The 144,179-nt window shown below is 38.0% G+C and overlaps 7 protein-coding genes across 9 annotated transcripts in view; 3 read left to right on the top strand and 4 right to left on the bottom strand.

The window, feature by feature from the left end:
- Nucleotides 1-3,130, top strand: part of grpel1 (GrpE-like 1, mitochondrial) — a 6,041-nt gene extending 2,911 nt beyond the window's left edge. The window contains exons 3-4 of the mRNA XM_079867278.1: nucleotides 1,822-1,903; nucleotides 2,001-3,130. Of these exons, the coding sequence (XP_079723404.1) occupies nucleotides 1,822-1,903; nucleotides 2,001-2,347 (429 nt within the window). The 3' untranslated portion in view covers nucleotides 2,348-3,130. The remainder of the gene's footprint in view (nucleotides 1-1,821; nucleotides 1,904-2,000) is intronic.
- tada2b (transcriptional adaptor 2B) lies at nucleotides 2,630-7,784 on the bottom strand. Its single transcript, XM_079867276.1, has 2 exons — nucleotides 7,424-7,784; nucleotides 2,630-6,658 (listed from the first exon to the last, which is right to left on the bottom strand). Exons 1-2 carry the CDS (start codon nucleotides 7,691-7,693, stop codon nucleotides 5,471-5,473), a joined length of 1,458 nt encoding a protein of 485 aa, XP_079723402.1. The 5' UTR covers nucleotides 7,694-7,784; the 3' UTR covers nucleotides 2,630-5,470.
- A 183-nt stretch (nucleotides 7,785-7,967) lies between these two features.
- Nucleotides 7,968-10,475, top strand: cfap184 (cilia and flagella associated protein 184). The gene is made up of 2 exons (XM_079867277.1): nucleotides 7,968-9,107; nucleotides 9,466-10,475. Exons 1-2 carry the CDS (start codon nucleotides 8,004-8,006, stop codon nucleotides 9,805-9,807), a joined length of 1,446 nt encoding a protein of 481 aa, XP_079723403.1. The 5' UTR covers nucleotides 7,968-8,003; the 3' UTR covers nucleotides 9,808-10,475.
- A 14,571-nt stretch (nucleotides 10,476-25,046) lies between these two features.
- On the bottom strand, nucleotides 25,047-48,873 carry tbc1d14 (TBC1 domain family, member 14). Of its 2 annotated transcripts, XM_079865624.1 has the most exons (15): nucleotides 48,618-48,873; nucleotides 48,210-48,336; nucleotides 42,831-43,539; nucleotides 40,540-40,666; nucleotides 36,761-36,879; nucleotides 34,833-34,915; nucleotides 34,358-34,475; nucleotides 33,779-33,885; nucleotides 31,964-32,050; nucleotides 31,667-31,761; nucleotides 31,505-31,576; nucleotides 28,992-29,120; nucleotides 28,787-28,896; nucleotides 28,431-28,689; nucleotides 25,047-27,630 (listed from the first exon to the last, which is right to left on the bottom strand). In XM_079865624.1, exons 2-15 carry the CDS (start codon nucleotides 48,265-48,267, stop codon nucleotides 27,574-27,576), a joined length of 2,130 nt encoding a protein of 709 aa, XP_079721750.1. In that variant the 5' UTR covers nucleotides 48,268-48,336; nucleotides 48,618-48,873; the 3' UTR covers nucleotides 25,047-27,573. The 2 variants fall into 2 exon arrangements, with proteins under 2 accessions (XP_079721750.1, XP_079721751.1); XM_079865625.1 differs by lacking the exons at nucleotides 40,540-40,666; nucleotides 42,831-43,539; nucleotides 48,210-48,336; nucleotides 48,618-48,873 and adding an exon at nucleotides 38,175-38,598.
- A 2,410-nt stretch (nucleotides 48,874-51,283) lies between these two features.
- kiaa0232 (KIAA0232) lies at nucleotides 51,284-69,628 on the bottom strand. The gene is made up of 8 exons (XM_079865155.1): nucleotides 68,690-69,628; nucleotides 61,153-61,700; nucleotides 60,569-60,709; nucleotides 60,005-60,074; nucleotides 59,829-59,916; nucleotides 55,310-58,622; nucleotides 54,991-55,099; nucleotides 51,284-54,792 (listed from the first exon to the last, which is right to left on the bottom strand). Exons 2-8 carry the CDS (start codon nucleotides 61,384-61,386, stop codon nucleotides 54,776-54,778), a joined length of 3,972 nt encoding a protein of 1,323 aa, XP_079721281.1. The 5' UTR covers nucleotides 61,387-61,700; nucleotides 68,690-69,628; the 3' UTR covers nucleotides 51,284-54,775.
- Nucleotides 69,629-77,866: 8,238 nt separating this feature from the next.
- ptpn5 (protein tyrosine phosphatase non-receptor type 5) lies at nucleotides 77,867-93,531 on the bottom strand. Of its 2 annotated transcripts, XM_079866484.1 has the most exons (15): nucleotides 93,140-93,531; nucleotides 90,968-91,086; nucleotides 90,795-90,861; nucleotides 87,518-87,716; nucleotides 86,273-86,383; nucleotides 86,055-86,132; nucleotides 85,653-85,891; nucleotides 85,019-85,205; nucleotides 84,842-84,926; nucleotides 84,656-84,735; nucleotides 84,231-84,368; nucleotides 83,291-83,401; nucleotides 80,517-80,677; nucleotides 79,918-80,031; nucleotides 77,867-79,668 (listed from the first exon to the last, which is right to left on the bottom strand). In XM_079866484.1, exons 4-15 carry the CDS (start codon nucleotides 87,683-87,685, stop codon nucleotides 79,575-79,577), a joined length of 1,566 nt encoding a protein of 521 aa, XP_079722610.1. In that variant the 5' UTR covers nucleotides 87,686-87,716; nucleotides 90,795-90,861; nucleotides 90,968-91,086; nucleotides 93,140-93,531; the 3' UTR covers nucleotides 77,867-79,574. The 2 variants fall into 2 exon arrangements, with proteins under 2 accessions (XP_079722610.1, XP_079722611.1); XM_079866485.1 differs by lacking the exons at nucleotides 90,795-90,861; nucleotides 90,968-91,086.
- An 8,550-nt stretch (nucleotides 93,532-102,081) lies between these two features.
- Nucleotides 102,082-138,713, top strand: ptprja (protein tyrosine phosphatase receptor type Ja). The gene is made up of 30 exons (XM_079865207.1): nucleotides 102,082-102,305; nucleotides 120,221-120,242; nucleotides 120,694-120,891; nucleotides 121,119-121,205; nucleotides 121,962-122,210; nucleotides 123,142-123,390; nucleotides 123,518-123,793; nucleotides 123,920-124,180; nucleotides 124,701-124,952; nucleotides 125,114-125,371; nucleotides 126,701-126,967; nucleotides 128,583-128,849; nucleotides 128,950-129,213; nucleotides 129,344-129,604; nucleotides 129,710-129,976; nucleotides 130,560-130,811; nucleotides 131,086-131,358; nucleotides 131,441-131,584; nucleotides 131,774-131,978; nucleotides 132,161-132,273; nucleotides 132,766-132,847; nucleotides 133,379-133,438; nucleotides 133,840-133,924; nucleotides 134,189-134,279; nucleotides 134,802-134,875; nucleotides 134,945-135,079; nucleotides 135,330-135,446; nucleotides 135,687-135,847; nucleotides 135,968-136,103; nucleotides 136,469-138,713. The coding sequence occupies exons 1-30, from the start codon at nucleotides 102,237-102,239 to the stop codon at nucleotides 136,622-136,624; spliced, it is 5,331 nt and encodes a 1,776-aa protein (XP_079721333.1). The 5' UTR covers nucleotides 102,082-102,236; the 3' UTR covers nucleotides 136,625-138,713.
- The last annotated feature ends 5,466 nt before the right edge of the window (nucleotides 138,714-144,179 follow it).

Below are 144,179 nucleotides of genomic sequence, written 5' to 3'. Positions count from 1 at the left end.
ATGTTGACATGAGTCGTCAATATTGGCTTAATATTTCTCTTGTGGACCATACACAATGATAGTGGAAAAAATGAGACGAAAAAATATTTCCTGTTAAAGAAGTTTTGTTTTAAAGTCGGTGTTTGAAGCTGCTTTTGATTTTCATCGATGACTGTTGACCATCGATTATTATTGTGCTGTGTCTGGACCTAAAGACTTATTGTATAATAAAAAAAAAAAAAAAAAAAAAAAAAAAAAATATATATATATATATATATATATATATATATATATATATATATATATATATATATAATATAATATAATATAATAAAAAAAAAAAAAATATATATATATATATATATATTAATGGCGCTAATAACAATACAATTTCAAATTATTATTATTAATAATAATATTATTATAAAAAAAAAATTATATATATAAAAAAAAAAAAAAAAATTATAATAATATTATTATTAGTAATAATAATTTGAAATTGTATTGTTATTAGCGTCATTAAAATGTTTTGTTAATGTCATGTGCTATGGAAACAAAACAAAATGCTGACTAACAGATGCCGTTTTTTGCCTAGGCTCAAATGAATGATGCTTCTCTATAACCAGCACTCTTGACAATTTGTGAATAATAACCTTGCAATTAAATTTTGTTGTGGGATGTAGTTTTGTAGTCTGTTTTATATTATTATAATAATTTGATAATAATTTCTAGCCTGAGATAATAAAAATAATAATAACGATAATAATAAGTCAATGTGAAAACAAGCCAATTATCATCTTGATATCTCTAAAGGCATCACCCATCTGCAGTATCACTGACTATCATGAGACACGATATCATCGTCTACTGGCACAACCCTAGTATAGAAGTTCCAGTCAAAAATTCACTTTAACAGAGATTGAAATGTACCAACAGTAAATGGTTTTCTTGCGGTTCACCAAATCATGTAATTTCCTCCTGCACAGCCTGACAGTTCAAGGATACCCCAAGGACTATCCACTTGTTCTATATTTGTTTATAAAACTAGTTTTGTAGGAACTGGAGCTGGTCATGTTACAGATTAGTGATATTCAGAGGATTTACTTGCCTGTAAATCAGCTGTAAAGTGTCCCAGACTTAAGCCGGGTGCACACTGTGCGATTTTGACCACGATTTGGCCACTTTTTGCAAATCCTAAAAGATTCCCCTGATCCTTGGCTACGTTCTGAAGTATTTGATCATTAGTTTGACATTCTGTCCGTGTCAGAAGATTTGACTCGCAGTCCTGCAGTGTGACTTCTGCTACGACGACCTTCAAATTGTCTTTGTTTTTCAAGAAAAGCCATGACCAAAATGAAAGTTAGTGATTTCTTTGTAGCCACCATTTCAATCCTGCGTGTAATGTAGCTCACTGTCCCCGAACGTGTCATTGATTGATGTGAAACGTGCGTCCGTTTTTAACGCGTCTTGACTCTTACAGTCTGACATTAATGACAACTGAGATCTTACAGTGTGACATGGCTTACAGCGAGGATCATGTTCGTACAGTCTGACAAGGAACAATCGTAAAAGATTCAATAAATCGCACAGTGTGCACCCGGCTTAAATGTGTCTTTGAGTGTCAGCCTCAGCTTTGACCTTTCTTTACTTTGAAGCATTCAGATTAATCAATACCGTGAATCCAGCACGTTGTAAACAGTATTATTTCTGTGCAACATAAATCTTCTGAGAGTCAAAAGTGTTTTTGAGGGGAGCAGTTTAAATATTGTGTGTAATTTGATTAGATAACTCAGCATGCTGTTTGTAGTTTGTCTGATCATTTTAAATCGCCTTTTGCTGCAGGATAAATACAAGCGGGCACTAGCAGACACGGAGAACCTTAGGCAAAGAAGTCAAAAGATGATTGATGATGCTAAGCTATATGGTAAGCTATTATATTAGTTTATAAGCTGTTTTATTAACCGACATTTCTGCATCTAGTTAATTTTGTTTAATGTTTTCACTCGTTGGTTTTTTCTCAGGAATTCAGGGCTTCTGTAAAGATCTCTTGGAGGTGGCTGACATCTTGGAGAAGGCAACAGAAAGTGTACCGAAAACAGAAGTGTCTGCTGCAAATCCTCACTTGAAAAATCTTTACGATGGCCTTGTAATGACTGAGGTGCAGATCCAAAAGGTCTTCAAAAAACACGGCCTTGTTAAGCTTAATCCTGATAGTCAGAAATTTGATCCTTATGAACATGAGGCTGTCTTTCATGCACCTGTGGAGGGCAAGGAGCCGGGTACCGTAGCCGTAGTTACTAAAGTAGGCTATAAGCTGCATGGCCGCACCCTCCGGCCAGCTCTGGTGGGTGTAGTCAAGGCCCCCTAACTACTCGTACACTCTACGGTGGGTCATTGCCTGGTCTTAGGTTCCACAGCTTTTTTGTTAAAGGTGCCTCTGAGAGGCGAAGTCCAATATGTTGACAACTGAAGGACAATGCCAGACTAATCTTTATGTATTAATAATGAACAACATAAATATTATAAGAGTATATTATAAGAGTTGAGTGCATATGCAGTAGAAGATATACTGAATATTGGATTGGATGCAACATTATTCCTTTGAGAATCACCACCACCATTCCATCTTTTAAAGAAACACTGCAGCACATTATACTGATGGACATCTTTTCTCAATATACGTATTTGCTCTTATATTAAATACTTTACTGAAAAAATGTTACCAATTTGGCCCCTACATGTATGATGTGTTGACAGCAGTTGTTAAATTCCACTTGTTTTGTTTCTGTTTTTTGTTCAAAAAATAAAATGTATAATTTTATAATAATTTAATTAACAGCAGTTGTACTTCCTACTGTTTCACTACTATTTTCATAGTGTGCAGACCTGATGAAATATCACATCAGTCAACAGAAATTATAATAAGAACTGATGAGTTTCTGTGAAGTTTTGGGGAGAGGAAGGGGCGAGCATTCTGAGAGATGTGTCCTACAAAGTCATTAGAAATGGTGGTGGTTATATAGGTAGAATGATGAAAAGCAAACATAAAAATATGAGATTGTCAGATTTAAAGGTTTACATCTGGATTAAACTTTTCCATCCACGTGAACAAGCAGACAATTGTCAAATAAATCGCATACCGTTTTCAAAAGTAGATCTCTGTCATTATTACATCTTCCATAAGTTTGTAGTTAATTTTTGTCGAAATTGTCAGGACAAGAGTTCAACTAAGGATACAATGGTAAATTTAATACTTAATTTTGGTTATTACTGTTATTTGAATAAAAGAATATAGTGATATACGTGGGCATATTCTTTTAAATGGCATTTCATACTATTTTAATATTTTAAAATGCTTATTTAGATTACGCCTTCTGATATTTCAGTCTTGACATCTTGAAATGTAAGCAAGGGCATTTTTTTCATTTTAAAACAGACAATAGGTTATATTTCAACACTTTAATACAAAGTAGGAAAGAACATGACATATGCAATAAAATACTTTCCACATACTCAATATTTTGACAAATATCCTTCAAAAATGGACTATTTGACCAGAGAACATGTCACAACCAAGCAGAAAAAAAGTCTCCTCATCATTTTTAAATGTCACATTGTCTTTAAAAAAATTCTAAAAACATACTTAAGATAGTGTCTTTCTGTGAAGATGTCATTTTCAGTATCATATCCCCTCTCACATTTTCAGTTACTTTAGAAAAATAATTATACTCTTTGAAATAGCATATTGAATGAATATTACAGTGAAAATATTAAGCTTTAAATGAACCGGTCACTTATTTTTTTCTCAACAATTGAATGTTGGTGAGCATGACTAGACTTGAAGAATGGCTTGGGAACCAAAAAACAACCAAATATCCTATTTCTTATAACCATGAAGCACAACCTGATTTTCTTTTCTGATTTTAATTTCCTTATTCTTAGTCACAGTGTCCTCATACCTACATTCATCAATTATATTTACCAAATGGTTAGACAGCCAATTTACATCTCACATATGCCATTGGTGAGTTTCTCTCCCAGTGCAACTGCACATCTACTTTTAATGGCTTTACTCATAAGACGACACAAATATTGTGTATTGTGTGGGGCAATTATGTCTAGCATAGAAATATGGGGGGAAAAAAACAGGATCAAACCGACACCTAAATAACCTTTTGTACATTTTTGATGTGGTACAATTTAAGATTAAAATATAATATTAATTTAAAGGGAAAGGGATAAAAAACCATCAACCAGAGCAAATATGCTTCAAGGCACACTACACGAGCATACTCAAACATGACTGACTTTATATGTACCAATGTCTGGGGCAAAAAATGACAAACCAACGTATGTGGATGACCACCTTGGCCTTTACAACGGATTTACACTAAACACAGTTATTTCCAATATCGTATACATAAAAAAAAAAAAAAAAACAATAGCTAAAAGTTATACTGTATCTATTCTATTTGACTCTTAATATATTAATCATTTCAAAACTATGTAAAAATTTGAAACCTTTGCATTTGCCTCTTTGAACAGTGCTTTTCTTAGTTTTCTACAGCTTTGGGGTAGACATGAGCAGGCAATTATAACATTAAAAATCATGGAAAAATATGTTCGTCTCAGTTGTAATCTAAGATTTGGTATCGCTTGACGATTTTGTCAAGGCATTTGAAAATTAAAGGAAAAAAACTTTAGTATGTAGTTGAAACACTAACACAGTCTCAGCTTAGAAATTTTGTTGTACACTTTGAGATGAGAACCCTTGATGCTGTATTTAGCTTTATCCATCAAACAAACAGGAATAATACCCTCTTGAAACAGGAGCATTATGGTAAATATTCTCACTCAGAGCTTGTTGCTTTACTCATCAAGCTAATACTTTATATAACCTGGTTGTGTGCCTTTTAACCCGAGCTTCTGAAACATGCTCAATAAACAGCTATAGTAACAACCTCACAAAGGTCAACTCCAAAAAAAAAAAAAAAAGATCATAATCAAACATGACCATCGGCTGTTTTTAAGATCTTGTTTTCAACAAGGATCTGTCTTAAATTCCTTCTTATGACAAAACAAGAAACTCAGAACCAAATATCTGCTTTGTACAACATTAAGCATTCTGCTGAAACTCTATTGGCAGGGAACATTCGAGTGCCACTCAAAATCACATTCAAAGCGGAGGCATTTTAACAAGGGGCAATGGGTTTTGTGTTATATTCTGATGTATTACACAGGACAACATACTGGAATGTTCCCTATGATGGATACTGATTATGTACCTACTATAACAGGAATGTCCCTATGTTTATGATGGAGGAGATCTGAGATCAAAGACAGACATTTTAGACTGACTGAAGGTCCACATCCAGTAGTGTGGCACCTGTAGTCCTTTTGTTCTCACAGGCTTTTCTGAGATCCATTATAAAACAGTAGAAAAATATATTTACAGTCATTATTCATACAGCCGAATCTTTGGACAGTGTCGTTAAGAGGTTTCTCGGGATATCCAGCCGCTCTCCGACAAAAAATTCAGAATCCGTTTTTTCAGCACCTTGTCCAGGTAGCTGGGTAGGCGGCTTTTCGAGGGAATGCCCTGCCGTTTCTGTAAGTGATCTTTGATGATGATAGTCTTGACAGTCAGATAGCGTGTAGGGCTAAGGTTCATAGAGTTGCACAGTACCTTCTCCCGATCCGACAGCAGCTCAAAGCCGGACAGGTTCTCGATAGCTGAGAACTCACTGTCCTTCCCCTCCTCTTTAATGGCACTGACTCCTCCACCGCCGCCAAGCCCACCTCCTGCTCCAACCCCTCCTCCAAGCCCGGCCGCTCCTCCACCACCACTGCCGCCTCTCTTTGAGCCAGCAACACTTTTGTTCTCTTTCCGTTTTTCCCGTTTGTGGCGTGCAGCCTCATACTCGGCCGACTCGTCGAGTCTCGTGATGCCATTTCGCCGATAACGCTGAAGCTCCCGAACCTTCACCCGTAGCATGCGCTCTTTGTGCATGTTATCGAAGAATTCTTCAAACTCACGCTGTGGCATGAACTGGCAAAGACCACGTAGTTTGGTCCGTTGCTCCTTCTCTTCCTTGGTGATTTTGCGTTTCGGGGTTGCTGCTGCAGAGGAGCCCAGTGGCCCTGTTGGAATGATGGTAGTAACGCCCCCCAATCCAAGAGCACCACCTGCACCCCCAACCCCTCCTGTTCCACCTGGTCGATCTCGCTCTTTATCTTTTTTGTCCCGTCCCAGAAAGGCTGGCACTAAATTGTAGTCACGAGCAATGTTTTTGCGGCGCTGGCGCTCGCGCAGCTTCCGCACGTACATGTCCACGTGGGCTCGCTTCATCTCAATCTCAATATCTTCATCGTCGTAGTTTACAGACAACCCACTGATGAGTTTCTCTGCCTCCTGGTCATATTCAATCTCGTAGTCGTCCCGAAGCGGCATGTATCCGAGCTGCTGCTGCTCCGCCACAGATATGTCTAGTGGGGGCAACGGGGTAGTCAAACTAGGAGACAGCGGACCTCCACTCGGGCAAGTGTGGTCTGTCACGCGGTTGGGGATGCTGTCAGGGATGCAGGCTTTGCCCAGATTCCCATGGATATACATGCTCACATAATGGTCCATGACCTCCTGAGGGGTGCGCGATGCACCAACATGGGCTGCCATATCCTCCTAACACAGAAATAATCAAAGTTAAAGGGTTAGTTCATCTAAAAAGGAAAATTCGTCATCATTTACTCACCCTCATGTTGTTTCAAATCCATAAGACTTTCGTTCATCTTCAAAACATAGTCTAAGTGAAGATGAGGTGACTTTGTATCTTCATAAGACTTAGATTAAACAGGGTGAATCATGTGTAATACGTTTGCAACATTTTTAATACATTTTTTGATGACGTGGACTTTCAATGAAGGAGCAAAAATCTCTCAGGTTTCATTTAAAATATCTTCATCTGTGTTTTGAAGATGAACAAGTTTTATGCACTTGGAACAACATAAGAGCGAGTAAATGATTACAAACTTATACTTTTTTTTTTTTAAGTATAATTTGAGCCAGGTCATAATAATGTGAAAGTTACAAACACAAACATAAATAGTTCTTATAAATTATTACATAAATATTACTATTGAGTTAATGCAAATATTACTGAATCAACAAAATTGCTTTCGGTACAAGTGCACACAGTACAGTTTGTTCTCTCCATGTATATATTAAGTTATTAATTAATATCTTATGAATGACAAAAACTGTAATGCACCACAGACCTAGGGAATCTGCTAGGTTCTTTTAAAAAATACTTTCTCTAAGTTTCTTCATTGAGCAATGCATCATTTGTTTGCATTGCAATGCATCAGACTACTTGTGTGGAGGTGCACACTTGGCAATACATGGAAGTTTATTAAACACCCTCAATATGGACTCAATAGAGACTCGTACCCAGTTACCAAATCCATATTGCTCGATGGCATCGAGCAGCGACTGTTCTTCCCTGCTAGTCCATCCTCCCTCTGCTTCGGGACCCCAGAGCGAAAAGCGCCCGCCGTCAACTTGCTGATAGGCATGCCATCGTCTATGGTTGCCGATTTCGGCACCCGCGGAGAAGCACTCCGGGCAAAGTTCAATATCTTGACATTCGGCACAGCGAATCCGCAAATTCGTAACATCTGCCAGGCAGTTCACACAGTACTTCTTCCCTAGGTCGGCCATATTGCTTACTACCGCTTGTTGTTGGAAGCAGCAGTGGCGCGGGGGAGGACATGCGCAGTGGAGTATCACTGGTCACGCCGCTGCGTCTCATTAATATTAACAGTAACACAGCAAATGCTTGTGATTGGCTTTCGCTCTGGGTGTCCATGGCAACACACACGCACTCCCATACAGACACAAAATAGTTGAGGCAAGCGCTGTTTCGTGAGATAAACGTTGGTTATTTTAGATAAATTACAGGTAATTATTTTATAGGTGAATAAAAAAAATATTACTTTTAAAAAATCGTGTGTAAATTCAGCTAAATAAAATGGAAGAGGGGTCATTAGATCATGAAGAAAGCCTTGTTTTAGAAAATAACACGCCGGTGGAAAACACTGAAACGTTTGAGGATAGAACAGAGGCAACAAGTGCACAAGAAATTGAAGACACTGAACCTCCTAATATTTCAGAAGCTGTTGAGGATGATGAGGTCGAGCAGGGTTCACACCTCTCATTGGGCGTCCTCACAGAAGACACGTCCAGTGCTGAGACAAGTGGACCACAGCAGGAAGAAACCGAGTCTGGGCAACATATGATAACAGAAGAAAAGGATGAAATAGAAGTCCTTATAAACGAGAACTCGGAGGACACTGATGGTCCTGAAGTAGAGCACTTCATTGATGATCTTTTATCACGTGAGGACACTGAGGAGGAGGAGGATAGACTTCCAACTCCTGACCCAAAAAATGAGAGGACCAGCCCTTATAATGAATCACTGGTTCCTGCAGAAGAGGAAGAGTTTGGCCTATGCATCAACAATAAGGAACATATGGATCTGCTACATGAACTACAGGCTAGGAATGAAGAGCTTAGACAGCTAAATGTTCAGCTGCAGACCAAAATAGCAGAATACCTCAGCAAGAAGACAAGTGCCAAACTGGAAGGAGATATCTCAGGACAGGAGCAGTACCAAAAGTACGTGGAGCTCATGGAGGACCTGAGAGTGCAGCACCACCGTTGCTCAGAGCTCCACCAACAGCAGTCTGAGGAGCTCCACCAGCAGAGCTTAGAGAAACTGAACCAGGTGAAGCAGGAGTTGAGATCATTTGCTGCACTGAAATATGAGGCCGCCATGACAGCGCTGACTGGTAAGGTGGACAAACAGGCAGCCCTGGCAAAGGTGGAGCAGCTGCAGGCTGACGGACTGAAGCAGGAAGACAAGCTGGCATGTGTGCGTCTCAACAGTATCAAGCTCAAGAACAAAATATGTCAGTTTGAGATGGCACTTAGATCCAAACGGGAGCTGGCTGATGGCTTGCTGCTGATGGACTTTGAGCAGCTCAAAGCAGAGAACAAGACATTCAAAGACAAGATGAATGAGCGTAACGAGGAGCTATGTATTATAAAAACGAAGGTTGCCTGCTCTGTGCAGGTAAATCACTTTAATTCCTGAAAACATCACCTAAACATCTTTCTTTCTTTCTTTCTTTCTTTCTTTCTTTCTTTCTTTCTTTCTTTATGTCAACTCATATTGAGGAGTGAAATTAGTTTTTGTGGTCATCAGGATGTTAAAAAAATTAGTATATTTAATTAATTATATATCAATAAATAAAATATTATTTCAAATATATAGCTAAGCAGTTAAATGCTCAACTGTACACATAATACTGTATGTCTTTTGAAATGTTGTTGTGTATAGAAAGCTATTCTTAGTATTTATTTTAGCAAACTGTGTTGTTTTAGAAGTTTTTAATGTAATTTCTACCCATTTTTTTGTCCCACAACCTCAGGGCATTTCTCATGTGAAAGAGAAGCTGCATTTCATGCAGATAGAGAATAAGGCCAGACACACTCAACTTGCCAAGGAAGACACGTTGGTGGCTCTTAAACGTGAAGTACTGACACGTACCCGACAGGTTCGTGACGGCCTACGCGCAGACAATCTAAAGCTGCAGCAGCGCTGTGGCCTGCTGGGAAACACCACACTACTGCAGGACTTTGAGGAGAAGGTAGACACCTCTGAATGCCTGCAGCAGAGACTGGAGATGTTAAAAAGACGTCACGCTGAGCTCATACTGAAGTGTGCCGGAGTGAAGCAGAAGATTGAGCAAAGCAAACCAGAGTCCCAGTGACATCACATGTGCACTTTGATCCCCTAAATTGTAAATGTAATGTGTAACTTGACAAAGTAACATAAACAAAAGTGAAAATGTCTGGTGAGAAATACTAAGAAATAATCAAATTTGTCATCTTAGCATTCAAAGTTTATATGTTAGTTGTTTTCTTATTGTGATTGTTACAGTGCCAGCAGATGGCGATATTTATTACAGTACGTCTTACCTTGCCAGCTAATTGTCTTATGTGTTCTGATATCACTACCTGATATTTTGGCATCTGTTGATATTTAAACCTACTTAAACTATACAAGTGCTTATAAAGGTTTGTGGTCAACAAACAATGGATGCCAGTTTTGGTTTATGCACATGACTAACTACTGACTACTTTAAAGGATGCTGTTGAATTCTTGATTCTTCGGTGCAAAGCAAAAGTAATTTAAATGGCCTTTCTGATCTAATTTACTGTATCAATAATTCACAAAGGCAGCATTATTTGACAAAAGTACAAAGACAGTAAGAACATGGACATGGTCAGAGAAGATTTTACTTCAATGTGTATAACTTGCTGAGCAACCTGCATTAGTGCATGCTCTAATAACTGAACGCATCAATTTAGGGATACCATGTCTGTATTTAAATGCTCATACAGATATATGATATAGATGAATAAAAACAACAGCAGCAAAAGGTAATATAGTCTGACTGGCCACTGTGGCCGATTATTACTTGGACACAGATATATTAAACATCCTACTGCCTTAAACTCCTTCAACATCCACATAAGTAAAACTAACAGACAATGCACAATACTTTATTCAAGGTTTTTCCTGGCTCAAAATGAGGTGGAGAAGAAACCACTTTTTACAAGCAAATATTTTAGTTATTTAACAATAAGTTAATTAGATTGTTATTTTGAGAAAGTGTGGTGGCTGGACCTTGGTCCTGCTAGGAGGGCCCGGGGGCTATGCTCCCTCGTAAGAAAATTTTGTACATTTTAAAGCTAAATTCATTAATCTGGTGTATTTTGAGAATTCAAAATTGAGAGCTCCAACCCATGTTCAGTGTGCAAATTGAACAAAGAAAAAGTCTGTGCATTGAAGGGGCTTTAGGGCTCGTGCGCTAGAGATGTGCATGTAACATTTGGCTAAATATTAAAAAAAAAACTGACTACGCCACCTAGGTTACTTCTCCACCTAGGAAAGTAAAAGTAATAAAAATACCCCAAAAAGAGAGTTAGACCAAAAAGAGTTACAACAATAGGAAGGACCCTGCTGGTTCGGATTGCATCAAAGACAGAGACGTGACTTTCCAAAAGTATACAAAATGTATTTCACACAGGGAGAATCATTCATTTAAAACATCCTAAAAATAGATCTCTACACAAATCACCAATTAAATACCCACAGTTAATAAGAGACCATAATAAACCCACTTTAACAGAAAGGGACAAACCACACAGCAAATCAGTGAACAAAGCTTCTTAAAACAAGTGATAAACAAAATAAAAAAAAACAATACCAAAAGAAAACAAATACACTCCCCCCTTCTGTTAAGCTTCAGTATCACAGTTCAAGTAGTCACATGTGGATATACACTAGCAAATACATTTGTAATACCAAAGAAAGAAAAACAAAAAGGAAAAAGATTACACAGACAGTCAAAATGACATAATATTTAACATCACAACTAATACTAATATTTAAGATCGTTCAAGCTGCTTTAAATGGACCCAGCTACTAGCGTGTTAGTTTGATATAATAGCCCATAGAACACGCATGTCCAATACTTCAACACATTTCATACCGAGCAGAGCTCGTTAAAGAGCTCGGTAAGTTAGATACAACGGTTCGAAACCGCAATGTCCGCTGCAGTCAGTCATGCGAACAGGACAATGAAACAGTGACACAGATATAAAACAATAGAAGCTAGTGCTCTTGGGCCGCACCTCGGCTCGTAGGGGAAATTCTTAAAGGGGTGATGAACTGAGAAATCAAATTTTCCTTGAGCTTTTGACATATAAGAGATCATCATACTATAATAATATCCTGTAAGTTTCAGAACTGAAAACTACCTTGTTAGTCCAATAAAAGCTTTTATAGACATCAGGCTCAGCAAACGACTCGTTTTTCAAAGTGGGGAACAATGACGTCAAAGAGGATAAAACACCGCCTCCACAAAAGAAGATCAACGCCTACTTCAACACGGCCTGTTTAGCCCCGCCCACCGATTCGCCCAAACATGCTAAATAACATAGGACGACATGATAATTGCTACCGGATCGAGCTACTTACAAGCAATAAACATGCGGTTTACTAAATATTGTGCAGTGCCTGGTTGTGCAAGAAGACAGTCTGCATAAGCTTCCTTCGGATTCCAGCATGGTTAAACTTTATTAAATCAGTCAATCAGCACAATTTCCCGACACGGATCTGCCAGCAACATGTAAGTAACCATGTGTATTCTAATGCCTGATCTGCGATCAGTGATTTCCGATGTGTAATTATTCAAGTTCAGATATCTTTCTCTTAAAATCGTTCAATACTGTTTATGCATCAGTGACTAAACGATCAACTTCACATAATTTCTCGTAGTATTATGAAAAAAATAATAACTAATTATTAAATTATATACAGAAAGCGATCAAAGAACGATCCCTTTCCAATCGTCCAAGATGTCAATCAAACAGCACAGCGCGAGCCGCGAGAGCTTATCTGGACACTTACCAAACTCGTGATGAAATAATGACACTGTTACACTACACAACGAAGCTCTTACTGTGTATTCACATCGTGTTTGCATTGTGATTTGGTGTAAGCATTTGTGAGAGTGCAAAAATTGCGTTGCAATGATAAGATCTTTATTCACGCGATCAACAAACTGTCTGTCATCTGCTCAGTGCTCATCATGCTGCAACCTTTCATGTGATGGAATAGATTTAAATATAATGCTTTAAACGATACTTTTCATGATGTGTTAATCTCGATAGCTGTAATAGTAAAAACGTAGTCAAAGTTTTCGAGAGAGTTCATGTAATAATAGCTATTTCATATGCAAGCATGTCAGCCAATCACAGCAGTGGGCGTTTGCATTGCAGTCTCACAGCAGACACGCCCCTTAAAACGGAGCGTTCAGATCTGAAGCTGAAATCAGGCTTGGAAAAATGGCTTTTATTTATAAATTATTACAATTTTTGATGTAAAAATCATACTAACATTATAAGGGCACCCCAGGCAACATTATAAAATAATAAAACAATCCAGTTCATGACCCCTTTAAGCTATAGTGAACTTCATGCTACCTGCGCTCGCCACTTCACGTGCACACACATTCCAGGGAGGGCAACGCAAATCGAAATGGGCAGCCTGTTACTAAACACAGCACAGAGAAGAATGACAATGCCCCACTTAGACAGGCTTTTTATCACGCCACTAGAACCTGACGCACCTCCATGATTGCGCCGCAATGTAGAATGTGATCTGTTATCTCTTGATAACAGAACGCTGCTAAGTATAACATGTAGTATGACCCTCGGGATGCCCCGTACCTGGGGCCGTAGAAATGTATCTGCATGTTGTCATGGAAACAGTTCAGTAAATATGCCAGCAGGCTAAAGACATGCCGTTGTCTGTGTTCATCTATAGTACAAATTAATTACCACATGGTGTCAGAAGTGTTTAATGTTAAAACCAACTCAGCTTTCGACATGAAAGTATAGTCGACAGTATAAGGAACTTTTCAGGGAAAATCACCGCTATTTGGAGGTAAATCAACGCCATACCTGTCAAGTTTTGGATTTGAAAATAAGGGAAATTTTCCGGCGCCCACCCATACTGTAAAAAGGCATTTATTTAAAGGCTTATTTGCATATTTTCTGTTCATTTATCATTGCTTGTCTTTACATTTACATTTTATTTTCATTCCACATAGCCTATTCTTTTCATTTCATATTGCTTTTTTTTTTTTTTTTACAGTTTTTCTTTTCATTTCACATAACTTTTCTTTACTCTTTTAGTGAGTTATAAATGTGTTGCAGACTTTGCATTCGCGGTATTTACATGAGGGTTTTGGTTTTTTGGCAGGAGTGCCTTACGTCTTTTTTTTTTTTTTTTTAACGAACTTTATTATGAACAATGCAGGACAATAGGTACAGAGAACACTACAAATACCGTGCGTGCCTTCCGTCTCTGTAGTAGCGTCCATCATCCGTCTCTGTTTTTTTTTCTTTCTGTTTTTTCCCGCGTTGTCACCATAGGGTTGTCACTCATCATCTGACCTCACACACTGACACCTACAGTACCTGTAGTAGGCTACTGCAGGAGGCAGTTATCGCGAGGCTACTGACAGACTCAGATTAGGAATTTTTTCCGCCCGGGCCCGGGGTAGCCTATTATTATTTTTTAATAATGCAGGTTAAAAACCGGGAGATTTACGGGAAAATACCAATACGGGAGGACGGCGGGAAAGAAGGGTAAAATACGGGACTTTCCCGGCCAAAACGGGATACTTGACAGGTATGATCAACGCGCCAGCTCAAGTAAGATGTCCAGAGAAGAGAGAGAACGCGCGGGACCACCCTCTGCAGCTTACGCCGTTGGAGATGCATTTCGCATTAGCCCTCCAGAGAAGGTTGACTGCAGAGACATCCAAAATTGGCCCAAATGGATTAGACGATTCGAAAGGTACAGAGTAGCGTCGGGTTTGGATAAAAAGGATGAGGCATTCCAGGTGAACACATTGATATATTCCATGGGAGATGAAGCAGAGGATATCTTACATGCGTCGGCGATACAAGAAGAGGACATAGTAATCTACGAGAAAGTAAAAGACTGTTTCGATAAACAGTTCATTGGAGAACACAACGTCATTTTCGAGAGGGCCAGGTTTAACATGCGAAAACAAGAGCCGGGGGAAACGGCTGAGTGCTTTGTTACTGCAATTCACAAATTGGCGGAATATTGCAAGTTTGGGACTCTCAAAGATGAACTGATACGTGATCGCATAGTAGTGGGCATAAGAGACATCAGACTTTCCGAAAAGCTACAGTTAGATTCAATCCTGACTCTGTCTAAAGCTACGAACTTAGTAAGACAAAGTGAAACTGTAAAACAGCAGCAAGTGGTGCTGCGCGGCGCGGGAAATCACCCACACAGCGGGCCCAGTGATGAAGTGCACGTGCTTTCGCCTGCTCGAAGGAAAGAGTGGAATTCCGAACGAAGAGCAAAACATAATGCTACTGGAACATCAGGGATGTGCCATAAATGTGGGAGAGTGCCATTTCATAGTTGGAAAGATTGCCCGGCCAAGGAGGCTGAATGCAGGAAATGTCACAGAAGAGGACACTTTGATGCTGTCTGCAAATCCAAGCAGCCTGTGCATGAGATGGCAGATGAGGAGGAGCAACTCTACCAGGACAGCCTTTTCCTGGGTGAGGTGAAGGCAGACTGTGCTGGTTGGTACTCAGACATCAAAATTAATGGGGAAGTTGTTTCTTTTAAATTAGACACAGGAGCAGCAGTGACCGCGATACCCACAAAATTATATAAGTGTAGTAGAGATGGTCCTCTACTTCACACCTCAGAAAGACTGTATGGTCCAAATAACAAGATACTGCCTGTGGTAGGACAGATACAGAGTAGACTAGAAAGTAAAGATAAAAAGGCCACTCAGTCTGTATTTGTCATTGATAACCTAGCCAGGCCACTGCTGGGCTTACCAGCACTTACAGAACTGCACCTCATTGAGCGATTGGACGCAGTTGAAGAACAGGGAGAGAAAGCAGATTCAGGGGAGGTCTTCAAAAAGAGGTTTCCAAAGGTGTTCAGTGGATTAGGGAGACTTGAAGGTGATTACCAAATCCGCCTGAATGAGGACGCCATCCCTTATGCTCTGACCACCCCTCGCCGCGTACCAATCCCCTTAACTGACAAAGTCAAGGAAGAGCTGGAAAGAATGGAGGAGATGGGGGTCATCTCAAAGATAGAGAAACCCACTAATTGGTGTGCAGGAATAGTAGTGGTCCCAAAACCCAATGGTAAGATAAGAATCTGCGTTGACCTGACCAAACTCAATGAGGGAGTGTGCAGAGAAAGACACATATTACCCTCAGTGGACCAATCATTAGCCCAGCTGAATGGTGCACTGGTGTTCACAAAGCTGGATGCACGTTGTGGGTTTTGGCAGATACCCTTAGCACAGGAGAGCAGGGAGCTCACAACATTTATCACCCCCTTTGGCCGATTTTGTTTTAATGTTCTGCCTTTCGGAATTAACTCAGGGCCAGAACACTTCCAGAGACGCATGTCCCAGCTCTTAGAGGGGCTAAGTGGAGTGATATGCCATGCAGATGATATCCTCATATGTGGAGAGAATAGGGCCCAACACGACGAACGGCTCACAGCTGTTTTGACACGTCTCCAGGAGGCAGGTCTAACACTAAATGAAAAGTGCACCTTTGCACAGCCTGAAGTCCTGTTTGTGGGGCACAAAATCAGGGCGGGAGCCATTGAACCTGACCCCGGGAAAATCAGAGCTATCACAGACATGCCCATCCCACAGAATACAGCAGATGTTAGGCGTTTTTGGGGGATGGTCACATACATAGCAAAGTTTATCCCTCAGTTTGCAGACACCACCAAACCACTCAGAGATTTGCTGTCAAAGAACAATGAGTGGTCTTGGGGCCACAGGCAACAGACATCATTTGAAAACCTCAAAAAGGAGCTGGCATCACAGAGAGTGTTGGCTCAGTACAGACCACAAGCCAAAACAAAAGTGTCTGCAGACGCATCATCCTTTGGCCTGGGGGCTGTCCTTATGCAGAGACAGGATGACTCAAAATGACTCTTACTTATTGTTAGTAGACTACTATTCTCGATACATTGAAGTAATTAAAACCCCAATAACCACATCAGCAGGAGTTATCAATGTCTTTAAATCCATTTTTGCTAGACATGGGGTTCCTGAAGCACTAATAACTGATAATGGCCCTCAGTTTTCTTCAGGCACTTTCTCCTCATTTGCCATGGACTATGATTTCAGACATGTGACCAGCAGCTCATACTTTGCGCAGAGCAATGGAGAGGCAGAGAGGGCGGTGAAGACTGTCAAGGGCCTATTGAAGAAAAATGCTGACCCATACAGGGCTCTGTTGGCCTACAGAGTCACACCGCTGCATCACGGACCATCGCCAGCAGAACTCCTGATGGGCAGGAGACTGCGCTTACCATTGCCAGTCTCACCTGTTCAACTCAAACCTCAATGGCCAAACAGGAAGGCCTTTGCAGACAAGGACAAACAACTGAAACACACACAGACAGTTGACTTTAATCACAGACACAAAGCTACTGTGAGACTGGAGCTAAAAGCAGGTCAGCGAGTCTGGATCACAAATACAAAAGAATCGGCCACAGTGATTAGAAAAGCAGACACTCCCCGCTCATATGTAGTGGAAACGGACTCAGAAGAGGTGAGGAGAAACAAAGCACACCTCAGACCCCTCCCAGAGATACAAGCCCCACCACCAGCCGTGGAGGACACGGAACAGGCAGCAGGGCCAGAAGAAGGGCAAGGGGAGGGGGGGAGGATACAGAGGGCCCACCCAAGGAGAGAGGTGAAACCCCCAGAGTGGCTTAAAGACTTTGTAACATAGTATTCAGCACCTAGAATTAAGCATAATAGACAGTGCTATGTTTATGTTTAATCTGTCTGATATCTTTGGTTCAGGTTTAATATTTCCAACAGACTAGGTGACCTACAGTTAAGGCAGTTCTGCCAGTGTGAACATTTATTTAAGGTTTTATCACTACTTTGGGAGAAGGGGAGATGTAGTATGACCCTCGGGATGCCCCGTACCTGGGCCCGTAGAAATGTATCTGCGTGTTGTCATGGAAACAGTTCAGTAAATATGCCAGCAGGCTAAAGACATGCCGTTGTCTGTGTTCATCTATAGTACAAATTACCACATAACACACCGTTGCCATGAAAAACAGAGCGTTGCTAAGGACGCAGGATTCTAACCGTAGAGACGGAATGGACTATTTTCTTTAGCGGAAGCAATACAATCTTGCAATACAATCTAACCTTCTTTGGCTAAATGAAATTTCTTTAATAGCCTAAGCACAGGCTTTACTCCCTTCAACCTTAAATTATCACTGTTTCATTGTTGGAAAACACTCTTATCAGAACAATTTCTGTTTAGCTTGTTTATATTTTTAGTTAAAGCTGTTAAGTTATAAAGCAATCTCATGTAGGGTTTTTCCTTTGTGTATTATATCATGACCACTAGAAGGTAGGCCTACTCTAGGGGCATGTTTTCCTTGATTGTTTTTCCCTGAAGAGAAATACGTTGTTGATAACGAAAGTAAAGTGACTCAAGTTCGTTGCATTTTACCGTGAAATTAGAGATCCGTGTCTTACATTAATGTACCTGTCTACTCACTATACTCCTGTGAAGAGGGGTGTTTGTGCTCTCTTTACACCCCAGCTCCAGACATCATTACTCCGCTATCACCCTGGTAAATGAAAAGAGACTCAATTAGTTCATATTCATCTGCTCACCATTATTCTGACTGTTCCATTACTCACCTGCCAGCTGGTAAATTCATCACTGTCAGTAAATACCCTGTTTGGCTTTAACCTTATCGCTGTCTCCGAGTCTGGTGTTCTCTGACAGAAGACCAGACCGTACCAACATGAACCCATCAGGGTATTCAACTGTCCACACCAGTGACCTGCTCCTATCCCTCTCATAAGCTGGCCGCCCTCTAGAAGACCATGTGGAGGAGTTCCTCGAGCTGTCCCCTGGTGTCCTGAAGCAACGACACTCTGAAGACCGTCTTCTGGAGTGGGTTGGATGATCATCTCTTCAAACATCTACCAGTGGGGCCTACCAACTGTACCCTTAAACAATATGTAGAATATGTACTGTGGCTGAGTGGTTCCTCCACTTGGTAGGAGTGGTTGGTAATGTCACATATGCTTCCTATCTGCCTATCTTCAACACCCCGGACATCTACTCAGAAACTACATTTCCCAGCATCCCTCCTGTCCCTCGCCTGCACTCACTCGGCCATCACCCACACCTATTTCCCATCAGCACTTCAATCTGCACCAGAATGTAAGAACACAGCTCACACTCACTCTTTGTCTGGTCTCAACTACGGACAATAGACTACTTACCACTCTACTTACCTTTTGGATCTCCCTGTGATTCTCCAGCGATCTCCTTGTAAATCTCCCTGTGATACTCCAGTAATCTCCTGTAAAGCTACTCTTTGGAATATTACCCGTACCTGTCTACTCACCATACTCCTGTGAAGAGTTGTGTGCTCTCTCTACACTCCCGCTCCAGTCATCATTGCTTTGATAATTTTCGCCCCATTTCAAATCAACAGTTTCTTTCTAAAATACTGGAAAGGATTGTTGCAGCCCAGGTCCGGGATCATCTTACTGATAATTGTATGAGCAATTTCAATTTGGTTTCCATCATAGTGTTGAGACTGCATTAGTTAAGATCTCTAATGACTTACTGTCAGCTGCTGACTCTGGACTTTTATCTGTACTTATTCTGCTCAATTTGAGTGCAGCATTTGATACTATCTCGCACATCATTGAAGATTGAAGTCTATTGGAATCATTGGTACCCCCTTGACTTGGTTTCGATCCTACTCTATGGATCATACTCAGTTTGTACAGCTGAAGCAGTTTAGATCAAAGCCTTCGTACATCAATATGGGTGTTCCAAGGGCTCAGTTTTTGGTACTCTTTTATTTATTATTTACTGTACACTCACCTAAAGGATTATTAGGAACACCTGTTCAATTTCTCATTAATGCAATTATCTAATCAACCAATCACATGGCAGTTGCTTCAATGCATTTAGGGGTGTGGTCCTGGTCAAGACAATCTCCTGAACTCCAAACTGAATGTCAGAATGGGAAAGAAAGGTGATTTAAGCAATTTTGAGCGTGGCATGGTTGTTGGTGCCAGACGGGCCGGTCTGAGTATTTCACAATCTGCTCAGTTACTGGGATTTTCACACACAACCATTTCTAGGGTTTACAAAGAATGGTGTGAAAAGGGAAAAACATCCAGTATGCGGCAGTCCTGTGGGCGAAAATGCCTTGTTGATGCTAGAGGTCAGAGGAGAATGGGCCGACTGATTCAAGCTGATAGAAGAGCAACTTTGACTGAAATAACCACTCGTTACAACCGAGGTATGCAGCAAAGCATTTGTGAAGCCACAACACGCACAACCTTGAGGCGGATGGGCTACAACAGCAGAAGACCCCACCGGGTACCACTCATCTCCACTACAAATAGGAAAAAGAGGCTACAATTTGCAGGAGCTCACCAAAATTGGACAGTTGAAGACTGGAAAAATGTTGCCTGGTCTGATGAGTCTCGATTTCTGTTGAGACATTCAGATGGTAGAGTCAGAATTTGGCGTAAACAAATGAGAACATGGATCCATCAGGCCTTGTTACCACTGTGCAGGCTGGTGGTGGTGGTGTAATGGTGTGGGGGATGTTTTCTTGGCACACTTTAGGCCCCTTAGTGCCAATTGGGCATCGTTTAAATGCCACGGCCTACCTGAGCATTGTTTCTGACCATGTCCATCCCTTTATGACCACCATGTACCCATCCTCTGATGGCTACTTCCAGCAGGATAATGCACCATGTCACAAAGCTCGAATCATTTCAAATTGGTTTCTTGAACATGACAATGAGTTCACTGTACTAAATTGGCCCCCACAGTCACCAGATCTCAACCCAATAGAGCATCTTTGGGATGTGGTGGAACGGGAGCTTCGTGCCCTGGATGTGCATCCCACAAATCTCCATCAACTGCAAGATGCTATCCTATCAATATGGGCCAACATTTCTAAAGAATGCTTTCAGCACCTTGTTGAATCAATGCCACGTAGAATTAAGGCAGTTCTGAAGGCGAAAGAGGGTCAAACACAGTATTAGTATGGTGTTCCTAATAATCCTTTAGGTGAGTGTATATTTTACACCTATATTTTTAGGAAATTTGGTATTCAATTCCATTGCTATGCAAATGACACCCAACTTTACCTATCCTCCAAACCTATAATTTGTTACATTTATATAGCGCTTTTATAGGTACTCAAAGTGCTTTACATATGGAAGGGGGGAATCTCCTCAACCACCACCAATGTGCAGCATCCACCTGGATGATGCGACGGCAGCCATATTGCGCCAGAACGCCCACCACACACCAGCTTATTGGTGGAGAGGAGACAGAGTGATGAAGCCAATCGGTATATGGGGATGATTAGGAGGCCATGATGGACAGAGGCCAAGGGGCAAATTTGGCCAGGATGTCGGGGTTACACCCCTACTCTTTTTCAAAGGACATCCTGGGATTATTAATGACCACAGAGAGTCAGGATCTCAGTTTAACGTCTCATCCGAAGGATGGTGCTCTTTGACAGTATAGTGTCCCGATCACTACACTGGGGCGTTAGGTCCCACACAGACCACAGGGTGAGCGCCCCCTGCTGGCCTCACTAACACCTCGTCCAGCAGCAACCTGGTTTTCTCAGGAGGTCTCCCATCCAGGTACTAACCAGACTCAGCCCTGCTTGGCTTCAGTGGGCAACCAGTCTTGGGCTAGGGTGATATGGCTATCTCTACTCTTCCTCCATCTGTCCCCTCAGATTGTTTAGCAGAGATTAAAGAGTGTTTTTTCATAAACTTAGCAGTAAAACAGAAATTATTCTTGTTGGTTCAAAAACCAATCTGGCCCAATCTAAATGTTCCTCTGTGAATATTGATAACTTTCCAGTGTCTGTTTCTAAACAGGTTAAAAGTTTGGGTGTCATCTTTGACAATACTCTACCATTCGAAGCACATATAAACAGTGTATTTCCACATACGTAATATTAACCGACTTCTTACAGCTCTTTCAGTAAAGAGCACTGCGATTCTTGTTCATGCTTTAGTCACTTCCTTGATTACTGTTACACTCTTTTTTATGGCCTGCCTTCAAAGCTTCTCTGCAAAACTCCAGCTAGAACAGAATTCAGCTGCTTGAATTATTTGCAGAACTTCTCTAACTGAACATTACTCCCATACTACAACACTTGCATTGGCTCCTGGTTAAATATCATATTGATTTAAAAATTATTCTTCTTACTTACAAGGCACTCAATAATCTTGCCCCTTCATACTTATCTGACCTTCTTCATATTTACACACTGTAAGATCATCTTCTGCACTTACTCTTGTTCTCCCTCGAACTCGCACTTCTATGTTCATGCAGCTCCTTATTTATGGAACTTATTCCCACAGGATGTGCGAAACAGTGAAAGTCTTTATATTTGAATGGTTTGTTGCAGTGCCGGCAGATGGCCGACAGTCAGCAAAGGTGACCAGCTCTGTCTCATTCGTCTAATAAAGAAATCGATTTCATGGCATTGTGAGTCTATTTGAATCAAACAAGTTCTTATAGTGGTTGGTGCTCAGCAAACAAAGAATGTTTCAGTTTAAGCACATGACTTTTGCATGTCAGATGGGAAACATGCTTCAGCTATATTTTCCCTGCTATTGCTAGTTGCTGTAGTTCATGCTGGAACATTCAAAGAATTTTTACAAGACCTGATTCCATTACTAAAGAAAAATGTTTTCCATTTCAAATTATAGGTGATGTTTTTTTTTTTACACTATCTATTTTTAAAACTATGCACAGCTTAAGGCCTTCGACAGGAAATGCATTTAGAGGTGGTAGGGGTAATGGGCATAAGCCTCCAACCACAAATTCAAGTGTTCCGCTGACTAGTCTGAGGTGTTATGTTCTAGTGACACCTTGTATGTAGGTGAGAAACTAGTGCTATTATAAGACAACACCATCATCGCATGCTGTAAAAGAAAAAATCTGTTATGCAATACTGTGCTGTTCTTTTAATAATTAAAAAAAATACAAAATACGAAATGAAGTTAGAGTTATTAGACAAAACAGACTTGTATCTGAGTCACCCTTACAGTATTCCATTTGATAAGTCTGTTTTGTTTGAGGTCATGCTTTAATAATCATGTATGATTTTTACTTTGGAATTCACATTGACAGGAGGTTCTGTTGTAGCATGAATATCACTATTTTTATTATTATTATGAATGATCTTGCTTTTAGAAGTAATTTATTAATACTATGTGAATTTATTTTAATGCTGACAGTCACAGTCATTTCATATAGGGAGCAATTTAAGGTCTACTAGCGCTAAGAAACTTATAAGAGATCCATGTTAATGATCTCTCATAAAAATTACAACTCATTGACAGGTTGTATTTAGAAAGAACATATTTTGGTTCTGTCTTTAACTTACACCTCTTACTAGTATTCTTTTATTATTATTTTTTGACTAAAAGACTTCAGGTGCGCAAAATGAGCAATGCATTTATTTTGCAATCCTAAATACTGGAACTCCAGTCCAAAGCTTTTCTCCTGGTTCAATTTAAACTGCAGTATTTTTTTAATACTTTAGTCACACTACACTTACTGTCTCTGCTGTCTGTGATGTGTGGTGTTGTGTCTGCTTTACTGAATACTGTCCTCTTTACACTAAAGGATCTTGTTGAATTAATTGTTCTCGAGTGCAAAACAGTAAAAATGTAATATATAACGGCCTGGTTTATATATGGGGCTTAGATTAAGCCAGGAATAGGCTTTAGTTCAATTAGGACGTTCAAGTAGCTTTACAAACGTGCCTTAGAAAAAACATTACTGATGTGCATCTTGAGACAAAACAATGGCACATATTTTAAGATATGTCAGTGCAAGTTGCTTTCAGTTAAAACAGCTCAAACATGCATTTTAGTCTGGGACTAGCTTAAGCCTTGTCTGTGAAACCGGGCAAAGTTTTTTTTGTTTTTTTTTTATGAACAAAGATAAGAGATCAATAATTACTGACACTTAAATTGATACATTTAAATTGATGTATCATTCAATAATCATTCAATCATTCAAAGATTCATCACAAGGGGATTTGTCTTCTGTTTTACTTTATTAGAATTAAGAGCATCATATAAGACAGCTTAATTGTTAATGCAAATTTCTTAAAAATTAAACATGTTAAAAAAATTTAACAATCATGAATCATGTTGTCTTTTTACATGTATTGCTTTCCAGTAAAAGTAACATTACAGTAGCAAGGCAGAACACAATTTTCATGATGCCGCATGATAATAATGAAAAAAATGACAGATCATAGAAAGAAGGTTACTGAGTTAATTCTTGGGTTAAGAATCAAGTTAAATCACTCCTTTGAGTATGCAGATCATTGCCACAACTGCATCACTATAAGTCACGATCATCGATCATTTTAAGGGCACTCTTCACCCAGCTCAGCTCAGGGTTCACACAGATACGACGACCCTTCTGTGTGACAAGACTGTTAGAAAGAAAAGATCACAGTTTACAAACATAAAACAATTCATTTCTATTCCGCAATATGACAAATTACACATTATGAAACTTTAATACAATCATTTGCCTCTATTGTTTACAGAAAGAGAAATTTAAATTAAAACAGGCAATGGCAAAACTCACATGACTCCAGGTTTATTGCAATCCGTTCTCGTCTCCATGTAGGAAGTAACTTTAGTGACGGGAATTTTTCTTGAATAATAATTAAAACAGCATTCGTCTGGCATATTGGCATCTGTGTTGAAAAAAAAAGTAATTTACTTATGTAATAAATTGATTTCTCATAAACATTAATCATCTAAAAGTTAATATAAACATTGTAAACAAATCATTGTATCACTAATTCACTCTTAGAAACGAGTTTCACACTGACAAATAAATGTTTGTCGATACATGTTAATTCACATCATTGAACAGATAATGAAGGATTTGTTTGACTTACTGTTGGCCAGTACACCAGACTGGAGGAAAGCAACCGCCAGAAGTCCAACAAAAAGACAAAGACAATAATGACGCATGGCTGCAGATTTCGCTTCTCGAGATAATACTGATAACAATAAGAGAATGGCCAACACACTTCACCATGGACTTTAAAGGTAGAAGGGGAGGGGGCGAGTGTGGTTTTGGTAAGGGGGAAGGTTATAGGTGAGAAAATGTTCCACTGCGAAAAAAGAGTGCACACAGAGGAAACAGTTATGCGGTTATTTCATGTAGCAAATCTTCAGCTCACATATGACTCACCATCTTAATCTTAAGTCTATAGTGCCATTATTCTCAATGTGAACATTAATAAGGTGATGAGACAATGGACCATAAATATATATACGTTTATTTCTATATTGACACAACAAAAGCAAAGGCAGGATTATATGACAAAAGGACAAACGTAAGAACAAGGACATAGTCAAAACGTGTTGTGTGAGCTGCATCAATGCATGCTCAAATAACGTCTGAAAGCCTCAAGTGTGGGGTTGCATGCACACAGTCTGCATTTGAATGCTCATACAGTGCTGAAATGAAATGAAAAAAGAAAAAAAAAGCTAGTTCTGACTGGCAAACTATTCATACACAGGCATAGATACACTGAACATTCTGCTCTGTCTTCATCTTACCACCCGATTCGGTTAATTCCCACATAAACAATACACGAACATAACAAATACAATGCACAATACATTATTGCACTTCATTATCAACATTTCCCGTGTTCCCGGATGCCCTATGCCCTTCTAAACATGAATTGTTTATGATGATGTACGCACTCAAGTACTCACAACATAACATGACATTGGTTATACACACAAGTCAGCTCTGTCATTACAATTAAGATTGTAATGACTTTTTTTTTATTGTACATTAAGTCATAAGCAGCTGATTGCACAACCAGACACATATGACGTATTTTGAAATCTTTTTTGAGTTATGTATATATTTTCATAAGTTACTTCAAAGATTTGGACAAGAGAGAAAAAAAGCCACTAACAAAGCCAACAACTCCTGGTGCTTGATCCCAGATGTACAAGTTATTATTAATAGTTTTTTTTTAATTGTTATACATAGATTGCTAATATCGTAAGTTGAGGGCAATGAATAATCAGATTGATGGTAATGCAAACAGCCAACATTAACATGAAATTAATTCCTGGGGTTCTTATTTGGTAATGAACAAGAAACAAAACATGAAGTAGCAGAGAGCATATAGTATAAAAGACCTATGAAATCTATGAAAAAGAAAAAAAAAAATTGTGCAAAGCAGCTTATTGCAGTAGTTTGGTTTAAACCACAAAAAAGGTGAGAGGTTTTCCTTTGATCACAAAGCAGCAAAATCTCACCACATTATCTTGATAATATCTATAAACTTACGACAGAGTGTGCAAGATAACACGTGCCATTCAATATTCTTTGCAGTGCCTTCATAGATTGTTTACATATTACTGTGTGTACATGTGAACATGCATTGCACACATATGATATACACACAATTTCCAAGGGGATTAAGATCTTTTTCTCACACAAAATAAATAAGCATCTGGATGTTTAACGTTATACTGTCAAACCAAAACATTTCTCCATAAAATTCTCAATGAAAAATATTCACAAAAATGACAAACTTAAAAAAGTGAAAAACGCTGTTATTGCTGTTACATTGTGGTCCCATAAATTAGGCCGTTTTAGTGCATGTTATTTACATGAAACAAGCTAAGACCATGATGTACTCTATTTGTTAAAAATCAATTTTGTATTCATAATACGTTTTGCCTGATTTTAATCTTAATAATGCATTCATAATTTACTGCAGTTTCTTTGTTATTAACAAAGACAATATGTCAAACATAAAGTAAATGATGACAGAATCTCTGAACAGGTTCTCCTACGTAATCTTTCATCTACTTTCTTCTCAACACTTCAACCACTATGCACCGCAATGTTAAAGCCACATTCATCTCACTAAATTCCTGCTGTGTAGGCATGAACGGAAGCCAAACTTCAGAAATGGGTATATCAGAAACAGCATGTTTGGTTTTAGACTGGCACAGTATTTTCTATAAAAAGAAAGAAAAGGGAGAAAGAATCCAATAGCAATACCACAACACACTAATATCTTTCAGTACCCACTCAAATCTATGAATAAAGACGTTTGTGAGATAGAGGACAGAAACATAGAATACAGACACAAGGAGTAAGAGGTAGAATAAATGATAGTTCTTGATAAGAAGCTTAGATTAAAAAAGTGAGCAAAAAGCCTTACAAACAGTGGTGGGATTCACTGACATTGCATCCTAGCCAAACAAATTAACCTCATGCTTTGAGCACTTCCAGTTTTTTACCACATAAAACTCACTTTTAGACTCCAAGATTTTGAAGGACACGGAGGTAATTTGAAGTCAGTATGCTTCCACACATTAAAAACAACACGAACAAACAAATAAAAACAATCTCAGAAAAACACAGCAAAATATATATTACTTTATTTCGCTTAAAATGGAAATGCCACGTTTAAGCTGAGCGAGAGAAAAGGATAAAGCCAAAGATAAAGGGTGAAGGAATAAATAGTGGACAGAGACATGGAATAGTTAGAGCTTCACAAGCTCACATTGCCACACCTAACTGAGAGATGGAGTGTACATTCATGTGATGTGTTGTCTCCGTTCCAGCCCTGTGAGATCAGTTTGTATTCCCAAGCATCCGTTTGTATGGAAGAGGACACAGAGTGGCCACTGGAACTGATATTCTCTGACGAGGTACCAGAGGTATGCAGGAATACCCATGCACAGTCAACATGGGTTTCTCTCTTAGTCTCTGTAAGGTGGAAGAGAACACACAAGGATGCATCCTTAGCGTTTCAGTAGTGGACTGCCCCGGTCTTGTCCTTTCTGCAAAGCCTGAAGAACCTAGAGGAACAAACGAGAGAAAAAAAAAAAAAAAAAAGACTAGTAGAGTTCCATCAGATTAACCATTTTTATATATTTTTTAAAATGTTAAACTTCTTAAAAGCATTTTTTTTTTTTCGCATAAGGCTGTAACATAAAATGTGAAAAAAGAAGGGCCTGAATACTTCCTGAACTCACTGTATAATCTGTTCAAAAGTCTGGTGTCATTAAGATTTTTTATTCTTTTATTCAGCAAGGACAAGTTAAATTGATCAAACGCTAAAGTAAAGACATTAGTAGTGTAACAAAGATTCCGATTTCTAATAAATACTGTTATTTTGAACTTTCTATTCATCAAAATATCCTGAAAGATGTATCAATATTTCCACAAAAATATTAAGCAGCACAACATCAATTTAACAAGTCAGAAATCAGAAATGTTTCTTGAGCAGCAAATCAGCATATTAGAATGATTTCTGAAGGATCATGAGACACTAAAGACTGGAGTAACGATGCTAAAAATTCAGCTTTACCATCACAGGAATAAATTACATTATAAAATATATTTTAATAGAAAACAGTTACTTTAAATTGTAATGTTTTCACAATATTATTGTTTTTACTGTATTTTTATCAATTAAATGCAGCATTGGGAAGCATAAGATACTTTTTTCAAAAGCATTAAAAAAATCTTACAGACCCCAAACGTTTGAATGGTAGTACTGTAACTATCTATATCATTCTGCATAATTCAGTGTATATGTAATCATTTCAATGCATGTGTCGTGTTTATGTGTGATTGTTTAGAAAAAGATGCATACTTGTGGCCATTTCTTGTTCTTGCTGTTCATGTTGATGGTGGTTATGCTGGAGAAGATCTCCTCAGCAGAGATACAGTCCGGCAGGCGTGTCAGGAACTGAGCGATGTGGATGAAGTCCATGTGTGTGAGGATGTCCTCATAAAGATGCAGGATACCCAGTGCAGTGCGGAAGAGGAACTCCTCACCATCACGACAGAACACGTCCCACACACGACACGCAATGTCCAGTGGGAGTGATTTACTGTACAAGGTGAAGATCCTACACAAAAAGCAGACCTCTGATAAATAAATCTATACCTCACGAGACTCAAGGGTACGTTTATGAACTGAACTTTTCAAGAAACAAAGTAACTCACCAGTCAATTAAATAAATATCAGAGGACAGATTGTTATTTTTGAAATGTGCAAAAAGCTTTGGTAGGTTTTCTTCAAAGAACACTTCAAATGCTGCAAAGTATGTCAACATCTAGGGAAGATTAAAAAAAAAGGAGAATATGAAGAGTTTTTTCTAATTCCGATCTTATTGATTGCACATCTTAAAAAACTACTCATAAAACTCACAAGGCTGTGGTCCACTCTGTAGAAAGCCATTTGACAAGGCTTGTTCAACAAATTGGCAAATGCAATGAAGGCATCAGCAGTGTTCATGTTGAGAATCAACACTGCTGCTATAAAGGACATTCCCTGCACCTACACAAGAAAACAGATAAAGACAAATACATAACAGACATGTTTGAGGATTTATCTCTAAAGTCAACATGAAACAGAATAGTCTTTTCTTCCCTATTGTGACATATAAGTGAAGTGGCTTATCGAACATGAAAACAAAAAAAAATGTAGGGTGAGAATTTGTCCCTTTTGTCCATTGGGAATTGATTGGATCGTTGTAGCTTGCTATTGCCGTGATCTCATGCGAGTGACAGGTTATCAGTAAACACATCATCAGAGAAGAGAAGTCGTTGCAAAGCGGGGAGGGGGTAGCCTGGCAAGCCAGACCCACATCAAGATGTTGGCTCTGGGAACTCACCATTGTCAGGGCTCAATCCGAGGGGCGGGATAAACAGTTGTCTTTCAAATTTCTTCTGCACGCAATAGGATAGCGCTACAACCAACCAGAGCGTTTTCCCACCAGCAGAGCTAGTTGATAGATTCAACTTTTGCCGTATCTGGTCGGCAAAACTACGAACACATCCTTTTTTAATAATGACTTCAGTGCCGTTCTTTGTTCTTTTCTCAAAGAAAAGCTTAACTCCAAGTCCTCCAGAGTCGCGGCCAAAGCCGATACGAGAGACCGCTGTTCGCCAGCAGCAGCCGCCATTCTTTGTTTTCAAGTAGCAGGGAACCGTCGCAACTCTGTCGGCATAATGTTAAGCCCGCTCGCCGACTTTATACACAATGTGATTGGCCTGACTAGAGTTTGGTTTTTCCAACTCGAAAGCCAATGGAGAGTTGCTAGACCACCCTGGCTGCAAAATAAAATGTGTTGCCGCTAGGGTGCGTCTAGATTTCTAGGCTAGGGAGGGGTTTTTTTTTATTAAAGATTACGAGTGTACATGAATTTTAAAAAAAAAAAAAAAAAAAAAGATAAACTATAACAGATACTGCGATATTCAATAAAAAAACAGGAAATGTCCATTTGGATTTCATTGTGACTTTAATGCTGAGCTGATAAATGAGTGATGTTTATCAGCTCAAAAATAGCATCTACTAGGGGTGTAACAATATATCGTGTCACAATATATCGCAAAAAAAAAAATGCAAAAATATGTATCGTGGATAATGACAAAATGTATTGTGAATGGTTCACCCAAAATGAAAATTACTGTGTGTGAAAAAATTCAAGTTTACAGACAAGTTTGTCAGTACTACATTAAACTACTATATATAAATGTTGAATATATTGTATAATAATGCAATGGGGGAATATTTGTGGGTCCTGATAATGCCAAATTGCATTATTATACATTATAATGCAAAAAGTCTTATGTTACCAGTAAAAAGTGGCCTACATTATTATAAACATATCTAGTGAGTGAAAGAGTGCAAGCATATTCATCTAAAATAATTCTGTTTTCAGCATCAGAATCATAAATATTTTTATTTTGGTGTCACTATTGTCCTATGCATTGGGTTACCAGGACCAAATCCAAGCCTATTAATTTCCACCTCCAATGTAATACCAAATTTAGCATTTTAATCAACAGGTCATTTTTTGTTAAACTTTTACCATATGTCTTGGAGTATCGCAATAATATCGTATCGTGTGTTCAGTATCGAGATATGTATCGAATTGTGACATGAGGGTATCGTTACACCCCTTGCATCTACTCTTAATTAAAAACAAAAAAACAAAACACACGTTACCCCATAAATGTCAGATCAGTGCCACCTTTCTATATTCAAACTGATAACAAGCATAGTAACGCAGAGTAACCACACTGTTCCCCGATAACCGTCTTGTTCAACAGGTATGTGTTGTTCAAAGGGTCAAATGAAAATGATTAATAAAGCCAAGTTTTTTTCTCTCAAAAGATTCTTAATGCAGAAGTACTAAACTAGGCAGCTAAATTATATTTCAGACATTCTCATTTAAATTGTTGCATCATACCAGTGGAGGTGTTTCTGGGAGTATGACAAAAGCTATTCTTAATTTATCTTGTAATTTTTGGAGTTTTTACAATGTGACCTTTACACCCAGCTTCTAAGTGGAGATGTAAGTGCAAGAGCACTTTGGCCAAACAAATGATACTGTGGTGCAGTGAGCAGGATGTGAGCAGGATGTAAGAGAGCTGTGCAGCACACATTGCTGTGGCGTTGTGCAGCAGAATAAGGTCTAGGGCTCTGCGAATAATGTGCGTAATAGCTGGAACAATATTGCTCATCATACCCCAGCAAACCAGCTGTACAACACAACATCTATGTCAGTTTCTGTTTTACTCTGTAAAGATCTCTTCATATGAGTCAATACTCAAGCAAACTAAGGTTAAGAAGGGGTTTTGCTTGTAAACAGTGCAGTGGTGCATTGGTGGTTTTAAAAACTAGACATTACTTGAGTAAACAAGACGTGTACTTACATATCCCACATCGGGACGATAGCAAGTGTAAGCTCCCAGAATGCTGTGCAATACATCATGGTATGGGCCTCCCTGAAAATAAATGCAAAATCAAACAAAACAAAAAAACGATACATTCGTCAGCATATGATATAAAACACCAGAAACAGCAATGCACCCTACCTGTTGGAATATACAGAGATTGGGAAAGGTTCTGGAAATGTCTAACTTGATCAGTTCTAGACTGGCCTCTCGATCAGCATGAGACAAACCCGTATCTAAAAATGAAGCAATTATTAGTTACAAAAGAACATGAAAAGCAAAGGAGTTTAACAGAAAGAAGTTAAAACAAAATAGCATAAAAGAGGATAATAAAGATTGCTTTATATGAGGGAAAAGCAGCAATTCCAGCAATAGTGCAAGGAGAGAAACAAAGCTTAAATAATGGAAAACTGAAAAAGAAAAATGCATAACAATCACCTTCAATCTCTGTTTCTGCAGCAGCCGTTGGGGCTACAAAGGCATTCCACTTTTCCTTAGCTCTTGCCAAACAGATGTCATACAGCTCTATTTAAAACACATACACACGCAGAAACAAGTATGGGTTATTTAAATGTTAATGTAAATATGAAATCATTATTTGCTTTCTAATTAGACCCCCTAGTCAAGTCAAGTCACATTTATATAGCACTTTTTACAATACAGATTGTTTTAAAGCAGCTTTACAGAGATAACAAAATAATGCAACAAAGTTTGTTTCCAGAAGAAAATAGCATCACAGTCCAGCTTAAGTAAGTTCAGTGAGGTTTCATTTTTGTTGTAAAAAATTAGGTAATTCATATATATAGCCGCTTTGGAGAAAACCATGATGTCATCGCCCAGCCTTAGTGATAGAGTAACGTTATTACATGTAACTTTTTATGAATAAAATTTGCTCTCATCTAAATGACTAGAAGAGCGTTTCTGATTTCTGAGTGTTTATTGACTAAATATAAAAAAGTAAGTGCATTATGTTTAAATACAGGGAATGCATAAACAATGTAAAACTAAGTTCTCATAACATAACTACCCAGCTTGTCAACCTGTCCTCATTAAGAATCATTTGCTATTCAACATTATAGCTCCTAAACTTTCTTTATTTCTACACTCATGATTACAACAGATGACTGTTGCAAAAAAAACATTAAAACCACAACACAGTTTTCAGTCTAGAGTTCTCACAGTAAACAGCCACAAAAACATTGTTACTACTGCTTTGATTACCATATGACGTCAATGCAGCATTCAAATCAATTGTTTTGCCAATTTATGATATAAATTACGCATGCAATGGGTTTTTGTTAACGGGGCAATTGTAATGTGGGAGAAAAGTTTAAAATGAAAGACTAATCAAACCACAGGATGCTGCTTGTGATGCTGCCACGAAAAAAAAAAAACAATACAAAGAAGGGCTGCACGATTTTTAAGAAAATACAATATTAAATAATGTGATATTCAATATGCGCTACAATAATACTTTAAGTGTGTAAAATAAATTTCAATTATATTTAAATATATTTAAAAGCTGAAAGTGATATAACCAACATAAATGTTTCACATTCTTTTTGTGAGAAGAAAGCATCCCTACAACTTCTGAAATTGAACAGCAGAGGTTTAATGTAGCATTACATAAAAGTAAGTGTCATTTTAACGTCAATGCAAACCAGGTGGTTTAGGTTTTCAGGTAGGCTACATTAGGCTTATTTAACAACAGAAATTGAATAATCACATCTAAAAATAAAAGACTGCTTAGTCTTCACTGTATGAATTAAATATACACTGATTCTTATTAAAGCTACAAAAGTTATCGCATCAACAGCAGCGAGTGATTTCTTCTTGGTTGTTTGATTATTTGATAGCCGTGGGAACATAATTTGAGCAGGGGGGGGCTGAGAAAAAGAGGCGGGGTGATTGCATTACTTGCCCACCGCCCCTACCATTGTATTGCATTTTTATAGAAATAAAAACAATTTAGTTTGGTTGGACAACGGACACAAAGTGTGCATATTGTGATGTACATTTGTGAAATTTCGATATATCGTGCAGCCCTAATGCAAAGCGATTTATATAATTACCCACAAAATACACATTTAAATTTTTTTTTTATATTTAGTACTCTTTTTAATTCATAAATTAAAAAATAAATCTAAAGTGATTGTCCAAAGTGTAAAAGTCTTTTTAGTCTTTTCCTGTATGTGCTTATATGCAGTATGCATGGGTTTTGTGTGTAAAAACATACAAAACACACATTCATACCATCTGTGATGTTCAGGTCATTTCCTATCGCTAGACTCCAGACTTTGCCCCTCACACTTGGTGGCAGACCTTGCCACCATAAATCTCTCACCCGCCTAGATGAACACCTAAAATGGTGAAAAGAAAGACAGAGTGAAACAAGTTATTTCTCTTCAGATATATGTGTATACAGTATATCGTGACTGTTTCTCTGAGCACATTTTTAATTCTTACATTGTTTATTTCATTTTTGGACTTTTAGACATTTTAATGTTTTATTTATAGGGACAGAAGAGAGATTATAGGATTTAATAAGGATACGAACTGGAGCTGAAAATGTTGCAAGCCAAATTCAAACTCACATAGCTTGCACAAGCACCTAAGCTCAAAATATCAGCACAAAATATCATGCACTAACTTCTAATCCATGTCTCTCACTAATCTTACATTGGACAATACACCTCTTGCCAAACATTACTATTTTGAGAATGTTTTTTGGCTACTATATCTATTGACTGTTATTTAATTATATGGAATATCAAGAAGTGACATTTGTTTGTGTGGCTATAGAGTGTCAATGATTTTTGTGTGCTGACTCACATGCTTTGCCAGTTGGGTAATATCTCCTGACTCCAGGTAAGCGCAGCATTGCCGATGCTTTCCTCTAGTTTACACCTGTCCTCTAGCTGTTTTTTCCGTTTCTGGGCCTCTTTCAGCTCTACACAGAAACACACACAGTGTGAGGAGAGAGAGAATGGCAGTGAAATGGAAATCTGTCTCTTTTACAACAGCGCCCTCTAGAGCACACAAAACTAAAGACATAAACAATCAAACTGTCAAGTTCAAATAAGATCCAACTTTTTGCAACATCTGCCAGTGATGAACTGACAATATTTACTGGCCATAAATATTTCTTACCAGCCATGAAACAGTATTTTTTTAATCATTATGGTTGAAGAAATTATTCCTATACACTCTCCAAAGATTTTTACTTCCAGATGTGTTGTTGCATGCATATTAACCGTGGACCCTGCGCTCACATAAACAACAAACACATGCATGAAAAGAAAGTCACCTCTCTTCTTGGCCTGAGCCACCATCTCCTCATATTCTTGTCTGTGTTTCTGGGCTTCTTCCTCAGGCTTTGCAGGAAGATTCCTACACAATAGATACAAAATAACTGTTAATTCACTTTTACAATTTTTCTCTGCCTGTGAGAGTCACATTCTGTCAAACTTTACATCTATAACTCATTTCTTTATCTTAATGATCCCTATGCTTTAATACATACTAGTATGCAACATTTCCTGTGCTCCTGTCTGTGAATGGATAACGTTGCATGGAAGGTAAGAGGTGATTTCTTTTTGTTTTAGGAGAGTGCTATGCAGGGGCGTTTCCTCGGAGGAGGCAAGGGAGGCAGCGTCTCCTCAAAAAAACTAGATGAGAAAATAATCGATATTGCAAAATAAAACAATGCACACATTACAAAACATGACATTAAAAAGTGTAAAAGTCACTTGTTTCTCTAAAGTAACATTGCCCAAAAGCAACACCCGCAGGTAAAGTTACAGTGGGAGGCTTCCCCATTGACTTAAAACAGACACCCTAATGTTTGATGGGGCGTAATTGAGAATGAATGGGGGAAAGCCACGTGAGAGGAGGCAATGCCTCCATCGCGCTATGATTGGATATGATCGGTTATGACTGGATCTGATCGGTTATAATTGGATATGATTGATTCGTGTGATAGATCTTGCCCCTTTTTTCTGTGTGCACTTTCAAATTGGCCTGTTAACTCTTTTCCCACCAGCGTAAAAAAATTTAAAAAAAGTTGCTTGCCACCGCCAACATTTTGGTAATTTTCAGAATATTTTGTTGTATGAATATCTGAACATGCAATATATCAAAAGAAAGAACAGAGCCTCTGCTTCTAGCTAGTTTTATTCTAGCTTCATGCATTCTCTTTTCATCAACACTTGAATACGGGTAAGTTTCATAAAAAAGCAACATTCTATTCTGAGTAAAAAGCTGAGGAAATCGCATTTTTGTCAAAGACTGCGTCTGGATCAGAATCTGTAAGATGATCAAAACATAGACGGAGTAGATTCGAGTCCATCAACACCCCCAAAGCTTGTACAGCCCTGTAGCTCATCCTGGGTTGACATTTCATTCAGTAGCATTAGGCCATTTTGATTTATATGCTGTTTATAATTAGCATTATTTTTCATATGCATCTGCTTACATATGAGATTGCTCATTTCTGCTGCTTCTTTGCCTGTGTTTTTTGATTTGGAGATACTGTACTCATTCAGGAGATGAGTAATAGCGCCCCCTACCTTATAATAGTGATAACGAGGAAAGACGTAAAAACAGTCGTCAATGGCAGGGAAGCGTTTTCTCATAAATGTAGCAAGTAAACAATTCAGCCATTTAGATATCACCACTTTATATCGCTTCAAAATCAAACTTGAATTGGCCTGAAAACATGATGACTGTGGGGTTTTTAGTGAGCAATCAGCTTGGTGAAATTAAAGGTGGTACTTCGTGTCTGTGACCAGTGTTTACAAGCTTGATGACTGCTGAAAATTGACTTAAAAAGAAAAGCTGAATATTAGTTTGCAAATAATATATATTGTTTAAATTGTTACTGCCTTTAGTTATAATGTTTTTTAAAAATGCAAACACCAAACTTGATGATTTATACTTGGTTTTAATAAATAGATTATAAATTACATTTAGTGTAAAAATATAATTATATTTGGTCTTTATTTTTTATGCAATGTTTATTTAACCAGGAAAATGAAGTGTAACAGGGACATACATTTACATTTGATTTATATATATAAAAAAAAGTGAGGACTTTGATGGCTCATTTTAAAACACCACTGATGGTACCTCTAATTTTTTTTCTTTTACCGATAATACAGGAATAAGAAGTTTGAGGATAGGAGGGGATAAATGTAACACATTTACAGAGACATAGGCACACACAAAAACACTCACGCTGGACGGTTCTCCAGTATAAGGGCTGTGGTTGAAAGTGGCTCAAAGTCCAGGTTCTTTCTTACATTCTTCTTGGGAGATGTGGAATTGCTTGTGTGTCCACTCCTGCTTTCATATTCCTGTAAAAATAGATAGATAAATAAATAAATAAATAACCTATAATAAATAATAATGTAGTTTTTAAAATAATTTTGATAGTCACTTTTCACCAAAAAACAGTAAATGAAATTTGACAGTGCATGATAATTAAGGCTGTTTTGAGGTCTATTAAAATTGTTTTTGAAATGTGACATTATTTGTATGACAATAATGCACATTTTTCGCCCATTACTGTAATGTTGAGTTTTTTGTAATTCTCCTTATTCTCAATAAAAAGTCTAATTTAGCTCTGATTAATGTAACCATTTTTTGTATTTTATTGAAATCTGCAAAAGAAAAGCAACAGAACAAATACTACCATTACGTATATCACGTTACAATTAAGATATTATATATATATATTATATATACACATATATTTTTATATTAGAGTATTGAGGTTTTTTTTTTTTTTTGGTTTATGGTAACAAGGCTTAATCACCCTAAAATTATAATTAAATAATAGTATACATTTCAAGGCTTTAGGCATGACAACTTGATGGAACTCATTCGCACACATGTTAGAATGTTTTAACATCCAGCTTTTTTTGCCACACAATACTTTCTTCACAACCTGCACAGATGGAAGCAGAAGTTCCCAAACCAGCAGGAACTGAAAATAATAAATGTCTTAACAGAACACAATATGTCATGACGGGCTCAAATGAAATCAGAACAACTTGCTACTGTTACAGTATGAGTTTCCTTTACCAAGTTTCATGTTATACACTGTACACCCTGCCTGAATAGAAATCTGTGCTGTCTTGCATTGCATCCATCTTTAAATTCTCTGATTTGGACTATATTCGGTCAAATTTGTATATCCAACCAAGTTGATAATAGAGGAATATGTTTTGTTTTATTTATTCAGTTAGAAAGCACACACTATTGCACACTGAACTGAGTGAATATAAATATTTAATTTGCCCCCACACTGCACTTTCTCAGAGATAACTAGACAAAATGACCTACATTCCAACAATGAGCCAAATAAGTTTAAGAAAAGGACATCAAGTAAGATTAGACGGATAACTCTTAATTAGTTCTAAGAGTAAATGTGGGACAGCCAAAAAAACAATACAAATATAATTCACCAACACACAAATGTGTTCACACACCAGGTACACCTGCTACGACAGAATCTCTCTCGTTCCACGTCATTTCCTCCCCACAAATTCTTGTTTTTCTCTTTCTTCTCGTTCCCCTCACATTTTCTTAATTATCTGACGGAAAACAATGAGGGGGAAAGAAAAAAATGAATAAGGCATGAACTCACCATGAACGCTGCAGTGCTGTTGAGACATTCAGAATCCAGCGTTTCAGACACTACACGCTACCATTGCAGTATTTTCCTAACTATAAGCTTAAGTGCCTTGTAGACAGAAAGGCAAGGCACAGTAGCAGAGGAAGACCACAAGGAATATGGGACACACCCTGAGAAACAGTAGCATGATACTTATGTGCTCCTGCTCCTCTGCTGTTATTGCTGTCTCACTCCTGCTAAGTTACTTGACACTGTTTTTCCTTGCCCTCTTTCTCTCTATAACTCCGTCCAAACAAACATGCACCAAACTGGGAGGGCCTACATCAGAGGGACGCAGAGGATCCGATCTTGTCCCTTGCTCCTGTTGTGTCCATATGCGTGTGTGCATGCTAATGTTTCTCGTCATCACAGTGCTGAGAGAGGATCCATGATTTACAGGCAGCCATACTAATTGATTCCAGCTATTAGGAGCACAGGGCACTCTGCACTGCAGTTTCATGCGATCAGTGCGCTCTGTGTTCCGCTGTGCATGCCTGAGTCATGTACAAAGATGATGCATAATCTGTTTTACTGTGTGTCATCAGTTCTCATGAGCTTCCACTAATTAAAATAAAATATAAAGAAACACATCCAAAACACACTGTCAGACAATCCCACACGTTTTTAGTCTGTTAAGACTTTTACAAATAAAACAAGTAATGGTAGCAGGTAGAATACTGCAATGTTTAAAGTCAGGACTAAAGCATGTAATATTAAGTTCATCTTAACTCATCTCTTCCAAGGAGCCACTGCTAGAGAGCCTAAATAAAACAGCAACTCTAAACCAGTCACCCAATACCTCAATCTTCCATTACAGCTGCAGAGAACAAAAACGAGAGATAAAGGCAGGAGTTGGAGGTGGGTGAAATCTAGATGGACACAGGGAGGCTGAATCAGGGGGGTTCAAATTACCTAAAGCACATTGCAGGCCTGTTGTCTCTCTGTACATAGGAAACAAAGCCCCATTCACAACAATGTCATAACAAGACTGCAATGTAAAGCCATTTGATTGATTCATGCGTAACAATTAAAAAAAGAAAAATCTAAACGAATATAAACAAATTCTTAAACATGATTTTTTTTTTCATTGTTAAAGTACTTTCTTCCAAGCAGAGAATATTTTAGCTATTGGGATTGTCGTCCTGCCCTTACGCCAATGCACACATCATTAGAGAAGAGACTTTGCTGTGAGAAGGAGAGGAAGGTAAAGCTTTTGACTGAAGACTACGATGCCACATGAATTTAAAAAAAAAAAAGCACTGATAAATAATTTATAGTAAACACTACAATATTCCATACAAAAACTAAGAATTGTCAATTTTGATGGAGACTGAATTTTTATAACCAATGGCGTGGGTTTAGGGCGGGACTACATCTGATCGGGAAGCCTTTGGGAAACCAGTTTCATTCATTTTGCAAGTTTGCTTAAACTTTAAGCCAAAACATGAACAATACAGACACTAAGATATGACAAAGTATGAACACTACTTCTTGACCTTATTTCACATAGTTCATAAATGTGCATAAATACACATTTTATAAACCTCCCTTTGATTTAACTTAAACATTGTTTTTGTAGCACTATATGGCTTCATTGTTAAATTGAAAGCTATTTTAAATACTTTCCTCACATACATTAAAAACAGAAATCAACAATTAAAAACACAATCAACAATTTTCCTGGGTAAATTGGCAACTTCACGTATTCTAAAGCATAGCTTGACAGTTAATAATTTCTTTATGGGATGCCTATTAATATTTCTTGGTTAATATCTAATTTCATATTTGCAGCAGTCATGGGAGGAAAGTGTTACCCTGCACATTTTTAACATCAACTTAACATCAACGTTGCTAGGAGATGTATGACAAATTAAAACAATGAGTTCTAAAAAAATTTACTTAAAATAAATATGAAACATATCTGATGTCATCCAACTGGATGTAACCATAGACTCAAACTAAAAAATCTACAGATTGGATCTGACTTTCAACAACTAATGTTGACTTCTTGAGACTGCAAATCGAAGCAAAAATCTGGGCAAAAGTTGTGTAGAGTATTCCAGCCTTTAGTTTTAAACATCATTTACCTCATATGACTTGCTTAATACTAAATATAAAAAAATTAAGAGATACTAAATATTCAAAATAAGTAGAGCCATGCTCAGTGAAGGGTACTTTTTACACATAGAGTTAAGGACGGCATTGAATACAGAAACAATATTTTCATAATTTCAGTTCAACCTTACTACATACAAAACCACTCAAAAAGCAAGTACATTGCACATTTTGTCTTTTAAAGTCTTGTGAAAATGAGTGCAGGTGTGTAAAGTTAACATACCTTTGGTATTTTCCTGGAGTCTTTGGTTGAAAGTTCTTTATGTGGAACTTTACCAAACAGTTTCCACCCAGGCTCTCGCTGTCCTTCCAGTGCACCCGTGTCCTTCATCCTCTTAGCAAAAAGACTCCTTACAAATATTGAAAAGAAATAACAGAAATGAGCCAACAGAGCATTACTGAAAATGAACAAATTTGGCTCTATATTTTAAGCAATATGAACTCCATAAAACAAGACATTTATTTATTATTAGAAAACAGTTAGTTCCAGTCCTTGATTCTGATTGGTCAATAGACTTTTCCTGTGCCCTGACACTGGTCATTTGTCACTTGCTTCAGTCCTGACTCGCTCATAAAGACAGTCTTTGCCGCCATCTAATAGCGAAATAATGTAACTTCTGCTGCTGTTCACTGTCAGGAACTATTTTTTCCAGTGGAAAAACGCTTAGTAATTTGATTTCATGAAAGTTGCATTGATATATGATTTTTGGCTTTAATATTTGTATTGTGTGGTAACCGTTTTGTAAAAGCAATAAGGTACTCGAGGCTAGTGCTGTATCATGAATAAGTCAGGGGGTTGCAAGCACTCTGCGACGTCTTCAGCCGTGACTTATTCACGATACAGCACAGCGTCTCGTACCTTATTTAGCACTTTTCATTGAATACTGCACTATAGTGGAGAGTAAGGGAAAAGGAAAAATATTTGAGCTGTTTTAAGATATCTCTTGAGAGCTTCAAGACAGTCCACATCACAATGATGAAAGGGCAGGTAATTCTGAGACATGGGTCATAAGATGAGCGCGATCACCCACAGTGCAGAGTCTTGTTATGGGGACATAGAGGACAGTATTTAATCTTAAAGAACAAGCCAAGGTCCAGTTATGGCTCGTTTCCACCGAGCAATATGGTACAGTACAGTTCAGTATGGTACACAATTATTTCTGCTTCGATTGTCAAAAGTTGTGAATGGTACCAAAATACCGAACCGTTCTGTACCACTTTTTTGGGACCCTTCCGTTGAGGTACCTAGTACAGTAGTCCAGTACCTAAAGGTTGGAGCTAGACTCACTGCTACAACGGGAATGACAACACAAGAGGCGCCATTTTTTAATATACAGTTGGAACACAATACCATTGCAACACAATGTTGTTTTTTTTGGTCTTGTGACAAGCAGCCACATGCCGAGAAGCAAGAACAAGAACTGATGTATGTCCTCCATTGTTGTTTACTGTGCGCGAGTTGGTGTTTTCTTCCTTGCACAAGAATGACGTTGATCGCTACTTTCCGGCATACACCAAACCTATAAAGTAAGGGTACTGTTGGCGGTGGAAACGCAAGCCGGATCAGGGTTTACAGTCCTGAATCGTACTGTACTGTACCACTTGGTAGAAAACGAGTCATTAGTGATCGAGCTTTAAGTATGAAAAACCTAAGCCACTTAAGACCTTTTGAGCCCTTTACTCCACACTACTCAGTGGCTTCACAACACTTTTGGTCAGCAACCCATTTTTTAGGTTCCAAAATGATTGTGAATTGTGATGCAAATACATGAGCTTTTCAGCAGCATTGAAGTGATTCAGTGGAAGATGGTGATATGGAATATTGTGGGGCCAAGATCTGAAGTTTATTATAGCCAAACAAGCACTGGGTTGAGGCAGCAAGAGATCGTTGTTTTTGAGAGGATACTCTATAAGATACTCTAGATACTCTATAATTGGAAATTCAGATAGAAAGGGATGTTGGCAAGAATTTGGCATGTACACATAAGTACACTCGAGAGTGTTTTTGTTGGCAGTTCCACTAAAGGCTTTTCCCTCTGTAACCATTTACAAAATCAGCAAGTGTATGATGTCTAGTGTTTTAAAATCTGTTCAGGTTTGAAAAGTTGTGTGTATTCCAGTCTTAATTATTAATTAATTAAAATACTTAAAAACAGAAAACAGAAAAAAAAATACTTTTAGGGTGCTACCCCTTGACAAACCACAGAAGTCAATGATAAAAAGAGCTCAGATAATGTGAAAAGCGAAAAGGTATCTACAACAAACAAACATCTATTGCCAAGAGTATTGTTAGATTTTCAAATGTACCCAAGAAAGATTCACACATGAAAAATAAAATGCAATCAAAAATTGTAAATTAGGAAAAAAGCTTGAAGCTTGTTGAATAATATTAATGCAACATTATTTGAAAGGCAACATTTGGATAAACTTGCACAGGCATATCATGATATTACTGAACCAATCTGGTTTCTTAGTGTGAGTTTAACAACATTACAAATGCAAATGCTACAATACCTGTGGAAGAAGTTGGCGAGTGGTCCCAGTCTCTTGGGCCTAGCCTCATGAGGCGTAGAGACCCCCACTGCCTGCCGTTGTGGGCTGCTCAGCTTGCCGTGTAGGATAGTAGGGGGTGAGAGTGAATAATCAGAACGGTGCAGGACATCATCATTCTCAAATGTAACAACGGCGCTGGACTCGGATGTAACCATGAAGTCTAGGAAGTCCTCATTACTGACTGACAATGTGGCAGAAAACTCAGTACTTAAACTGGACACACTGCACACTGAAATATCATCACTGCGGTTCAATGTACCCTTGCCTGCCGCACTGGAAAGCCCACTTGCACCGTAGAGACGTACCAAATCAAAGTCACAACGGGGGAAGGTGGAAGACTTGAGTAAAGAGCTATCTGAAATATCCAAGTTAAGTGTTGCTGGATTATCATCAAGTGGCGGTGGAACCACCAGCTCAGCGGTGTTGACCCGAGCATGAATGTGCTCAGGTGGGTTGATCTCAAGGGTGGGGATACCAGAGTCCTGAGAGGCCAGGCTACTGCGATCCTCATCACCAGTGCCGTTACATGGAGTGAATAATTTGCAGCCGAGAGAGACATGTGGGGGCTGAGAGCATGAGGGCATAAAATGGTTGGCATAGTTTTGGGTGAGAGGCTTGGGGGCACTCTGCAAACACTGTGAAGACTTGATTATTGATGATACCTGGGAATCTAGAAAGGCAAATTACAAATGTTGATCAGTCCTTACAAGTAAAAAGCTGTTAAATATCTGTAAGCATCAAGTCATATGGGTGTTTCTTCCCTTTTAGAAAATAAACTGACATTTTTCTAAAGCTAACAGATGTCCACTATTTCCACTACGTCAAATTACATACAATATAGTGTTTGATAGCATTCTGTGGTTGAAATAACAATGATGAAGAAAATGGCTGACTGCTTTGTCTTGATAATTCTAATTTTATAAAAGGCATTTTATGCATAGGGTTAGGGTTAGGGTTAGAGGCAGTTTGTGCAAAAAATACCATATCTACTTTTGACTTTAGCCGTCATCATATATTTCAGGGTCAATTGACCCTTTGCTAAGCCCCGCCCTCCATAGTTACTGTTGCTATGCCTGACAAGCTTTTGCGCCTGGCACGTCTATTACAGTATGCATTACCAAGGAGATAATTAGTCAGTTTTGGCGAACAGGTGAAATATCTGAGAGAGCAAGACAAAAGGGACTGCAGTATGAATTCGAGAGATATATCCACGACATAATATGCAACCGATTAGAGAATAATTTCATCAAAATTTAAGCTAAAGCCTATAGGTCCCAGCGCAAACAGCAGCCGCCTCATACGCTGACCATTCAAATGGGAAACACAAAAATTGAGGAACAGCTATGTTCATGCACAGCAGGGTAAGTGAAATTTGAAAATAATCTAATAATTATAAATCAAACAGCTTATCCATAAATCTTGTGGAATAAACACAAGACATTAGCCTGACCAATTTGCAATGATAACATTCTCCGGCTTATATTTTTAGCGTGCCAGGCTACTGCTCACACATCGTGGAGTAAACATAGGTGTTTTTGTTAATCCTGTCGACATTTAGTTGTGAATGGAGCTTCCCACACTGCTTGATCCACGCCCTGCATTTCTCCCCTTGGGTTTCCCTCGCTCGAAAGCTTGCCAGACCTCCCGCGCCTAGTTACGGTTGCTAAGCCACGATTGGCCTGTGCCGGTTTTTGGGCGTGGCTTAACGAAGGGTCAATTGGACAGAAATAATTCCTAATCAAACTAATAAAAAACAATAATCAACATATCTCTCTATACATAGCACCCTACATGGCATGAAAAAAACATAGAAAAACAAAAACGGTACTGGTAATTTTCAGCCAGGAAATCTTACAGACTTTTCCTTCAACCCCGAAACACAACACAATGTGTAATTCAAAAATAGGGATAAAACACCTGTGAAATAATCAATCTGGAAAATTCCTTCATATTACCACAGTACATGACTGTACCCTATTTGTATGTAGCCTACTTTTGTACTGCAGATTTTCCATTGGGTGACAGGTCTGTGCTCTCAATGTTCCAGGTAAATATGTCCTGAAGAGCGATAAGACTCAATGTGTGTGGCTGGGTAAACACTTCTCTGAGTCTTGCCTGAGTAAAACAGTACAACAACCTTTATCCTCCTTTAGTAGTAACACACCATTGACCAGCTTATCTCCACATAATAGAGTGACATGAAAACTGTCCAGGAGTAGCTAGAGAAAGCAAGCTGAAACCAGACTAAAAACGTGACCCAAAGACCTGAGGAAACATCACGTCAACACTCCCTCAAACTATGAGAAAGCTGTCCTCAAACGTCCTTGATAATCTACCGGACAATATCTTCCATCAAAATTTGACCAAAATAGCTCTTTGACTTAATGAGGATAGAGGATGAATGATTGGAGAGCGGAGGGCCTGAGGACAGCACAGTAGCACATCAAAAGCACATCAAACACAAAGTGGAAAATAGAGCAACATCAGCTCACTATGACAAACAAAATGTTTATATTGTGCCTAATAAGGATGCAAAATATACAATGGGAGAGGCAACGAATAATACGAGCTCTACAGGTTCTTCTTCCCCAATTGAATATGGTTCAGTGTGCATCACAGGTGTGTGCAGCCACTCATCTACTTCAATAGAAACAAAAAATGTGCAAATAATCTACAAGCCAATACTCGATTGTGGACAGAACATGCCTTAACAAAGCTGTGAAATCTTCAATTGAAAGTGCAATCAGAAACTATTATTGTCCTGTCAAATGCAGCAGTTAAATTGCCCAACAATACACACCTTAAACAATAACAATGCTTTCACAATTTCAATGGTGACCCAGCCCACATATTTCTCAAATACAAAGAATTATTTTTGGTCTTTGTGTTTTAAGGTTTCTGTGTTCCTGCAGTCACAGAGAAATAGCTAACTAATTAAGATTAAATTTCCAAGTAAATAATTAGCTACCAAAATCATAGAGTCATAGAGCAATGAAGCACCTCATGTTCTGTTAATGCTTGCAAAATGAGACTGTTGCTCTCTGATGAAATCCTTCATAAGGCAATCAGCATCCTCTAAATTTCTCAAAAGCACCAAAGACAAACTGTTTTTTTAAGGAACTGCAATTTCATGACAGAGATTATATGCTGACAAAAGTTAACATCAGCCTACAACATTTTTATAACAATGAACAAAAGTGTCCATTTGTATTTTGCAGTCTTGACCCTACTGTAAATGTTCGTGTGTTTGTAGTTTATTCCCTCATTGAAGTGGTTACAGTCTTGTATACGGTGGCCGAGAGAGCTCAACACGCTGCAAATGAAGAAAACACATGCAAATAGAAAAAACACCCACAAATTAAGAAAACATCTTCATCAGTTTCACAACACACGTGTGCTCCAAATACTCACAACACAAATAAATACAGAAATGCGCTGCAAACAGCACAGACCACAACGGAAATGTTTCCAGGGGACCCCAAGTAAGTGACGAACCCGGCTGGGACGTACTTATTGCCTGTGAGCATCCCTATGCCCTACTCCCTTCGAAGGGCAGACGGCAGAGCCCTTGAAGTGGGACTTTGGAGTGAGGACGGCACTTGTGTGCCATTATGTAGCCATTTGGAACGCACTTGGTGAAGGGAGCAAAGAAAGACAATGTAATTTCCTCATTCATTTCACCTGGGATGTTCCCATGACAACGCAGCACGTGTCCATCAGCTGAATAGCTGTTATTACCAGAAATATCTTATTATTGCTTTTAACATAACGGTTGCAAATAAATATACATTTTATACAAAAAAAAAAGTCTTTTACAAAGTTCATACAAATATGTGTGAGTGTCTCAACTTCAAAACTTGCCGTCTCATCTTTGGACCCAACATTACCTAACATTTCGTATGAAACTTATTTAAACATAACATGACAAAATTTGTACAATGTAACTGTTGTATAGATTAATATCTTTCCCTCATGTTCTTTTTCTCTATCTTTTTATTTATTTAAGTTTTCAGCTCATTTCTAATTTTGTAAGCTATATTGTATACAAAGTTGTATGTCCTTAACATGCCATCTCTGTATGTTTTGCAAAAAAATAAAAAAATAAATCTTTGAGCTGTAAGCACGTCCCATCTGGGTTCGTCACTTATTTGGGGTCCCCTGGAAACATTTATGTTGTTGTCTGTGCTGTTTGCAGCACGTTTCTGTATTTGGTTGTGTATTTGGAGCACACGTGTGTTGTGAAACTGATGAAGATGTTTTCTTAATTTGCGGGTGTTTTTTCTATTTGCATGCGTTTTCTTCAGTTGCAGCGCATTGAGCTCTCTTGGCCACCGTACTTGTACCCATAGGTGTAATTTGCGGGTGAGACATGTCCCCACCACTTTTTGCCAGGGTCGTTATTGTCCCCACCACTTTTAAAACATCTCGCGGCACGGATGTACCTAATACAAATAAATAAAACATCTCCAGTTAACTAGAACAGCACTGATTTCATTAGTTTTTTAAATAAGCGCTGAAATGTGTTGTTTTTACACTGCTATCAGTGGCATGGATACGGTGTTCTCTTGTGGCTCGAGCACAGCCTTTACTCGGACGTGTGGTTCAATCTATCGCTAAACACTGTTGCAGAGACTCTCTATTCGTTCCGGTGAAATCACAAATCATAAAACAAAATGCTCACAAACGTGTCCCTGCTTGATATATAACCACTGATGAACATTTGGTTTTGATGAGAGAGAAGAAAAAAAAAAAAAAACGATACAAGTGCGGATTAGAACTCTAGACCATTAAACTACACAAGAATAGTTTGCGGATCTATGGATTTATTCATGTGAAAATTCTTAGCACTAACAATATATTTATATATCTCATTAAATGACAATTAAACCCAATGTAGCCTACTACAATTGATTTCTGGACATCGTAATGTTATTGTACACATATTGTAGCTACATATCTGATAGCAACCTCCACCACCAATATCACAAGGTTTTCTATTTTACTGGTTACATTTCAATTGATGGCTCTGAAAATCAGTTTGTCTCATTTCATTCTTTCATTGAGGTGCATGCTACATTTATTAATTTGTCAATCATTTCTGTTATGCTTTATCTTCTGTGTTCTAAAACACATCTGAACATGTTAAACAGACAAATCAAAAATAATTCTGTGATATATACACTTTTTTTTCTTCACCTTTTCTCTTGTGCACAACATAACCGTAATAATACTACTTATGCTGTTACCATTTTGACATTCAAGACCCTAAACAAACAGCTTGGAAAAGTATGTTAGGCTACCTGTTACATACACAGGGCAACAAAGTTACTTTGAACTCACCATCGTTGTTCTGACAGTTTGTGTTGCTTTCACTGGACGTAAGCTCTGCTTCAGCCATGTTCCTGCTGCAGGTGAAGGGATGTGTGTGCGCCCATCACCCCCTCACCTTCACTCCAGAGTCCTTACCCTTCAACACACAATACATCAAATAACTATTATTATTAGGATTATAATATCACACTGTCCGCTTACGAACACTTCTACATTTCATTTTTCATCTAACCTCTAAACTTAACTCAAACCCACAACTTTTCTCATTGCTGCTAGTGCACATTACTCTTCCTCGGTTCAGGAGACGTTCAATTTTTTACAGGCAAGTGACTGACTGCAAAGAGCTCAAACTTTATTCAAACTTTTGCGCACGAGTAACGCTAACAGCGCTATAAAAGCTAATGAAAAGTATCTTACCTGTTGTGACGCTGCCATCGCCATTTTAAAACCTCCTCGCCGAAATAAACGTGCCAGGAAAGCATACGAGTCGATAAATTCACCTGCGCTGACTAAATGAGGTGCAGGTCTGCCTCAAATAAAGTAAGAAAACTTGCTATTTCCACCTGTAGTAGTTATGTCGCGTTTCAGGGATACAAAACGTCATTTAAAGAGGGGCAGAGCGTTTTGAATGTGTTGGGACATAATGCGACAGTCAGTAAATCAGGAAGTGACCTTCAGTGCCCTATCAACACTGTACACACTGCGCGACGCGATAGAACTGCATCTACGCAGCTGCTTACAGTGTCATATAGCAATCTTCCATGAGTGATTATGGTTTTGTCGCCTCGCGTGAGGTTAAAGTTTGTTTATGCGTAGATACGGTTTAATTCTAGTTTTAATAAATCCAAGTAGGTGGTGTTTTATCAGTATCCAGTAGACAGACTGTTGCTATAGTAACTAAAACAACCCCCAAACCTGCATCAGGCTGATTAAAGTGAACGTCCCTCATTCCTCACACCATCTTTACAATGAAAAAAACGTCTGACCATTGGGTGAAAATAACAGTGTTTCATCAGTTGTACTGTCTAAATACTGTTTACTGTATCTAAAATACAGTTACTTCAGAAAGAATTAATTAGGAGCCCACCTGTTTGCTTGTAAATGCATTTGATGTTACTGACAGACCTTAAAATTTTACTTTCATTTCACCACTACCAGGTGACAGCTAATGACAATTAATACATCTGGAACATGCAAATATTTGTAGCTGGATTTCATTGTGGCTGGTACAGCATACACTATAACCAGGGGCCCAGGCTGTACAGCGCAACACAGTGGCGAGGCCTCACATTTTAAAGTGAGTGGACCCCGGTGAAATAGGGTGGACCAAAGCCTACTCTCAAATTACATAATTTTATAATACATCAGATAAAATTACTTTGACAATTAAGATAAGTTAAATGTGATTTATTGTCAGCCAGCAGTTTCATGAAAACAAAATCCATTCAAAAATCAATACTCGTCAACAATTCACAGAATAAGAAAAATAAATGATAAATCATAGGCGGAGCGTTGCTGGTCAAGGTAGACTTAAGACAATAGTATGAGACAGATACACTTGTTTGAAGTAAGAGTTTGTTGTGTGCTTGTTTGTGTGTGAGTAATGAAACAGGCATTACATATGTGTACTCACTGATGCTCACACCATATTTTGGGGAAAGATAGGAAAAATAATACTTCTCTCTAAAGAAATTTAAAGTAAACATATGCGAATCCATACGTTTTTCTCCAGTGTAGAACAGCCATATCAGCCTGTAGCCCAAGACTGGTTGCCCACTAAAGCTAAGCAGGGCTGAGCCTGGTCAGTACCTGGATGGGAGACCTCCTGAGAAAACCAGGTTGCTGCTGGAAGAGGTGTTAGTGAGGCCAGCAGGGGGTGCTCACCCTGTGGTCTGTGTGGGACCTAACGCCCCAGTATAGTGATGGGGGCACTATACTGTCAAAGAGCACCATCCTTCGGATGAGACGTTAAACTGAGGACCTGACTCTCTGTGGTCATTAAAAATCCCTGGATGTCCTTCGGAAAAAGAGTAGGGGTTTAACCCCGACATCCTGGCCAAATTTGCCCCATGGCCTCCTAATCATCCCCATACATACTGATTGGCTTCATCACTCTGTCTCTTCTCCACCAATAAGCTGGTGTGTGGTGGGCGTTCTGGCGCAATATGGCTGCCGACCCGTCGTATCATCCAGGTGGATGCTGCACATTGGTGGTGGTTGAGGAGATTCCCCCCTTCCATATGTAAAGTGCTTTGAGTACCCAGCGCTATATAAATGTAACAAATTATTATTAATATTATAGAGAAGTGTGCAGGAGTTTTTTATTTCTCAGTGGATGCATACAATTTTTTAAATTACCATCACAGATCTTTTTTTTTAGAATTTTTTTATAAAACTTTAGACCTTTCTAATGATTTATAGGAAAAAGCGATACTCGACCAAAAATGATGGGTGTTGTTGTGATTGTGATTAGTCATATTGGGCTATATAAAAACAAAATAGATTTAATGTTAAGCAAGAGCAGTCTGCCAGTCAGTCAATGTTTGGCTGAAAACATTTCTTGTTAAGGTTTGGATTTTGCGTGCCCTGTATGGAACATTAATGTATTTTGTCCGTCACATGCCTGTTTAAGTGATGAACTGCACTTGTGGTTGTTTTCAGAGATGGGAACAGATGTTTAATACGTGTGCTACAATTGTGTGGCCTGTGCTACAAAACTTTCAACCTCTGGAGCACCTAGGCTATAACATGGTGCTGGGCCTGCTGGCTATAACAATTTATTAGGCTTACTCAAAGCACTGAGAGAAAATAGTACGAATATTCTTTAAAAGGCAAATTAGTTTGTAATGTCATTTTCTGTGAAAAGTCATAGTCACAGTCTTTAAGGTCAGGGATCCACTAACAGATTAAGCATTTCCCTCTGCCTGATTTTGTCATAACCAGGTTGGCTCAGGGTCAGAATTTAATGTGTACCTAGAAAACCAGGGCAATTCAACATGTAGCTACCTGGTTACTGATTATCAGTATTTTTCAAAATATTTCAGAAATATCTCTAGCCGTCACTAAGAAACAGAACTACTATGAACTTTTTTGATGTTTATTAAAGGTTTAGAAACTTCACAATGGAAACAAAATGATGTACTCAGATGTACATGGCATTAGAACAATGCAACCAACTTTGTCTGTGTTTGGGTTCGGTGACTTTCATCAGGTATTCAGAGGAAAAATACAGGTTTAGGCTCCAATTAAGGAGCTGTTACAGAGATGAAATGGAGAGAGTTTTGCTTTAAAACTTATACAACATTGCAATCAAAACTTAAACCTGCAAGTACAGACTTGAAAGTCATCCTCTCCAAATGTATTGACCAAACCAAAACCTAAGAAAAGAATGCAAATAATGCAATTTCTCCCACAGACATGAGTACTTTCTCCAGCAATCATACCACCTCACACACAGAACTAGACTTGAAAGATAAAGTATGTCACTTTTTTCATTTTAAAATGAGTCTGTTCAAACTAAAAGAGGAACTGATTCAAATTTATGTAACTAAATAATCTGCTTATGCTGTTTTGTTATATTTCACCATCACACATTCACTATAATATTTATGCATTTTCTCAAAATGCTTAAATTTGAAAAATGCTTTTGTCCTCTGTCCCCCACCCACCATAAACAATTAAGTTTCTTAATGAACAAAAGTCCAACTAATACAAGAAACAACTTTGGAGGATGGCAACATTTCACTCCAAGGGCTCGACAGAACAAGAGTTAATTTAGATTTTGATTAGAGAAAGTGATGCCAAAAATGTGTAATTGCATTTTGGAATCTCTGACAGTATTTTAAATTTGAAAAAATGAAAGTGAATTGTAACATGTTAATTGTCAACTAAATCCAATAAAGGCACCCAGGTGCTGCTCTACCCAGTTATACCATACAGTAAAATCTTTTCTTAGTGCCTTGTTTTCTACCACTAAACATTTCTATTAACTGGATATTTAGGTTCTTTGTAAAACAATAATCACACTCCCATAACCACAATGAGGAAATAATGTGGGGAAACACAAACACACAAGCCGTTTCAAACTGGGTCATACAAAATCATCTCTCCAAGGTTATGGTCTACAGCCATTTCCATACAGTCTAGAATCATACACTTCAAACCTTAGACCTGTTTCTGTTAAAATAAGCACAAATCTTTTAGAAGGACTAAGAGTGCATACAATTTTCTTATACACATCTAAAGATTACATCTTAGACATGGTGTATGAATGTTAGCACCAATATATAAAATACTCTACTTTTTTTTTTTTTTGCAAATTAACCCAAAATGCATCTCAGAGCAGGTCAACAAAATAAATTCTCTTGCAAAGGGGCATTTTTTTTTTGTTTTGTTTTTTGACATTTGATGCCAAAGCAAGTTTAAAAACTTAAATCCTTGTGCCAAATTAAGGAATCGTTTTTTCAAAGGAATTTTTTAGTTAGTGCTGATGGGGCATTATTATTTCCCATTTCATTGTCACATTCAAATTCCCCCTGAAAATATTTAACAAGTAATGCTTTAAAACAAAGTTTCCCACATTGGTACAGAGGAAAAAAAAAAAAAAGAAAAAAAAAAGCACACTAACATTTTTCAAAAAACAAAAACAAAATTAAAATGTCAATTTTGTAATTTCTCACTTGTAATATTTGTAACAAAACACAAAACTGAATCATCCAGGCCAGATTAAAGCTAGGTTCGATCTGTTAAGGTCAAGAAGCAGACAAAAGGGAATAGATAAGTCACAGGTGTAAAAGATGGTATTAGATCACAAAACAAATTTAGGATGGACTGGATTTTGCATTATGAACATAAAAGCGTTACACCGTACCCCAATTCCACCTTTCATTCCACAGCCATTAAAATTAAATAGGCAAGCAACCTTTCAAACTTTGCAGGAAAAGTAATTTGGGTCTTATTCATAAGAAAACAGAGGGGAATGAGATTAAATTAAAGTAACATTTCAAAAATAAACCCCATGTACGTTCCTCTTAGACTTAAACACAAAAATACATCAATATCATAAGGTTGTAGAGTTATTGTGTGCCAAAATACTATATTGCTTTTATAAACCCCTCTTCATATTAGATCTTGCTATAGGCACTGTCCATGCCACGATTATGATGCCTAAGTTCACACTGAAACAGCCACAGATTTCTAAAACAAGTAGGAGGTAAAGAACATGAAATAAACTACCTTCAAGCAATCAAATGCTGTTACTGGAAATTAGCAATTTTCTTGTTAAAAGAATAAAGTAATCAAGCCATGTTATATGAATAATCAGTGGTCACAATCTTGTTGATTAAAGAAAGGGGAAAAAAAATTAACTGAAAAGCACAAAATTTACACTAACCTTAAAGAAACAATACAAAGTTATGGCTATAATGCCAAACTGCAACAGATATACACTATCAACTGTATTGTGTAATATATTTTTTAAAGACTTAAACAACTTATTTTAAATTATATATTTGGGTCAAAATATTCTGTTAACTATTTTTCCATTATCTGCAGCATTTATATTTTACATGCTTTCCAGATATCTTGCCATACTTGTATTCAGGAAAATGTAAACTATTCTTTGACACCACAACTCTCTCCAAAATTAACTTTTATGAAAGGTAACTTCACAAATCAAACCAAACTGACAATATATATATTTTTTTTTTTTAAATGTTTAAACCTAAAGTGAAAAAAAAAATAACCTAGCAAATTGTTAAACCTTTTTCAAAATGGCTGTATTAAAAGGGAAACTCAAGCAAAGAAAGCAACTTCAGATTTCAAGGGCAAAGCTCTGTTTTTACATTAACCTTCTATTTTAATTATTTCAGTTTGCTTATTGTTTTATTACACTTTCTATATATTACCCTGCTTTATTTCTTTAAGATGTTTTCAAAGCAGCATGGTAGGGGACAAAAGCAATTTTCTTTCAACACACCAAACCTCACACAACTCTATCCTCTACAAGTCATTTAGAAGGAAAAAATAAGACAAAAAGCAAAATTATCTGGCAGGGGAAGGGGGTGTTGCAATCGTAGTGCTTTCAACCTGACTTCTGAGTATTCATAGTTCGGTCACAGAAACTTTGACTATTAGAAGGACTGAGACTAGGTTCACAAGCACATGCACAATCAGTAGGACCACAGTTATAGTGTATCCTAGATCAAACATAAAAGTGAAGCTAAAATCTATAAGGGGTAAATAAAGAACAAATCTTAATGCTTAACTATGCCTTTTTATTCTTTTCAAAATTGATCAACCTTGGACTTAACAGAATCAAAACAGGTCTATAATATATGCTGTTGACCAGAATCATCTATCTGTATGTTCAACCTATTGCCATGTTTTCCTCTTGCTGATACACCATTTTAGATGAACTGAGGAATAATAGGGCTTAGGACAGGGTGGTTAAGTAAGAACCCACTGTAGGCCCAGGGCTCACTGTTCTTGTCAGGCTCCTCCTATCCCTCCTCTGGTTTATGGTTGAAAGTGATAGGAGGAATAGCATTGGTATGCTTCCACGTTAAGCAAAAGATTCATACATTACTGCTTCCTAAAAGAAAATAAAGGAAAAAAAAGAAAAAAAAAATTACAACATTTAGTATTATGCAAATTCCATTCAATGTAGTGCCTACAACTTTACATTTAAATTGATCATGATTATTATCTATTATAACTTAATGGGTTTGTCAAAGCAGAGTACAATTAACTTCCCAGTATCTAAAACAATTCAATTGTGTATTCTTCTTACCTCCACACTGAGAACCTGGAAATAAAGGAGAACATAGAGTACTCTGCCACCAGCACTCTTCTTGCTGCATATTAGTTAAGCACTGTTCTCCAAAATTCAACAGAGGAAACTGTTGAAGTAAGGAGACAAAGTAAGTGTTTTTTTTTTTTTTTATCACTAAACAATATCAAGTACAGTCATGGTATATGTGAATTCAGTAAGTGCAGGTTATACCAATAAATATTAACAGCTAAAGACATGTTAATCTATTGTACAATTGTCCATATGCATGTATCTGAAGGTGACAGTTTGGTCATAGACTGGCTCTGTAGTCACTTACCTCATGCATATCTTGAGCAACATCAAGTGACTCCCCAGCTTTAGGAATCTGATCAGTTGCAGCACATTTGCAAGACTCTGTCTCTTTGCTGCATTCTTCTTGTTGAACAGAGGACTGCACATGAGAACATGGCGTCGAAACCACTGCCGCCTCACAATGTACACAAATCTCTTGTTCAGAAATCGGCAAAAGGGTGCTCCCACCCTCCTGTGAATCGAGTGACGTCTGGGCACTCTTCTCCATGCCAGACTTCTTTAATCTTGGTAGAAACTTCCCAGACTCCAGCTCAGATTTCCCATAGTAAGGGCCCTCACACTCTGCGTCCTCCTCAAGAGGCTTGAGGTCAGCCTGTGGGTCATCAAAGAGGTCTGCTTGACCAACTGGAAGACTTGCTTCCTCTTTCTCAGACTCTACATCTGACTCACTGCACCCACCTGGTGACAGTTCAGAGGCAGATATTGGCCGGAAATGGGTCCTTGGGGAAATTCGAATGGCCCGATACTGAGTCCGATTGATGCCATATAACCAAGGGCAAAAGGGCTCATTGTCTGAGCATAATATGGATTTTGGCTTGAATCCCGGACTGAACGAGGCCATATCCTCTGGCTCAAAGGAGCACTCCACATGCAGGACCTGGGAAAAAGGGTTGTTTAAATCAAAGGATGAAAATGGGTAATCTAGTCCTGACTCTTCTCCACGGAACCCTCCGCATGATCCCAGTAAATCTTCATGGAAGACAACAGAAAATCCCTTATTCAAACCATCCCCTGGTCCCTTGGAAGTCTGCTCATTTTGACCAAGGGACACAAGAGGTCTCCACAACGGCCTGTGGCCAGGAGCAAAGCGACTGCTCGTGTTCATGAACACATCCGCTCCTGCAATGGTTACCATGTCAGAAGATGTGGCTGCTGCACACTGCAACAAACTGCCACAAGCATCACCAGGTGGAACCATAGCCCATTCTCTGTCGCCACTTAGAGTCTTCAGTTCTCCATAAACCCCACCGAGGATAAATGAGGTGCTGTCCTGCGAATTACAATTCCAGGGCTTGGCCGGTGTTGTGTAATCCCCATCATTTATTTTAGAGAGCTTGTTTTTAGGAAGTCCCTCATCCTCTTTCTGCCCATCCCAAAGATGATACTCCGAACACGGCACATCTTTCTTTTGAATAATTTCACCTTTTACATCCTTGTCAAGACAGCTGCATTGGTAGCCAGGAGCCTCCTCTGAAAAGAAGTGCTCCCCTGTATTCTTTACCCCAAGTGTTAAGACACAGTCTCTATCTCCAATAGCCATCCAAATGTCTTTTATTATCCCTGAGGTGTATTCATCACTTTGTTGATTTGGGACATCTGAAAACACAACAGCATTATAGAGTTTACTCTCATCCTGCTCTAATGCTATGCCACATACAGACTCCAATTTCGATTTCTTATTGAAGGGCTGGTTGGACTCTGCGCCTATATTTGTTTCTTCCTGCTGGTGACTCGAGTTCTCTTGAAATAAATCTAAAAGCTCCTCCTCTAGGCATAAAGGTGGGATAAGGGAGATACAACTGACCTCTTCATTGCCAAACAAAACAGATTCATCTGCCAGAGCATTGATCTGCTCACTATCTGACCGTGTCTCCTCTGAGTGGGACCATGGACTGCAGGTCCTCGTTGATAAGTTAGAGCAGTGTTCTGTTTCATCAAAGGCACTGTTTTTGGTCCAAATTAGCAAACGGGATTGTTTGTTTCTTTGTGGATCTAAACAGCTACTTGAATCTACATTGTCCTGACCTGCTGTGAGAGAGTCACAGGGAAAAGAAAAGGAAGGGCTATCGTACTGCAACTCAAAAAGTGAAAAGCAGGAGTTTAGGTCAGAGATGCTACCACTGGCTTCTTGGAGATGATGCCCTACAAAAGCTCCAGATAGTTTGCTAAAATTAAATGGAACACTATCCAACATTGGGGAGAGCCTGACTGGAGAGTCACCAGGACAACTTTCTCCCTCCAAATCCTCCAAGCTAGAAGATGAACAGCACTCCCAGACTTGAGCAATGTTTTCCATATCTTGAGTGATAGAAACATCTGCTTCTGAAGCTCCCAGAGAATCAACCCTTATTGCACTTTCCCCTTGCAGCTCAAGGCCATCTAAAACTACACATCCTGCTTCAAAGTGTTTTCGCTCAATGCTCTTCTGTCGAATCATGTTCAGGATTCGACTTTCTTGTACCGCATCTGAGGCACTAGGATCCAATATGGATTGATAAAGATCAACTTCATAGAAGTGAGTGAATTCAGACAGATGCTCATCATCTAAATCTTGACCATCTTCAGGAGGATGGCAGTTTGGAATCCCATTCAGTTCAGGAGCCTCTTCGTCACCTTCACCGGGCACTTCAATGAAGTGGCCATCCACAAAAGTGCCTGCTGCAAGGTATGCCCTTTGAAAACAAGAATTTGCAATGCAGATTCCTTGAATTCTCTCCGATAGACAGTCCACATCAATGGACATAGCTAAGTCATTGGAAGAGTCTTCTGTACTCCGATACTTTGTCTCTAATTTACTTCTACTGAGAGGGACAAAGTACTCTGAGATGGGCTCTGTGTACCAAAGAGGCTCCTCCATATATTCCTTTCTATTAGCCTCTCCTCCTGACTCCTGTGCCTCAACTAGATTAGCATCTTTGCGGATCTCCCTCAGAGGTCTCTTGCCTTTCTTCATGTAGTGCTGCTGCTTAGGTGGGCCTCCAGTGGTACTGACGTTGCCACGTGCATTTTTCCGTTCCTCTTTGTCGATGACTTTTAGGGCCAGTTTGACCTGTCCACTGCCACTGCGGCCTCTTTTGTTTCTGCTGCTGACCTCTCGAGACTTGTGTCTTATGCGGACTGCTTTGCAACTAGGGGTCTGGTCACCCTGGTTACCACTGGAGCTTGAGCCAGCCTCACTCGAGCCAGATGACCATGATCTGGGACGGAACCTTCCCTCAGATCGGTGTCTGGCCTGCCTCTTACTATGAGGTGCAACCTGATCATCAGGCACTCCTGTTGCATTTCCATGGAATCGGTTTTCCTTCTCCCTCTTAATGCGTCGCTGCTGGGCCCTCTCGCTGGTTGTGAAGGTGGAACTGGGTGCATCAACTGTTCGGTCTTTAAAGGCTTCACCTTCGCTGGTGCAGTCTTTTGGAGAGGATGTGTCTGTGCTTGTTTGAGGGACAGCAGATGATGATGAGCTGGAATATGCGCAGGCTTTAGCTTTGTTCCACACTGTCATAATTTCTTGGAGACAAACTGATTTTTCTGACAGAGGTGGAAAGGCTTCATAGTACCTAAGAGGGAATAATAATAATAATAATAATAATAATAATAATAATAATAATAATAATAATAATAATAATAACAACAACAACAACAACAATAACAATAATTATTATTTTACTATAAATCATAATAAGAAAATTAAATAAGAGCAATAACTTCAAATACTACATTAGGTCATCTTAAAGGGGTGGTTCAGGATTTTGGACATCGGACCTAATTTCCAAGTTAGCCTGGGTGTTATTTATCAGTTGAGACAGTTTTCAAAAATTTTCACCCAGTCCTCCCAGTTGCATAGTTCGCCGGTGCTAGGCTAGCGCGAGTCAACGGTATCTGTTAGCCTGCCATTAAAACAGTTTTACCCACTCCACAGTACACCAAAAGCAAATGAATTATAACGCCAGACTATCGATGTAAATGTCTGTTGAGAGAATAATGTTAGAAATCAAACTACTCTTGCATCTCAATGATCGCATGACATTTACAGGAACTAGTTTCTCAGCAGCGGCGGAATTTTACTTTGCTCCGGTTAGTACTGCGCCGAAAAGTAAACACAGAACAGAAGCGCACTACAGTCGGGACATCTAGCTAGCTAGTAGTAGTCTCGGTTGCCTAGGTAACTTAATATCACTCCGCCGCTGCTGTAGACTGTGCTAATAAATACAGGGAACAAAGTATAACTATTGCAATGCGATGAAAGGGTATTTTGATTTCTAACATTATTCTCTCAACAGACATTTACATCGATAGTCTGGCGTTATAATTGATTTGCTTTTGGTGTACTGTGGAATGGCTGGCTAGCAGTTACCGTTGACTCGCGCTAGCCTAGCACCGGCGAACTATGCAACTGGAAGGACTGGGTGAAATTTTTTGAAAACTGTCTCCACTGATAAATAACACCCAGGCTAACTTGGAAATGAGGTCCGATGTCCAAAATCCTGAACCACCCCTTTAATGTTACTATTTGAGACTGCTGTTGTAATCATACAACAACAGAAATTTCTCATCTCTATTTATTATGTTATGCAAGTACACTCACTAGGCTCTCAAAATAAAACACTGCCCATTAACTTTGAAGCATGCAGCACACAGACTATATATTTAATCACAGCCTTTTCTGGTTTAATAAAGGCTACATTGCATACTATTCATTATTTACATAGAGATCATAACCTGCTGTGCAACAATCCACATTATTAATTACAGACTTTACTTACATCTCAACCTGGTCCTTAGAAGAAAGGGATTCATCTGGTTCAGGAGACTGAGATATATCAGATTTTTTATTTCCTTGCTTTTCTTTTTCTGTAAGACAGTAATAGCAATCACTGCGATACACAGTTACAACTGTAGTTGGACAATGCAATTTTTGCATAACCTGCATGAGACCAACCTGCATGTTTATTTTGAATATCCTTGAGTTTAGAGCAAAGCTCCTCGACCAAGCTTTCAATTCCAGAATTCTGAAGGAGAACAAAACAGTAATTTAAACTTAGTTGCAGGGGAAATTATACAAATCACCTTTCTGTGTGATTTATAAAATTAATAAATAGATCAAAATACAAATCACACAGAAAAAGGAATAGTTTTCATAAAAAATAGGAACTAAATATAAAATTTGTTTTAAAAATTACTCTTTGATTTGAAAGCTCAAAATATACAGAAAACGATAACATTAACCACATTGTTGAATACCTGTGAACTAGTTCTGGTGAATTTTTTTACAGAAATAAGCATAATCACTGTTAAAGGCTTTGAGTAATGAGTGCAAAGCCACATTACTAGAGCCCTAAGTGGAATTTTTTTAGTCTTAATGAGGAGAGCTATTCTTGATTGTTTAACCATTCTTTGCTCCACTAATCTCACAACACAAACTCACAACAGTGGTGTGAATAAGGTTGTAGGAATACAAAACAACACAACACATTTGATAAATTCCTTGAAGTAAGGGTCTTACTTCATCAGATGCTGAACGCAAACATTGCACAGCAGCTTGTTTCTTCATCTCTTCAAGACTAAGGTCAGGCCCTCCCTTCTTCTTGCTCTTCCCCCATTTCTTCCCTGTTCCTTTCTCCCAGCCCAGGAAGATGTCATTCTCCTGTGCACAAGGAAAGTTGCTAAGTATACATGTGGTTTGGTGTGGTTTTTTTTGTCTGAATAATTGCAGAAATAGTCTACAGATTAATAGAGTATCAAAACATTTATTACTTGAAGCCTTAAACTGAATGCAAAAAAAATAAAATAAAAGGGAGAGAACTACTGGTACTACTAAATACATAAAATGTATTAAATGCTCCTGTATTAACTGATCAACCACAATTCAAAAAAACTGCTAGAATGATTTCATTAAAGTTGGTTTACATTAAAAACAAATATATTGTATGACTTCATAAAACTTACTGCACACCTGTTATACACTTTTACAATTTTGGGTAAACTACTGCTTTAAGATATTTTATTAGAATTGTAGTCACTTAAAATACAAAACAAGTCACTGAAAATATTAAAAACAAAGAACAAAATTTTTCGTTTTCACTATACCTGGTCCTGCAGGTCATAGTCATAGCTGTCGTGCAGTAGCAGACTAAGGACATAGCGGGTGTAGATCATTGCATCTATGCCACATTTCTCCAACTCTTGACCCAGCCAGCTCTGCACTGGCCCTAGTGACTGCAGTGAGGACATCTCTGAGGAGGACACAGGGCCTGTCAAAGGGAAGGCCCGCGAGACTCTTTCAGGAGCAGGGCCGTCTGACTCTCCACTCATTGGACGCATGAGACTAGGTTGGAGCCATTCTTAAATGCAGCTGCATGTTCCCAGGTGGACATGAAAGTGCAAGACGGAGTGGTATGAAAAGGACAGAGCTGATATTATAGTAGGGGAGGAAGGACTCAATCCAGCAGGACAAACACAGGAAGGTCTACATGAAGAGTCATGTAGATTCTTCTGTATATTTGTATTGCTGTAAGCAAGAGAGAGGCTCTAATCTTCAGGCATGGCTTTGACCACTGGAAGCTAACAGCTTACTGAATAGGCTCACGTTCACTCATAAGGGTTCATCTTGGAGGACAGCTGGTTCCAGGCTCAACCTGAGAGAGAGAGAGAAAAAAAAAATAGCATTTAGTTTCATACTAAATGTTTTTTGCTCTAGAGCAATTAATATACCAAGTCTTATTATATGCCTAATCCACAGTCTTTCAAGATATTAGTCTAGAAAAGACCTTTGTCAATCATCACAGCAGCAAAGTGTGTTCAGAACTTCAGCTGGCAACAGGCTCTTGGCAAAAACTGATAAACCAATTTAGACCACAAGACTTATGAAGACAATACATTAAAATAGATAGTGGTCCATAATGCAAAGTATTTCAAGGTGCTTTCACAGTGTAGATTTTGGCGCAAACCTAAATTCTTTAGGCTTTATGAAAGTACCCAGAAAGCCCTTTCTGAAACTAAGTGTGTCATGGCATTCAAAGGAAAATACAAATATTTAAAACAAAATAATAATGCATGTTGATATTTTGAGACTTTTAATGCACATGATATTTGATATATGATACATTTATATGTTGATATTTAAAAAGTCAAGTTTAACAAAAAAATGTTGCGTGTGTTGCAAAAGTTGTTTTATTACTGAACTATTGTGGATTTGTAATAAATTCAGCGCTTTCATTTCCAGTGTGTGCTGTAGCTGAGCATAACATTGGAAGCATCCACCCAAAATTGATAATGAAATGAGAAAATGAGACGAGAGTATCAGTATCCTGTAGTGTTGTCAAAAATACTGACTTCAGTACCAAGTCAGTGAAGACAACAGGCTTGTTCGTCCGACTTGAACCGGCACTGCACAGACCGATCGGTTTATGACATCAAAGTACCGCGAGAGCAAATCAAAAGCATAAGGAGCCGTCTACTTTCTATTCGCTCTCGCGGTACTTTGATGTCATTCACCGATCGGTCTGTGCAGTGCCGTTCAAGTCGAACAAGCCTAACATGTTTTTAAAGCGTTGATCATTGTAGCCAATCAGAGATTTATGTTGAGCACGTGAACAAAATGGACAATCAGAGGCGTTTAAGAATCCGTTCAACAGCGCTCAAAATACTAGAGGCGGGTAATGCTGGGATCGTCACATTTTTAAAATTTCAGTACCGACTTGGTTCCGAAGTCAGTACTTTTGAAAAACACTAGTATCCTGTAACTATGCCTTTCTTCTATAATTCTGTGACTCTGATTTCTTTTAATTGTAACATCCTGTATTAATAATCATATAATAGCCTACTACTAATAATAACTAGATGAGTAAAGTTCTTAAACTTTGAAGTTGGCTTGAAAAAGCCTTGTCTGAAAGTTTGAAATAACTTTGACAAGCTTCAAGTTTGAAAAAAATTCTAATTATGCTTTTAAATGAAAGTTTGCCTCAGGTAGATTAACAAAAAGACCCTAGGTTGCATTTTGGTGAGAGTTACCCTTTAAAAAAAGCTTATTTTTCAGGCTAGACAATCCAATGCGCATTTGTGCAGTCCCAAGTGCGAGTCTTAGGTTTCTATGGGAAACTGAGCTTTTAACGGCAGCTGCAGTGACACAATGACTTTACCAATCAGCAATTGGCTCTTATTTAGTAGGCGGGACGCATTTCGCCATATTGTGTGTTGCAGTTTCTCCTATTCATAAGTAACCATCTTTCTATATCTATAGTCTTTGATTGGATCCGTGCATTGCTAACCCCAGGTTGCATTTTGGCGAGAGTTACCCTTTAACACTATTTATTTGAGCATAAGAAATATCATTTATGGGACAGTTAATGTCAAAGTTTGTTGCTGATTTGAAATATGTTACTTGATAGTGAGTTCGGTAAGCAGTTTTTGAGATTTCAGGATTCCCCCCATTCAAATACATATGACTTGGATGCCCGAAATAGCTGCCTGGAGGTGTTGCAAATATGGCCGCAGAGTGAAAAGACCTTCCTTGAAAGGGATCCAATTCATAGTTTTCACATCACATCCTTAAAGTTAAGCCCACCTGGAGGGCAAAAACAAGGCTTTCCTGCCCGTCAGTCATTTTTACCAGGTTTGTATTAAGAACCAATGTAGTAAGACAATGATACTGTATTAGAGAACACATCCAATTTACACCTTATTAATGATGCATACTATAAACCAGTGAGCAGATGAACCCAGAATATAAACGCAACAGTTTCTCATCAAGCGTTTATCCATAGAAAACAAACATGTAGCACGTCGCGTTCATATAGCTCATCTGCTCGCATATAGTATGCATCATCATCAATAAGGTGTGTGAGTTTGATCTTTTAATATCACTGTTTTAGTACATAAAGCACTTTAAGTGTTTTTCACATAATAGGTGTTTTAGAATGTCCCGCTGTTTTTAATGACTGAATACTGCAGCAGGTTCTGTGGATCACAAGTGCCCACAAAATGCATGCATTTTGCTCAGATATTTATGATATTTTTTGTGATCTAAATATGTGTGGCTTAAAACAAACTTGTGTTGCAGTTCTATGGATGTTTTGCCCTCCAGGGTTCCGCACCGCTCACGTGACTGAAAACTATAAATATAATGATATGCATCCATTTTCTTTCTCAGTTGTTTACGTTCACGTAAGCCATAAGTGACTGTGTTTACGAGGATGGGGATTGACAATTTTGTGTGTGTTTGTTAGCACAAATAGACGAGAAAGAGAACATAAATTGGTGTTCGCATACAAGTTCCAAATTGAGTTCTCTTTGTGCGCTCAATGTTTTAAAATCGCTTGAATGTTTAAACTGACAGGACCTAAAACACATGCACATGATGAACTTCTATTCTATGATGAATAAACTCTGCAATTAAACAGAGAATTAGTGCGTTTTGAACCTTGGTGCCTGGTCCGTACAGATCGCGTATCTCTATACTTGACATCGCACATTCTGCGCGATGTGACTATCTTGGATGAAGGATGACTATCTATCGAGCTAAAAATGATATCTCATGCAGCCCTACAAGAGGTCCACAAATAAATGCATGTGATTCTACAAATGAACACTGAGGAGAGTTCTGTTTGTGAATCAGTTTGTGTGAATTTCATTTTATCCTCCTTTTCCTGAACATGGTTGACTTTAAAAATTTTAAAACATTTTGTTGCAAGATACATATCAAAGAAGTTTCCTATAGAAAATACTTCCTTGCTTACATATAACTTCAACATTATAAAAAAATGTCTTTATGGGTTGTGTGTGAAAGGCTCACCAATTATTTTAAATGACACCAGAAAGCAGAAACTGTCAAACGGAAGTAACAAGCATTCATGGAAGCATCTATTTATCTGTTAATCATTTATCATCACTTTATCTTTGAATTGGTTTCATTTAATAATAAATCACCCCTGTAGTAGCTGTAACTATATTGTTCATTTTAGCACATCTGGCATGATGCATTGACCAATTGTAAACCAGGACAGGGAAATATGCATTTTGTTAAGATGTGTTTTGTAATAAGAATAGCTTGAATGAATAGTGTTCTCATTTTGAAAACTCACAAACCACTTCCAATACATTACAATTTAAATTCTAAAAATAACTTTAAAGGCATTATGATTAGGGCTGGAACGAAGCGTCAACATAATCATTAAGCCCAATTTATACTTCTGCGTCGAACTCACGCCGTAGATACGTCGTAGGCTGTGTGTAGCACGCGTACCCTTCGGCGTACCCTGACGTGCACATCTCCAAAAATGTAACAACGCGTCAATTCTACACGGACGCAAGCGCTGTGATTGGTCTGCTAGAGCCCCTCCCTCGGGTTTCTCATGCTCCCTCTGCATGTGTAATTGCACGTCAATGAGGATAACGACGGATAAGTATAAATGAAAACCAACGCGTACACTACAGCGTCGAGGCTGCAAAAGAAAAAAGAAAACATGCCGGTGTTGTGCCGAATTTCGACCCCCTGCCAAATTATTAACCCCCTCGTTGAAGTCAGTACCTGATTGCCTAACTGTACGTTCACACCGCCGCCGGCGAGAGCGGCAAAATTCGCTCTCGCCGCCCTGCCACCGACGCCGTAGAAAGATTCGGGGACGCTCTGACGTAGATTAGAATGTGTGATTTTTTTCCTCCCAGGCGGAGGACTTCTACATTCCGATTGGTTGCCGCTGAACCGCGTCATAGCTTATTACCATAAAGTTGACTTGTTTTCAACTCCTCTCGCCGCTCTCGCCGTCCAAGACGCGCCGCCCTCGCCAGAGCTCGCCGCCGGCTCTCATTGAAAATGAATGGCTTCCGGCCACTTTGACGCTCTCGCCGCCGGCGGTGTGAACGACCAGTAATCCTAACCCCCTTTTTTTTTTTTACGCAGCACAAGAATATGGTTGCTAGTCCCATATTTTGTGCTTAATACAGCTGCGTTCATACAGTATTCAGTTTTATACGAACTTCAGTGGGTAATGCACAGCTCAAACGTACTCTCTACAACCGCTTACAAAGCATTTAACACTGTTGTTGGTTATTTAAAACATCTAATGGATGAACTCCCGCCAATATTGGACTCATTTATTGGAGGCACAACATGACTGCCGCCATTCGAGCGACTCGCTCGTATGTATTCTAAATGGCAGATTCTACGCTTACGAGAATACTTGATTAGTTGGTAGAAGTAATTACACATTAATGAGCATGTATCATTTTGAAAGAACAAAGTGTTTTTTGCTAAGAATCAACTTAAAAAATTACACAGTGCAGCTTTAAGTAATTAGGCCTAAACTGCATAAATCTTGTCATAAATAATATCATTAGGCAAAAGTTCATACACAGATTAGTTACGGACCAGTTATTATTTATTGGTAAATTAACCAAAGGATCAATCGACTATTCTGAAAATAAACAATAGATTAATCAATCTATCCAGGAAAAATAATCAATTGATTTATTGAAAAAATTTTTTTTTTTGCTAGTTCCAGCCCTAATTATGATATTTTATCCAAGTACGCAAGTTTAAGTAATCCCAATCTTAAATCTTTCATTGAATGAAAAACAGCAGCTCTTCAAAATCTCCCTTATTTGTGAGGGCGAAGTTGACAATATTAATTTCTGAGTGAACCATTTTGGTATTGCCCATGAGCAGAATGATCAGCATGTCTGGAATGCCACTTTAATTATGAGTTTTTCTGCTCTTCTTGTTATGCAAGACAATACATGAGTTTCAAAAGACAGTTTAAAAGAAACAGGTCCTACATGTCATGACTATGTATGATGAGCATTTCGAGACAATTATCAAATGCTTACTATGCCCCACAACCTAACTTATAACAAGGTTTATGCCTTCTACACACAGGTTCACTCTGAATAAGACAAACTCTACATGCCTAAGAAAAAACGCAAGAACTGTAATTATCAATGCACTTTCACTCAAGACTGTTAAAGACTAATCTGTTCCCAAAGCATGACCCCAGCATTTCAATCTCACCATAAGCAGAAAATCCAAGCTTGAATATGCTACAACTAAATGTGGACGTTATAATAATAATAATAAAAAAAAAAGAAACTCTCCCTGTCTGACATAATACATTTGTTGTGTTGGAGTAGACAAGACATTTGTTTCCACTCAGTTGAAACTGAAAAAGGTCCGTCACGCCCATCTCCTCGTCGTTTACAGTGAGTGCTGAGTGTCAGTGTATTGAACAGCGCTTTCATTGACTGTCAGTCACCGACCAGAAAGAAACACACTTTAGTTTAGCTTTCAGCCCTCATTAGTAACGGAGGCCTCAATGTTTACATTCATATGACGGCTATCTTAATAATCTGAAATGGACGCAGAAGTCATAAAAATGTCTCTTTAAAAACGTTTAAAAGTCTGACAAGACTGCACACCAACAATATTCTGTAGGACATTTCAGATCATGCACTTTTTCGTTCGTTTGAATTACCTTAAAGGATCTGAGTGCAAACTCGCAGTGTGCCCTTGACGTTTGCCCCTTCATATGGCTTAAGTTAATCAAGTTAGAATGCAAGCTTTACGATTAGTTATAGTCATGTATTAAACGACCACCTGAAGGCGACAGGGACCCTGGTGTTTCTATAATGTCTGTTTAAAGAATATTAACGACATCAAAATAATACGCATTGTTTGACAATGGCAGGAAAACAGAGGAATGACAGGACGCCAGCTGACTAGCTACGAGCTAACCATCACATGACTCAAGCCAGACACCAGAAAACTGAATACTGAAGAATTTGAATACCAAAGTCATGTTTATATCTCCCTATCATTTCAGTAAGCCGAACGATACAATAAATGAACAAGGACAGTTTATTATTTCAATAAAGGTTTCTCTCCACGGCGGGCCATCATCTATGAGCGAAGCACAAACCCCTTTCCCTTACTCAGCATGATTCAGCTAACATTAATGTTATCCGGCTGCTAAACGACACTGAGAAAGTGCAAGATATAATCTTGCGCAAAGTAACTTTGGGGCTGCCGTTAACCAGCCCACGTTACAAAGTGATTCCTTGCGACGATTTCCTCACAATCCACAATAAGCTTCCTTTTCATGTTATGAAACGCGTGATTTGGCTTTATCCAGTGGGCAAAACCAACGTTATCGTCGTCTAAAGTGTCATTCTAACGCATTCGAGATGTAAACAGATGACCGGTCCGCTCATACAGTGTTGTTGACTGGTTAACTCGGACACCATTTTACGCAAGAGTGAAACGCTAGTCCCGGTTTCTCACTTCCTCGAAAACTACAGGCAACGTGAATATTTTTGCTTCACAACAACCGCCATGAAACGGTCCAAATGAGTGCTTAGTGGATTCAATTCAAAAGCACATATGTCTGCAATAGGAAAAAGGACGGTAGTAACCTAAATAATACGAGGTAGCGTTAAGCTAGGCTAACGTTAGTGCACCGTTGTAGCTAAACCGGGGAGGAGGCGCGGCTGATTTGCCTGGCTACAGACGCTTGTAATACTTGACAAGACGGCCTAAAACAGCAGCTTTCAATTCAAGTCGTAAATGTGGAGCATTACCAATATATATAATACGCAACATATTGAAATGCAGTTTAACATGGTGAAATAATCTTACCTGCTGTAACCCTACGCAGTGTGCTAAATAGCAGCAGGAGAAGCGATGACTTCTCTCCCGCTGCCGTTCCGAGCTCGAGCTCCGAGAGTCCGTCGCAATCGCGTCACAGATATCAGGCGCGGGGTAAAAATATGTTACGTCCTTAACTCGGGTTAGGACGCAGCTGACGACATTTTGGATCAAAGTGGACCTGCATTATATATCTCCAAACATCATATGACAGTTCCGGTTGAGCCAACATGGCTGAGAAGGAAGGACTTTAAAGGCGATTTCAGACTCCATTTTACTTATCTCTAGGCAACAAGACAGATTACAAATGTGTCGCCATGGCTAATATCCATCCGCGAGAAGTTGCATCAGAACGACCGAGTTCTTGTCGGTCTATTTACAGTTTAATAATTATTACCATTAGGTTAGCAGCCCTTTAATAAAGTGTACAGCGTACACTGTTTCCTATAAAAAGCAGATGTTTGCAACCAGCATTATTTCGAATATTGCTGATTATAACTTTACGTACAATTAAATTAAGTAAAATAAAATAAAAACATAATTCTATTGTCATCCCTTAGATTAGAGTTAGATTGCAAACATCTTAACTACAAGCCTCATTTAGTGAGCGTATACAGGGTATAATAACTGCACGTCATTGGTACTGAAAATAGCAAAGAAAAACTGAAAATAGCAAAGCATGTGCTGTCAGTAGTAGCCTAACGTTACTTGAGTTAATCGAGTGCTTGAAATATGGCATTTCTAGAGAAATTTCAGAAAAAATATTTGTTTCTCAATTCTCATATTTTTCCATCACCGTACTCCGTAATATTAAAAAAAAAAAAAAAAAAAAAAATCTCCCCCAGTACGTCTCATCAAGCAGCTTTTGTGGCTTTGGGCTCGATTGGGCTGCAGCAGGCTGCCCACCACACGAGCTCCCTGTCATGACACGGACGACTGGAGCCCTCTAGCGGCATCGTCTAGTTCATCTGAGAACGAAACTACATCTGAGAACACTATGGTTTCGTCACACCACTACAAATGGCTGTTCCCTCAAATAGTAGGCTACCATAAGGGTAGCCTATAGGTGGTGATTTGTTCTTTTTTTTATTTTGTCATTCTGACATTTACTTACCCTCAAGTTGTTCCAAACCTGTATGTGTTTCTTTCTTCTGCTGAACACAAAAGAAGATATTTTGAAGAATGTCGGTAACCAAACAGTTGATGGACCCCATTGACTTCCGTGGTATTATTTATTTATTTTTCCATACAGAAAAGTCAGTGGGAACCAATTACTGTTTGGTTAGCGAAATTCTTCAGAATATCTTCATTTGTGTTCAGCAGAAGAAAGAAATTCATACAGGTTTGGAACAACTTGAGCATGATTAAATTATGACATTTTTGGGTAACTATCCCTTTAAATCTGGAAATCTGGTTCTTTAAAAAAAAAATATATATATATATATATATATATATTTTCCCACTTACAAAGCATGAGGTCTGTAATTTTTATCATAGGTACTCTTCAACTGTGGGTGACAAAATATAAAACAAAAATCCAGAAAATCACACTGTATGATTTTTAAGTAATTAATTAGCATTTTATTGCATGACATTAGTATTTGATACATCAGAAAAGCAGAACTTAATATCTGGTACAGAAACCTTTGTTTGCAATTACAGAGATCATACGTTTCCTGTAGTTCTTGACCAGGTTTGCACACACTGCAGGGATTTTGGCCCACTCCTCCATACAGACCTTCTCCAGATCCTTCAGGTTTCGGGGCTGTCGCTGGGCAATACGGACTTTCAGCTCCCTCCAAAGATTTTCTATTGGGTTCAGGTCTGGAGACTGGCTAGGCCACGCCAGAACCTTGAGATGCTTCTTACGGAGCCACTCCTTAGTTGCCCTGTCTGTGTGTTTCGGGTCGTTGTCATGCTGGAAGACCCAGCCACGACCCATCTTCAATGCTCTTACTGAGGGAAGGAGGTTGTTGGCCAAGATCTCGCAATACATGGCCCCATCCATCCTCTCCTCAATACGGTGCAGTCGTCCTGTCCCCTTTGCAGAAAAGCATCCCCAAAGAATGATGTTTCCACCTCCATGCTTCAAGGTTGGGATGGTGTTCTTGGGGTTGTACTCATCCTTCTTCTTCCTCCAAACACGGTGAGTGGAGTTTAGACCAAAAAGCTCTATTTTTGTCTCATCAGACCACATGGCCTTCTCCCATTCCTCCTCTGGATCATCCAGATGGTCATTGGCAAACATCAGATGGGCCTGGACATTGGCTGGCTTGAGTTTGCGTGCGCTGCAGGATTTTAATCCATGACGGCGTAGTGTGTTACTAATGGTTTTCTTTGAGACTGTGGTCCCAGCTCTCTTCAGGTCATTGACCAGGTCCTGCCGTGTAGTTCTGGGCTGATCCCTCACCTTCCTCATGATCATTGATGCCCCACGAGGTTAGATCTTGCATGGTGCCCCAGCCCCAGGGAGATTGACCGTCATCTTGAACTTCTTCCATTTTCTAATAATTGCGCCAACAGTTGTTGCCTTCTCACCAAGCTGCTTGCCTATTGTCCTGTAGCCCATCCCAGCCTTGTGCAGGTCTACAATTTTATCCCTGATGTCCTTACACAGCTCTCTGGTCTTGGCCATTGTGGAGAGGTTGGAGTCTGTTTGATTGAGTGTGTGGACAGGTGTCTTTATACAGGTAACGAGTTCAAACCGGTGCAGTTAATACAGGTAATGAGTGGAGAACAGGAGGGCTTCTTAAAAAAAAACTAACAGGTCTGTGAGAGCCGGAATTCTTACTGGTTAGTAGGTGATCAAATACTATCATGCAATAAAATGCAAATTATTTAAAAATCATACAATGTGATTTTCTGGATTTTTGTTTTAGATTCTGTCTCTCACAGTTGAAGAGTACCTATGATAAAAATTACAGACCTCTACATGATTTGTATGCAAGTTATTTTGCATACACCCTGCTATTTTGCAAGTTCTCACACTTAGAAATCATGGAGGGGTCTGAAATTGTCATCGTAGGTGCATGTCCACTGTGAGAGACATAATCTAAAAATAAAAATCCAGAAATCACAATGTATGATTTTTTTACTATTTATTTGTATGATACAGCTGCAAATAAGTATTTGAACACCTGAGAAAATCAATGTTAATATTTGGTACAGTAGCCTTTGTTTGCAATTACAGAGGTCAAACGTTTCCTGTAGTTTTTCACCAGGTTTGCACACACTGCAGGAGGGATTTTGGCCCACTCCTCCACACAGATCTTCTCTAGATCAGTCAGGTTTCTGGGCTGTCGCTGAGAAACACGGAGTTTGAGCTCCCTCCAAAGATTCTCTATTGGGTTTAGGTCTGGAGACTGGCTAGGCCACGCCAGAACCTTAATATGCTTCTTACAGAGCCACTCCTTGGTTATCCTGGCTGTGTGCTTCGGGTCATTGTCATGTTGGAAGACCCAGCCTCGACCCATCTTCAATGCTCTAACTGAGGGATGGAGGTTGTTCCCCAAAATCTCGCAATACATGGCCCCGGTCATCCTCTCCTTAATACAGTGCAGTCGCCCTGTCCCATGTGCAGAAAAACAGCCCCAAAGCATGATGCTACCACCCCCATGCTTCACAGTAGGGATGGTGTTCTTGGGATGGTACTCATCATTCTTCTTCCTCCAAACACGTTTAGTGGAATTATGACCAAAAAGTTCTATTTTGGTCTCATCTGACCACATGACTTTCTCCCATGACTCCTCTGGATCATCCAAATGGTCATTGGCAAACTTAAGACGGGCCTTGACATGTGCTGGTTTAAGCAGGGGAACCTTCCGTGCAATGCATGATTTCAAACCATGACGTCTTAGTGTATTACCAACAGTAACCTTGGAAACGGTGGTCCCAGCTCTTTTCAGGTCATTGACCAGCTCCTCCCGTGTAGTTCTGGGCTGATTTCTCACCTTTCTTAGGATCATTGAGACCCCACGAGGTGAGATCTTGCATGGAGCCCCAGTCCGAGGGAGATTGACAGTCATGTTTAGCTTCTTCCATTTTCTAATGATTCCTCCAACAGTGGACCTTTTTTCACCAAGCTGCCTGGTCAATTTCCCTGTAGCCCTTTCCAGCCTTGTGGAGGTGTACAATTTTGTCTCTAGTGTCTTTGGACAGCTCTTTGGTCTTGGCCATGTTAGTAGTTGGATTCTTACTGATTGTATGGGATGGACAGGTGTCTTTATGCAGCTAACGACCTCAAACAGGTGCATCTAATTTAGGATAATAAATGGAGTGGAGGTGGACATTTTAAAGGCAGACTAACAGGTCTTTGAGGGTCAGAATTCTAGCTGATAGACAGGTGTTCAAATACTTATTTGCACCTGTATCATACAAATACTTAGTTAAAAAATCATACATTGTGATTTCAGGATTTTTTTTTTTAGATTATGTCTCTCACAGTGGACATGCACCTACGATGACAATTTCAGACCCCTCCATGATTTCCAAGTGGGAGAACTTGCAAAATAGCAGGGTGTTCAAATACTTATTTTCCTCACTGTATATATAAACCCATGCAGAATGTGTTAATTTACAACCGAAAACATTTTTGGTTTTATCATGCACATTTACACATTCAACAAAATAAATGAAAACCAAGGGTCTCAGTACCAGCAGGAAATGTAGGTGGGGCGTGAATGAACAGCACTCTCTTACAGTTTTTTTCAATCGCTAACAAGCGCTTACCCATACTTCAGATACTTTTTCTAAACTCTTAACACAGACTCACACCTACAAAACACAATTGGCCAAATGGTTAATTGTCTTCTCAAAAACACATTTTGTTAAATATATACTATCTCTTCATTTCAAAACAGAACACATGTTTCTCTGTGCACACACTAACTTTACCAAAACACTGGAAATCTGACTCAAAATGAAATTATTCTGTCAAAGAATAACACTTGTTTTCACTTCACAAGGTACATGCAGTCAATCAAAGTACACCAGGTTTCAAAATACTGGCTATTGTTGACATTACTAAAACTGCATAGACTTTTATGTTTCAGTTTTACAGGTATTTGCATGCAAAACATGCAATCCACCGTTTTACACTAAATTTCTTGGTTGGGAACTGTATGTCCACATGTACAGTACTGTTCACATTCATAAACATTCCAGTAAAAAGCAAATCAGTTTTTATTCCTTTACTGTTTACTACAGGAGGTACAGTAGAAATACGGTTTGATAGAACAGAAAAAACAAAACAAAAAAACCCACAAAATTACTGTATCTAATCTCTGCGATCTTCAGGGTTAGGCCACATGTTTTCATCAAGATCACATCTGATATCATCCAAGGCGATGCACCTGGGATAAAACTGCTTGGTATGTCGGATCCACCCTTGGAGCCAGCATCCATGGCTTCAAGGAGGGACATCTGATCATGTGGCTGATGGTCATAAACCTTCCACCTCCACATTACATTTCCTCCAGGTCGACGCCTTTTGGCCTAGATAGAATCCTGCCTCATCTATGTATATGAATTCATGAGGGGCCTGTTGGCCTCCAATTCCATAATTCTCAAAACAAAGTTTATGCAAATCATGTCATTTACTGTATACCATACTGTACTGTAACCTATTGCTGTGTAGGTTACCTACTTGCAAAGTGCAAAGCTTATAGACCTGGACATTGAATTGAATATACAGTACACTATACCTGGACATATTGTCGTTGTAGCTCCTTGACTCTCTCACTGATATATTGTTTTTGAACTGATATCATTGCAGAAGCAGAGGTTTTTATAAACTTTCATATTGTAAAAATATTACAGTAGTACAATTTGAAATAACTGATTTCTGTTTAAAATTATGTATGTCATGTAATAAATTGTGTAAATTGTAATTTATTCCTGTGATGAAAAGCTGAATTTTCAGCATCATTACTCCAGGAAGATGCATATGGACTCGAAAAGCTTGTTTCTTCATGACATTGTTCAAAAGCAACACATTTTGCTAGCAATCAAAATCACATTTTGCAAAAATCTTGAAATTTACAAAAATGGTAAAAGTTTCATGTAAATGGTAAATAAATAAATGCAGTCCATACTGTATCTAAGGTTTGGAATATTGTTTTTGCTGTTGTGGGATGTTGTGTGTTAACATTTGTAAATACTACAAAAACAATCCATAATTTTGTTGGGAGGTATAGCTTGTCTGTTAAGAAAATGTAAGCATTATGGAAATGTGTTCACTGACTGCATATTGTGTGAAAACGACAAGAAATGTGTGAATGGTATGGCCACAAAAGACTGATGCTGTGCTAATTGTGTTTAGAGTTTTGAAAATGTGACAACTGATTGGACAAACGCTTGTTAGCGACTGAAAAAAACTGTAATACCCACAACCTACCCCAGGTGCCACAGCAAAAAAAAAAAAAAAAACCTGCCCACTGCTCCAGGTGTGTGTTCATGGTGTGTGTGCACTTGGATGGGTGAAATGTAGAGCACAAATTCCAAGTATGAGACACCATACTGTGTTACATGTCACTTCACTATTTACACAAGCTATTCCAAGCATACTGTAGTCATCCAAATCACAACTCACTCGTCCTTTCTTTTGGTCAATATTAAATATTATATGTTTGAGATGATCACTGAGCAAAACACATGGTAAAACCTGGTTCCATAGATGGCAATCAAAGTCCAATCACCCCATAGTCCTGATTAACAGAAGAATATTTTTTATTTCAAAATTAAAGCTTATACCAATAATACAAGCCATGATATTGTAAACGTAGTCATGTTACATTCTATTTGGATTTCAACAGCAGAGGAACAATACAAAAGCAATGAGGCAAATTGTATTTTTCAAACCACATCTATTTCACTATAGAACAGTATTAAAATGAAACCAAAACAGTTCTTCTTTTTTTCTAGATTGAAGGGTCTGTGCCAAACATTTCAACCAAAATCACAGGACAATAAATAAGAATAAAATATCAAAACACTGATCAACGCATGGTTTCTTGAAAACAAATCTTGAAAATATTTGAGTGAGATGAAGAAGCAAAAGGTAAAATACTCAGGTGGCATTGAAATATTTGAGCAATTAAGACAGCCGAGGCACAGGCCTCTGCATTCACATTCAAAAATCAGTATTTCATCTTTGTGCTTGTTTTAGCTTTGTACATTAGTGCATAAAGACATACTATGCTGGTAGTGAGTCATTCATTATGATTAAATTAATATCCATTTAAACATAAAACAGTACACTCGCTTTTAAATATATTAAAATCACGGTTACATGGATATAATCCAAGCTAGTTTGGCCCAGGATCTAATTTGTGTGTATGATATAATGATATCCTCATTTGCTGGTGCCTGTGTGTCTGTTACTCTTCTCTGGCAACACAGACAGGTCTGACAGATGGAGTGTTCAGGAAGTGGGGTCCGACTGAGAGTGAGTGGGCAGTGAGTTGGAGGAGGGATAGGACTTCTCTAAACTGCAATATCGGCCCTTCTCTCAGTCTGAACTATAACATTATGATTCAAAAGATTATTCAGCTAACATGAAATCACACTATTTTACCCTGATCACATTTGTTGCATGCATCAGAATAATACATTGGTACACCCAATGAAAACAGGATTTATTTGTGTGATCACTGGTGATTAAGGCTACTAACGGCCTCCTTTACACTCATCCAACAGCTTTTTTTAAAAAAAATAGGATTTCCTGTGGGAAAACTCACTGAATAACAACCGTCCTAAAACAGTATAGTCCTGAAAATGACAAGTTTGATGACTTTGGAAAGGTTCAAACAATGTACAAAACCAGTAAATGGCCATCAGGATGACAAACAGCTTGTAACAGACACACATTTGGTTCAACATTTTAAAAATGATTCCTCTAAGAAATGTCCTGGTTTGAATACATTTATGTGCTGTCCACAGCATTTGTGCCATTATAGTGATTACCACAGAAAATACTTTTCTAGGTGGATGAAGTTTTGTTTATGCCAATAGTGGAGTTTGCTCCATGCTTACACGTGACATTTGAAAGTTAATGAGTTTACAGGTTGTACCAGTCACTGAAAGATTGTCAGTAAACGATTTTGTTTTTTTCTTTCTGTTTTTAGTGATTTATATTTTTGATAATTGACAAATGCTGTAGATAGAGCCTGTATTTACATTCCCCTAAACGAGTAAATAGATCATTATGGATAAAAACCTGTTTTCTCACTCACTTGCACCTCGCATACTCAGTTCTTTATAATGATTAAAGAATCCTGAAAAAAATGGTTTCCACAAAATATTTAACAGCACAACTGTTTTCAACATTGATAATACATGTTTTTTGAGCACCAAACCATCATATTAGAATGATTTCTGAAGGATCATGTGACACTGAAGATTGGAGTAATGATGCTGAAAATTCTCTAAATTACTCTTTTAAAAAAAAAAAAACATTAAAATAGAAAACTGTTAAATTGCAATATTATTTCACAATATTACTGTTTTAACTGTATTTTTGATCAAATAAATGCAGCCTCGGTGAGCATTAGACCGAGCATTAGCATTCTTTCAAAAACATAAAAAAAGTTCCAACCCCCAAATTTTAAATGGTAATATATAATATAAAAACAACGATAAAATCCACAAAACTAAATCTAAAAAAAAAAAAAAAAAAAAAAAAAAAGATCTTTTGCAAATCACGCATTTCCAAATAACTTTAATTAATTAATTATTAACTAATGTAAAAGAAGATAAACTTAAACTAAAAAAAAGAAAGGCTGGGTAAGTGAGAGAACAGGTTTTACTGTGGAAATTTAGATTCTTCCCTTTAAAACGGGTTAAAAATATATAAATTCTGGTTTCATACATATACACAATTTCACATGTTGGTGTTAAAACTGGTTTAGGGTTTCAAAGTAAATATAGAATTAGGATTGTTCAGGTTTTGCGATATGGACCAATCACTACAGTCTTTGGCAGTGTAATAACAGCACAAAAACATAGAGACAAAACTCTTTCAATAAATATGACGAATATGTCAGTTCATTAAAAACAAATAATAAAATTCACTTAGTACCAACTAAAACACGAAAGCAGTTATGCAATAATAAAAAGACTATACAGCAGCAATTAAAGCATGTGAATGAAAGTTATTCTCATTTCTTGCAAACTATCATCATGAGGCTTTCAACTAACAACACTTATATATAAAAAAAATAAAATAAAACACAGTACAATCTCTTGTGTAACAAGGTGGTGTTTTCAAGCTTCTGTAAACTTCCTAATTTCAGCTCAAAGCTGCCTGGAAGGAAACATCGTTTTGAGGACATATGACTGAATCGAGAACAACTGGAGACAATTAGGGTGGTAGCGATACTGTCTAAAGAAATTCAGAGGAGAACTTGCATTGGTACTTCCAGCTGGATCACATGAGATCATTGATTGAAGATGCTTATTCCAACAGCAGAGAGAGAGAGAGACTCTGCCGTATCAGAAGCTTTTGCACATAATCACACACAGATGTCTGCTTGTAACTTAAACATTTCCTTGCTCATAATTAAAAAGAAGTTCAAAATGTACTTGCTCATGCAAACTGCAAGTCTCAGCAAAGCTGTACGAGCTGCCAATTCGGGCAAATACTGATTATACATCTTAACTAATCAGATATGCAGACCCACATATAAACAATGTTAAATGTAACCAGAGTAAAACAAGCTAATAAAATAAATAGAAATTAGCAAAAAACTTCACAACTATATATGTCCCATTGTCATGATTTCTGCTATTGATACAAGCTGTGATTTACAAATTTAACATTAGTTGGATACAGTGTTTCGGCATTTTGATACATAAAACCTTGAGGTGCAGCATCAATGCTTTTAAGAGTCCAACTAAACCATTTCGCATTATATAGCGTCCAACAACACGCAAACCGAGAAGGCAAAGGTATGCTGAGGGAAAATGTACATCATTCTGTACGGAGATCAGCCTCTCTCAGTCTTACTGAATGAGACTACGACAGGCTGTAACGCCACGCTGCGTTTAGATCTGCCCGACAACATCTACAAACAACCATACGGACCCCGGTACGAACAGAAAGACACATATTAAGGCCATTTTGTATTAAATGTATTAGGCTAACCTCTTCTAGAGACCAACCACACATCCGGAGTTAAAGTCTGATAATCATCATAACACATAGTAAACATTATCTCTCTCTCTCTTCTTCTGTTTCTGCAACACACACACACACACACACACACACACACATATATACTGACACTTCAGATTGCCAAGAGGTTGATCTTCCAACATGTGAGACCCCTATATGTACACACTTTAAAACAAATCTCATTGTTACATTGAGTTATAAATCCTGTAAAAATGTCTTAGCAGTAAAAGGAAAATTGCTGTATTTGTAGGCTCGGAAATTGAAGAGGTCCCTAAACCTAATGCTAAGTGTACATCATAAATGGAGGCCTTGGTGTCTGCTTGTTATTGTGTTCATCCCACCACATATGAAGTACACACGCATAGAAACTTTGTCATATTTGAGCACTGATGGCCTGCTGAACGTTATTATGAGGGCAGCACTTGTGTCATGATATATATGATCCCTTTATGTTTGGTGTGTTACTGTTATGGTAAAGAATAAAGAAAAAAGTACATTTAATAACTGATTGGTGTCGTGATGTTGAATTTAGGTCGGCTAAAATGTAATATTGGGTCTGCTTCTAAAAGGACGGTTCAGCCTAAACTTCTGTTGTGTTTGAATACATGAGACTTGAGGAACTGAGGGTCAGTCCCTGTCCCATGTGTTCGGATGAAGGTCAACTGCTCTGAGGAGTGATGTGAAGGTTGTGCGCTCATGGAGGCTTTACTCTTCTGAGGTCTTTCGAAGCTGTCTTTCATACAGACTGAGTACATGATGAACAAACTGATACTGCTCCGCTGTCTGGATCATCCCACCTCTAAACACACAACAACAACAACAACATCAACAACAGCAGGAGACCAACTGTTAATATACGTCATCCACAGAATAGCATCTAGCAGTCCACTTTTATAGCACTTAACAAGAGACTATTATAACACCATATCTATGACTTTAGGGTGGCCTGGATACCACTGAGGCCAAAGAGCCAATCTTTATTCTGCTGCTGTCTCAGTACTCAAACTTACACTCATGTTTAATAGAACATACAGTGAATATATTTTACCTGTCCAAGCGTAGCTGGCTAGTGGTCTTCAGGATGTCAACCACCCCTTCATTGCTTAGCTGCTGGCACAAGATGGAGGTAGCAATGAAACAGCCAGTGCGTCCAATCCCTGCACTGAGAGTAGAGAAAATGGTGTTTAAAAAAATGTGTCAGTCACTGAGAGCACAGAGATGACCAGTCAAAAGACAAATGAAATAAAACAGAAACATTTTATGTAAGCTGTGCCATTTCTAACTGGCATAATTCCACTAGAGCCATGAATAACCATATTCAGGACATGCACGTAGGTCGGTGTGATAGCCGGAGCAAGCAAATGCCCATCACATATTCACTTCAACTCCAAAAAAATAACTGAGCATCAGAATCAGAATAAGCTTTATTTGCCAAGTGTGCAGCATTTATTATGGGATTTGACTGTTTGATTAATAGATTAAGAATAGATCATATATACACAAGTCTTTAGAGGGTTTCTTACTTATAGACTAGTCGGTTACACAACTTCCATTTAAAATTTGTCAATGCGCACATACCTAATATATATATATATATATATATATATATATATACTCTAAATTATATTATATGTATGTGTGTGTTACCTGCAATGGACAATGACAGGGCCACTGTTGGGTGGAGCCTGTTTCCTCGCTTCCTCCACTTCCTGAACCAACTCCAGGAGAGGCGGGGCCTTGTCTGGAGTTTTTTGATCTGGCCAGGATGTGTACCAGTACTGTCTGAGAGTGCGCTCCTCACCCTCACTCTACACACACAAACATTCACATTGCACATTTGTAGTTCATTAACACACATGTATACACAAGTGCGTTTCTAGCCTTTTAATCAGTACTGGGGCACAGCCCAATTACAAAAGTGTCCCCTTAAGGCCATTTCACACCGCACCGACAGACAGACGCTGACCAATGGTGGCAGTGACCATATTATAGCACATCACTTCTCAGACATTCAAATGCTGGGTAGTCACTGTGTCAGATTATGCGATTTTGACTCCTAAATTCTTGTTGTGATGCCGTGAAGCATCACAGATGCGGTGTCGGTTGTCGCCTAATATGCCACACTATACGGGATGAAACGATTGATTCTTGCAGCCCAGGAATCACCACGTCAAATGCATTGTGCCCAAATTGGGCTGATATTGTGTAGTATGAACCCGGCATAATTCCTATTCAGCATGATCAATAGGTGAAAACAAGCTCTGACAGATTTGACAGGGCTAACACCGATACGACAAAATCTGACGAAGTGTCTATTGCCATCAATCAGTGCGTTGTGAATTGGCCTTTATTTTGATACTCTTTTTTGATACTGTTTTAGATATATAGAAAATGAACTGTCTTTACCTGCAGTACAGAGCGTGTTGCTCGTTTACAAGCTGCACATGCACTAAAGAGCTGCTTCATGTGTTGCCCATACACTAACACAAACACACATTCTTTGATATATCTCTTTAAGATATCATATACGCAGATTTTGTGATTAAATACATTTCCTTCAATTATGTGAAACACTGCATTGCTAAGAATATTTGTTGCCATGACAGCAATGCCTCCAGAGGAAACAGCAGAAAACACACCTAGAAGCAGAAAAATATTGCGCTCAACCTGGACTTCTCACTTTCTGTGCCTATTATCTTTCTACTCCACTTTCATGCAAACTTTTAGGAGGTTAGACTTTTCAGTTAATATGGGACTAGTCTTTATTAATTACATTATATTAGTTGACTTTTAAATGACTAATTCTTTAAAAAAGTGATGGCTTTTAAACAGTAATTAATCTGCATTTCTCAAGGTTTGTGGGGAATTCTACTTGAAAAGAGGATGCAAAATATGATACAGTAATGTGTCTCATTTTCATGGGTTTTGAAATAATTTAAAGTGCCCAATTATGCTATTTTAAAGTTTTCTAATTTTGTTTTCGAGGTCTCCTACAACAGGCTTACATGCATCGAAGGTCAAAAACCACTTTCATTTTCTCATAATATACATTGCACATCACCACATTGTTCCATGATTCCATGATGTAAACACTGTAAAGACAATAACAATGACGTTGATTTTACCCAATCAATCTGAGCACGAGTTTGATGATAAAACATTGGAAGAACTTATTCAACCCGAACACTCATCGCAAGGACGACTTGAGCAGGATGTTTCCCAGTGAAACGCTCAGTTTGAGGTACATTATGAGATGTTGCAACTATAATTCCTCACTATCAGCATTAACAAGTGTATGTCCATCAACAAACCCATGTGTGTGTGTATATTTCTAATTTATTGCGGTGCACATGCAGGAACTGTATCAATAACAGTGCATACGTTAGCCAAGCACTAACTTGAATGACTGTAAGAATAAAGTTTGCAAAACAAATCTTGTTCCATCCTTTATCATTACTCAAAGTAGTAAGAATGACAGACATTCTGCATTAATAGACACAGTTTTTGGTAATAGTGGCCCACAGCTGATTAGCAGAAGTATTTCAGTAAGACAGTTATAACGTGAGTTAGCCGGTTAGCCGGAAACTTACACAATATAAATCACAAAACTACATATTTTGAACACCCAATAGAAAATATATACATCAATAATTATTCATACTTATAGGTTGTGATTCTTAGGAGCAAGCTGGTCCAAATAAGCTGAGTACTGACCCATCTTTCAAGAGCAAGCGTTTTGCGAATCCCGCATTAAACTCAGAGATTTGAGAAGCAGCCGTCAGTAAAATGACGTGTTGTGGGCTGGTCAAGTTGTTCGCGGGCGGACGTACAACAAAGGCGGGCATTATGCAGATGTATCTTCTAGTGACGTAGAACCGTAAAGCAGTAGGACTCGAATGAAAAACTACTCGTATTGGCGGTTCAGAGTCGATTCTTTCTTTTGGGAGACAATAACTTTATTTAACTTATTTAACTTTATTCGACTTTACAACTTTGCAGAACAACTGTTTACATTCACAAACAGCTATATTACACAATGCATGAAAACCATAATAGGGGCACTTGTCACCAAACTGCTCAGTAATGTGACAATGACATGCTACATTTTGTTAATAGACCAAAACATTACTAAGATATACTTAATACTTCCTGATACTTTCCTATACTTTGCTATTGTTAACTTTGTTTAGTCATAATTTGTCTCAAAATGCTATCCCTTCAGTTGGTATCAGTGTGCCAGATTTCTTTAATAAAAGTAATAATAAGAAAATATAAAATTTCTCTCAACGGTTTGGTACAAATGTAACTGTTAATTAAGAAGGTTAATACATTAAAAGTCCATCAATCATTAGTTCACTTATAAATGAATATAAATGCAAGTCAGTTATTTTTACCAAAACACACTCAAACACCAAACAGACCTTCACAGTGAAAATCCTTAGACTGTAGTCATCTGCCTGGATGACCTGTTTGACAGTGATCTCGATACCCTCACAGACGACGCTGTCCTCTGGCCAGTATTCTGTGCATTTCTGTGGGTCACACAGACAAATATGTTTATTTAATTCATATTGAAATCCAGCACAGCTCATTTTAACCCATTCACGATTCCTGATGACTCATTGAAATTCACCTAATTCACTGAAATATTTCTAGGCAAGTAAAGAGTCAACATCACCTGAAACAGGCGCCTTTATTAACCTTTTGACTACTGAAAAATGGCTTAAGCTACAAATTTACAAAGTGAACATTTAGGAATGTGGTTTCATCCCGAGTTATTGCTCAGTATTAAATAGTGACAGCACCAGAGGTTGGACAAGAAGAGCAATTTAGTGTTGATTCAAGTTTACAAAACCCTGATAATTAAAGTCCGCGTGAACCGGAAGTTGCAAACGACTTTTCTCCAGTGTTGTGACGTATTTCCCAGTGAAAATGAATATTGAACAGAGGGCAGGGTTTTACTCTAGCGCTCCCTCTCTCCATCTCTCACTCATAACAGACTAACGGTTTGAGGGGAGTGGTTAAGCGTTTCCCAACCCAAGCCGTCAAACCCATAGCAAACCTACATCATCAGAGAAGGAACGCCATTCCAGACCGGAAGTAACTTTTCAGACTTTGATTAAAGATTACGACGGCAAACAATTTTTTTCTGTGTATTAACTTGCACGGATTAATTTTTCACCACAAGACTAGTAATATGCGCTAACAAAGTAAATAGGGTCAATTTTGATTTCAGTTGGACTTTAAAGAGGAAATCCATCTGAATAATCTAGGATTTTTAACCACTCAGCATGAAAGACTGATTCATCCCAATCATGTGAGCATAGTGAGCATATGGTATATGTGTGGATATAGCCAGACCTCATTTTTTTCTTCAATATTGGTGATCATGACGATAATGGGACAGTGCTCCTGCCAAACCATCCTCCAGAAATCCCCCACTGTGTTTACAGTGGGACCCTGTGTGGCGATGTAAGCCTTTTCTTTCTCACCATAGCCCTAAAACAGCATACGATAAAAAGATGTAAATTCAAACAACTTTAAATGGCTATTTTGAGAAAAAACACACAAAACTTTTGGTAGTTTGTGATCCCATAATATGTCATAAAAAGCTTACTCCATAATTGTCTTTTCTTAAATATAATTTAGGACTCATACATTTATTAGCTGAAATTTGAGAACAAATGACAGAAACTTGTTTATTTTATAAAATTTTATTAAAACAACTTAAATACTATATCAACCAGAAAAGTAACATTTACAATTTGATGCTAACACAGACTCACCTTCAAATAATTAGCATTGATGTAGGTGCTGAGAAAATCACCTTCCTCGTTTGCTTTTAAGCAAACTCTGCTATGTGTGTCTGCAATTTAGAGATAAGACCTTACAAATACAAAGGTATGCCAATATCAAGAACAAACCTCATTAGACGTTTCCACATATAACTGTGTACAGAGTGTTATACGCACTTGGTAGTATGGTTTTGTAGCGATTCTTCCTCACCACGCCGGGGAAATTATATTCTTTTGGGTCCACGAAGTTCATGGGTGTCTCCTGTTTCCAGCAGAATCCCAAGATGAGCAGTGACATCACGTTACGATCAATGTTTTGTTGTGTATATGCTTGTTACTGTGAATGACACTCACGTAGAACTCCGCCTGCAGTACAGCGTCGTCCAGTGCGCGCTTGTGCAGCTGCTCGGGGGTGAGCAGGTTGGATGCGTTCTGCAGGTATTCCTGTGTGCCCTGCTCTTTAGGGGACAGCAGTGCTCCATAGGGCTCTGTAGTGCCAGGGGTGCACATGTCCAACGTCAGCGACACGTTAGAACCTCTCCTGTCACAAAATCACAACAGAGTTTGTGCGATGCGATCATTCACATCACAACTGATTTCAGATTTCACGTGTTTTTCAAGTGTTAAAGTTAAAACTATTTTGACTACTTTTCTTTTTATAAGAGTTTGTTTATGCACTTTATGATATATAATTCTGCATAAATGAAGTGGAATTCATCTGTTGTTCAAATATTTATTTAAAATTGCCTTTTAAATATTGAACAATTGCTTTTTAATGTTTAATTATGACACAAGTGGTTAGCCTTTCCATCCTCACCACTTCTGCATTTATTCTTTCCTCATTGAAATATTTAGCACACTGTCACATTAAAAACGTACCTAACAAAGCCATCATAGAATATTCTAACAGCAAACAACAACAAATTATTTATGAGACGTACAATACATCAAATGTGAAGCATCCAGAAAAAATAGCCCGTTTTATTACCTTTCCTGCAAGCCAACAGGTTTGACAGTGAGAGTGGCAGGGTCAGCTTCGGTCTTCATGTCCATAAAGCAGTCGAACACAGGCGTCTCCGGAACAGCATCCAGCTCGTAGAAATACTCCTGTTTAGCATCTGTCCATTCTGAATATGTAAAGGAGGGCTGCCTGCTCATGGACTGACGACGGTCGTCAGGGAAGCAAGATGGGTTGCCAGGCACCAGGGTTCTAATGCAGAACAGCGTCTGTTGTGACAGCAAAAGGGGAAAAAAGGAAAGTCCAAGCTTTACACAAAGGCATGAGTGCAGCTGCTGCAACACAGTTTATCTTGAGCACAAGTTATTGTATAAACAGGTTTGTCAACTAAAACTCTGAGTAGCAAAAGGCAAAAACATAAAACATACTCACTCCAGTACCAAGAATGACTACACCTAAGAAGAGTGTGGCTATGAGGGGCAACACGCTCTCCACCCTCCATATCTCCATCTGCAGACAAGTGCATTCATGTCTTTTTGTTATTTTGTCACTTCAAAAAATGAATGACATGCAGCAGTGAATTCCTTTAAAATATTATTCTTTCACATCAATCTTTTTTTATTCAGTCATTTCAGTTCTAGATCCGTCACCTGTTGATCATAGGCATCACTGGTGGAGAGAAGGTACTGAAGGAGATCCAAAACTTTATGTGCCGCTGGAAAAGCCCTGTATCCATTCAGCATGTAAAGGACCCACAAACCCTGAACACATCATCAAAACACATTTATTTTTACAAGGTAAAAGTGACCTAGCCTACATAACTAGGGATGGCAAAGAAAGATATGAGATGTTTTATTTGAATCACAAAATTTGTCTGAAACTGTCATTTGCGTTTCGGTAAGTTTAATGTCAAATGAATAAAAGAATATTGTTTTTTTAAATATACGACCGTTTAAAAGTTTGGGGTCTGCAAGATGTTTGAAATGTTTTGAAAGAAGTCTATTATGCTCACCAAGGCTAAAGTAATATTGTGAAATAGTATTATTACATTTTAAAATAACCGTTTTCTATTTGAATATATTTTAAAATGTAATTTATTTGAATTTTCAGCATCATTACTCCAGTCTCCAGAGTCACATGATCCTTCAGCAATCATTCCAATATACTGATTTGCTTGCTAATATGCTGATGTCAATGTTGAAAACAGTTGTGCTGCTTAATATTTTGTGGAAACTGTGATGCATTTCCCCCCCAGGATTCTTTGATGAATAGGAAGTTCAAAAGAACAGCATTTATTTGAAATAGAAATCTGTGGTAACATTATACACGTTGTTACTGTCACTTGTGATTAATTTCATGCATCCTTGTTGAATAAAAGTATTAATTTCTTTAAAAAAGTGAACCCAAACTTTTAAATGGTAGTTTATATATATCCGTCTCACACAGCTGTTTGCTGGTTTGTCAGACAGGAAAGCATGTGGTGCAGTTATTGACTACAGGGTCGATCACAGCAGACCCTGGAACAGCCTGTCTTTCTATACTTATGCACAAACACACTCAAACAGAAGGATATTCAAGCACACAGATAGACAGGCACACCACAACAACTGTTTTATAGCCGTTTACATGACAAAAGCCTTCATTATAAATTTAAAACACTCCTGGTTTCAAAAATGATTCAGCTACACGACATCATTATCAACTGTTTAATTTTAGCTAAAGCCAAATTTGCCACTTTTAGACAAAGCCAGAACATGGGAATAAATTAAATATTCTCATACATACAGTGATTCAAAATCAATAGACAGTCAATGGTGTGCATACTGCATAAAGTGTGTTATGTGTGTATTAAGGATTTATTTGTTCATTATTTGAGAGCATGTGCATGAACTCACTGTGAGTTGAGACAGTGTGTACAACAGGAGGAAAGCTCCAGCTGTAACACTAGCTTTCAATACCCTTTCCCACAGAGCACCACCGACCCCTGGCAGGGGATCGTGAGTAAGTGAGGTGGCACTCTCCTGCTCTTTGGGTGCGTCCTCTCCAACAGGGGCTTCTGCCATGCTGCTCACGAAACGTCCTGTCTTTAAACAACTGAAACAGACACAGAGAAAACCATATTTACTAGAGGCAGAATAGAACAAATAATAGAATAAATAGAATCTAATCTAGAGCAAACAGGAGCAAGAATGCAGCTGAATGTAATCAGATAGTAGTACACTCAGTCTCATAATTCATGGCATTGCTGTGGGAGGAATGACACATTTAGAGGTGGACTATGCAAATGAGACAGTGCTGCGGACATAACGCTAATGCCATTTACAGTGTGAACAGCACTGTAGCAATCTTGTCACAAGATCCATAATGATCAGCATTAAGAAAATATTTAAGGTTTGAGGAGCAGTGAGTAATGTTTCTAATTACATTACATTCACCATCACATTTTTGAGTTTGATTACTGTTAGTCTACGGCTTTATTTTTTATTCATTATATGAGAACCATTGACCAAATAAGGAATCATATTTTCAAGTTTCAAAGCATGTTAAGGCATGAGCTCAATTCAGCTCATTTAAACTGAAATATTCCCACATCATGTGAGAGTTACTGCCGATAAAAAATGTATCACTTTTTTCTTCTTTTTTTCATAGGAGAAATGCTTATGACACACTGTGTTTAATATTTAAACACTTACTGTGCACTGATAGAGACTATCAGTTTTCAAAAGCATTAAAGGTGTACAATATCGCTGATAGAGTTGACATTTCGACTTATACATAAACATAAACAAGCCATATAATTTTGTTAAATCCATGATCCATAAATAAATAGAAAATGGAACCTAGCCACCAATTTATTCCAGTTTTCACTCAAACTGCTTTGCATGAATATTGTATTGGATACTAATGTAAAAATGCTTAACTTGTCAAATAATGTGTAAAATACTAGTTAATTTTGCGATTGAAATAGCAAATAATCACATAGCCAGTATATATATATATATATATACACACACACATACAAGCAAAAGTCAGACAGAGCATGCTGTGTCACCTTTAGTGCAGAGTCAACACTCAGGGCTGGAGTGGATCACTCTGATCAATACTCCAGCTCCACACACACATACACACTGAGGTTGCATATACAAGAAAAACAGTCACTTCAGCAACAAATACACCCATCCCCCTTTCTTTCACTCTTTTATCTCCCTCTGCCCATCATCTCATTACTTCTCTTCTCTGCATTTCTCTCTTCTTTTCTTCTTTCCCCTGTTCTCTATTCTTTTCCTCTTTTATCTTTCTTTAATGTTTACCCCTCTCTCTTCATACCTCTGACCCTCACCTTCGAACGGTCTCCTTCTATCCATTTCACCTTTATCCATTTTTACTTCCCCCTTTCTTTTACCTCTACTCTGTGATGAATATCATTCATTTATTTATCCCTGTACTCTATTCATGCAGCAGCTGGATGCTCTTGAATTATGAGAATGAGCTATAAAGAGCAGAGATCGCTGTGTTGAAGGAAACACACACATGCGTGCGTATACACACAACTACACACCCTTCTCAGATTGTCTTTCATCAAACCTAAGCATAATCATCTCAAGCCACATGCTAAATCAGCATTCAATTGCCAGCAACAAACTGTCCGACAGGGAGAGATGGAGAAAGGCATGTATCTGAATGAAACCAAGGATTAAATGGGCCATAAACAAACTATTTAGTAATGGAAACTATGTTTTTGTCCTTGAACGATTTGACAATATCTGTGCCATTTGTCAATGATAACTACATACATTCCGACCATTGAAAAGTTTGGGGTTGGTACAAGTTTTTTTTATGTTTTTGAAAAAAGTCTCTTATGCTCACCAAGACTGTTTATTTGATTATACAATAAAAACAGTAATACCATGAAATATTATTACAATTTTTACACCTGTTTTCTATTTTAATATATTTTAAAATGTAATTTATTCCTGTGATGGTAAAGCTAAATTTTCAGCATCATTTCTCCAGTCTTTTGTGTGTCATGATCCTTTGGAAATCAATCTAATATGATGATGTGGTGCTCAAGAAACAAATTAGAGGTTTTTCAACTGCTTACACACATTTTCAAAACTTTGCCTCTTTTTTTCAAAACTTTACACACAAATCCAAGAATAAATGCCTCACATCTCTTGCAACAAAATATCACAAACACATCTCAAAAGCAAACATTTGTCTTACGTTACAAACACCTTTGCCATAATATTATATTTTGGATATATCATATACACAGTTATTCAAAACCTAAAGCTCTTCTTTCATGAGCTTCTATAATTTCTGTACAAGATTGAGAGTAATTGGCAGAGAGAACTATTTTTTTTTTTTTTACAGTAAGCATTTGTGGTTGTGAATACAGTATTAGGCTACACCGTCTGAAAAACCCATAACTTGACCTTTGGCTGTATGGTTTTGCAGATTTGGCGTGTGGTTCTGGTGTTTGAGTGTCAGGTTTCAGAAATTGTGTGACAAGTAAGGATTTTGTGTGTAAGCAGTTGAAAAAAACTGTATTATCAATGGTGAAAACAGTTGTGCTGGTTATTATTTTTGTGGAAACCGTGGTAAAAAAAAAAATCAGGATACTTTGATGAATAGAAAGTTCAAAAGAACAGCATTTATTTAAAATAAAAACATATTATATTGTTATAAATGTCTTTCCTGACACCTATGAGCAATGTAGTGCATAGTTCCTTGCTAAATAAAAGTATTAACTTAATGACCCTAAATTTTTGAACGGTAGTGTATATACACATATATTTAACTTTATATTGAATTCAAATCTAAGGTCAAACTCTTAAAACGTATTATTGACTCACCTTAATTTCTGTTAAGACTAATTTAAACTTCTATTAAAACTTTTTAATTTTCACAAAATGTAAAACTTTGCAAACTCAAATCCTTTCTTACTGAACTGCATAGCACATATAAATAATGAATTTATTATTGAAATTATATCTTATTAATATGTTGGCTTGAGAGAGCCATTTATATATATATGCATGCTAGTGTTGTGTGTGTATACAAAAAGACTCACAAACACATTGCTTTCATAAACCAAAGCATAATCAAAAATACCCTTCACTCTCAGAGAAAGAACAGACATACTTCATAAAGAAACAATAGAGCACTTACTGTATAAAAAAAGCAAAGTTAGGCTCACATGACAGTGACAAACGCCTCTCTCAGGACCTAAAACAAACTAGGAGTAGTGAGAAGGAAAATGAGAAATAGATATTAGTGAGATCTGAATGAAAAATATCAATTTAAATAGCAGTATTTATATAGCAGTAGATGATCATTCTTACTCATGCAGCTCTGTACAGGGCGCTACAGATGGCGATACAAGCAGAAGACACTGCGTGCCAAGTCAACCAACAGTATGGAGTCACTGAGCAGTATCGAATAAATAGCCCTCCATGTGTGTCTATCACAGAAAAATGACAGGTGGTCAAAATATAGCAGGAGATATGATTAATCCAAGCAAGATGTCCAGAAATCAAACACAGTGCAGGCGGCAGGCTAGACAAAAGGACTAAAAACCAATGAAGAACTTAAGGTCTGTGGGAGACGTATCTAAAACCCGAACACACTCTCAGTCTTCTCTACGATCAGTAAACAATAGCTGCAGAGGTCTGGTCTGGTGATGACGTGATCTACATTGGCATGGGGGTAACCATGGAAACAAATACACTCAGCAGCAAACGGTTTATATAGAACCACAATCAACACCCCCCTCCACACACAGACACACAAAGGTACACACACTCTGACACCCACACATACAGACACGCAAAGAGATCATGCAGCAGACAAAATCCATAGTGGAATAAAAGGAGAAACACAGTTCCCATCTGGCATAGACATTGCCTGCCTATTGTGTTCGAAACAAATATGAAATCCATTTCTCTTTCCACAGTTCTAATGAGATGCAAACTCATTATATAGGGCTTTTTAAAGCCATAATCTATAGCCAACCCTAACCAAAACACACATATAAACAGCATAAACTAAACATAGACATATTGCACACCTCCGCACTGTACAATGAGGCAGACTTTACATCCTACACACTATTCTGAACTAAATCAAAGTTAATATGTCAGCAATCCTTTTAACAACAACAATGGAGGGTAATAACTGTTGGCAATTTAGCATGGCCTTATTTATATTCATTTTGGACACATTAGAAGTCTATATATCCATAAAATAAACATTTTTAATTCCCCTCAGCAAATAATTAGCTAATGGTAATACTGATTATTTTTTCTGCTAATAGTTTTAATGAAAGAAAACAGCATGAGAGAGAGAGAGAGAGAGAGAGAGAGAGAGAGAGAGAGAGAGAGAGAGAGAGAGAGAGAGAGAGAGAGAGAGAGATTACCTGCTTAATAGCATCCCTACACTATAAGGCCGGTATTTCATTGTGCTTGCTCGTATGAGAGGATTACGCTTTATGCTGGATGAGTTAAATCGGTGTGTTTTTGTTCGGCAGACTGGGCCCAATATTTGTGCTGCTGCACCTTTGGATTTCCATGAATGAAAGCTGTCATGGTTTCCAAAGAACCCACCTCTCCGTCTCACTCTCCATTTCTGAAACGCATAGCTGATGCGATTAACTGGTTGTATACATTTCAGAAATGAACGACAAAGACAGGGCCACAAATCATTTGTGAGAAAGAGCGAGAGAAAACGTAAGAGTCTGAAATCACGGGCAGGGGATTATTTAGACCAATCTCACTCCCCATGAAATATAGTCTGTCTCACTGGCTTAATGCATTGACTAAAAGCAAACATCCCTTTTTAATACTAATTCCTGCACAAACAGTCATTACATTGATCCAAAGTCTGAATTATTCAAACAAACACTCAAAAAAACTAAAAATATATAATAGTCTGACTGCATATAGCCCCCATATCTCGATACACTCATCAGTTATATATATATATATGGCAGTCTATCTGGAGAACATCAGTCACACAGCAGAAGGGATGAGATTTAGTAGTCTACACTTGTTGAATGCCATTTAAGGATCCCAAATGCTTCCTCCCCATCTTCCAACACCCACCAAATGGGCTTTGTAAAATTATCCACTACATCTATAACATACTGATAAAATGAATCAGTTCTTCATCATCATAAACATGAAGACCATTTACTTCAATTTCCTACCAGTCATTGTGTTCACCAACCAAAGACAACCGAATGTTTACATGATAGCATGAATGACACATCCCAACGGTGAGCTAATTTTTTGTTTAAAGAACGAAACAGCCCGTATAAACAGGAGTACATGCACCATACTGAAACGCCTCGCTGACTCGCTCATTGACTCGCTTCGCCTCTTCATTGATACCAACACTGCGTCGGGCGAGCGTCTCAGCATCCTCAAAAACACGACACGCGCTTCCACGGGATGAAATGGACACTGAATAATAATGTAAACCGCGCCGTCTACGGAAAAATACGGATGCGCTCTTACCTCTCAGATGGGTGAAGGCGATGGAAATGAGCGCGGAGATTCGCGCAGCATCATTAATATTCACATCACAGCGCTCGCGGAGACGCGCGCGGAGGAAGAACAGGCAGCGGGAGACGCTGCAGTCGCTGCAGAGCCGAAAAGCGGCCCTCCATATGAGCCCGCCTCTCTCACAATGAGGAGGGTCTGTGTGTGTGCGTGAGTGCGTGCGTGCGTGCGTGCGTGAGCGCGCGCGTGTCTTAATATGCTCTGACTCTCTCTTCCGAGTATATTTTTGTTTCGTGAGATCCCTATTGTAGAGTTTTCAATAGGTGTTGACGTGTGAGGTATTGTCTTTCGCGAGGCGGATGGTGCGATGCTTCGCTTCAGGTGGCAGCTGGAGGTGTAACCTAGGCAACGTATCTCAGGGTAGAATGGGATGGAGGGATTTAGTGCCCCCTGCTCTCTCCGGTCCCGTGAGCACTCACATTAGCAACAGCGTCATTTTCATAACCATTTGGTACTGGTCGGTCATTTTTGACTGAAAATTGTAAAAAAAAAAATATTATTTTTTTGTGAAGATTTTTTTAATTGTACGAAACTTGGTAAAGGTTTTGGCACTTGCAAAGTAAACCAAAAAATAAATTAAAATAAAACAATAATAATAATGGACACGAATCACGATTCGAAAAAGCCCTGAAAAAAAAAAAAAAATTAGTCACACTTGTATGTTCTGCTCGCGGTCAAAAATGCCCGCATTGGAAACGAATGGGAAGCGAATTTCATCTAGTGGAAACGTTTGGTACTGCGCCCAAACAAAATCTCATTTTTGAGATATCAACCCTAGTGAAAAAAAGTATACGTTATTGTACTTGAAATATATTCCCTTTTTCAATAGTGCATTGCAAATATACTAACAAAAATTGTTCTATCCTTAAACATATTAAAAGTATATTAGCATCGTGCTTTTACTTATTTTCACAATACAACTTTTAACACACTTTAAAACATTTATTAGTACATTTTTGACCACCACAGGAGCAGCACCAGATAAGCAAATGAAAGCACGTGAAAATGTTCTCTTTCTTTCTTTCTTTCTTTCTTTCTTTCTTTCTTTCTTTCTTTCTTTCTTTCTCTATTGCATTACATTTTCTTTCCAATTGCTAACACAATACAAAATACTTAACACAATTCACAAAACCACACACTCAAACTGCAAAATACCTAATATATCCTGCGACGATGAAGTGAAATAAAGAACTGCAACCAAACCTACATAGGCCTATAGCATTATCAAAATCAAACTTTTGCACGAAATGGCACACTTCATTCATATTACCAGATTTTTGTCTAACCAACTACACACTGTTGGGCATAATGAAAAGCACTCTCATCTTTAGTATGCTTTGCCATAATACTAAAATAGTTCAAATTGTAGAAAATTCTTCAGATTGTTCACATGCACAGAAATATTTGCAGATACACACACATGCTGTTGAAACATTTATTGTTTTATTTTTCACCAAACAAGTCAGTGCAACATATGCACAGCAGATATATTTACATTGGACTGAAATATGCTCACAAAAAAGTTTGAAGTGTTAACAATTAACCATTGAGGTGTTTGTAGTGGCCAATTAGCTCATGTAGTGTCATTTTGAATGTTTTGAAATGGCAAACATGTGACTTTATGTCAGATTGTTGTGTCTTATGCAGAGAACCGTGTTTAGTGCATTTAAAAAGTGCCATTTTGAATTGCAAAATGTGTGTAAAGCAGAAAATGTGTTTAGACTTTTGGAGACTTGAGAAGAGGTTTTGCTCTCTGTGTGTCAGTTTAAATAATTGTGCTGTGCATGTCATTTTAGTGAGTTAGCAATTGGAAAAAACTGTATTCATCATTTTCTATTATTGGAAACCCACAGACTTCATTTTCCATAAGTAACTGCTTCCATCTAGTGGTGCTAAACTATAGCCTGCATGCTGCATTAATAACAACGTTAGCAGCGCCACTCGTGGTCATCATACGCAATCATAGCATGAGTTTTGGGGACCTGGGTAACAATACACTTCTGGCACTTTGGTTATGAGACTCTGAAGAACCATGTGCATCTAGTTGTATATAACTAGCTGTCACACTCTAGAAATATTTCTCATGTAAATATTTCTGTGGTTTGTGTGGCATTTCTCTACAGAGGCTGGTGTGGTTGCTGCTGCTGTTATAGCGGTGTTATACTGGCATGGCTTTGGCTGTGGGAGGAATGGCACAGGTAGGCTGGCTATGGCTTCTGTTTCTGTGGAAGGGGTGCTACAGGGTTCTCAAGTTTTATCAAAAGCTTGGAGTGAGATCACATGCGGTTAGGGGAGGAGCCCCCCAATTTTACCCATTGTTCATAATTAACCAGCACAAATTGAAATTATAACAATTGGTAAATCTGATAAATGACAGAGCAATTCATCACATCAAATATACTCTTTAATGTTATATTTCAAAATTACAAATATACAAAAATTACAAAAATATAATAAATTGCTCCAAACAGTTTGGAAAAAATCTTTTTAAATACACATTTCATTTAAACCACAAATACACAATCTTTTTGCATTTTTAATGTGTCTAGTCGAAATGGTATAATGATTTATTGTGTTGTGGGACATTGTGAACAAATGACATATTGGAGTATTAAGGTGTGTGTGTGTGTGTGTGTGTGTGTGTGTGTGTGTGTGTGTGTGTGTGTGTTTGTGTGTGTGTGTGTGTGTACACCACCTCTTCCACTGTCTCCTCCTCTAATCTGGCAACCTTTTTACTCTTTGGTGCCCAGAATGATAAAATATCTTTTTGCTTTTTCCTCCTGACATCTTTGAAAAACACAAATGCAATGGCAATGATTAATGTATGTTTTGACAGGATATAAACTATTACCCAGAGAACTCTGCTTTAATAAATGTAGCCTTAATGTAACTAGAAAGACTATTAATGCAGTATAATATATAATTTAAAATAAAATGAAGAAATACATCTTCATTCCTTCCCATACCCACTAACATTTCCCTTATTTCAGAAAACGTAAGCTAGCCAAACAGAGCCAAAGCTTCTGGCCTGGTTGCAAAGTAGGCCTAGTTGTAGAGTTTTTGACTGCATCAATAATAATGTATACGATGGGCTATATATTAAATGTTCTAGCCTAAAAATGTTAGACGAGCTTTCTTCCAACCTACCTTCTCCATCACGACGTGTGTTCGCGCGATGCTGTTGGTTACCTAGTAACGAACGTACGGTGGCCGAGAATGTATCGTCAACTTCCGTGTGTTCGCGCATCTATGTTGCCTAGTAACGAACGCAATCTGACCGAGATACGTGCTGGCGGCAGGAAACTTCACTTTGTGTGCCTGCGCCTCGTATACAACGTTATAAAGCTTGCAGGACAACTTGGTTGGCATTGCCTTTTCAGCGTGAGAAATACAGCGTGTGAACTGGTTGAATTGCGTGTCTCACACGGCCAATGCGTGAGACTTGAGAACCCTGGGTGTTATAAGCCTAGATACAGCTGCTATAGCTGATGCTGCTGCTGCTAAAAAATACTGTCCAAACAGAACAAAACCCCAGGCAATTTTATTTCTACACTTATTTCTATGTTCAAAAAGCTTAAGTTTGACTTCAAACCCTGTAAAACCTGACATATGAAATAATAGTGAGAAAAAAAAAATCTAGTTTTTTAATGTAACAGATTGTTTTTTATTTAGAAATATAAAAAAGTTATATATAACTTTATATATATTGCATATATATATATATTTTAGTTGAGAATCATATTTGAGTAGGCCTTAAGTAAGAAAAAACACTAGATGAAATAGATGAAAATTCTATTCATCAATAGATGGAATTCTGATAATTGTTTGTAATGTAAACCAATGAGACCTTTATAACAGAACAGCACACTACTAACACAAATTGCATATAAATATCAGTTGTCACTCTATATCTCCTAATAATGTCAGTAAGATGACATTGAAATGCTTAGTTTTATGATCAAAGATCTGTAGTTTTTATTGTAAGTAGCAAAACATATAATGCAATGCAACACAATGATGATTGAGAGATGCATAATTTAAACGTTCCTCAAAATCCCGATGTAGCATATTTGATACATTTTAACATGATTTTTTCATTCAAAAATTATGTATGGATAATCAAGTAAACCTAAGTTGCTTCAGCTACCCTAGTGAAAAATATACTAAAATGTATACTTTTATTTTATATACTACAAATACATTTACATATTTATGTACTTAATATAAATACCCTGCAATAGTACTTTTAGTATACTAAATTGGTATACTTAAAGTCTGCTAAATTAGAACAACTCATTTTGTACTTAATGCACTTGTCAGTGTTGTGTTTCTGTTTAGTTTGTTGTCTTGTCTTTCCATCATTATCAGTTCAGTTAATTCACCTGTGTCTAGTTAATTATCTGTTCCACCTGTGTTTCTGTAATTAGTGTTCATCCGTGTCTGTATTTAGTTCTCTCAGTTCAGTTAGTCCTTTTCCGTTCTCGTCTATGGTTAGTCATAGTCAGAGTCACGTCATGTTTGGTGTATGTAAACCTTCTGCCTGTATGTATCTGAGTGAGTTAGTAAAATGTTTGTATTGGAGCCATTGGCCTCTTTGTCTTATTATAATATTTATATCAGTAAGTCTCAAGCGATATGTCAGTAAATGTTAATGGATTTGTAGTATATTTATTATGAAATAAATGTATTTTAAATACATTTTGGTATAGGTTTTTCTCCACTATACTATACTAACAATATAAAAATTATTCTTACATTTATAAAAAATCAGTAAAGATTTCACAGCAACAAGAAATGTACCACGACTTGAAGAGAAACGTTTTTGGTATTATGCTAAAAGGCCTTTTACTTGCTGAAACTTAAACAAGATTCTTTAAATTTGTGACTTGTTGTGGAGGATGGTATTACTTTTATAAATGATCATATTTATTGGCCTATCTAGGAACCAGAATATCAAAACTGAACTGTTTTTAACTTGGACAAACAGTAACCAACAACAACCTAAAACCACTTAACAAAGAAAAAAGAAAGAAAAAAAAACTCCCCATAACTAATGCTCTGGCAACCACCCACAACACCCATTGTGGTGGAAAGTTAACTTTCTCTATTTTAAGAAAATGTAAAAAATTACTTTAGACTTGCAAAGTTAATTTACAAACATCCATAGACTATTTATACATATGCAAAGTTTTCAGCAAAGGAAATAAAACTGCAGCTTACAGAAGGGTTTAGTGCTATGATCAGTGCAGTCTTAAAAAAAAAAAAAGCTTCCATTGTGAGCGGGGAGATAAGAGTTTCACTGTTTCATCCACCAGAGATCTCTATGTATGACCACTTCCTGTTTAGTCACTGCATTTGCCCTACTCTTTCTTGCTTTCTGTTACCCATGAGACTGCATAGCACTGAACAGGACTGAGACCCCCCACCCCACCCCACCCCACCTCAACCCCAAAAAAGAAAAAATGTTGCAACACAGAGAACAGTGAAACTTGAAACAGAGAAAACTGCACCCACAAGCATTTACAATACAACGCTGTTATGGGGCAGATGTACCAAATCAAGATTGCAGCTAAACTGTTTATGAACAAAATAAAAACTTACAGTTGTGGGGAAAAAAAGTGAGCAAACTCTTGATTATCTGGATTTCTGCATGAATAGCTCCTATAATATGATCTGATGTTTGGAAGGGCCTTTGGATTGATATGTTTTTCAGTTTTCTTTTTAAAACGGCTCCACGACATTGCCAATAAAAAGTCTTGTGTAGGCAATTCAAAGACCTACTTACTGTAAATACTTATATAGTAGTATTTGTATGGAAAAGTAATCTTTCAATCTAGTGTTTAGAAGCCGGAAACACGACAGTCCTAATTGAGAAACAGGAAGGCTGAAATGCTGGGCTAAGTAATGTGGCACAATGAACTATATGCAACAAAATTACTGTTACAATTCACATTACAGCTGATCAGTTTGCTAAAACTACAAACAAAGCACAATTAAGGTAAGCAAGACTTGATAGCAAGACTTAAAGATGTTGATGCTATTTTGTGGCTTTGTAAGTGTTGTGGTATTGTCACATTCTAAAAGACATTCATGCACAGTTGCAGTCCATAAAGGAATTGATTGGGGAGGCTGATATGTAAATGAAAGGTAGGGTAGGCAATTTTCGGAGAGGCTAGCTATAGCGAGATTTAAGCCCCCTGTCCGGCGCAGCCTCAAGCCAGACACTCATTTGTCCTCCTTTTTGGAGTTGCGCTGAATCGGCCTTTTCTTAATTGGGACGCAGCAGCATAGCGTCTAATGCCGTAAGATCTCTGGTCAAACAAATGATTGGCTGAAAGCGGTGTCAAATAAATATCTGATATATCATTGGTTAAAAACATAAACAAGCATCCACGTCATGGAGTCCACGTGCTGGCTACATCATATTATAACTTTAACATGCCGAAACATCAGACCTCATTTAATCCGAAATGGACAAAAGAGCACGAATTTGGCCATGATGACCCTAGAGGAGCTGGTGACGCCTGAGCTGCTGCAGAGGCTGAACTTTTTTAAGAACTGAAATGTGTATTTATTTATTTTTCGCATTCATTATTTGTTTATTTATGTATTTCTGTTATTTCCAGAAGTCCAGAAATGTTATGTTTTCAGGCACTGTGCACTTTTCAAGACAGGTTCATCTCAGTGGTCAGTTTTTGAAACAGACATCACAATCTCTTGAATAAATACAAATACTGTGAACAAACTCTTTTTTGCCTCTTCTGCTACACATAGGTCTACATCAAGATATATCGTAGATCAAATTGTCTGGCAATAAATAGACTATTTCAGAATCACTGTATCATGATACCATCGATATGATGGATAAAATTGTATTGTAGTTGCCACCCTCAAAGCACATAGCATTACAATAATAATGAACATAAACAACTTAAAGAGCACTGACACTGACCTGTATCATCTGACTGCTGCAGATTAATTTCGGCATTGATAGTGTTGCCATTGAACAACCTGAGTCACAAACTGCTCTTATAACGTCACAGGATTTTATCTCTTCCAAATTACAGCAGTTATGGCATGAACGCAGCATAAGCTTGTTATTTTGGTTCAGGAGGAACTGTAAGAGGTGGCTGCTGTTTAGGTTGCGGTGCTTGGTGACTGATGTCTGTCTAAAGGCCCTGATATACTTCAAGCGAAATCGAAGAACGAACTGATGTTCATTTCAAACAAAATCAGGCCAAAATGAACTTTGATTGGAGTTTGTTTTGGGAGTTCAAACAGCTTGCTAAGCCGAACTTTCCGGAAAAGTTCGCTTCAGCTGGTAAACACCTTTGTACTACCATTGGTCCGTGGCGATTACATTAGGTAGGTATGCGCTGAGGCTCTGCCTTCTTTCACAGAAGTTAATTTCTTCTGTCCAATCCGTCAAGATCAGACGTCTGCTAGTGAAAACATGAACACACTGAAGAGCTGCGTTATGCTCTGCATAGCATGAAACGTGCTGATGACGTGTGATGTCTGCACAAGCAGGATGCACGGAGATATGAAAATACATACGTTGACAGGCAGGCAGGGCAACGTATTGTTGCATTCGGACCGAATGCAATGATTGGACAAACATTTTATGGTCCTACGCCTCTCACAGATGACAGACCACTTAAAGTCCCCGTGAACCGGAAGTTGCAAACGACTTTTCTCCAGTGTTATGACGTATTTCCAAGTGAAACGGAATATTGAACAGAGGGCAGGGTTTTACTCCAGCGCTCCTCCTCTCAATCTCTCGCTCATAGCAGACTAATGGTTTGAGGGGAGTGGTTAAGCTTTTTCAAACCAAGCCGTCAAACCTACGTCATCAGAAAAAGACGCCATTCCAGACCGGAAGTAACTTTTCAGATTTTGATTAAAGATTACCATGGTAAAAAAAAATTTTTTATATATTTACTTGCACGGATTAATTGTTCACCACAAGACTAGCAATATGCGCTAACAAAGTAAATAGGGTCAATTTTGATTTCATGGGGACTTTAAATTGATTGCTATCAGGATATGAAGAGACTTTTAACCAGCATTAAAAAAAAGATTTCTAGAAAAATCACCTACTCTGTCTTTAATATTGATGGAGACGACACAAATTTAGAGCTGGTTTGATTTTTAGATTTACTGTAATTATTCTCATCTACACAAATGATTACATTCTGATATCTAATATAGATATCAATAGTCATGATGACATGTTATAATCTCTCTGATCACCAACACAACACATGTCAATAAATAAACGGAACAAATCAGTGGACAAAACAGTGCCATATGCTTACCATGACCACTTGCATTTATGAATAGAGAGCCCCCTTCCATCTAATCTATTTCCATCCTCCCCTCCTTTATAGCAACTTTATGGTCTTGTTGTTCAGTCTCTTTTGTTTTGAGATCCTTATTCATTTGCACTTCATCAATATTTTGGCTACGTTTTAACGTTTCTCTTCACCAAGGTCATGGGTCGTTTTACTGATAAAATGAATGCAGTCGCTTTGGATAAAAGTGTCTGCCAAATGCAGAAATGTACATTAAAACTTGCCTGTGCTAAACGCTATAAAAGAAGATGATACACAGCCTATATGCATTTGAATTCTGCACATTTTAGGTACATTGATTAAAGCAACGGTTAACTAGGCTGTATCAGCTTCGTTGTTCCCTTTGAATGCATTTTTGAGAAGGCTCAGCCGTGCTTGCCTAAACTGACGCCTGCAAAAGGATTTTATTAAGGGTGAACGTCCGCTGGTGCTGTTATAAATGTTGATGTCTAGTCTGTGCTGGATAAAGCATAAAAAGACATCGAAAGGCGTGGCTAATCATTTCGCCCCGCCCACATCACCCAGAGAAGAGAAAGAGTCGAGATGAGAAAAGTTTAAGAGCACCTGAAGCAGGAATGAGCAGCATCTCGCCTTTTCGTCGCACACAATAGATAGAAACAGTTTTATAGATAACAAAGACTGATAAATTAACCAAATTATGAAATGACATAAAAATTTTTTTTTTTTTTTTTGCCATTATGGGTCAGCATTATTTACTTCAGGCCAGTGTCTTCCGTGCAACTGTCTTGTTTGCTGTGCTCGTCTCGGTAAGTGTAGCCTACAAGTGTTTGTGTTGATGTTTTAGATCCGCGTTCGTCTCTCTTTTCAAAGCTGATATTTCAGAGTCTGCTGGTTTCGTGTCTCTGTTAAAGTTAATCATGCTTGTCTGTATATGACATCCTGTGTGAGTGAACTTCGTCAGAGTTTCTGAGAGTTTTTAACTGTTTAACGTTGTTTTGGAACTTCGATTTGCGTTTTGTTGTACTTTGAAATATAATGAAACGATCTGACGTGTGTTAAACTGCGTTTTATGAGACAACAAAAAGAATAATGTTCAATTCAGTTGAATTCAATAAAAAAATATGCAAATTGACACATTTTGTTTTGAGCTGATTCAAAAGTTGGTTCATGGAAAGTTCTGTTCCTACTTACAAACTCTTCCCCAAAACTTTTTCAAACTCTTCCCCAAAACTCTTGACCACAGCTGCACATTAGTGCACATCACACAGTTGTGAATAGTGATTAGTAAGCTGATAATATTTCCATCTATCTGTTAAATTAAAATGACCGTTCTAAGATGGCTTGCTTCAGTAGTTTTTTAATGCTTAATCGTGATATAAAATATGTATGTGTGAATATTTTCCATGATGTTTTGTTTAACCAGAAGTGCAACAATTATCTATGCAAATTCTTATGTTCATCTCATCTCAGTATGCGTTGGTGTGACAGAGACTGGCAAGCTGACAGCAATCATTTCTGGAATAGTTTTTCTCTTGACAGTGCTTTATGGATTAAATTGTTTCTCTTAAAATCAATAAATTAACCTCACCCAGATACAGGATTCTGACCCTCCCTGTGATGGTGTGATATGGTATCGCCTTTTACATATGAAGTTCACTTCTGTTGTTTCAAAAGAAACCTGAAACCGAAGCAGTGCCTTGGTAAATTGATACCAATAATTTTATGAGCTACTGGTGTAACTTGGGTGGAGACGTCATGGACAGTTTGGTCCAAACTTAGATAAGGCCTGTGATTTTTAAGGAATTGCCTGCACTGATTTACAAGAAACCAAATGATGATTCCACGGCCTGATATAAAGGAAACCTCTGTTCTATCCTCTTGCGCAAATGTGCGTGCCAAGTTCCTTTAATCCTTGATGTGCAGCAATTAACACCATCAGGAAAGTACAGTGTTTTGCATGAATGTCTCATGAAAATAATGCCCAGCCCAATTAGGAAGAATAAACTGCTGTGGGCAGTAGAAGAGAATAGGGGAAACTGTGACGTAGAGCTGCGGAACAGGGAAAAGAAAACGGTGTACATCTACATCCCCCACTGATCCCCCTCTCATTTCTAATCACTGCAGCCATCTATTGCGATAACCGTTATAATGGGTGGTGTTGCTATTTGAAAAAGAATTTTATGCACTAGGCCATTTTGGCTGGATGGGTGGATAACTTGACATGCATATTGCACATATCCTGAGTTACATGCATGGATTAAAAATGAATAAATAAAAGTAGACTTAAATTGCTGTATTCATCTATCCATCGTCCATACTAGAGTATCTTCCAGCATCAGGCTGAAGGCAGGGATAATTTGCTATATTCAATTATACTTTAATTAAATGAAATGTTCTCACACAATTTGCTGTGCACTATAATAAATTATTTATGATTAAAAAAATGACAGTCAACATCATCAGTTTTCCACACAATTGTGATTTTTAATTTAATTTTAATCTACATTTTTAATCAGTTGTTTTCATGAATTATAAAACTTTAAAATTCCTAGAGCATTACATTTTCCCGGACAATATTTCAGCTGTCAGGTTGTGTGTCTGGTACAAAACATTAAAAGTACCAAAACATACCTTGTTATCGTACCAAAATGTAATATTTTTATGAACATTACATAAATATGGTAATCATTCTATACCATGGTATATCAAAGTATAGTATTACCATCTGATACCATCACTGGACTATGGCACCGCCACAGATCTTTTTTGTGAAATTTCAAAAAGTCCTGTGAATGCCACAGTTACACGCGTTTGGAGCAATATATATATATTTTTTAAATATAAATTATATTTTTATTATTGTATTATTATTTATTATTATTGTACTGATATTGTTTATAGTTGTTTGTCTTCTATAGCTACTCATGATCTGTAGCTTGTTAAAAATTTGATAGCTTTGAGTTGCTTTGCCTAACACTGATGCTAAGTGATTGAACTGAAAAAGTAAATAAAACAGAAGTGCGGGCCACAATTGTGCAATTTACTTAATGTTCTTTATTTCTAAAATTTGGAAATTCAGTACATTTCCCTAAGTTTGGAAATTGAGTCGTCTGTCAGATAAAGCTAGGCTTTGTGTATTCGCAAAAATGCTTGTGTCCAGTTTATAATGCCCTCTTGTAGAAGGATTCTGGCCTATCCTGGGGTGGAATAGATCACAGTTGTGTGTTAAATGTAAATTCTGGTCTGTTCATTCACAGTATTCAATGGTTTATTGTATGGCATGGCTAGTTGAAATATGCACAACTTGAAATGTCAGGCGTCATTAAAATTAAACAACAATAATGTAACATTTATGCTAACATGTGATTAAAGCCATTATTCTATGTAACTTGTATTGTGTACAATTACTGGTCATAAGACTAATATTACATGTATTTCAACTGTAAAGACTCTTAGGCAGTTCAGTTTTTGATGATCGTTATTCATGTAGTTGTCTGTCTCTCTATATCTTATTCTCATTTCCTGTCCTGTCTCTGACTGTCTACATGACGTGCCTCGGCCTTCATTTCCAAAACACTGTCAGAGAAAACTCTGTTTTACTAAATCTGTAGTAAAAAGTTTTTATACATTTATACAAAAGTTCAAACATAGATGCTCCTCTCTCTCCCTCTCTCCCCCCCCCCCTCTCTCTCTCTCTCTCTCTTTCTTTCTCTCTCTCTCTCTCCCTCCCTGTCTCTCTCTCTCTCTCTCTCTCTCTGGCACAGACATTTGAAACACCCACTCAGAGTAGTGTTATGTGAGGTAGTCTTTCATCATGACTTGGGAAAGATTGTAGGTTTATCTGTAAATCATTGAGACCAAATGGAGAAGTAACAGTAACATGCAAATATGGTGTCTGCCACCTGAATTTGCATGTACTTTGTAGCCTAAAATTGGAAGTCATTACAATCTATAATGATTCAAAGATAGTGTGGAACATAAGCACAAACATTTCATACAGTAAACAATGTTCTTTGTGCATATACCCTATAGTACATGTGACCATTTTACTGTATTACAGTAATGCTATCCTCTTTTTAAAGGCAACTCTAATAACACCCCTACAGTGTTTCTACAGACAGATATGATGATGAGCTCTCTGTGTAGTGTGTATTTTGAGATCTTTGACCCTCTTTAGACGGGGACAGTCATCTAACACAGCAGGGTTTTGCAGAAACCAATCTTGTCTGAATCTGAAATGAGGAAGTTTAAGGCTTTCGTTTTTAAAAGTGATGGACATTCTCAGAGATAAATTTGCTGAAACATGTTGAACCTCAAAAACTGAATGTTACACCCTGCTTTCAGTACTTAACTTCCCTATGCAGCATTTACTTTAAACATGTAATGTTTAGTCTGACATGAGACAGGACTAATGGGGCTACATAATGTGATTATTGGTTGTCTAGCATGTATTTTGTCAATAAATATTAATATACCTTTAGTGCTTTGGCTGGTAGTAGTAGTAGCTGCAGCATATATCATAAAGAATGTGTATGTTGTTGGTCTGTATAAGTTTGTTAGTATAATTAGCCTATTTTTTTTTATAGTTTGGTTTCACATCGTAATATCTGGACCAGTGCATTATATTCTAGAGTTAGGGGAATTGAAGTGGCATTCTGGTTAAGGCCTCTTTCCTGCGGGCTGTGGAAGGGCCGATCTGTAGGGCTGCAGATAAGAAGAAGAGTCCATAGAAAATGAGTGTCCGAGTAAGATTTCCAAATGGAACTAAAAGGCCATTTCCCAAGTTTCGGTCCTTTTCATTAGTACAGCTGTAAGGTGCAGGTACTAGGTAAACATATTGGGTATACAACGTATATTTATTTGGTGCACTAAAAACATTTATTACAAAAATATTTGTCTAAATTTAAGTGTTAATAATAATTTATGTAGTAATGACTTTCCAAAGATACACAGCATGAGTGTCCCCTGAATACAATTGACTTGTACGGACCTCTTTCACAGTCTGTGGTGACTTTATTTATATATATATATATATATATATAGAAGTTTACCCAGCTTTGACAACTTCCACTTGAAAACCCAGAACCCACTTGTTAAACGGGTCCATTAGTGAAGCGTGACCTAGTGAAAAAAAGTATACTTTATTGTATTTGAAATATATTCCCTTTTTCAATAGTACATTGCAAATATACTAACAAAAATTTTACTATCTCTAGATATTTTAAAAGTATATTAGCATCATGCTTTTACCTGTTTTCACAATACAACTTTTAATACACTTTACAAATAATTGTACTTTATTTTAAAAGACATTCGTAATTAATTTGTAATGTACTTGTATCACAAATAAAGTAAACTTTAATATCACTAATCAAGCATGTAGTTAGTACTTTAAGTATATACCTGTGTAGGGACTAAGTATACTTGAAGTTGTTCCAATTTAAACGTACACTAAATACATTTAAAGTTATGATTTACTACAATCTAGTTACAACCAAAATATACTTAGTACAAAATTAATTGTTTCAAAATAGCACACTTCAAATTAACTAATCATTAACGCACTTGAAGTATACTGATAATTAGTCTGGCTGCAAGTATACTTAGCATTTATTTATTTTTTATTTTAATCAATATATTTTATGTTTTACAGGTGTAAGGCTGTTAGTTCCAACAGCTTGTTAGATATACTAAGAATTAGGAACTTATGTAAAAATTAAAAAATTTAAACAATAAGTTCCTGAATTCATATCTGCATTAATTTCCTTTTTGACATATCTGTTACTTGTACATGGCTTTCCCAGGTGCAAAGGAAATATATTTAAATTGTGGTTTTTTTTGGACATACTTAATATATTTAAAGGTCACGTTTTTCGTGTGTTTTTGAAGATTTGATTGTGTCTACAGTGTGCAATATAACATGTGTTTATGTTTCGCGTGTAAAAAAAAACAGTATTTTTCACACAATTTACTTATCTGTATACCGCTGTTTTCACTGTCCTAAGAACCGGCTGATGACTTCCTTGTTCTATGAAGTCCCTCCTTCAGAAATACGTAACGAGTTCTGATTGTGCCAGCGTTTCCTGTGTTGTGATTCGACAGCAGCTTAGCGCACGTTGCCCGGAAAGGTCACGCCTCTTACCATAACGTGGAGATGCATGCGCTCAGGGAAGGCCAAACAAAGGTGATTGGACTCCGGGATGAAAATAACAGCGTCTCGACGACATGGCGACAAACACACTCTACAAACGCAACTCTTCCTCTTCTCCGTGGGAGCGCAACAAGACCACGCCCCCTTTTTTGTGTATTCCTGTGGGCGGAGGTTAGTCAAAAAACTGTTCTAGTGACGTCATTAAAGAAGGAAGTAGAGGGATGTAGTCCAAACCGGCCGTTCACTGTAGGCGACTTCTGTTAAATAAAATATCTCGCTTGGCATTGAACTTCGAGCTTTATAATTTTACAGATATTATTTATACTCTAACAACAACATTACACACTAACTAAAGTTTGAAACATGGGATCACGAAGAACGGGACCTTTAAATTATACTACACTAAGTGCGTATTACAGGTTACTTCAAGCATCTTGGAGACGTTCCCGCAGTTCTTCTGGATTTAGTTTGTCTCCGTTTTTTTCTGTTTCTTCATGTAATCACAGATGGACTCGATGATGGTGAGATCAGATCATACTTAAAGACTTAAAACCATTGTATGCCATTGGGGGTGGATATTAACATGCCTAAGACTTTTGCACAGTACTGTATGTGTGTGTATATATATATTACAAAAAGAGATTTATATATATATATATATATATATATATATATATATATATATACACACACACACACATATAAGGCAGGTAAATTATGATGACCGATTTGTTTTCTTTTTAAGAACAACAGTACGCCGAGTTATGGCTGCACAATTAATCGAATTTCTAATCGCGATTACGATTATGGATGCCAGGGTTGCCACCCGTCCCGGTTTTCCAGGGATTGTTCTCTTTTTTTGAGCGACAGTCCCGGAAAATTAATATTCTTTCCCGGGACACGAATTGTCCCGGTTTTTTGTTAAAATGTACTTCTAAAGTAGAATTTCCTGGTTTCAAACCGTTTCCTTCTACTGTTACTGCAGAGTTGCCACGCGCAATTAACCCTTCTCACGCACAGAAAAATCGCGAAGCAAAGAGGACACGGAGACCGACAGACTAGTCAGAGCAGGTTACTTATGATATAAAAAAAATCTCAGCTCTCAGATTCTGTCAATTTTATTACGAAATTCAAACAATAAACACCGTTTTGGCGTTTGTAAATGTGACGTGAAAGATCCCTAGCGGCACGTGCTGATCACCTCTAGCTAATAGTAAATAAACACGAATGAACAATGTTAAAATAAAACGTACAACTTACCGAAATGTATATTCATCATACATAATATCGATCAATCAGTGTTTTTCAACCGCGGAAAGGGTCAATAAAACAGCTGGAGAACAATTGTCACATAACATTTACCTCAGGAAAGCCATTTGATGACCATAATAGGCTATAGCACGTTAGTTAGCTAGAAAAAAAGAGCTATAGAGAGTATTTTGCTAAACATAGGCTACTATATTACATATTTATTATATTTACTTATCATTAAATAAAGTTGTTATTATAATAAAAAAATGCATTATATTTAATTTGTTAAATACAGTTATTTTAACCCGCTGATAAGGCTCTCTGTATGTTTACAGCATTAGGTGAGATTTTTTTCTTGAGAAAAATTAATGCCTATCTTCTAATATTTATCCAAATCAGTCCAATAAAAAATCCAATCTTACCAGAAATGGTACCATATAAACATTGTAACATGTTGTCACTAAACCTAATACAATTCAGTTAGTTACTAAAATGTTTTGACAATCACAATACACTTATTTGCAAGATCATTTTTTTTTAGAGTTAAAAATCCCCCCCCCCCCCCCCCCCCAACAACAACAACAACAACAGAAAAAAAATCTGAGTGTCCCGGTTTTTCACAAATCAAAGGTGGCAACCCTAATGCCATGCCACGATTACGTAATCGTTCAAAGCCGCGATTACAAAAAAAAAAAAAAGGAAAAAAATCCACTCTGCGTGCATTTAGAGCATGTTATGAGACGCGAATCACAACTACAGAAAACCCAGCACAATAGGAACTACCAGGCAGTGACGTATGTGTACGCTGAGATAAAAAGTCTTTCACCTCAAAAAAACTGAAGTTCATGTCATGTCAGCCGTTATACTGCGCTCGTAGCGCACACTCTTCAATTGCACGCGCAAATGCGGCGGTGCCCGCTGTGTATAAAGTGCAAAGGAAACTACGAGCATGCAACGTTGTTACGTTGTAAATTAGTAAGTCACGAAATAAAAGTAAAATACCAATAAATCACGTTACTGGTAGGTCGTGTGTTAGCTGAGAAGGATTTGCATGCAGGTATGCTTTTCATTCTATTCACTAGGAGACGTTTCCATGTGTCATTAACAGTTCTTGTTAATATTGTGTATTCACCATGGTAACTGTCGTTTTAATATTAACCCCAAAATGCCACTTTATTTTCACTTTGTGTTATTTTTTATATTTGTAAATGACTGTGGTGGCTCATACCAACATTGTATTAACAAAAGCTAGTTTGGGACTGCTATTCAATAGCTTTAGCATAGGCCTAATGTTTATTTCTTAGTAGTCTTTACTATTAGTCATATTCTTACAATTTATGTGTATGTTAAGTAAAGGGGGACAGTGTGTGTGTTCACAATTTTTAAGTAAACGTATAATAATATGCATATATATATATATATATAATGTAAATTGTGACAATCATAATTAATAATCGCAATTACAATTTCGAGGGAATAATCGGAAATTATGATTTTTGTCATAATCGTGCAGCCCTACGCCGAGTACAGTGTACCTGGTGGGTAATACAATCAAAACCCTTCACAGACTCAGCAGTAGGGCTGGGAGAAAAAAATCGATTCACCTAGCTGTCGCAATCTTTCTCTTACAGAATCGATATTAATTCAAATTATATAGCTTTATTTTTGCTTATAGATGAGGTTGACAGAAGTTAGTCACTTGTTTCAACAGTGGATGAAATGTGTCATTATCTATGAGTGTTAAAGTGACGTAATATCCCTTTCAAGTGGATGCATGGAAGTGACGTGAGACTGAATGCACTGAAAAACCCTCGCGCTACTCATATGCTGAGAGAGAGATAAGACAGTAGAGCTGCACGATTAAACTTTTAAAAGACTGTGATCTCGATTCAAACACCTACGCGATCTTCCATTTAGTCTGTCTATTAAACCTTTGACAAAATCATATTGCAACATTCAAATCTGCGTTGGCGCTGACCCAGACAGTGTTGTCATGAAACAACTTCACAGTCTTTTCAACCTCATAGTATCATTATTTCTGTGATACAATAGGTCAAATCATCATGGAAGTGCTGAGATAAAAGTTTAAAGTTCGAATATAAACACTGATGTCTACAGTAGCGATAAAAAGAGTAAATCAGCTTTTGATAGAAACTTGGCGCTTAAAATAACGCATTTATTGATTACATTGTATGCGATTACATTATCGCATACATCGATACACATTGACAAGTGACTGTTAAAATTATTTGTTATTGAATAATTTATTAAAGAGAATGTAGTAGGCTACTGTATGATGCTTCTGAAATAAAACTCAAAGATGTGATGAATTGTTTTTGTAAATATGACTCATCTTATACATCATGTGCAGTCTGTATAAGTGTAGGCTATGTTTTAACTTTTCCCCATGGTTTAGTGTAAAAAAAAAAAAGCAATATATTGCAATATCAAATCGCAATACTTGTAGAATCGCAATTCTTAAAAAATAAATAAATAAATCGCAATACATATCGTATCGGCACCCAAGTATCGTGATAGTACTGACTATCCACCTAGGAAAAAAAAAAAAACTAAACAGTGAGCTATTTATTTATGCTAACAGCAACACTATGTTTTCTATTGAATAGTCCCCCCCCCCACCCACCCTTAAAGCAACAACATGGAACTTTTCCTCTGCGGTCGCCCTACAGTTTGGAAGCGGAATTGTCCATTACTGCTGTCGTAAAATGATTTACGGTTACTGTATATGAAGCATGTAGGTTTTTTTTCATATGGGCAATGATAATATTATTAATCTTCCTCCTTTTATAATTTATACATATTTAGTAGACTAAACATTTTAACTCAAACATTTGCGATTTGCATGTCGATTACAATGCTCAAATCTGAACGAGAATGATAGCGATAGCATCCTAACCATCTAAAACTAACGCATGTTAGTGTTTACTAGCTACCAGATTGATAATTCGCTCATCTACTAGCTGATTCATGAAGATAAATAAATGGAGGACCAGATAGTTTCCGTAACGTAGCCAGGCAGACAACAGATTAGAAAAACTAAAGATAGTATGCAAGCAATTTACAGTTACTTACTAGTTCAACAGCATGACGGCCAAGTCAGCATCGGTCTGGTAACACTCCTCCTCCATTAGCTCCCTATGATTAGCTCACGCCAGCGAGCAAACGCTCGACCCATATTGATCCTCGTCCTGCCTTTCAGTTTATCACTCTCCCTTTTCCTCTTCCGACTCTACTCCGACAAAACCTTGGACTTCTTACGTTTCGCTGCTGCTTCAGCCATGACGAAAACAGACGCACGAAAACAAACGCGCTGGTTGGCCACATTTGAGGAAGTGGTGGGCGAAGTGACGTATGCCGTAAAGCAGTCGAATTTTGTAGTTCTTTTTGAGCGCTGGTTACTACCCGCACCGCGAAGTTACATAGTGCCAGTAAAAGCGATACAGACCCCGTCAGGCTCTGGCAGACGTCTCATTCAACCTATTGTAAGTCGATGTACTATCACAAGGGTCTTGGAAATATATTATGAAGGTTGAAAAGCTACATGTTGTTACTTTAAGTAGTTCCAAACCATTTAAGACTTTCGTTCATCTTCGAAAGAAAAACTGACATATTTTAATGAAACCTGAGAGATTTATATCCCTCCGATGAACGATTCACCAAATCTGTTCACAATTCAAAAAGTTTATCGCAAAAAACATCACCTAATCCATATGCATCGCGTAGTTTCTTCCTAGTCCTCTAAAGAAACACAATCGCTCTATATATTTTTAACAGTTTAAATTTAGACTTCTAAATCTAGTCACATTCATGTAGCATACGCACACAGCATATCTGATAAACGGAAGCTCTGAGTGAGGTGTGAGCTCATTATATTTATTGTTGTCTGTCAAATTCAATATATCATATATATCATATAGCCTATAATGGCAAGCAAGCAAGATTTTAAGCGTTGTGTTGTTCCCTGCCCCCGTTACATCACACACATCAGCTTTGTGTTGCTTGTTTGGGAGAGGAGCATGCCCAATCAGTCCTCGAGGGGGCTGACTGTGAGCATTGCGAGAAGCTGTCCGTGAGGACGCTCCGCTCCCGCCGGGCGTTCTTCAAGGAGGACGGGTCGATTCGCGCTCCCCGAGGTGCGGGTCCAGCTGCTGCCGAGGCACAGCGGCAGCTCTCATCTTGGGGTTCGCATATGGATTTAGTAGCGGGGTTTGAGACGGGCCCCGCCCTTTCTCAGCCCTTACCTGCTGAATCCAGTGCCTCTGCCCAGGAAGGAGCCCGCTCTGCGGCTTCTCCTTCCTAGGTTGAGGCACCAATGCTCTGAGTTGTTCTGAGGAACTGGATGTCGTTAGTATTGATAAAGGGGATTATGAGTCTTCGCCAGCTCATACCTCTGTTGATGAGGAGCTAATGGAGGTCTTGACTCTTGCTGTAGCGAAATTAAATATTGACTGGCCAGCAGATGAAGTTGAAACTGAATCTAGAAAGAGTCTTTTAGATGAACGATATTTGCCATCTAGATCACGACCTCCTCGTCGGGAACTCACTTTTTTTCCCAATCTCCACACCGAGGTGTCAAAATCGTGGAATAAACCAGTGTCTTTCAGAGTGCATAATCCACAAACATCTAACTATAGTAATGTTAAAGGTATATCACACTATGGTTATATGACAGTGCCTCGGGCTGAAGAGACGCTTGTGAGCCATCTCTCCCTCGAGACAGCGTCATCACTGAAAGCCCTGACGTTACCCACCAAGCCTTTAAAAGCTACATCTTCGCTGGTGGGTAAAGCGTATTCGGCAGCAGGTCAAGCCGCGGCATGCTTACACACCATGTCTATTCTCTAAGCATACCAGGCTGACCTGCTGAAGGACATGGACGATTATGAGGAAGTTAGCGCTGATGCAATTCGAGAATTGCGTCGCGCAACAGATCAATCTCTCCGGGCCACCAAGGAGACGGCCAAATCTGTGGGCCATTCTATGGCAGCCCTGGTGGCCACGGAACATCATCTGTGGTTAAATCTTTCAGATATTAAAGATAGAGATCGGTCTGTTCTTCTGGACGCGCCGCTTTCGCCTACAAGTCTGTTCGGCGACGCTATAAATTGTGTTGTCGATAGGTTTCGAGAAACGGAAAAACAATCTGCGGCGTTCCAGAGGTTTCTTCTTCGCCAGTCCAATGTCCCCGAGACTGCTGGGCGGAATATTAAATCTGAGCAGTCTCGGCCGTCTACGAGCTCTTCACAACAGCACAGAGTGCAGCAGAAACAGAGTGTCGCCGCTCGGGCTCCTGAGCCTCCACAACCTGGGGAACCTGGGTGGCGGTCGCAGTCTAAGCCTTAGGGGTAGACAGGATCTAAGGACTGTCATCTCTAAGAGAGCTTGGACTAAGAAGAAGTCCGTTTCTCTGCTGGATTATCTCCTTCTACCTTAGAGGTATATGTGGCAGCTATATCGGCATACCACACCCCTCTGGGGGGCACTTCTCTTGGGAGAGATCCTCTTACTATTCGTTTTCTCCGTGGTACATTGAGGTTGAGACTAGGGATGGGCATTTTTCAAAAATATTGTATTCGAATATTTGGGCTCATAAAAATCGAATATTCGTTTATTTAAATTATGTTTAACCAGAAAGCCGTTATTTTTTAAGTTAAGTTTGTCACCATTTCTGAACAAGCTTACAATTAGGCAATATACACATCAAGCTTACTATATATCTTAAGGTTTTCTTTTAGTTGAAAACATTAAACAATATATGTAAACAAAAAATATAAAGAACAATAACATTTGAGCTCAAGCAGCGCGAATGGAAAAAAAACGCTAATAAAGCAGACTGCGCAGTTATCGTACAGAACGTATGCTCTCGAGTCAGCATATGGTTATCGTGTTTATATTGTTTCACGTTCATGTTGAGGAAAACAATAATATCCACTTGGTCGAGTGAGAAAACGCGTTGCGCTGACAGACGTTGCAGAGACACAAAGATAACGGTTTGCTAAGCGAAGTTTCTAAAAGCACTTTGGGTTTTCTCTGTTCTTAAACCGGTCTCCCTTAACAAAACTTAAAGGAAGTATATGTCTCAAAATAATTTTTCTATCAGAAGATATCATATCTGATCACTAGCGCTACAGCTGAGTTTACCTGCAGTCGTTAATGGACAGCTGTCTTTCCTCAGTCGACTGCTATTTGGATTTCATGTGATTTCTCATTGTGGTGGTGATATTATGACAACTCAGTTTAATTAATTAATGTGATTAAAAGTACTTCCATTTTGTAATATAATTTTCATCTAAGTAATTCCAAACTTCGCGAGGCAGACGACGCTACTATGTGATCAAATAGACTACCATCCACTTGTTAAACACGCTCCACAGCGCCACCCAGTGCATTTAATTATAACTGCTAGTTAGTGATTGGGATTTATCATGGATTCACTGCATTAACGGCCAGCAAAGCAACGTAGTAAAATTCGAATAGTATTTTATTTTTTGAATAATAATTACACATCGAATATTCGAAAACTTGAATATTCGTGCACATCCCTAGTTGAGACCTGCATTGCACTCTAGAGCACCGGCTTGGGATTTGGCCATTGTACTTGAGGGTCTGGCTTTGGCTCCCTTTGAGCCCATTGAAAAGGTTTCAGAAAAGTTCCTCACTCTAAAAGCTTTATTTCTTCTCGCTATTTCTTCTATCAAGAGAATTGGAGATTTGCAAGCCTTGTCGGTTGCTCCTTCATGTTTGGAATTTGCACCTGGTATGGTGAAGGCATTTATTCACCCTAGACCGGGTTACATCCCTAAGATCCCTACTAATGTTGCGGGCCCAATAGTGCTGCAGGCCTTTTATCCTCCACCATTTAATACCCCAGATCAGGAAAAACTTAATCTGTTATGTCCCGTTCGGGCTTTAGATGCTTACGTTCACAGAGCTGCCCTGTGGCGTAAATCAGAGCAATTATTTGTCTGCTTCGGGTCACCTAAGAAAGGTTGCCCTGCATCTAAACAGGTAATGAGCAAGTGTGTAGTTGAGGATGTCTCACTTGCTTATGAAGCGGCCGGACAGCCTTCACCCTTGGCTGTTCGGGCCCATTCTACGAGGAGTATGGCTGCCTATAAGGCTTTAATTTCAGGAGTTTCTCTTCAGGATATTTGTAATGCGGCTGGTCCTCATTTGTCAGATTTTATGATCTAGACCTCTCCACTCCTGGGGCTAGGTTGCTTGCTTCTTAGTGTGCGCAAGGACTTCACACAGAACAAGCATTTGGTATTATGGCGTAGTGGGTATGGGGTTCCCACAGCGTCTCAAACGCAGCTCGAGTTCCCTTGAAAGGGAACATCTCAGGTTACGTATGTAACCCTGGTTCCCTGATAGGGAACGAGACGCTGCATTTGCCTGCCATACTTCCTGCATGCCCTGATCGACTTGCTTCAGGCTTACCAGAAGCTAGCGCGGTCTGGTTTCAGGGGTGCTTTATAGTTTCCTGGTCGATGACGTCACCCGCCTATGACGTCTCGTCTTTCCATTGGACTGATTATACACGTGCTTCACGACGCAATCACGCAGGGCATTCCCACAGCGTCTCAAACGCAGCGTCTCGTTCCCTATCAGGGAACCAGGGTTACATACGTAACCTGAGACGTTTTCTTTAAATACACTAAAATTTCACTAAAAGTATGCTTGTGTTTAGCATATTTCTTAAAAATGTAACAAAGCATATATTTATTACCAAAGTACTTGTAGTATACTTTTTAGAAATATGTTAAAAGTAATCTTTTGTTTAGCATATTTCGTAAAAGTGTAACTAAGCATATATTTATTAGCAATGTACTTGTAAACTTTTTTAGAAATATATTAGAATGCAATTCAATGTATTTTTAATGCACTTCATATAAGCATGTTGGGAATTTAAATGTATTATAAACATACTACTTGAATTTCAAGTATATTTTTAATACATTTTAATACCATGTCTTTTTCAATTTTGGAATGCATTATTGTCAATGTGTTGCTTGGAATTAATTAGTTAATACTTAATGCGACTAGAGCCTCATTTGCAGTTCACATCAGTGTGCTATCCATGCAGCTGGTTAAAATGTTTCAGCCAACAAACACATGAGTGCATTATGGACAAACATATAAGCTGTCCAAAGTTTTCAAAAAGGTGATTATAGATTAAATGTGTTTTATCTATTGTTTTTATTCATACTTAAAGGTCCTGTTCTATGTGATCCCATGTTTCAAACTTTAGTTAGTGTGTAATGTTGTTGTTAGAGTATAAATAATATCTGTAAAATTATAAAGCTCAAAGTTCAATGCCAAGCGAGATATTTTATTTAACAGAAGTTGACTACAAAAAACGGCTGGATTGGACTACACCCCTCTACATCCTGCTTTAATGATGTCACTAGAACCGTAACCTCCGCCCACAGGAACACAGGCGTATTGATGGCGAAATGTCAACAGACGTGGTTGATGTTTATCTATAATCGGATACCGCAAAAGTTTAATTCGAAGTTGTTAGTTTGCTCTGTCCATTTCACCACGGACTGTTTTTCTAACCTGGAATAATATCAAGCAGGCTTCTCTCAGCGTTTCATACTGTCGAAGGGGGCAATTTCAACTATATTCCAGCAAGCGGTAAGTAGTGATTTAATATGGAAGTAGCGATCACTCTTCACATCGTTCGTTTCTCTTAGTAGGATGAAAATAATCTTACTTAAACTGTGATTAATATACAGAAAGCGATCAAAGAACAATCCCTTTCCAATCGCCCAAGCTGCTGTCGGTGACACAGCGCGAGTTTATCTGGACACTTGCCAAAACTCGTTATGAAATCAATGACGCTGTTACACTGCACAACGAAGCTCTTACTGTATTTATATGCCTCATGTTTGCATTGGTGAAATCATTAGTGAGAGTGCAGAAACTGCGTTGCAATGATAAGATCTTTCACGCGATCAACAGACTGTCATCTGCTCAATGCTCATCACTGCAACCTTTTATGTGATGGTAATAGATCTAAATACTTAAAAAACTTCTCATGATTCGTTAATCCCGATAGCTGTAATAGTAAAAACGTATAATAGCTGTAATAGTAAAAGTTTTCCAGATAGTTCCACATGTAATGCCAGATATTTCATATGCAAGCATGTCAGCCAATCACAGCAGAGGGCGTTTACACTGAAGTCTCACAGCAGACACGCCCCTTCAAACAGAGTGTTCAAACCAGGGAATGAAATCAGGCTAGGAAATATGCCTTTTATTTCTAAATTATAACAATTTTTGATCTAAAAAACATACTAACATTATAAGGGCACCCCTGGAAACATTATAAAATAATAAAAATAATCCATGGAATGGGACCTTTAATGTTTCACGTTTTTGTTGTGGCTGGAATAAAAATAACCACAGAGAGTTCAAAGAGTAGAGAAGTATTATAGTTACCAATATGGAAGTTTGGCTGGGCAGAAAAAGAGATCATATTTCCTTTACAAATTTGACAAAAAAGATGTCCCAGATAAGCAAGCAATCATAGCCAGGCAGTGGGTGTCAATTTCATAACGGGCCAATGAAAATATTGCTCTGAGAAAGGAAAAGAGGCAGAATATAGAAATGTAAGCTTGGCATGATCTGCTTCTACATCTATATATACTCTCTACCAGTCTAAGATTGTGAATAGAATACACCTGCTCAGTCGTTATTTATATTCTCTACATTTTAATACTAAAGCCATCAACACTGTGTGAGCTAAGAAATGAATGTATGGGAAACATGTAGTGACCAAAAAGGGTTCATCAAAAGTATTGTATATTTTAGCCTATTTCCAAGTAGGCCAATTTGTCCCTAATAAAGATAATATTTTGGTTTTGCAAGGAAATTTGTGGGCCAAATGTTTTTCTACAAAATTTATTTCACATATCAGTAAACACCTTGAGTTTAAAGGGCTTTTAGGTCATGTGAAACAAATTCAGTCAATTGCGTTAATTTTCTGCCTAGTAGGCTAATGTGTATATATAGCTTATAAGCGTCTTTCTAATTTCTCAGGCCTGCTTGAGCTTTACAAAAAGCATTGGCTCAGGATGTGTATTAATAGTCTTTCTACTGTGTTAACTTCAGATTTGATTGTGTTTTGTAACATTTTATCATGATTTATTTTTTCAGGAAAATCACAATTCACAATTTTAGCATGATTTTTTTTTTTCATGCTGGTTTTACTATTTTGCAAGTGACTGAGCAGTACAGTTACTAATTTCCCTTTTTTTTTTAATGTAGCCTTACAAGGTAACAAAATATAAAAGAAAAAAGAATGACAGACCATTTAGGCCATGAGTAGGGGAAGTATCTTGTTATTAAAAATGAGAACATAAATGCACATTACAAATACAATATAATATACAAATGAAATAAACTGTACTTTTATTTTTTCACAGTAGGTGTATTTAACAGTAGTATTCAAGTAAAAAATTGAATAAACAAATGTAAAAATAAAACACTAGACATCACTGTAGTGCATACACTGATTCTTAATAAAGGTACTGAAGTTATTCAGTGAAGAGCAGTAAGTGATTTTTCTCTTTGTCTTTTGTTTATGGAAATGCAGAAATTAAATTTAAAGCTCCAATCTCCTCCCGAAAATCCTGAAAAAAGTCAGTTGGGGCCTCAGTGACTACTTCACTCAGAGAAGCTGTCAATTTCAGCTGTCAATCATGACATCACACTCCCGTTTTTATAGCATCAAATAAATAAAACCAAAAAAAACTAAAAAAAATAAAAATAATTTTACACTTTTACAAAGTTAACATTTGAACTTTTATCAGCGTGATTAAAAACTACACAAAGTGACAGAAATATATATATATATTTTTTATTATTATTTGAAGTATAATTTGAATTTGTTTGCCTCACGTCCCATAAGATTACATGGAGAGGGCGGGTTTATGAACTATACTGGGACCAGACACCTGGGGGCGATCGAAACGGTTTGGCTTCACTTTTCAGGACGTGTGCGGCACACTTGGTTGGGACGGAGGCGCCAGAACTGCAACTGATAGAATGTGCGCTGTAGCACAATACAACAATATTTCTTCAAAAGCAGACCGTGGAGACATTTTAATCGTTCATGATCAAAAATCATGTTATTGGACACCCCTAATAGATCTATATCTGAAATAGATATTGCACAATGCACTTATTCAGTAAAGTTGTGCTTTTGTTGGTTGAAACTTTAAGCCTGTTAAGCAAGCAAAATAGAAAAGTAATACATCTGATAAGTGACAATGTTGTTTTCTTTCCCAGATCCCTCATGTTTACTCTGACTGTAAGTATAATCATCTCTAAAGTCCCTTTCTTTTCTTTTCTTTTTTTTTTTTACTTAATTTTTTTTAAAGTAAAATTAAATTTCCTTTAAGGGGGGTGGGGGTGGAATTCTGTTTTAGTGTTTTAGAAATAGATCCTCTATAACAATTTATATCCATACTACCAAGTAAGGGGATGTCCTGCTTATATCAGTGCCTTGTAATTCTCTTCTTACCAGCTGCACTTGATATATTAAACAAGATATACATCTTTTCTCAACTCTCTGTGTTTAATATTTCCAAGATATAATGTTGTGTAAAGTCCTTTTCTAATAAGGAGCTCTTTTGCTATCATTTTACAGACTAGATAAATGAGACCAATAAGTTTTAAGCTTAAACCCCTCAATCTGATTTGCAACATCAAATAATGTGGGACATTTACCGACTGTACACTGGTTTTGTGTCTTTATTTAGGTTCACTGTGCCAATACAAGATAAACCCCACAACTTCAGAAATCACTATGTTTGTAGGATACGGCTCCCTTTGTAGTGTGCAGAACGCCAGCATTACAAACACTCCGAATAGCATCATAGTGACTGGACTGCAGCCTGGAAACACATATTTCTTTAAAATCAACTGCTCAGAAGTGTGCTGTGGAAACTTCTCCACCAGTAAGTCTTTACTACTTCTAAATAACAATTGATAAGGTGTAAATGTTTTTAGTGGTTTGAGTGGTTTTGAGCAATGAGGTCACTGTTGTTCAGAAAGGAGAATTATTAAGAAAACGATATTTCTGCCTTTTTCACTCTCGTTTACATTCACCATATCACTCTTTCATGCACTTTGTCTCATTCTTTCATTCACTCACACTCTCAATATTTCTCTACTTGCATAACAGATGCCTCCATCACGCAACTCAACTCCACCACAATATATCTGAACGAGACGGGCCAGTTATCATTGACCAATCGATCTTTTACTCTGTGTAAGTCCCACCCAATCACAATCGCAAATGCATCAATAACATAAAATGAAAATACATTTTTAGACAGCTGTAAGATATAACGCTAATATTTTTATACAGCAGCAGCTTTGTTTAATACGAGTAAAACATGAATGATTAAAGGAAATTCTGTCATCATGTACTCACATTGTTCCAAACTCAAATGACTTTCCTTTATATGACTGATAAGACCAGTCTTTCAAGTTCTAGAAAGGACATAAAAGCACCCCCAGGTGAGAAAGAGTACTATTAAATGTATTAAAAATGTACTTGAGTATGTTTTTAATACAATACAAATATACTATAATGCATGTTTAATACATTTAACAGTACGTATTTTTCACCTGGGCCATATTACTCGGGGCTCTGTGTTCCAAGTCTTCTAATATGATACAGTATTATAGCTTTGTGTGAGGACTCAATGGAAACTTTGATGCAGCTCTCACATCTTATTTGTGCATAAACATTTCCAAATATTGTGCATGAAGATGGTTATGACATAACTGATGCCAAAATTGATTGGTTCTTGCATGTGACATCCCTGAAATTAAATGCACAAATGAAATTTAAAAGTTTTTTTCTTTTTGAAGCTCGAAAGCCTTTGGTCACAACCACTTTCATTGTATGAAACATCTGTTTTATCATGAGAGTAAATTATGACAGAATTTTCATTTTTGGGTGTGCTTGTTGACTTTCTTGCACTCACACAGGCCCACATCCGCTCTCTTGCACTTACAGGCCCAGACCCTGTTAGTAACGTGTCTGTGTACTCCATCACTGTGAGCTCAGTGAACCTGAGTTGGATACTTCTAAATGGCATTAGCCCGTATTATAGAGTAGCTTGGGATTCAAACCTGGTCACTACTAACCAAACCTCCATGCAAATCTTACATCTTGCACCTGGCACCAAATACACCTTCAAAGTCACCTCGGTGGCCTCTGATAACCGCACTAGGGGGTGTGCTGCTGAGATATCTCAAAACACAAGTAAGTACTGTAGGCAGAAGAGAATAGGGGGTTTAAAGGTGTCTCTATTGTATTGTGGAGTAAATCTATCTAAGGTTTGTGTGTAGATGCCAATGGCTGTGAAATGTACTCCACCAACTGTCCAAAGTTTCACTCATGTTTATGCTAATAACTTTTGAACCACAAGGGCTATAAACAAAATTATTTTTTCCTCTGATTCCTGAGCTCATGGCAATTCGATTGCACTCTATGACGTCACTTTTTCGAACTCCTCCTAGGCCGTTGCTCCTATTTCCACGAAAATTGAATCAGATCATCTTCAGACCATGCCGACAAAAAGTTATGGAATTCGTGTTGATTCGTCAAACCGTTTTCGTATACCGCAGCAGCAAAGTTGAGGCATGATGCCAAAAGGACTATTCAGGCTTTATCTCTGCAATGCCTTGACATATTGACACCAAACTTTGTATGTGTCATTGTCACTTCACTCTGACCTCATCACATCAGTTTTGTAACTGCTACACCTATTGGTCGAAAGTAATAATCCATTAAATCATATTCTGAATGACTTTTTATGATTTTTCAGCCATTTCGCCTAAAATCCTCTCTAAATGTCTTTAATTGCTCATTGTTGCAGTTGGTCTGACACCTTCAGCCATGTTGGCATGTACTGTCATCTGCTTGCGCTTGGCCCCGATAATTGCTGCTTGCAGCTATATTTATTATTATTATTATGCATGTTAAAACCATGATGAATTTTTTTTTCAGGATTCCTTAATAAATATATAATAAAAAATAAATATTTTGTAACATTATAAATGTCTTAACTGATACTTTTGATCAATTTAATGCATTGTTCCTGAATAAATATATACATTTCTTCTTAAACTGACCCCAAACTTTTGAACGGTAGTGTATGTATGTTAATGAAGGTTTGTTTACCCGTGTTCAGGTCCAGCACAAGTAGAGAATATCACTGTGCTGAATTCCAGTAACAGCAGTTTGACCGTGGTTTGGGCAGCTCCTCTCGGTCATGTGGACTCGTATGAGGTGAGTGTGTCCGGTGCTGAGCTGAAGACCATCACTGTCTTCAACTCTACAGTAATCGGTAACCTCACAGCAGGACGTGTTTACAACCTCACTGTCACCTCCATCAGTGGAGTCCTGAGGAACAGCTCTAACATATTGCTGGCTGCCACTAGTGAGTCAGAAAAGCTTCACACACTCTCCATCTCGTCACCAGAACATCAAACAAAACCTTAATTCATTTATTACATCTGCAGGTCCATTTATAATGTGTGTGTGTGTGTGTGATATTTTCCCCTCAGAGCCTAACCCGCCAGCAGCTCTCAGCGTGAGCGGTCAGACTAATGTATCAATTTCTTTGCTGTGGTCGAAACCCTTATCAATGGATGGATTGACTGTGTCCTATGAAGTGTCGTATAGATCCAGTTCTTCAGGGGTCAACCTGACTTCGATTCAAACCACCTCTTTAAACACGACGCTCACAAATTTATTACCGGGCAGTCAGTATGACATCACTGCAGTCACCATAGGGGTAAAAGATCTCAAGAGCTCTGGTGTAAATCTCATCGCATATACAGGTACTGTACAGCACACTGCATTTAACTTAAGCTGTTGATAGTGTAAACTAAAAATGAACACCACAATTAGGTTTACAGTATATTTACTATGTGTGTGGTTGTTTAAGTGTGTTTGTGTTTCCACAGTTCCTAATACAGTGCAAAATCTGGTGGTTTCCGCTGTCAGCACCAATTCAGTCAATCTGACGTGGCTTCCCCCTAATGGGAACTTAAGCCTGTTCTCCTATAGTATTAGCATCTCTTCACCCGATCAGACTCTCAATACCACGTCCAACAATTATCAGATTACTCAGTTGCAGCCTGGGACTCAGTATAATTGCAGCATCAGAACACTCATAATAGCTGCCAGCATATCTGGACCCTCACAGTTCATACAGTGTAATACCAGTGAGTCTAAATACTACACATCGCTCTCTAAACTGTAGATGTGTAATATACTCTTGTGTAATGATGTTGTCTTGTCCTAATGAGGTTTTCAGACAACGAATGGGCATTTTGCATTATGCGTTAATGTTAACATTGGCACATATTTCCTACCAAATGGACTAGCGCCATATTTTATCCTTTTTGGCATAAATGAGACTGAGGGATAGAAGTACAGTGTGTTCAAAGGATTGTACAGTTGTTTAACATGTCAGCTGTTCAGCTGACAAAATACCATTTCAAAAGACAAAAGCTCCCTGAAACCAGTTTAAAGGTTGTGAGTTGTGACAATTCCATGTGATCTAAGACCTTTATTTAGTGCGCTGCATGTCATTTGTAAAGGCTGTACGTCTACCCCTCAGAGCATTGTTTTCATTCATGTTAAATTCAGTATGGCTTCTAAGGTCTTTAGTCTTTGCTTACTCAAATTCACACACATGAATATGTCTAGTGCAGAAATATAATTGTGTGCATTTTCTTTCAGAGCCGCTGTCAGTGACTAATTTAACTGCCTCTCCTTTGGGCACCACTGCGATGAGCCTGTCCTGGTCTTATCAGAGTAACAACCAATCTTTATATCTGTACAATGTGAGTGTAAATGGGGAACGATGGATACAGAGTAACAGTGAGACCATGAATGTCTCTGACCTGATCCCCGGGAACAACTACACCTTTACTGTGCGAACTGTAGTAAACGGCATGATCTCTGAACCTGTAGCCATCTCTGCATTCACAGGTATTACAATTCACACATTTCTCAAACACGTCTCTTATACTACACACCACATGGCAGTAAAACTACTAGATGTATGTAAAGATGTATTTATTCCACACATTTTTACAGGACATGTTGATTAGTAACCCTCTTTCTCCTCCTCTCTTATTATGTGTTATCAGTTCTTGGGAAAGCGTCCAATATTTCTGCAGTAGGCAGTACTCAGAGTATGAGAGTGGATTGGAGACCGCCTGCTGGTATTGTGAGTCTCTACAACGTCAAAATCCTGCTAAACGGAACTGTTTTAAAGGCCGAGAACCGAACGAATGAGACTAACGTGGTGTTCTCAGACCTGCTGCCTGGAACTCTGTACTTGGTCATTGTGACAAGCATCAGTGGACCCATAAAACAGGACAGCGATAGTGTGTTAAATGCCACCTGTAAGACCCTTCACACATTCTGAAATAAACACTGAGTTACTCATGTACAAGCACTTAAAGGAGAATTCCGGTCAATTTGAACATTGAGCTCATTTTTTTGTAAATTTGGAGTGCTGTCAGTACAGAGAACAACAACAAAAATCGGTGTTGCCTACACCGTGTTATCCTCTTTTTAAAATTTGCACCCTGTTGACTTCAATGGGGCAAGTTTTAAACCTGCTTTTAGCCTCTTAACATCCTTGATGTGTCATTACAAGTGCACAGGTCATGTGAGTGATTCCTTCGGAGTGAACGCGGGTCAATCTGACTGCAGTAGATGTGAAAGATATTAATAAAAATGATATTTATTTAGCCAGCGCTCATACCTGTATTTACATCCTGTTTTCGGTTGAAGTCCACAGTAGTCGATTGTCGAGTTCACGCGCATGATCATAGGTACTAAACCAATGCGCGTGAACTCGACAATCGATTACTATGGACTTTGACCGAAAACAGGATGTAAATACAGGTATGAGCGCTGGCTAAATAAATATCATTTTTATTCATATCTTTCACATCTACTGCAGTCAGATTGACCCGCGTTCACTCCGAAGGAATCACTCACATGACCTGTGCACTTGTAATGACACATCAAGGATGTTAAGAGGCTAAAAGCAGGTTTAAAACTTGCCCCATTGAAGTCAACAGGGTGCAAATTTTAAAAAGAGGATAACACGGTGTAGGCAACACCGATTTTTGTCGTTGTTCTCTGTATTGACAGCACTCCAAATGTACAAAAAAATGAGCTCAATGTCAAAATTGACCGGAGTTCTCCTTTAAAGCACTACTTGCATTCAATTCATACTGCACACTGTGGTATTGCTATTTGTATGCAAAGTGCAAAACAGCTTTGTGTGAAAAGGAAGTAAGATATTTGCTTTTAGAAACAAAGAGCTGACTAGTCTGTTCTAACCAGGCATATTACATTGGAAGTAGCACTTGAGTATGTCCTTTTCAAGAAAGAGTATTAAAGTTTTCACACCACTGTGCAGTTTTTTCACAGGTTTCCTAATTCTTTTTTTCACAGTGCTGTATGTGTTTATTAGGCCTAATAGTTTGACGTTTTAAAGTTCAAGGTTACATTTACAGCAGCTTTTTTTTTAGTTTTGGGAATATGGTAGTCATCATTAGATATTTTTGTTACAATTAATGCAACTATTTATAAAAGCATTAACAGATTTCATAACTTTTATAACAGACATGGATATGATAATGTGATGTGATGACCTGTAGGTGGTGCTCTCGGCTTGTGTGTATATCACATCTGTGACTGTTTTGTTGTCATTTCAGTGCCTACTTCTCCTGACACGTTAAGGACAGAGCGGAGCACAAACTCTCTGTACATCAGCTGGGCTCGACCGCTCAACATGAGCTTAGTGTCACACTACTACTTCTTGCAGTACAGCAACAGCACACTCATTACGAACTCGATGAACTGCAGCCAAAACTACAGCTCTCTGACAGGACTTAGTGCAGGTGTCCAGTACAGCATCACTGTGAGGACTGTTGGTGCACTGGGATATTTGAGTTCTCCTCAGAATCTCACTGCATATACAAGTAAGCAATGCACATTTATAGTTATTCATGTTTACACATAAATCACGCAAGTTTAAATGAATACATACACCTTTGAACTCTTTCTCACTATAAATTTGATTTCGACAATATATATATTTAGACACAAGAATATGAAAAACTTTCAACATTGTTTTTATCATACATAAATGTATTTGTCATACATAAATTTGTATTAATAAATAATTACAGGGTTCCCTTCCCCTGCTTTTTTTTTTTTTTCATTCTTTTTTCATATCAATGCGGCTCGCTGTAGTATGCAGATATTTATGATTTTTTTAATTTATTTTTTTGTCTTTGCATTAATGTGATTTTTCTATATATTTGATAACGTTTAACATCTAGTTCACCCAAAAATTACAATTCAGTCATTAGTTGTTTATTTTTTGAAAATTAAAGTGTCAAATAGAGGCTCAGGCCCTGTGTCCGGAGTTTTTTACCAGTTGCCGAGAGTCGAAGAATGATCAACTTTGGGTAAAATGCAGCTCTCATCACTGTCACTTTTTACCCAGACGTCCAACACAGTGGACGAGGCGCGGGACAAATACCACACCGACCATCACATTCTGCTTGTTCAACGTCAACAAATGACAACAACAAGCAGAATAATGGAACAAAATCATTTAAAACAAGAGCTAGAGCAAATACTTTACATTGTATCGACATTTTTATATGGAAACAACACAGAAACAAACTATCTGTGAAATGAGATAACACTTCCGCGGATACGTATCATAGAAAAGCGTCTCAACTGAAAAAAACCCCGCTCTTCTGCCAAAACGCACTCAACCGCCCACAGCTAGGCGTTTTCAGCAGAGTGTCTAACATTTTCAGCTGGCTAAAAACGCTTTGGTGGACACACAGCATTATATTATATTATATTGTATTATATTGTATTAGTTTGCTGTCAATTTAAGACCTGACGCACTGATCCGTTATAGTGTTACTTGTGTTTTCTTTCTTAACAGTTTATGTTCACTTAAACCATAACTGACAGTGTTTATGTAAATACTCACCAAGAATGGCATTTTGGCGTTATTTTGTGTGTATTTGACTGATTAAGCGTAATAAGCAGCAAAAAAAGCCCTCAATTTAGTACTGAGAGATAGCTTTATGTGCACGCCATTTGAGTGTGAGCACAGCATCTGCGGGAATGAGTAAAATGATGCGCAATCCCACGCCGAAATTGAAGCCCTGTAACACCAACAATATTCATCAGTAGCAAATGAAACGAGTGCATGAGGGGAAGCGGGTTTGTGTGTCAACTCGCTGTCGGAGAGATGAGCAGGTGAGAAAGCGCAGCTGGTATCATTCTATTCTGCGGAAAATGAGTATTGGAAGCGTTTCATTCAGATATTATAAAATTCAACCCGGCAAAGTGGCTAGTAGGAGTGACTTCATTACACGCCTCTGCTGAAATTCACCTGCATTTGGCGGGTTGGCATGTGTCAGTGCCAAGTCCTGTGTATATATATATATGTGGTCATTGTATACTTCATTGATGGCTAGAATAGGACCCTTGGCCCTGAACAGCCCATTTTTGAGCCGTACATTGCTGAAAGATAAGTGTGTGTGTGTTTTTCTCAATGATTTTCAGATCCTACTTCTGTAAGTGATTTGAGAGTGAATGGATTCAATGAGACCAGTATAACTCTGAGCTGGCAGCAGAATGATGTTCAGCAATCCGGTTACTCCTACCTGCTCAACTTCACACACCCCAATGGCACATTTGACCAGAAGACTGTGAGTAACACCACAGTGCAGCTACTGTCACTGCAGTCGGCTAGTCAATACAACATCAGCATTATCACTCAGACGGCAGACGGCACCAAGTCTGATCCCCAGTTTATAACAGCCTGCAGTAGTAAGTAACTACACTGCATGACAACACAGTACTGAGTACATTCTTGCCACATATCATGCTATCACATCTGTGCGACAGTCAGTTGTTATTTGCTTTCCAGAGCCGTTTCCGGTTTCCAATGTGGGATTCAATGTTCTGAATGTTTCTGCCATGAGCCTGAACTGGTCCCGTCCTATGGAGTACCGCAGTGGGTTTTCCTACCAAGTATTAGTGTCCAACTGTACAGAAAACAGTAGGAACTTGTCTACTTCCTCTGAAAGTATCACAGTACAAGACTTGCAGCCTGGCACCATGTGCCAGTTCAGTGTATATAGTTTGGCCCGTGGCATTCTGGGAGAACCAAAGAACATCTCTGCCCTCACAAGTATGTACTCCCACACACACTCCAACAAGGAGAATCAAACACAAATACTCCCTTTGATCCAGACAATCTGGGTAATTATTGCTCTTGAAGGGACACTTTACTTCCTCATTCTCTCTCTTTCTCTCCACAGGGCCCTCTACAGTGATTCCCAAACTATATAATGAAGGCTCTAATCACTCAGTCTTGGTGATGTGGGATCATCCTGTTGGTGGCCTGGACCAGTACATTCTGAACATCAGCAGTAATGGATGGAGCAACTCTACAGTTCTCAATAGCACTGAAAACAATCACACCTTCTCTCAACTAAAAGCAGCAACTGTATTCAAAGTCACACTCACGACTGTCAATGCAGTCTTCCAGGAAACATCGTATCCAGTAGAAATGGCAACTTGTGAGTATTCAACCCCAAACCATAGTCAGGAATTCATGTGGCAGACCTTTATAAATAAGCATATTGGACTGCAGTGTTTGTAGATTATGATTGTGTATGTTGCAGATCCAAACAGACCGGGAGAGATTAAGGATTTGTTAAAGAGCAATCATTCTTTGTTGTTTCAATGGGCTGAAGCTCAGGACATGACAGCTGGCAGCTTCACCTACAACCTGACCTACTGGTCCAGCAATTACAACGGCCATTATCTCACGCCTAATTACACTTTCCTTTTGGATGGCTTGCAATCTGGAACATCCTATACTATTTCTGTGGCTACTGTAGGGCCAATGAATTTCAGCAGTGAATCTGTCATCTACAATGTAACCACCAGTAAGTTCAGCACTTAGTTGTATGGAAAATTATAAAAACAAAATCATGTTACATTTAAATAACATTCCAAGATATACACAACATTTTGGGATCAATAAGATTTGTTTTTAAAGAAATTAATTCAACAACATTCACATTAGGACACATTAAATGAACAAAAGTGACATTAAAGACAAAGATTTTAAGACTTAAAGATTTCTACTTCATATAAATGCTCTACTTTTGAAAAGCAGCACAACTGTTTTCAACATTTGTGAAAATAATAAATGTTTATTGAGCGTCAAGTCAGAATATTAGAATGATTTCTAAAGGATCATGTGTCACTGAAGACTGGCCGTCACAGCAATAAATTACTTATTAAAATATATTTTTAAAAAACAGAAAAAAGTCACCTTCTACTTTTCACATAAGTAAGACAGTCAAGCAGGCTTGAAACAATGTGAGGGTGAGTAAATACTGACATAGTAAAAATTTTGGGTGAACTGTGCCTTTTAGACAGAGTTTCCATTTACATAAAACTAACATGAAAATGTGCATTGAGATCTCCTAAAGTCCTCATCCTACTCTCTGCATCTGTTTTCAGAGCCTAATCCTGTTCAAAACCTACAAGTTCATTCCACAAAAACAAATGCCATCACTGTAGTTTGGGTAAGAGTGGAAGGGGTCCCAAATTATGTCGTGAGAGTGTATAGTGACAAGGAAAAGAGCTATACAACCAGTTCAGACCGCATGACTATAGACAGTCTGATGCCTTCAACACTCTATAACATCAGTGTCCAGAGCAGCACTTCTGACAACACAGAGGGAGAAGCTGTGTGGCTGCAAGCATGCACAGGTTAGTACAAACACTATAAACTGTTATATTCTGTATATATATATATACTGTTCTCAGGAACTTAGACCATGCAATTTGCAGCATTCAGCATCGAGTTATCTTGTGCTGTATGTGTAGTTTTCTAGCTTGCACAAACATGTCCACTTTCTTGATTACTTATTTTAAGTATTTTTTAAACTTTTTAGTCTGGTGAAGTTCATTAGACGTTGTTCTGAATGTCTTAATTCAAAAAAGGTAAAGTAGCATTGTCTTTGGTGTGTTTTGCTGTGTACAGATGCAGCACCAGTGGGCAATGTGACCTGTACGGGTCCTAATTTAACCTTACCAATGCTCACCCTCTCATGGAGCCGTCCTCCCGGTGGAAACCTGGGCTTTAAAATCAAGCTGGTTTCCGATTCTGAAGAGTTAGAGAACAATCTAACCACCAATCTAAACTACAACTTCACTGGACTCAAGTACAACAAACGGTACAGTGCCAAGCTCTGGACACTCGGCTGTGGGAAGAATAGCACAGTGAAGGAGATCTCCTGTATGACCGGCTTCACAAGTAAGAAGAGTTATATATAAAAACAAAATACGAAACGGATATGAGTGCAAATCACATATTTCTTATTTTTCTGTGTTTGTAGGACCTGTTGTACCTTTAGTGACAGCAGTGAGTGTACCTGAGCTACAATATAACAAGTTTACTTTGATTCTTCATCAAGACATCTTTAATGACACGAATGGTTCTGTGTTCTATTATGGTGTGCTTGTCTCCTCCGGCACAGATGGTATGTCTAATAAACTTGAGACTTTTATGTGTCTTAATACTAAAAAGAATAGTAATAGTAAGTGTAGAGATGTATAATATAATATAATATATAATAATAATAATAATATAAAAGTATATTAAAAAAAGAAGAGTTGGATTGTAATCATTGTGTCTTTGGTGCACTAAATATGAGTTTTGCCTCCTGCAGACTGCTGGGACAAGACTAAGAAGTTGTATCGATGCCTGTTGAACACGTATGAGGACTGGAAAGCAAAGCGGTGCAATACATTCCTGGCTGTTGTCAAAACAACATCAGGGTCTAGAAGTGTGCAGGACCAAACAATCATAATTGGAGATGAAACTATGTGGAATAGTTACAAAAATGGAGAACTAAATGCCAAAGGCAGTTACAAGTAAATCAATACACTTCCCATACTTTGCATTAACTTCAGTGCTGCATAGATTAAAACCCATTATAACAGTGTTACGGATATTTCCATCACTAAACTAAACCTGATGCCGGACTACTGAGATGAATCACATAACGTTGTTATGTCTTCTGCATAATGTTGTCATGTGTTTGGCTTTCTTGCAGTGTTGCTGTCATCACTTTCACACATCTGGAGTTAAATAACAGTTTAGTGGATGTGTCTAATTCGTACTACTCCATATCTGAGTTTAGGCCCATCACTCTGCCAGAGAACCCAGGTAACTACTGGGAGACTTTCTGTCAATATATAAAGCACTTACTTCATTGCACCTGCATTTTCACAGTAACACATCCCTCCTAATTGATGTGTATATAACAAACACATTTCCATTAAGGACAAACATTTAGATGAGATTACAGCTGGGGTTCCCAGAATTTTGTGGTCACATATTTTTAGATTTAAAAAAAATCTTGCATTGTTACGAATAACAACACTTATTTTTTTCCAATTTATTTTTTTTATTTTTTATTTACTTTGTAACAAGAACTGTGCCAATGAATGTGCTCCCAAATGATTTGTTACTTACCCTGTCTAATGAGTGGACTTGGCCTTTGTGTGGAATATGTGATATTTTGGATAGTCATCAAATCTTTCCATCTGCAACTCTAGAGCCACAGTGTATATATAAATGATATCAAATTTGATCAATTCCATGCAGTTTTATTTTTGTTGACTTGACTGAATTGTTTTGTCACTCTCCATCTTTCAGTGGTAATTCGAGGAGCAGCTGCAGGAGCCGGTGTAGCTTTTGTTCTTGTTGTAATCATCATTGGGGTTGTGGTTTGTAGACGGTAAGACATTTTACAGATCTCATACATGATTCTTGATGTTTGGAGTGTTTTAATGGTTTGATTTAGAGTTTGTGTTTGATATGATAGTTTTGAAGGATTTAAAGGAATAGTTCAACCCAAAATCTGTCATTATTTACTCACCCTCAAGTTGTTCCAAACCTGTATGAATTTCTTTCTTCTGCTAACACAAAAGAAGATATTTTGAAGAATGTCAACAACTAAACAGTTGATGGGCCCAAAACTTAACAGGGTCAATGGGTTCCATCAACTGTTTGGTTACCCATATTCTTCAAAATATCTTTTGTGTGTGTGTGTGTGTGTTCAGTTGAAGAAAAAATTCATACAGGTTTGGAACAATTAAGCGTGAATAAATGATGATAGAATTTTTATTTTTGGACGAACTATCCCTTTAAGATTACCTTAGCATGTGCCCCCACAGTAATGCTAGATTACAGTGTTCCTCAAGTCTGTTTTTATGTATTAATGGACAGTGGCAACTAGATAATCATATTTATGCTCTCAATATCTCAGGAAGCAAAGAAAAGATGATTCTGTTAGTGTTCCTATCCACTCTATAAGGTCAGTATACTGGTCTCCTCAAAACAACATAATACATACTGGAAACAAACAATAGAAAAAGTTATAAATATCAATGCGAAAAAATGTAACCTTTTAATTTTTGTTTTGTTTTCTTACAGAAACAAAGTGTAAGTAATCATACATGTTTGTTTACTCTAATTTTTGTGCATATATTCATGATTTGACTGAATATTTTTACTACATGTCTGGGATTTTTGAGATGGGGAAAGAATGTGAAATTATGTCTCATAATAGCAATTGAAAATAAGCCATTTTTTCTGTAACATTTAGTTCATATATTATTGTATTTACACATAATATACTGCATTATGCTGTTTAAATGCAGTGTTCTGTGGTGTTTTATGTAGCTTAAATCACGTTTTATCACATGTTATTTAATGGTGTCACAGGAGTGATCCAATAAAGGTGGAGGATTTTGAGGCTTACTACAGGAAGCAAAGGGCTGATTCCTTCTGTGGATTTGTTGAAGAATTTGAGGTGATTTTATCTTTGGTTTCTTTGTAGATTTGCAACTGATCAGCATTAATAATAAATAATGATTGGTATTGCAACTAGATTTCCATTTTCCATTATTTTTGGTAGCAATGTCTGATCGGTTTGCTTTGACCGTGTTTTGTTCCTCTTCATTGCTTTAACAAATGCTTTATGACAGATGTGTAATTATTTATGTGAATGTAGTAAAATCAAATGATACAGAAAATAAATGTTTGATTAAATAAATGTATGTGTGTGTGGTTGTAGGATCTAAGGCCGGTTGGGATAAATCAGCTGAAGACTGTTGCTCTGGCCCCTGAAAACAAAGCCAAGAATCGTTATAACAATGTGCTGCCATGTAAGAACTTCTCCACTCACGAGTGTTTACCTTCACCTGTGGTCACCTGTGACTCTCTGTGGTCATTTAAAAATCCCATGCACCTTTCATAAAGAGTAGGGGTGTAACTCCGGTGTCCTGGTCAAATTACCTCTATTGGCCTTTATCAATCATGGCCTCCTAATAATAATACCCATGCTTTCACTTGGCTCCCATCCATCCATCCATCCATCCATCCATCCATCCATCCATCCATCCATCCATCCATCCATCCATCCATCCATCCATCCATCCATCCATCCATCCATCCATCCATCCATCCATCCATCCATCCATCCATCCATCCATCCATCCATCCATCCATCCATCCATCCATCCATCCATCCATCCATCCATCCATCCCTCCCTCCCTCTTTGGGTGTACAGTAGTGCATAGTAAAGTGCTATATAAATACCTCATTTCATGAAGCAACACAAGACCAAGTTCCCTCCACATCTAGTCTGTTCTGGACATATTTATAATGGTTCATGTCTTCTCTACAGATGATTCGTCTCGTGTCAAGCTCTCTGTGCTCAGCAACTCATTTGATGACTACATCAATGCCAGCTACATGCCGGTAGGAAAAACTACAAAACATACATTAGCTATTTACACATTTTTCATACTAACTGTGTGATATTTCCAGGGTTACACATCAAAGAAGGAGTTTATCGCAGCCCAAGGGCCACTGCCCTGCACTGTTAATGACTTTTGGAGGCTGATTTGGGAGAAAAATGTGCAAACTATTGTCATGCTCACCAAATGCAACGAGCAGGGACGGGTACAGTATACATTCATGCTTCACTTTATCTGTGATCTCACCTGCCAGAGCCTTCATTTACATTTTTCAGTCAATTTTATTGTCAGATTAGGATACATGTCTTCATCATACATGCATCATCTTTAAAAGCCTAAATCGCTTGACCACTACATATTCAATGTTCATATCCTCTTTCAGATTTTTTTTCTAATTGAAGTATTGAACTTCATGAGCTTAAATAAATGTTGCCACAATGTTGTGTCCCTCTCAGGTAAAATGTGAGGAATACTGGCCAGCAGATATAAAACATTTTAACAATCTGACAGTGATGACTACTTCTGAGATTCCATTGGAGGACTGGACTTTACGTGACTTTGAAGTGAAAAATGTAAGTTTATATTAATATTACAGATAGACCCAGGCTACTGTAACACTAAATGATACGTTACACAGACCCATGTGTTACACAAAAACATTTTTGTCAGTGTTGTTTTTTTTAATTATTTTTTATTTCTAGGAAGTCACAATTATCTTAATTTGTATCATGTTTGTAATATCTTAGTGTTATGTCTTAATTGTAACATTATGCATATTGATGTTTTGGGATAAATGATTCTCGTCATGACAGGTGAAAACAGCAGAGTCTCGATCAGTTCGTCACTTCCATTTCACTGCATGGCCAGACCATGGAGTTCCTGAGACCACTGAGCTTCTCATCAACTTCAGACACCTGGTCCGAGAACACATGGACCAGTACTCGAGACATTCACCCACACTTGTGCACTGCAGGTACTTGAACAGTTCCTGAACTCTCAAATATACAAACAAGTCTACTCAACACTGTTTTATTATTATACTCCCGCAAAGAAAACGCCATTTTTCTGAACACCTTTTGTTTTCGTAATGCAGTGCCGGTGTGGGCCGGACGGGAACCTTCATCGCCATTGATCGGTTAATCTTTCAGATCGAGCGGGATGGTGTAGTGGATGTATATGGGATCATCCATGATTTACGCATGCACAGACCACTCATGGTGCAAACAGAGGTACATTCATTAACACATTTTTTTCATCTCACTGCGCTGTTTGTATGTTCTTTTATCTACCTTATTCTTAACGGAAGAGCGTGGGTGCGACCATTGTAACTTGAATGTGTTGAGACTTCCGGTCTCATCCGCTTTCAGCTATTATAGCTGTACACTGTAAACTGTCCGTTATGCTGCTTGACTGTAACTTGTATTATTTTAATTGATTATTACACAGAAAATAGCTTACCTCCTTGTTGAAAAATAGTGTGGATATATCTTTAACAAATAATCATCAAATATGAAATTTCAATAACTGTTTTGTAAGCCATAATCGGGATCTTATTCTCTAACAGTGCAGGACTTTACATTCTCTACTTTTGCAGGATCAATATGTGTTTCTTAACCAGTGCTCCATGGACATCATCAAGTCTCGGACTGGAAACAATGTAGATTTGATCTACCAAAACACAGCTGCACTCACTATTTATGAGAACTTTGAGCCCTTGAAAAAACCCAAAAATGGCTACCATAAGGCTTGACCGTCTACCTTGAACGGTTCGCTGCACTGCTGTAAATGAAAAGTTTTTCTTTCATTTTTAAATTGTTTTATTTAAAGAGGAAAAAACAAATATATTTATTAAAATGTTTGTTTATAAAGGTATATAATACTCAGAAATATTTTAAAAGAAAATATTTTATTAAATACAGAAATGTAGCTGCAGGGATGTTTTGTGAGAGTTTTCATAGAATAAAGTTGTTAATGTTTCAATTCTGTAATATGGCATCATAAAAATGGCATTTCCTCAGACTACAGGTGAAATGAAGATGAGCATGGATGGAGATATAGAATGTACACGTCACATACTGTAGGACTTCATCATTAGACATTAACAGTGCATTTCTACTTCACTGCAGCAGTAGTGAAGACAGGATGGGTTTTCAAAACCCTTCTTCTGTGATTTAACATAGCAGCTAAGCTTGGTATTAGCCGTGATATTTAGCCTATTAGCCTATTTACGGCTGGTAAATAGTTGACAATGTGCTGTGACTTCATCCATTGAGGTATGCTGGAGGTTGTATCTGAGCTGTTTTGCCAGAATGCTGTTCTTTGGTCTGTGGCTTCTATACATCTATGATTTCTGGATTTCACTGGCCAAAATTGGACTATAAGGACAATAAGTTAGCAATGAACAGTGGCGATCTCTTTGCTTTGTTTCTGGAATTGCTTATTCTCAGTAAAGATACATACTGACCTGTCTGTTCCTAGATTGTAAATGTTTTTGTTTTCCTTTTAGAATCAGGTCAGTTTAGAATATTCCTACTGACAACTTATTGCGAAAAGGTTTTAACAGAGTCTGACTCTGTAACATGTTTATGCGCTGAAATTGTTATATTTGTACATAATAATATATTTTGTTCAAACTGAACTTTCAAACTATTTTTTTAGTGTTGTTCCAGGGACATTTTGCTTGTGTGGTTTTAATATTCTGCAATTTTCACCACAATTTTTTTTTAATGATTGTTTGTTGATACTCTGCTGGTCACGGTAAAGAACCATACAGACAACTCTGTATTATATTAGGATTAAAAAAAAAAACCTGCACTTTATTTCACACTTCTGTGGTGATTTGTGTGTGTTTGTGTGTATGTGTTTGTGGGTCAGTATTTCTCTCGTCAAATAATTCAGTATTGGTATTATAGATTTTGTACAGATATGCTGTTTTATTAAAAGAAAAAGATTATTATATTTAACAATCAAAACGAGTAGGCTACATTCATAATATTATTTAGTATTTATTTATTTAACCATACATTTCTTAAGTAATTTGTGTAATTTACTTGTATCATTAGATATGAATGATAGGCTACGTTCAAATAACAACATTAGATCCAGCGCTGCGCTACACGAGCCCATATGACATCACGACAGTTTTGCATCTAATGGTGTGAAAATTCCCATATGACTTTTGTAGTAGTTTGGAGAGAATTAGCGAGCTTTGTACTTTTGTTATCATGGGTCAGCGAGTTTCTCGTGGGTAGAAAGCGGCAAGTAGCAAGTGTGTGTGTGTGTACAATTCACATCCAAGTACACCACTGCAAACCGCCGCCAACACGACAAATCCTCGTCCGCTTGATGAGACTGAGCCGTGCTGGTATTGCTGAGGAGAGAGAGAGAGGGGGGTGAGGAAGACAAGGAAGTTTTGGAGGAGGCTGTTCTGCTTCCATTTCCCTCGCACTAGAGCTGGAAAGGGTGAGAAAGTGAAGAAAGTGAAAGTGACCTTCTAGGTCAACTGATGGTAAATCACATCACCCGATGGTAAATCACATCACCCTTTCTTTTGTATATATTGGAGCTCTGTAGACAAAAAAAAAAGAAGCACTTTATCAATAGACCTTAGGATAGGTTTAGAACAACGAATAATAATTTAAAAAAAAATGTTTTAATAATAATACAAAATATAGCCTATTAGCCTTTTTATTTTTGTCTAATGTTGAAATCTTTCTGTTTTGGGTTAGTATCCCACCCAGACTTTTTATCTTCCCTTTAACAATACTTATTTGGCACTTTTTCAATTTATTCACACATATTTACAATATATTAAGTTTATGTAAGTGCATTGCAATTAGCCTTTTAAAAAATAAAAAAAAAATTTTGATGAAAAAAACACTGCCCCCTACTGTTATTACATGTTGGCTTGGAGACTATTTATTATGATTTGAATTCCTCTGTTTAGATGAAATTTCTCTAGAGAACATCACATGTACTGTAGAGGACTGTGATCATCAGGAGGAACTTCCTGACAGCAGCCCTGACGCCCTCGCCTCTTCTGAGGACCAGCAGATCCAGGAGCTCCATCAACCTTGAGTCCAAGATCCAGTTATCCTGTCTGAGGGTGAGATTGAGTCCCCTCAAACAGAACAACAGGACAATGACGTGGGCACGATCATGGAGGGTGAGTTTGTCATAAACCCAAACCATACAGACATTTTCGATATGGCTACTGGACACAGATATTATTAGTAGCCTAGGCCTATTTCTTTAGTGCTACATATTTATGTATAAAGAAAACATGTATTTGTAGGTGATGTTACGGTAACATTCAGTATAGTTTTGTTTCTTTTCTTCTTTCTTTTTTTTTTTTTTTTTTTTTTTACAATATACAAGATACAATATATATAATAGTCCTCCAGTGTGACACATGATTTTTTTTAAAGTACAAATATTCCATATAGTCACTCAGTTAATATGGAGGCCATTGAAACTACTCGTCTATAATTATATGAAATGTTAAATAGATTTAGACTGAGAATAGCATGTAACACTGCAGAAATATCTGCAACTGCTTTAAGTTGTATCTCAACCACAGTTTTATTCATTTTTTAATAGACTGCTCAAAGTACGACACCGGCGATCAACTGGGGGAAGGAGGATTTGGTGCCGTCTATGCCAGAGTTCGTGTCATGGACGACCTTCCGGTATGTTTATATAAATAGATGTGTGTGTATTAAAATTAAAATACATCCTACCGGCATGTAGCTGGCATTGATGTAGTCATTTTAATTCATTAAATTTAAATATTTGCAGCAACCTAAAATAGTACAAGATATTTGATCGTAGAAGATATTTGATTGTTTTGTCTAATAGGCTATACATTTAGAGCACTTGACCTGTTTAAAGTGTCAGACTGATCAAACATACTCAACATGGTTTCAAATTCATAATTGGTTCTTAAATTTACAGAACTTTACAATAGGCTACATGTCTGTTGAGGATTAATGACTTGAGTGATATGATATGTTTTGTTGATCAGGTGGCTCTGACATTTACCAGAAAAACGGAAGCCATGGAATATGTCAACATTGTAAGTAGTCTGCAGTTTCTGTGATATCTGCTGTCTGTTTTCAATTGTATATAAATGTTAATCATAGAGTACAAATGATTTTCCACCAGAAAAACTGCCATTGACAACAATTTGTCCAAGACTGTCTTAAATCCTGATTTAGAAAACCACCTGCATCTAACCATTGTGAACAATTGTCTTTCTTCTAGACTGATCATCCCAGACCCGTTCCCCTGGAAATCGGCTTGAAAGTCCTTGCCAATAAGGGCCCCAGCACACCTCACATCATTAAGTTGCTGGACTGGCAGGACCTCCCTAACCATTATATCATGGTCCTGCTGCAGCCCTCGCCCTGCGTCACTCTCCTTGACTTCTTGCAGAGCTGTGGAGGCATCTTCAATGAAGAGATTGCATGCCATGTGGTGGTTGAGGCTGCAAACAGCTGCTGCAGCCGAGGAGTTTTCCACAGAGATGTTAAAAAGGGAGAACATATTAATGAACACGGAAACCTTGGACGTGACACTAATAGATTTCGGCTGCGGGGACCTGCTGTATGAAACGGCTTACCACACCTTTAGTGGTATGTATTATAGCTGTCGTTTGGGACTTAAACTGTAGTGACGAATTACATCATGTCATGTCATGTTCATTCATTTTAGCCTGTTTAGGATATGACACAGTATTGACTAAATTTACAAATCTCTTTCCTGTCTCTCCCATCTTTCCACACACAATGCAGTCATGTGATTAATGCCTGTCTGCATCCCGACCCTGAGAAGAGGATTCATCTTGACAGGCTCCTTCTCCATGACTGGTTTAAGGTAGCCTATACCTAAGATCATCAGAAAAAGATTTTGTAAAATGTATATGTAAGTATGATATATAGACAATAACCCTGCTTTTGTTTGTTTTTGTTTTAGGTCATCCCATAGGTCATGGAGGCAAGAGCACCCTGTCATAGCCAGGAAGTGCAAGCTTCTTTAGTCAGCTTAGCGTCTGGTGGGCCGACACGAGTGGCATCGCCATTGCTCCAGTCCTTAGTGTCTTGTGAGGCTGGTAGAAATGTATTACTGTTTTACAGTAGAATTTTGCAATGTCTCAATGTAATCATAATAATACTCACACTAATAATTATAATAAATTATTATTAAAACTCAATTTTTTAAGGAACAATCACAATTTTTCTTCCATATTTTAATTTTAACAGTAAAGCTCTGTTGTGCAGCACTTTGTGAAAAAATGCTATTAGCACTTCACTATAAAACACAAGTTGCCGGCTCAGGGTGCTGACCCACCAAACACTGTCCAATTAGAGACATTATAATAGTGATAAATTACAACAATTAAACATATGAGCAATAATACAGCACAATAAAATAAGATTAATGATTAAACATAAACATTATTTAAAAAAAAAAAAAAAAAAAAAATGAGAGCAAATGTAAGGCAGGCTATAACTTCTGCACTACACAGCTGTATCCTAACCATAGATCCTAACACTGAAAAGCTTGTATGGCGCCTCTCTGTCTGGGTTATGAGAGCGCATGCGCGTAGGAAATTGTTTACAACAATTCTCCCATCAAATATAGAAAAAACTAGAGGTGGGATTCTCTAGGCACCTCACGATTCGATTCGATTCAGAGTGCTGCGATGCGATGATAAAACGATTATCGATGCATCTTTTTTTATACAGATTTTCTTTTTTTATACAGATTTTCTTTTTTCTCACTGTGACTAGGCTAGGCTACTTGGTAGGCTACTTTTTAAAGCAAAGTATTTGTAATGATCCATAATGAATTTATTTCCAATATATTTTATTAATTAAACTAATGGAAGTGATTTGGCAATAAATGTTGCAATAGAGTTTGTAATTCGCTTTGTCTTTTCCGAAGTGGGTGGAAGCTTTTAAAGTTGTCCTGATTTCCACGTCAGCACTGTTTGATCTGACATGTGTGGTTTATAACAGAATTCTGCGCCAAATTTGAATGCTTCCAATTAGATCTCGCTACGATGTAATTAATTCAATCTGTGGTGAATTCAAATGCTTTCTCACTGGATCTCCCAGCGCTGTGTCATAACAGTGTCGCGTAAATGAGATCGGCCCCCGAGTAAACCTGTTCTGAGCTCGCGCCATTTCATGTTCAGAGCTCGCGCTCAACGTTCCGCGGTTTCGTTTCACTTTCGTTTCGTTTGCCGTTTGATTTTTCTCGCATGTTACAGAAGTTGCAGCTCTTATCAATTGGACAACGTGGTGGTCACACCAGTGCGACCTTGTCGCCCATTTGGTCGCAGTCTGGAGCCCTACTTTCATACATTGTGGCTCTTGTCCAGGTCCTTTTCCCCTTAAAGGGGTCATATAATGGTACATGCACTTTTACAAGTTGATTGCACTGAAATGTCTGTTGGCAGTGCCTGTACACAACCATCCTATCATGATTAAAATCCATCCAGTGGTTTTGTTTTAATCTCCATATATGTTTGACCATCTATGAAATCAAGCCGTTCGATATTGTGACGTCATAAGATCGTACGCCCCTCCCGCGATTGTGATTGACAGCCGTGTTTCAACACAAGACCCGCCCTGAGCGAGCTGTGACAGCCGTCGTCGTCATAGTAGTCCGCCATTGTTGATATGCTGGAGTAGAATGGCGTCTAAGCGATTGTGGTGTTCTGTTCTTAGATGTAATAAGGAACACAGCAGTCATTTGGATGTTCCTAAATCTGAGCCGTTGAAGATGCAGTGGCTGAGTTTTGTTTTTGAAGCGATATGCCCAAAGGATTGACGCGGGGATTCCCTCACGGGGATTCCCCACGATCGTCCATGCTTTCATGTTTAACGTTACGCGAATCATTTCACACCAGACAGCTTTACAAACGAGAAAAAACGGATCGGTACCAACGTGTTACTGCTGAACCTCCAGAAGATGTGAGTGTAATGTTTTATTAACCTTTATATTAGTATTTATATTAATCTTTGCGAAATTTGCTAACCTTGCTGCAGGCTTCACAATGAATGCGTCTAAGGTTTACACTCAGGGTACATTACTGCATGTTTTCTATGTACGACGTTCTCAATATAATTCATAATCACACGTTTATAACGAATAACACGTGGTTATTGTGTTAGATACGGTGTACCCACAGAACAGAGGGGCGGGGTGAGCAAAGCTCATTATCATTTAAAGACACATGCACTGAAACGGCGTGCTGAAAACAGAGCTGTTTTTGACCAGGTAAAATGAGTGTTTTCTTACAATACTAATGAGAATTTTTAATTAAAGTATATTACAAACTTTTAATTTAGACCCTAAAGAATCATATTAGCTTGTACAAAAATGGCATTATATGACCCCTTTAAACTGCATAGAAGCCAAAGTTACGCTAGATTTTGCTCATCTCAAACAAGCCTAGTGTGCCTAGTGTGTGATACAACAGTGCTTTGAAAACTGCATCGGAGCGTAGGATCCTTGGTATCAACCGTCCCATCACTACACACAGCACCTTGCCTGAGCCAATCAGCGTCCAGAAACCTTGACCACGTGATCTCTAAAAGGGAAATGATTGAGGAGGCATTATTTAAATGATTTAACGCTACACTTCCCTATAACATAATGTATATATTTTCTAAAAAGAACAGAACATATTTTTTATTACAATTACTATAATTAGGATCACATACATTTTATATTATTGTTCAATATATGAATCCGAACCAGGCTACAAGAGTTGTGGTCTCATTGGCACAAATTAATTTATATGAGATAAGATCTGTATCCACTCTTTTATGTCACGGCCTTCCGAAACTTTGTTTGGTCACGTGCTTTTTCTGCTCTGCGGTGATTTGTTAGATATGGTGGAGAAAACAAGTCTGACCACCAGATGTCGCCAATGCGCATTGTGTTAAAAGCTTCGAGTAATGAACCTTTTTTCGGCACAATTTGATGAAAGCCTCAAATGCTTCAGAAAGCCTCGGTTTCCCATCACTAGTTGTGTGTGCTCCTCGAGAGAGAGGTTAGAGTGACAGAAATGGATATCCTTCAGTTTTTTTACACTTTGTTTGATCTATTTTCATATGATTAAAAGATAAATTCATGATTTATGCCTTCATTTGATTGCCAGAAAAAATTAATTGCGAAAAAAATGTATTTGGAAAAAAATAAAACTGATTTTGGGAAAATCTATAACAGATTTCATAGGGCCCTACAGTCCACACAATACAGCAATGTGTAGAGCATTCAGTTTTGCTGCAAAA

The sequence above is a fragment of the Squalius cephalus genome (assembly GCF_949319135.1).
Source record: "Squalius cephalus genome assembly, chromosome: 3".
Classification (NCBI taxonomy): domain Eukaryota; kingdom Metazoa; phylum Chordata; class Actinopteri; order Cypriniformes; family Leuciscidae; genus Squalius; species Squalius cephalus.
Note: the sequence above shows the minus strand (reverse complement) of the source record. Positions and strands in the feature narration are given on the sequence as shown.

Excerpts from the sequence above, each read along its gene's own strand:
- tada2b (XM_079867276.1), bottom strand. The coding sequence starts at position 7,693 with ATGGCCGACCTAGGGAAGAAGTACTGTGTGAACTGCCTGGCAGATGTT. Across the intron at positions 6,659-7,423 it reads AATATGGATTTGGTAACTGG|GAGGATATGGCAGCCCATGT; the intron begins GTACGAGTCTCT and ends TTTCTGTGTTAG.
- cfap184 (XM_079867277.1), top strand. The coding sequence starts at position 8,004 with ATGGAAGAGGGGTCATTAGATCATGAAGAAAGCCTTGTTTTAGAAAAT. Across the intron at positions 9,108-9,465 it reads AGGTTGCCTGCTCTGTGCAG|GGCATTTCTCATGTGAAAGA; the intron begins GTAAATCACTTT and ends CCACAACCTCAG.
- tbc1d14 (XM_079865624.1), bottom strand. The coding sequence starts at position 48,267 with ATGGCTGAAGCAGAGCTTACGTCCAGTGAAAGCAACACAAACTGTCAG. Across the intron at positions 43,540-48,209 it reads AAACTGTCAGAACAACGATG|ATTCCCAGGTATCATCAATA; the intron begins GTGAGTTCAAAG and ends TTGCCTTTCTAG. Across the intron at positions 31,762-31,963 it reads TGCAGAAACAGAGATTGAAG|ATACGGGTTTGTCTCATGCT; the intron begins GTGATTGTTATG and ends CTTCATTTTTAG.
- kiaa0232 (XM_079865155.1), bottom strand. The coding sequence starts at position 61,386 with ATGCGTCCAATGAGTGGAGAGTCAGACGGCCCTGCTCCTGAAAGAGTC. Across the intron at positions 59,917-60,004 it reads TATTCAAAATAAACATGCAG|AAAAAGAAAAGCAAGGAAAT; the intron begins GTTGGTCTCATG and ends ACTGTCTTACAG. Across the intron at positions 58,623-59,828 it reads TCTAAGGACCAGGTTGAGAT|GTACTATGAAGCCTTTCCAC; the intron begins GTAAGTAAAGTC and ends ATTCCCTCTTAG.
- ptpn5 (XM_079866484.1), bottom strand. The coding sequence starts at position 87,685 with ATGGCAGAAGCCCCTGTTGGAGAGGACGCACCCAAAGAGCAGGAGAGT. Across the intron at positions 86,384-87,517 it reads ACACACTGTCTCAACTCACA|GGTTTGTGGGTCCTTTACAT; the intron begins GTGAGTTCATGC and ends TGATGTGTTCAG. Across the intron at positions 85,892-86,054 it reads TAGTCATTCTTGGTACTGGA|ACGCTGTTCTGCATTAGAAC; the intron begins GTGAGTATGTTT and ends CTGTCACAACAG.
- ptprja (XM_079865207.1), top strand. The coding sequence starts at position 102,237 with ATGGGTCAGCATTATTTACTTCAGGCCAGTGTCTTCCGTGCAACTGTC. Across the intron at positions 120,892-121,118 it reads CTGTGGAAACTTCTCCACCA|ATGCCTCCATCACGCAACTC; the intron begins GTAAGTCTTTAC and ends CTTGCATAACAG. Across the intron at positions 130,812-131,085 it reads GTGGCTGCAAGCATGCACAG|ATGCAGCACCAGTGGGCAAT; the intron begins GTTAGTACAAAC and ends TGCTGTGTACAG.